The 110,019-nt window shown below is 47.6% G+C and overlaps 2 protein-coding genes and 1 long non-coding RNA gene across 3 annotated transcripts; 1 reads left to right on the top strand and 2 right to left on the bottom strand.

Annotated features, from left to right (window-relative positions):
• Window positions 1-17,979: 17,979 nt before the first annotated feature.
• On the bottom strand, window positions 17,980-19,244 carry LOC144111229 (uncharacterized). Its single transcript, XR_013310004.1, has 2 exons — window positions 19,201-19,244; window positions 17,980-18,484 (listed from the first exon to the last, which is right to left on the bottom strand). It is a non-coding gene; the product is annotated as an uncharacterized LOC144111229 (long non-coding RNA).
• A 27,046-nt stretch (window positions 19,245-46,290) lies between these two features.
• On the top strand, window positions 46,291-106,583 carry LOC144110752 (putative rRNA-processing protein EBP2). The gene is made up of 8 exons (XM_077643826.1): window positions 46,291-46,470; window positions 46,850-46,936; window positions 54,638-54,843; window positions 62,002-62,215; window positions 73,123-73,198; window positions 96,662-96,761; window positions 97,718-97,862; window positions 106,431-106,583. Exons 1-8 carry the CDS (start codon window positions 46,435-46,437, stop codon window positions 106,485-106,487), a joined length of 921 nt encoding a protein of 306 aa, XP_077499952.1. The 5' UTR covers window positions 46,291-46,434; the 3' UTR covers window positions 106,488-106,583.
• On the bottom strand, window positions 74,807-76,733 carry LOC144110831 (uncharacterized). The gene has a single exon (XM_077643919.1). The coding sequence runs from the start codon at window positions 76,731-76,733 to the stop codon at window positions 74,922-74,924; it is 1,812 nt and encodes a 603-aa protein (XP_077500045.1). The 3' UTR covers window positions 74,807-74,921.
• Window positions 106,584-110,019: the final 3,436 nt, after the last annotated feature.

Raw genomic sequence — 110,019 nt, 5'->3', positions numbered from 1 at the left:
TACAAAGAATAACACACAATACAGGGCTTCACAGTCAAGCCGTGGTGGTGTTGCTCATGATCAATAATGGTTGGAACGCTTTCAATGATGAAACTTCGAACAGTCAAAAAATAAACATGAAGGATGTCAATATTTGAATCAAAGAATCTATTTAAAAGTACCGAGAGTCACTAAGCATTTGGTGGCCGTAATTAGTTCGCACAGCAGGTAAAGTCCACTGTGGCTTGTGAAGTTGTGGGTATGGACTCTGGAAATGCTGGAGCCGGGTTAAGTGGTAAATTGTGTTTAGGTGGTATTTTTGTTCAGTTCTTTAATAGTTTACTTGTAGTTATAAAGATTCAGGACGTTTACAGTACTGAATGTCGCGAATAAATGCCTGGTTATATGTCCGTAAGGTAAAACAGATTATGGGAAGGATACTTTTTTAGAGTACTGATTGTTTTTCTAAGTTTGTTTACTGTCCTTAGGCCGCTTGCGAGCTCTGTTTACTCTTAACACGTCATGTCCTTCGCCTGAGCTTCTGCATGACGTAGGAAACATTCAGCATAAATTGTACTCTGTGCCCGTTACCTGAATATCGGGAGCCCGCCCTCCGCCAGTACGTACACGCTGATTGGTCCCAATGCGGCAGGCGCGCGCGCAGCTGGCGCTCTCAAGGCGATCTGCGCATGCGCGCTGATGACGCGCGTGCCCTAGGCACTCCGGAAACATTAGCACGGTATGCTAAAGGTGTCTCTTGTTACTCGATGAGTTTGACGCGAGCTCCACCCGCACGTGGCAACGCGGGACTGGAGGTGATACGTCGACGCTCCCCGGCAGGTAAGTTTCCCAAGCCAACGGCAGCGTAGCGACCGACGGAAACAACTTTGAGGAGGCCCCAGCACGCCACTCACAGCATACTGGTCAATCGAGTCACGAGCGTCCTTCCTCTGCGGAGGCTGCGACGGACTAAACGCCTAAATCGGCGAGGACGCTCAAGCCAGATTGCACGTCCGTGTTCTTCGCAGTCCTGACTACGCATGCGCGTCGTGTTCTAGTACAAAATTACGCTCTATTGCATCGGCAAGAACCGTATACGGTTCTTGCCGCTATAGCGCGCAGTAAGCCCCATAGGAGTGCGGAGGATACAGCTCTGGCTCCTCAGACATATGGCTGCACAGCCTTCGTAGCTCATGGTATACATGCATGTGTGCATGAAGGGGCCCTCGAATGATGCTGTATAGATATGCACTGTGATCCAAACAACTGTCGCTATAGAACATTATGCAATGCGTGACAAGTGACATGCGCGGATATCGGTCCAAATATCAGTTGCCAGCAGTTACCTGTCAACCAGCATTGTCTGCAGTTCGACTGTTCTACGTATATGGACACATTTGCTGTCGTGCATCAATCCTAGCCTTTTGTTTCTTCGAAGAATCAATGCAGAGCACCCTTCCAACACCCATTTTGAAGGGTGTTATGTTTAAACTAGCACCCTTCAGTAAGGGTGCAACCTTTGCACCCTTTTGAACATAGAGCTACTACTACCACTTTTGAATTACTTGCTGTGCACTCTACCCGCCGCGGTGGCTCAGTGGTTAGGGCGCTCGACTACTGATCCGGAGTTCCCGGGTTCGAACCCGACCGCGGCGGCTGCGTTTTTATGGAGGAAAAACGCTAAGGCGCCCGTGTGCTGTGCGATGTCAGTGCACGTTAAAGATCCCCAGGTGGTCGAAATTATTCCGGAGCCCTCCACTACGGCACCTATTCTTCCTTTCTTCTTTCACTCCCTCCTTTATCCCTTCCCTTAAGGCGCGGTTCAGGTGTCCAACGATATATGAGACATACTGCGCCATTTCCTTTCCCCCAAAACCAATAATAATTATTATTATTGCTGTGCACCCTTTTTTAAGGGTCCTGACCCCTGCGCCCTTTCTCAGCGCCCTTTTTCAAGCACCCAATTGGGTGTAAGGGGTGTTCGTCCGGGGACAAACTGACTTGCACCCTTAAGGGTGAGAATTTGTTTAGTGTGTACAAGAAGCTCCAGCTCATCCGGAGGATCATCTCTCGAATGGGAGGCAAGGCACTGGCGTTGCTCAACTCGCGACCGCCCTGTTGTCGTCTCGTGTGCTCTAGAGCATGCTTCTACGACCTGTGCGCGGTCCAGTGGAGACTCCTCATCGCGAGGCACTTGATCACCGGGCGCCGAAAGCGGCAGCCGAGCAGCTGTACAGCTATTCGATGCTGCTCCCGATCCGCCAGACCAAAGAAGCCGCGCATGCCGGCCATATACCTCGCCTCCAACACACCTGACAGGGGCGGCAGCTGCCTGCTCACATGGGGCGGGACATGTGACTGCTGCCGCCGATAAACCACAGCACTGGGGGAACACTGCCGTGGGCCTGTTACCCGTGCCGCGAAATATGGGCCCTAACCAACCGCAACGTCGCGCAGATTTTCCGTCACGGCACGCGGAGGTCATGACTGCTTCAACCGACGCTGAGCACGTGTACTGCGACGCAGCAGTTTACTCCGGGGCGGAGGATGTATGGCAGATGGAAGGGGATAGTCCCCTCCCTGCATTGTCACGCTAGCAGGGCCGTAAGAATCGGCCGAAGCCATTGACTGGATGCAGAATGGAAAGCCAATGTTTGCAGATGCTAAGTACCGCTGTATATCGTCGTCTTAGTAAAGAATCTTTAAAAAAATTACAAAGAGTTTTCATCAGCATCAGATGACGCACCAAATGACACACTATCACGTCAATTTATAAGTCAAGCATGGAAGTCCTCCGATGTTTTCTCCTCGCCCTTACATTAACACGGAGCTGACGACGACGCACGCTACAGGCGTCGCCTCTCAAGCTACTACGAAGCACTCATCGCTGTATTCCTAGTAAAAACACCTATGTAGCCTACACAGGAACCGAACTCCTGACCATACAGCTGCGAGTCAAACAGGCTACCGCTATACGCCATGCAGGCACGTTCGTGCGTGTTGGTTACAGCGGGGCTTTATACGTGCGTCTTGTAGACTTTGATGATTGATTTTGACTGTGAAAGAGCAAGCAGTGTTCTTGTCTGCGAGGGCTAGAGGAAACCGTTGTCGCGTCATACCCACCTTATATTGTCGTGGATGTAAAGATTGTAAGCCCGATTGTGTCCCGGAATGTAAGCCAGTGCGTAAGAAAAAATGTAATCCCCTTTATGCGCAAGCTGAAATTTTATCAACTCATGAAAAACGACTTCACCACGAAATCACGGAGGCTTTCTATATTTCAAGGCAGGGAAATACATGCATAAGAGCACCGTCAATTTATTTAACAGCAAAAGAACTGGCATATTTGGACCACATGTAGAACTGATTTATTCCGTCCCTTCCCTCCCTATGTTTTGTGTTGTTTTGCTTTTCGTTTTTTGTGATTTTTATCATGAAGTTTTGATGGTTTTGCACCATTTATCATGTTACTGGGCACCCCCATCTCATGTATGCTTTTCTTGATGCTATCGTGTATGATTCTTTTCATTCACTTTCACGAGATGGGTACATATAATGTATTGTTCCATTAAAGTTTTAGTTGCGAAAAAGCACTCGTGTTGTGTCTCTCTCTCACTTTACCCCGCCGCGGGGGCTCAGTGGTTAGGGCGCTCGACTACTGATCCGGAGTTCCCGGGTTCGAACCCGACAGCGGCGACTGCGTTTTTATGGAGGAAAAACGCTAAGGCGCCCGTGTGCTGTGCGATGTCAGTGCACGTTAAAGATCCCCAGGGGGTCAAAATTATTCCGGAGCCCTCCACTACGGCACCTCATTCTTCCTTTCTTTCACTCCCTCCTTTATCCCTTCCCTTACGGCGCGGCTCAGGTGTCCAACGATATATGACACAGATACTGCGCCCCTTCCTTTCCCCAAAAACCAATTATTATTATTATTCTCTCACTTTGATCTTTTTTTGTCGCTAACTACATCATGAATACCCCTAAAGGCGGAGATTGGTGTCTCCCAAACTTTTTTAGCCTCCACGTTTCTGCCCCGTAGGTATCGGCAAGATAAAGCTGTTTTATACTTTTCTCTTGAGGGATATTGGTAAACTGCCATTCATTATGTGCGAGAACCTGTCATATGTGTTCCACCTCATTCCGCATTCTGCCAGTTATTTCACTCGCGATCCGGATCTTCGGTCACTATCTGCTCCAAATGGATGTATTCCCTTACCACTTCCAGCGCCTCATTACCAATCGCAAACTGCTGTTCCCTACTGAGACTGTTTAATATTACTTTAGTTTCCTGCATGGTATTTTAGACCAACCGTTCTATTTTGCCCAAGTCATAGATCATAATTTGCAATTCATCCACTGGGTGACTTAGCAAAGTCATTAGCGAACTGCAGATTACTAAGCTACTCTTCATTAGCACTTATCCCCAACTGTTCCCAATCCATGCCTCAGAATACATCCCGTATCGGGTTTTCCACCCTTCTGAATTTTTTTTGTAAAGGAAATCACGCAGTAACTACCTCACATGTCTCGGTGGACACCCGAACTGCGCCGTAAGGGAAGGGATAAAGGAGTGGATGAAGGACGAAAGAGGCGTCGTGGTGGATGGCTCCGGAATAATTTCGACCACCTGGGAATCTTCAACGTGCACAGATATCGCACAGCACACGGGCGCCTTTTGTGTTTCGCCTCCATCGAAACGCGGCCGCCGCGGTCGGGTTCGAACCCGGGTACTCCGTCTTAGTAGACGAGCGCCTTAACCACTGAGCCACCGTGGCGGGCTTCCCACCCTTCCTTGTTGGAATTTTATTGCCGTCTTTATGGAGGACTATTGTGGCTCCAGTATTTTGCATAAGGCTCTTCTGCACCCCAATTCCATGAGGCCTGCATGACTGCTGAGGTTTCGACCGAGTCAAATGCTTTCTTGTAGTCTATGAAGAGTGGGGCTCTTCCACGTCCACTTCTTGTTCTCTTGTTTGTGGGAGAAAATATTCGTGACACGTAAATTATTTCTTTCTGCTGACTCTACTATCACCCCCAGCCATTCCTAGAGCCTGTGCCATAGTCGCCCACTGCCCGTTAGTTAGCCTGCTTTTTGCCTGCATTGGTATTGAAGTCGCCCATCAGTACAGTGTATATGTTTTTACTTGGCATAGGATTGCTCAATAAATCGTTTGACTTCATCGCTAGCCTGATTCTCGCCTACCAGAGTCCCTGTTAGAGCAGTCATGTGATTACGCTATAATGCAGCTCACTCTCCTTAATAAAATCTTTTGACTCTGTTTGTGGTTGATTCTGTATAGGATAGGAAAGGGCGGGGTGCTTATTCACTCTGCGGAAGAAGTGGATATCCTAGCCCATGGAATGCTTTTTTATGTGCATATGAATTTGCACTCACCTCCCAGTTCATTTTAGCTTACAGTTGTGTTGCTGATTGTGAAAGAAGAATCCCGTCATTTTTGCCTCACCTTATCCTGAGCGAAACTGTGATGCGAATTCGTACAGCGTGTCTGCATGCGTCTAGGATTACGAGTATTGGGGCGCGTGGTTTTCAAAAGACAGGGTCATAGGAGTGCCCGTGCTCAAGATGTACTACGACTCAAGATTTTGGTGCGACCCGAAGAAGGTCGACACACGCAGGTACACAAATATTTTTCCCAGGTAGGTAGGAAAAACTTTATTGAAAATGCCGGCAACCGACGGTTTGACGCGTCGTGACGTTGGCCAAGCGTCGACCCGGGGTTATGCCCTCCTCTGCACTATACCCCCGTTCGGCCCGTTTGTGGCGGGTCGTGAGGCTTGTGCTTTTCGAGCGCACCCCGGGCCTGCTGGACGGCCCATAGTTGAATGTCCTTGTCTGCAGACTGCACCGCACTTTGAAGTTCGGGCGGGTATATCCTGGAGGTAGCCTCGGTCGGGAACCTGGCACAGTCCCACATGATGTGCCATTGGTCCGCCGGACCAGCTGCACAAACATTGCACACATCGCTCGGATAGAGTTCTGGGTGAAGTACGTGTAGCACTGCCGGGGCGAGGAGTGACCCGGTCTGTATCTGTCTTAGGATGACGGCCTCCTCCCGACTGAGTGCCGGGTGGGGAGGCGGCATTGTCCGTCGAGCTAGGCGGTCCAATTCTTAGCGGTGACTGTATAATAATAGGTTTTTTTGGGGGAAAGGAAATGGCGCACTATGTGTCTCATATATCGTTTGACACCTGAACTAAGGGAAGGGTTAAAGGAGCAAGTGAATGAAAGGTGACTGTATGCCGAACTAGCTTTGTACCATTCGGCTTCTAATGTGACCACAACATTTACCTCAAAGATGTGACTCTTGATGCCGTCTTTAAGCGACCGATTACCTACTGGTATGGCAGCATGACAATATTGTTAGTCGGAGCTACCTTCCAGCACTTGACCTAAAACAATTAAGTGTTGTACGCAAAACAATTTTCGGCTTAGAGCTCGAGACACTGAGGTAGAGAAATGCTATGGTGGGACGGATAAAATAGGAAAAAAAAATTGGAGGGACAGTTAAACTTCGCCTTAATTAAGGGTATGAGGCGATATCGTTAATGGGCTAATGCACATGTACGGGGAATTGGTCATTCTCCGCTTTACATTCATAGATCACTGGGAGTCCTCATAGCCCTCCTAGCGCAGTGGTGCTGCGGATAAGCGATGCGCCACTGCACTGCGATGGCGGCTGGGATCTGAGTGATCCGGCCGTGTTCCTCTTTCTTAGTAACCTCTCGCGGCCACTCATTGACTGAACTGCCTCCTGCCACGGTGGTCAGTTTGCTAGCAATCCTGTGGGCAGGTTGTGATGACGCCGCAAGACCACGCGGCCTAGATTAGCACACCGATCGCGTCCGCGGCCAGAGCTTCGGGCTGAGGTGGTGGAAAACGTTTATTGATACGAAGGCGTAAAATGAGGGGAAATTACGCAGCAGCATTGCGGGCGGCTTTCAGGCTGCCGGTTGTGGCGTCCTGGCGGTGCCTAGTCGCGACGTCCTTTGCCCGGGTCACCAGCCGAAGTTGGAGATCCGGCTCGGTGCTGGACAAGGCACCAAACATCAGGCGCGCACGGTTACCGAGGTGCAGGAGCCCAAGCTTCACGCCGCCGGTGAAAGACTGCGAGATCGTGAAGTATGCGCATGCGTAGTGTCAAGTGGGAGAAGATGAAGGAACGCCCAGCGAAATGGAGCGGCGAAAGACTGCTACCGCAACAGCCCCCCCCCCTTCCCAATAATTCATCCGGTCATTTTAGACAAAGAGGCATTTGATCATTAGCTTTCAATACGTGATTGAATGAATAGAACCACGTTTATTCCACAATAGAACGCGCGAGGGCACTGCGGTGGAAGGGGTGGAGGTATTATCAAGGAAATTTGAGGGGGAAATGTGCCTGTTTTGAGCAGCTAGGTTGGGACTGTGCGCCTTTTGTAGCCGTCTCGGAGCCGACCGCCGACGAGTGACGCCTCCAGGTCCTGGAGGAAAACGAGGAGTGCCCGCCAGATCTCAGTGATATGATCTGAAGCATGGAATCTGGGCAGGCGCAAGTCCGTGGAGAAAGCCAGGGTCTGGTCAAATATTTAGGAGAATCCCCCAAGGTGGAGTAGATTTGTAATAAGGGAGTAATTGCTCAGTGGCATTCACTCAAGTGCATCCATACAGCTACACAGGAAAGCTGTACAGCTTTCTCAGAACCTTCGCAGTTTAAGAACAATTCGTCCTGGTCCGGGGTTTTCTCTTTTAACCACATGCTATCTAATTGGTTGGTCATACAGATTATAAACACTCTTATCTCCCTTATTCCTTATTTGCAGTACATTCAGCAAACAAACTGCCCGCAGGCAATATATGTGTATGCATGAACGGCTAGTAAATGAACATATCTTGTAATAGTGTTTTCATGAGAGGATGTGCAAATATAAGAAAAATGAGCGGAGAGGCTCTTCGCTCATGGTCGAAACCATCAGAAAGCAACGTAGACAATTTACTAAAACGCCTATACCACGAGAATCGCGCACCAGATCCCGTTCGTGGGAGTTATGGAAGTCTGGCAGCGTAGTAACAATGCTCTAGTCACAAAAAAATGTGTGCTGCATACTTTTTCGCTATGTCAATGCAATTAAATTAGCAGCCTTTATATGTCGAGCACTCCGCTGTTCGCACTGCTTACGCGATGTATAAGTCCTATTTCAGATATTGTCATCCCCCCCCCCCTGCTCTTATTTGGCTGAAGCAATAAATGAAGGTGATGCCTAGATTTATCTTTGGCAAAGGGCATCTTTTGATACCTAATTCAGGAAAGCTGGTCTGGGGTCATATCAAATTGTATTATAATATGCACAGCTGCCACTAAAGGGCGCGCGTCTGGGCGATAAGCCATCCTCCTGGGTCATATTACTCGTCGTCGCTCGATGAGGCGGCGGGGTCGTAGTCGTGTCCATGGTCATTTCGATATCTGAATGATATAATTGTTACTGCCACTGTCACTTTTTGGGCTGTAACTTTCTATCCATTTCACGCTTCCATGCCGCCAACTCTGAGCTTCCAGGCGCGACAGCTCAACCGATGCCAACACGGTGCGATGGGAGCAGGCCGCCACGAGACGTGTGACGTCACGTACGCCCCCCGCCTTGGCGGGCAGCAACTAGCGCGCCCGCACAAAACCAACAAAAAAAAAAGTCATCCGCGTAAAAACACATTAAATAAAGACTGCAACTTTAGATAATAGCACATAATCCAATATGGCGATTAGACAGAAAGTCGCAATTTAATGCAGCATACCTTTAAATTCTGTGATAGTCCTCGTAGGGCTGGTTATGCAGCCTAGCGTGTTGGTACGTTGATGCGAACACGCCGAGCCGCGCGTTTGCTAAGTGGAGGCGCATTGAACATTGGCTATACACAGCTCTTTTTCCTTGTCGCAGGAGGAAGGACGCTGAGCGGACGCTGAGCGGACGTGTTCCGCATGAGCTCCCGCCTTGAGACCGTTTTTCGGTGGAACGCGCTGTGCCTTGGTCTTGCTTTTTGTGGAATCGTCTGCAGGAAGTTGCCCTGTACCTGTGGACACCATATTTTGGCAAGTGTTCCCCCTTTTAGAGGTTTTCTTCACGATTTGTACTCGACCACGGTGCGGCACAATTAGGCCTAATCTATAGGCCGAGCCGACGCCTACGGCGCCGGGCTCCAGGGCCGTGCCTTGTGGTAGTGGGCCTTTGCGAGGCTAAAGATGATGGAGTACTCCGTTGAGGGAGAATCTATAACGCCCGAAGAATTCGAGGCGGGAGAATGGGCCTGGGTTTTGAAGGCGCAAGATCGCTTCAAGAAGACTGTGTACGGGGACCACACCGAGAGTAGGCCTACCGAGAAACAGGCGGGCAGCGACTGGCGCCAGACGCACGGAGCAGCCCAAGTCAAGCGGGGGAAAGCGCCGGTGTGGAAGAAACGGGGACCGTTTCTTCAGATGCCAGCCAAGGATTTCAAGGTTGTGTGCCGGCCCAAGAATTGGGACTTGAGCATAGTGACGCCGAGGGAGCTCGGATATGCTTTGAGAGCGGCAGCGAAGCTGACGAACGCGACTGCGGTGGAAGAAGACCTGGTGCGGGTCAATGAGAGAAACAACACGATGACGGTGAGCACGCCGTGTATGAATCGTAGTGGGGCATATGCGAATGTCAAGACGCTCAAGCTGGGCGGTCGTGACCTTGCGGTTTCGGCGTACGTGGCGGCGCCGGAGAATTCTGTGCGCGGAGTAATTTACAATGCGTACAACGGATGCCCACTGGCAGAAATTCGCGCAGGATTCTTGAAGAGGAATGAAGACATGGAAATTTTGGATGCCAGACCTTTGGGCAAGTCAAAGGCGATTCAGATCACGTTCAGGGGGAAGCGTGTTCCCCGGCAAGTCATCTATTGGAACTGTCTGTACGCTGTGATCCCATATAGAGAGTTAGTCGAGACCTGCTATAACTGCAGACGAGTGGGACATCGGGCGGACGTTTGCTATCGTCCGAAGACTAATTTGTGTCGCCGCTGCGGGAAAGAACATCCTGCACCACCGGAGGGAGAGTCGCTGACCTGCACGCCGGACTGCATCGTGTGTCATGGGGCGCACAGCACGGGAAGTCGGAACTGCAAGTTTCGCCTAGCCGGTCAGCAGCCGACGGGTCCGCAGCAGAGCAACGAGGACAAGAGCCAAACGGGCAAGGAGGAGCGGCGTTCGAGGCCCAGGAAGCGGTCATCTAGCGGTGCGAGAGGCGATAGCAAGAGCAGGGACCGGTCAGCTTCCTTCCCGCCACTGCCCGGACCCGAGCCTGGCAAAGGAGGAGGGCAAGGTTCCGGTCATGGAAGAAGCCCAAGTGCCACGAGGAAAAAGGTGAGCTGGCCCAACGCGGGCTCCCAAAATGAGACTGCTCGAGAGAAGGAGCTACAAAGGCAGGTGCTGCAGCAAGCCGAAACTATCAAAAAGATGGAAGCTAGGATAGCAGAGATGGAACGCGCGCTTAAAACCGGCAGAGTAGACAGGGTACAGACGCCGTTGGCCCAAGCCCCACAGCAAGCGGCGCAGGCGAACGCTTCTCGCGTGGACGATAACACAGCTATGGAAGTGGAGAAAGTGGAGAATCGGGGGACGGTCAAAAGGCCACCTCCGGCAGATGAGGGAGCTCGTGCAAAGAGAGTAGCAGAAACTTCTGCGGCGGACACGCCGCAGCCAGTATTTACAGTCACTTGTCTTAAGAGAGACATGCTTACCCTTGCGGAGAGAGTAGGAAAACTGGAAGAAAGACAGGATAGGCTGGATCGCCGGGTCGACAGGATAGAAGCTAGACTAGGCAACATTGAGGAGCGTCTTGACGCCTTCACCAATGACATGCGGGGTTTCCAGACCCAGGTAATGGACATGTTTAAACAGCTAAATGCTATGCTAGAGGTTAGATTGCCTCCCGTAGTCGGCCAAGAACCGATGTTAGTGAACCTAGGGCTTCACCATAGCCCCTCGCCAGCAAATTGAGGTTTGGCAGTGGAACTGCAGGGGCTTCCGTCGCAAGCGGGGGAACCTGCAGTTGCACATACAAAATCTGGATAGTAACCCGGACATTATAGCTTTGCAGGAGGCTAGCGGCTCGGTGAAATTACCAGGATTTAAGACATTTACACCACCAGAGATTGATCGAGGGGGCGTATTGAGCGTCTTCACGGCCGTGGTAGTCCATCGCAACACCACAGTGATTCAGCATACCATAGATAGCAGCAGGGAGGACTACGTCCTGCTGGAGATTTTGCCCAAAAGAAAGGACGATAAGAGTCTATTTGTTCTTAATGTATACTCTTCTCCAAAAGATAAGGGGGTGGGCCTGCCAGACCTTCTGATAAAGACGCAACGGCTAGCGGCTAGGTCTCAACTCATCGTGGTGGGAGATTTCAATGCGCCTCATCCGGAGTGGGGCTACATCCGAGCCAGCCCGAAGGGAAAGAAGCTTTGGCAGGTTGCCCAGGACCTGCGATGGACGATCTTAAACAACCCGCTAGATCATACCAGGATAGGCAACAGCGTAAGCATAGACACCTCTCCAGACCTCACATTTGTGAATGGTATCAGGGATGCACAGTGGGTCAACACGGGACCGCCACTGGGAAGTGATCACTATATCCTTTCCACGATATTTAGTGCTGCTAAGCACAAAAACACGGTGAAAGGAACTCGAGTGACGGACTGGGACCGATTTCGGCAATACAGGAATGACATAGTGAACGGGGAAATCGAGGACTTAGGAGCCTGGATTGACACGCTCAAGCAGGCCGTGAAGAGTACCACAGAAGAGGTTCCGACGGAGGGGGAGGGCTTTACGGCTGACTCTAGATTGTTACACATGTGGGAAGCACATGCGAGTCTCCTTCGGAGGTGGAGGAAACAAAGGCATAATGGTGTCTTCCGTAGGAAAATGGCCAAGCTAGAACGACAAATCGAAGCCTACACATTGGAATTGCAGTGTCAACAGTGGGGGCAGATTTGTGACCGGATGAATGGGCAATTCGGATGCAAAAAAACATGGCAGTTGTTGAGGCACCTTTTAGACCCGGCCGCAACCAAATCTGCGCAAAAGGGGCAAATGGCTAGGCTAGTGCATCGGTATCAAGGCACGATTGGGGAATTCATACATGAACTCCGAAGTCGTTACATAAACAGAGAGGCGGGCGGTTGCTTGCCGGATTACTCGGGAAAGGAAAACCTTGAATTGGATGCAGACTTTACGGTGGCGGAAGTGGAGTTTGCAATGGGCCAGCTTCGTACCACGTCAGCAGCGGGTCCGGACGGGGTTACTAATAAAATGCTGCGGAACCTGGATTTCAAGTCAGTGGGGGCACTCACGAATTTGATGAATAAATATTGGGCGGCCGGGGAGATTCCGCCAGAGTGGAAACATGCTAGGATTACATTTATTCCTAAACCAGGGAAGAAGCTCTGCATTGAGAATCTGCGTCCCATCTCGCTAACGTCGTGCTTGGCCAAATTGATGGAGCATGTGGTCTTGAACAGGCTTCAGGGTTATGTAGAGGAAAATGAGTTGATACCTGAAACAATGATTGGCTTCAGGGCTAATTTATCGACGCAGGACGTCATGTTACAGCTCAAAAAAGACGTGGTTGATCCTGGGTACGGCACGGGCACCAAGGCTATCTTGGGGCTCGACCTCACTAAGGCCTTTGACAATGTTACCCATGAGGCAATATTGAGGAACCTATCAGACATAGGACCGGGGGGTAGAACCTTCCGGTACATCAGATCGTTTCTGGAGGGTAGGACTGCGGAGATTGTAGTCGGAGAAATGAAATCGGATCCCTTCCCATTGGGGGGCAAGGGGACACCGCAAGGGTCGGTATTATCGCCCTTCCTATTTAATCTCGCCTTGATCAAGATACCACCCAGGCTGCAAGGGATATCGGGACTTAAACATACATTTTATGCGGATGACATTACTCTATGGGTAACAAGAGGCAGTGACGCACAGTTGGAAGAAACTCTACAACAGGCGGTGGATATTGTGGAGGAGCTAGCAGGGGAAGCAGGACTCTCGTGCTCTCAGCCCAAGTCCGAGCTTTTTGTTCTGAGGGATAAACCAAGAGGGATACATGCGAGGCACTATACGCCGCCACCACCTTTAGAGGTGAAAGTGGGGGGAGTACCGGTCGCTGAGGTCCAAACGATCAGGATCCTGGGTATGTATCTGCAGACTAACAGGAAGAATAGCGGGTCCTTGCAAAGGCTTAAAAATACGGTCAATGCTACCGTGCGGCTAATCAGGAGAATCGCCAATCGTAAGAGAGGTGTTAAGGAAAAAGACTTGTGTAAGCTAGTGCAGGCATTTGTGCTCAGTAGAATAGTGTATGCGACGCCTTATTTGAAGTTGGACGCGGCGGAAAAAGGAAAGGTGGAGGCTATGATTAGGCAGGCGTATAAAGCGGCCCTTGGGTTGCCTCAAAATGCGTCTACCGAAAGGCTGCTGGGATTAGGGGTGCACAACACCCTAGAAGAACTACGGGAGGCGCACTTGGTGATGCAGCTCGGTAGGCTTTCAAAAACAAAAGCAGGAAGGGACATATTGGAAAGGATCGGCATTGGAGTTGACGTTCCAGCCGGTGACACGAAAATTCAGATGAGGCGGGAAATGCACAAGGGCTTGTACATAAAACCTTTGCCCAAGAACATGCATCCAATACATCATGTGGACCGCAGGAAGGCAAGAGCCAAAGCTTTACATGCTAAGTACGGGAAGTACAACGGGGCAGTCTATGTAGATGTCGCCGAGTATAAGGACAAGGATGCATTTGCAATTGCGGTGGTGGACGGGCGAGGACGCTTGATCGCCTCTGGATCAGTCAAAACCCGCTCCCCAGAAACTGCTGAGGAAGCGGCGATAGCACTAGCTATGACTAGTAGTAATGCTGACCTGATCTTCAGCGATTCAAAAACAGCCATCCGAAATTTGGCGAGGGGCAGAATATCTGTCACAGCGGCGCGGTTGCTGAATCGGGCCACGGAGCGAGGGATTACGGAGACGGAAATTGTCTGGGTACCTGCACACTCTGGGAACCCTGGGAACGAGACGGCTCACATGAATGCTCGAGGTTTCGTCAGCCGAGTAGGTGAGCTGGACGTCCCGGGAAGGTCCACGAGAGATGGGCTCGTATCCTTTCATGACATTACTAATCATTTCAGACTTGAGCGGAGGATTTACCCACCCCCGGACAAGCAATTGGTGAAGGCGCAGGAATGCGTCTGGCGACGATTGCAGACTAGATGTTTCTTCAACCCATACGTATTGAGCAAAATCTACCCGGACATTCAGCCGGAGTGCAAATGGTGTCACGAATTGGCAACCTATGACCACATATTATGGAGCTGTAGCATAGCACCGCCACCGGCGGACATTATGCGTGATCCTTCCCTCGAGCAGTGGGAGGCCGTGTTGGCCAGCTCAGACCCGGTCGTCCAGACCAGGGCCGTGGAGTGGGCCACCCAGGTCGCCGTCAGCCATGGGTTGATGGCCATCTGACACGGAATCGTCCACACATGCTCTCTGACGAAAATAAAGTTTTTCCATCCACCATCCTTGTCGCAGTTGCGTGCCGCTGCACCAACGTCGTCCGAGGAGCACTTAGAGAGGCAGTTGGAGGTCCTCTGCTGCTCTGCCCTTGTAAATCGAGGCGCATAAGGAAAACATGAGGGCACGCAGAACGCATATAGCTGTGCACCCCAAAACATACAGGAAACTCAGCTGGCCTCCTGTTTCACTGCCAATTGCAGGTTTTTTTACTTCCAACATTCAGGCTATTTTTTCAGTCTTCCTCTGGTGATAAAAGTGCACTAGTGGTTCCAAAACAAAACTTATATACTTCAATATCAATCAAACACGTAACCATTATGCACGTTTGTTAGCCCCTGAAATCTGTGGTGTCTTTTCTCCTATTTCATCATAACGCTTTTGCTTGCGAGATTGGCCTGTGGTGGCGATACCTGTATTTTAGTTCTTGCTCTTTTCTACCTTACACGAGCTTTGTTTTCAGAGTGGTGATTTTGTGTTTAGAAGCTGGTAATGTATCGATACAAGCCAGCTTCAATTTCTCCTAAGTGTCCCTTTAAAGTAACGGAGTGGATTCCAAGAGAAAGCAAGCTTATAGCAGGGGGCGTTAGTGTGCAACATGCAGTGTCCCGATCTGTATCCATTGTTTTGCATATTTTCATTAAAAATCTACTTTCAACGCGAATGGGCCTGTAGGTTCAACCAGAGCCAAGCCATTTTTTCATTTACAAATATTTTTGTATGTTGGCCTTCATGTTTCAGTTGTTGTTTTTATAGACCCGAGGGTAATTTTTGTACCACGTTTTAAGAGTGGCTATGGCACATAGGGGACACATCTGAACCACTTTTTTCAGCACTGCTGACACACGAGGTTGTGAATGGTGCTAAAAGTATTCATTTGTTCTTTCGAAGTCACGTGGCCAGAATTCATACACATTTTTATGCAAAACTTTTAGCACCCAATAAAAGGTTAAAGGCATCCTAGCCTAAAGCAAGAAGAAATTAGCATGAGCAGAGCACGTAATGCGAAGGCAAATTCTAACCAGTGACTCCTTACGGTAAGACAGTGTTCCAAGAAAAGGCGGGCAAAACAGAGGGCAGCAGAATATCAGTCATGTGGGCATATAAAATTAGGGAATTTGCAGGGATAAGGTAGCCACAGTGGGCACAGGAGAGGGTTAATTGGACAGATAAAGGAGACTTTAATCCTGCAGTGGGGGTTAGCTGGGCTGACAATAATGATTGTGACTTAGGCCCGGTTTCTAAAATTCTCCTTACCTTACTAAGGGCACTTCACGCACCGTAAGACGACCTGATGTCACTTCTGAAACGTCCCTTACTAAGGGGCCCCGAGTTAGGGCCTTCTTGGTGCTTCCCCACGCTAAGGGAGCCGGCAAGCTAGCTACCTTCACGTTTCCAAACCCCGCTCCTCTACCTGAACGTGTTTCCCCGCACGGTTTTGCACGCGATACGCAGAGAGGAGGCTATGGCCGAGCCGTGGGACTAGTGCCGTGCGCAGCTAAGATGGCCGCAGTCTACTGACGGTTGGTATCGTCCCGTGGATGTTTTTTTGGCGGGGGGGGGTGCTATTTTTGCTGATATTGTGAGAAACGTAGCAGGAAGAATGACGACCGTGCGATATCTATATGGAGACAGCTTTGAAAGCTACGCAAGGTTCCTTCGACGCGCACACGACCTTCTCTACGGCAGTGTTAATAAGCCTCCGACGTTGACTCCAGTCCACCATCTGACTGGCAGGCAGAACCCACCGCTGGACTATAGAGTGAAACGGAGTTCCTAGCCCAGTATCGTTTTTCAAAGCGAACAGTTATCGCGATACTGGCAGACCTTCAAATGCATACAAGCAATGGTAGTAGAGGAGCGCCGCTACCTGCTCTATTGAAGGTGCTCATCACATTGCGTTTTTATGGAACAGGTGCCATGCAAACTGCTGTAGGTGAACTTGTGTGTGTGTGTCTCAACCTTCTGTCTGCCGAAGCATCTGAGAGGTGACACAGCTGATCTCGCTGTGTCTTTATCCGAAGTACGTCCGGCTGCCAAACGCCGCCGAAACGAGGTCTGTCATGACCAGGTTCCATGCCATCGGAAGATTCCCCGGGGTTACGGGGTGCATCGATTGCACGCATGCGCCATTAAAAAGCCCCGTTGGAGATGATGCCGAAGTGCTCAAGAACAGAAGAGGAGTCATCTCTATAAACGTGCAGGTGAGTGGCCCTTTCTCGAAACTTGCGAAATTGACAAGAGCACAATTCGAGTTTCTTGCCAATGTGCAAAAAGTCCAGAAGAGCATTTGTTGGTTTGTGGCCATTGCTGTAGAGTCTTGGCTGCATAATTTCTCTTTACCTCCGTACATGCACCACACAGGTGGTGACACTGTCGCTCGTACGCAGAAGTAAATTAACGCACACTCACCACACACATACAGACAATAAAAAGTTTTAAGGTTAGATTAGAGTTAACTTGAGGCATTACATTTATATATATTTCGACCACATACGCATCCAGAGTGCATGCGCATTTCAATGGCCATGGGTACCAAATCGTGCCTCAGAAAACTCAAGCCCATAAAGCAGCAGCAAATGCCACAAATGCAGAGAAGGCCGAGCCATTTGAGTGCTCTAGACAAGTGTGTGGATGACTGTACATGGCATCTGTACACATAAAGTATACGTCAATGCACATGCCACAGTCTGAAATCATTCTTTTGCTTTTACAGGTGGTCTCAGGGCTCCGAGCGTCATTTTTTCGACGTCATGGGAAGCTGGCCTGTCTCTGTCCAAGAGTCAAATTTTTGATAACAGCAGGGTGTCAGTCATGTACGAGCAGGAGGCAGTAAATGGCATTCTCCTTGGTAACCAAGGATACACTGGTTTGCCCTTCTTGATGACTCCCTTGAGGTACCCTCGAACAACTTCAGAGAAAAGGTAAGGAAGAATTGACTTGGCTGAAGTGATGTGAAACACGCGCAAGGTCATGTTCTGTCATGTTCCTTGCAGGTACAACAGAAGTCATATTAGAAGAATAAATTCCATTGAGCAGGCTTTTGGAGTCTGGAAGAAACGTTTTGCTTTCCTGAGGACAAAGCTGGAAACGCTAACAGAGCGGTCAGCTGCAATAATAATGGCATGTGCAGTACTGCATAACGTTGCTTGTACCTTGCAGGATCCCATCCCTAATGACGATGAGCCAGAGCCTGAAGATGCAAGTGTGGATTTGCCTGAACCCGACTCACTTTTGGGCCCCCAGCATCGAAGGCACCTTATCCAGCGTTGCTTCACTAGTGAAGATGACAGCTATATGGACACTGTGTAGAGGTAAACTGCGAATAATGCTGCATATTACACCCTAATGCCAGTAAGTCAGACAGTGCTGATTTTATAAGACAGATAAACATGACTGTATGAAAATGACTTTATTCAGTATGTTGCATATGGACAGGTTCAGCATTGCCTCCTGCTGCAAGGAGTTCCAGCTTTTTGAGCATACTTTCTCGCTTCAAGTTCTGAGCCTGTTCCTTGGCTTTTAAAACTTGAACCTTCATATTATGCAACCCACTGCGTTTCCACGTTCGTCAGCGTAGCGTTCTTCTTTCAAGGTATGCTCATCGTTGAACATCTTCTGCCTTCTCATGCTGAGTGCGCCTCGCACTGCGCTCATCTTCTGCAGAACGAAGGCGTGCCTCCAGTTCCGTTGACAGCGCTGCGTCAACGGCGGACCACTGCCTCAGATGAAGAGCCTTGCTGGGCTCCTCCGTCTTCTGTATTCTGGCTGCATGAAGCCCTTGTGGCCGTGTCGTCTGTTGATGGCCCACCATGGCTAAGAGGGGGTGCTGGAGAGCTCAGACCAGAACTGTCGAGGAATCCTCCTTGGTCACCTTAGCCTAGGCTCATCACGAATTCTGCAGAAAAGAGTGTTGATAAAACATTTCACTATGTTTTACAACAAAACCAATAAATGACACATAAGAAAAGCAAACTTCATGGCACCTAACTCACATGTTCAGAACAAATGAATGCAGCAATTATGCTAGTGCATGTCTATACTGTACCGCCTTAATGGCACATAATGCATGATGAACTCTCTACAGTGTTTTTTGAACACAATAAGCTCACGCAGCTGTGTTGCAATGGGAGCTTGATAGTGTGCATTCAGAGCAGGCATACGGTGTTTGCCTAGTCACACAGTGCTACTAGCTCTTCATGAAAAAGGAAAGCAGCTGTCTGCATTCCTGGAAGCAGAGTACTATATTGCAGTGGAAGAGTCGGCAAGTTGAGGAAAGTGGCAAAGGAATAGACTATTATTTTTTACATATTCCGCTCATGTGTTGATTGTGCAAACTGTGCCCCACGAAAGGGAAATGTCCATAACAGTCACAGTAGCAACAAAAAATGTAAATATTGATTCCCAACAGAGCACATGTGTGGTCGAGCCGTTTTGTGATAGTTGAGGATGGTAACGTCGAGAAAGAGGCCAGCAAGCCATTTGCTTATCGATCGCAACTGCACTGGCCATTAGCAGCAATCGAGCATTCAATACGAAGCAGTGAGGCACGCTAAGGTGGCCGCAGAACCACAAATACGGTGGTAGTCGCAGTAGAAACGATGTTTCGCTTACCACCGTCGCTGTCTTCAGGCTGCGCGTTCCCTAGCACCATGCCGAAAGTAATGTCGGTGACGGTCTGGCTGGCTGGCATGCCGGCTGCGATGGCTTGTTGCTATCGAAGGGATTTGGCACTCGCACCGCCACATGCGGCACGAGTGCCTTGATTCGGGCAAGGCTGTCATCCAATAGTTCAGGCGGTGGTCCGCTGCCTGCAAAACTTTATAATATATACTTGCAACTTTCTGAGGGAAGAAAACATTTTCCGGGAGAAGAAATGGGGGAAGAAAAGAATAAAGAAAATTTACCTATGCCCATCACGCTCCTGGTCTGCTGTGCCTTCGCCTTCTTCAGTTATTGTTTGAGATTATCCCATAATTATTTTAGTTTGATTTGCCGTGGGTGCACGTCGGCATGCTGTTACACTGAAGCCACAGCTGCTCCCATGTTTTTGCCTTCGCATTCAGGGAAATAGCATTCTTTTTTTTTGCACTCGATTACGCTGCTGTACCTTTTTACAAAATAGTCAGCAAAACCTTTGCTTCTACACTGAAATACGGCTTCCCTGGCATAGCAAATGCAAGCACAGTACAAAACCAACAAAACGAAGCGAGGTCCAAACTACCAAAAAACCGACGCTCAGATGCTACCGGAGTTGCCAGCCTCAGTTCGCTTTCTTGCCCAATGCAGCTTTTAAAAAAACTTTAACCTGTTAACAAAACAAATTGAATTTATGCTCAGGTATAGAAGTATAAATGTAAATTTCACGGTGTCGGCAGTTTACCTTGGCAATTAATTGAGAATTTTTTACATTTCTTGAACGTATCCTCGGAACCAGCAGTCACTTCGGTCCTTTTCCTTTGGCGAGGCACTCCTTCCGCAGGGAAGGCGAAAGGAAGCTTTTAGAATTCGTGACGGTCTTCTCGGGTCGCACTACATTTAGGGAGCATAAAGGGCTCCCTGCGGAAGGTAGGAAAATGGTCTAAGGTTAGGAGAGTTTCAGAATTCGGGCTATAGTTTTGCCTTGCCCTGTGTGTATTGCATTTATAGAATTCAGCACACCATTGCTTTACGCCATCCACTGAGAATATTTCTGGACGGGCACTGAACGAGATCATTCCAATTAATTTTGCACAGCTAGCATTGTGCTATTCATGTCAATGAAAATGGAATATCTATCGTGGTTGTAGGTGTTTACATGAACTGGATCTCAGTGACACGTCTGACAAACGTTAGTTAGTTAGTTATATTGATTTTAATGGCGCAAAAGCAACTGAGGCTATGATGCGCCAAACACACGGTTAGAGCTTTTGTTAAAGGTTACGCTTTTTATATCTAAAGTTTGTATAAAACATTGGCTTCTCTGAGAAATTTAAAAATGCTTCAAAAATCAACCAGTGCTTGATCTCCTAAAAGTAACATGGGGTGTAGTGGGATGTATTCATTGTACAATGTTGTGAAATATTTTTTCCTCAGTTGTTCCAGTTTTTTGCATACAATTAAAATGTGGTTTACCGTGAGTTCATCGCCACACATTTCGCAGAGAGGTTTGTCTTTTTTTGCCAGTAAGAAGTTGTGAGTAAGGTGTGTGTGTCCAATGCGTAGTCGACACAAAATAACTTCTATGAAACGCTCCTGATGTGTACATGATCTCCATTCTCCCAAAACAGGTTTTATAGAATGTAGTTTGTTGTTTGTTTGTTCGTCCCATGCAATCTGCCATTTATTCCTGAGTTTACTGTGCAGTAATTTAGAAAAATCCCTCTGTGGTATGTTAACTTGTTTTATATGGCCAATTCTAGCTTGTGCTGCGCAAGCATCTGCTCTCTCATTACCTAAAATTTCAACATGACTAGGGACCCAGCAGAATATAATGTTATGTTTTTGCTTTGTAATTTTAACTATGTTATGTATGATTTTTCCTATTATGGGTTCAGCAGCGTTTGTAGAATGCAGCGCTTTTAGCATACTCAGTGAATCGGTGTAAATGTTGTTATTTTTTATGTTTTGTTTTACTATTTGTTCTACAGCTACAAAGATGGCATAACACTCCGCAGTAAATACCGATACATACTGTGGCAATCGTATCATTTTTTCATTTGTTCCTTGAATTACTGCACTTCCGACATGACTTTCTGTTTTTGAGCCATCAGTGTAAAATTCAGTGTAAGTGTTATATTTTTCTTGTAGTGCAAAGAACTCTTGTAGTATGTGCTCGTGTGGTATTTTCTCTTTTTTTACGTGTGTCAGTGTGAAGTCACACACGGAAGGAAGGCTGTACCATGGTGGTAGATATTCATGTCTTTGTGCAATATTAGGTAGGGCGTCCAGCACTGCTAAGTCTTCACATTTATCTTCAAAGCGCATTATTAGTGGCCTGATAAAATGTGGTTTATTATTTAATAATCTCCTAGATGGGCACTTGGTAACAATGGGATAGCAGAGATGTTTAGGGAGAGAACGGGTTTTTAGGATGTACGTGCATGTTAGTGTGACTCTTCTATCCTCTAGTGTGGGCTCATTAGCTTCAACGTAAAGACTACTTACCGGGGATGTTCTATATGCTCCAGTTGATAGGCGCAAACCAAGATTATGAACAGGGTCCAGTCGTTTCAAGTAGGATGCTCTTGCCGAACCATATACCACGCACCCGTAGTCCAGCTTGGAGCGCACCAAGGAGCGATATATTTGCAATAGGCATGCTCTATCGGACCCCCACCGTTTTCGCGAGAGAACCTTTAATATATTGAGGGCTTGGGATGCTTTCTTTTTCAGGTTGTTAATGTGTGACAGAAATGTAAGTTTCTTGTCAAAAGTTACGCCTAAAAATTTATGTTCCTGTTTGACTGGCAGTGTGGTTTGATTCAAGCACAGATTGGGATCTACCTGTAGGCCTCGTTGTAATGAGAACAAAACAGCTACTGTTTTTTGAGGGGAGAACTTGAATCCATTTTTCTCTGCCCAAGCAGCCAGTTTGGTTAGTGTGATTTGTATTTGTCTCTCGCAGGACAGTATGTTGGAAGAAGTGTATGCTATCTGTATGTCATCTACATAAACTGAATACATTACGGACTTAGGGATTACTTTGGCCAAAGAATTCATTTTTACTATAAAGAGTGTCGTACTTAAAATGCATCCCTGGGGTACGCCATTCTCTTCGGTGAATGTCATTGATAAAGTTGCTCCCAGACGGACTCTGAATGTGCGGTTAGTCAGGAAGTCGTTCAAGCAGTTAAGCATCCTGCCGCGGATCCCTAGCTCTGCTAGGTCATGGAGGATGCCGAACTTCCACGCGGTATCATAGGCCTTCTCCAAATCGAAGAAGACCCCGATACAGTGCTGTTTGTGGATGAACGCCTCCCGGATGGTGTTTTCTAGGCGGACAAGGTGATCAGTGGTCGAGCATGCTTTCTTAAATCCACATTGATGTAAATCTAGGAGTCGACGAGATTCAAGTGTGAAGGTCATTCTAATGTTTACTATGCTTTCGAAAGATTTAGCGATGCAGCTGGTGAGGGCTATCGGTCTGTAATTGTTAGGACTTGTTGGTTGTTTTCCGGGTTTCAGAAAAGGTACTATTATTGCTTTCCTCCACTCCTCAGGTATATTTCCAGTTGTCCATATTTCGTTAAAGAATTTCAACAATGCCTGCACGGCAGCCTCGGAGAGATGGGCAAGCATAGCGTAATGCACATTATCTGGGCCTGTTGCTGTCTTTTTACCAGAAGATAATGCCTTAATCAATTCCTGGAGTGTGATGGGTTGATTGTAGTCCTCGTTCATACCTGCTGCAAATGGAAGTTTTTGTTTTTCTGCTATTGCTTTGTACTTCTAAAACGTGTTTGTGTAATTGGACGAACTGGAAACTTCAGCAAAATGCTCACCTAGTATGTTGGCCTGTTCTTCTAATGATGTTTGTGTCCCGGGTGTAGTCAGTAGAGGGAGTGTGAAAGAGGTAGGGTCACTACTGAATCTTCGAACCTTTTCCCACATTTTTTTTTTGAGGTTATTGAGCAGTTTATTGAGGACACATATTTCTGCCACGAGGATTTCTCGGCATTTCTCCGAACGAATCGCGCTCTGGCCTTGGCCCTCTTAAAGACAATCAAGTTCTCCGCTGTGGGATACCGACGCAGAGAGCCCCAAGCTTTATTTTGTTGTTTTTTTGCCAATGTGCATTCTTGTGTCCACCATACTTTATGTTTTTTGTGTACGAGTCCTGTTGTTTGTGGTATGGCTAGTGTAGCGGCCGATATTATGCATGTAGTAAACCTTTCGTTAATTTCGTCGATGGTGAGGTCTTCACAAAATTCTTTTTCTAGTGTGGCATTAGCTGTAAAAAGTGACCAGTCGGCGAGGTGAAGTTTCCAGCGCCGTGGTCTTGTGGGGATGACTGCAGTAGACAATGAGAGGCTGATGATAATAGGTAGGTGATCACTTCCCAGAGGGTCATTTAAAACATCCCATTTAAAATCGGTAAAAAGCGATGGTGATGCGAAAGCTAAATCGAGAAAGCTCATTTTTGCCGAGCTTGGGCAACAATAAGTTGCTTTTCCGGTATTTAAAAGACAGATGTTATTTGAGAGGATAAAATCTTCGATTGTTTGCCCCCTAGAGTCGCAGCGCTCGCTTCCCCAAAAAGGGGAGTGAGCGTTAAAATCCCCAACTACCAGATATGGCTCTGGAAGTTCATCTATCAATTCTTCTAGATCATGGACTGTTAATGTAAAATGTGGAGGAATGTATACGGAACAGATTGTTAGTGTTTTATAGCTGACGATGCTGACTGCAACCGCCTCAAGTTTTGTATTGAGCTTGATTTCTCGAGCAGGGACGCCGCTTTGGACGACAATTGCGACGCCTCCTGAGAGTCGATTTGCCTGCTCGCGATCGCGTCTAAAAGTTTGATAATGTTTCAGGATATGTACATGTTGTGGACCAAGATTGGTCTCCTGAAGACATAAAACTATGGGTAACATTGACCCTAAAATATGTGTTATGTCAATATAATTCCGCATAAGTCCTCTGCAATTCCATTGAATTAAAAATGCCATGCTTGTGTTTTTGAGAGAAAATGAAAGGGGATTTACTTATGTGGTGGGCCCGTTATGAGGGGCCTGTCTTTTTTTCGCTCACGAGAGCTGTTCCGCCGCTGTAATGGAGGCGGAGTGGGTGTTGTATCCATCACCTCAACAGAGGTGCTGGAGGACCGCGCAGTCGCGGTTGTGTTAGTTTCAGGTTTCTCCCGACGGGGGGAGGTCCTGCGGGATGCCGACCCATAGACCGGCGGTCCCTGCTTTGGCAGTGACAGGGCAGCTTTCGCTGACCCTGCCTGGGGCGTGGATGGCCCTGCCATAGGCTCGGTGGGAGCGGCCTTGGTAGGTGCCGGAGTGCTGTGTGGTGCTACGCCCCTGCGCACCACATCAGCGAAGTTTTGTTTTGCTGTGAAGGAGAATGTGTTTGTTAGCGCAATACGCCTTCTCGCTTCTTTGAAAGAAATGTTTTCTTTTGTCTTTATGGTGATTATCTCTTCTTCTTTTTTCCAGGACGGACACGCCCTGGAGTATGCAGCATGTTCTCCTTCACAGTTTGCACAGCACAGGGCTGCGTCACATACATCAGACTGGTGATCCTTGGAGGCACATTTTGCGCAAGTTTTACGACCGCGGCAGCTCTGTGAGCCGTGGCCGAACCTTTGGCAGTTGAAACACCTGCGAGGGTTTGGTACGTATGGTCGTACATTGATTTTCAAATATCCCACGTCGATTGTGTCGGGCAGGGTGCTGGTGTTGAACGTCAGGATCATGTGTTTTTGTCTATTTCCTTGTTGTCCTTCCGGATTTTGATTCGGTGAACATCTATGACGTCTTGGTCGATGAGCCCTTCGAGCATTTCTTTTTCAGTTATGTGAAGAAAATCATTTTCCGATATTACGCCTCGGACAGTGTTTAGTGAGCGATGAGGAGACACGGAGACCGGGATTTCCCCTATGGACGTTAGGTTGGAGAGCTTAGAATGCTGGACATTGTCACACAGTTCGAGCAATAAGTCGCCGCTGGCCATTTTTGACAGCTTATAGCCAATGCCCAGGGTTTCAGTCAAGCACTTTGACACAAGGAAGGGGGATATTATTCTTGCCTGTTTATCTTGTTGTTCACTGTGGATCACATGATATTTGGGGAAAGTTACTTTTCTTTTTTAAAAGAAGTTGTCTGCCTCGTTCCGCCCTCTTTTGAGAGAGCGATCAGGTTTTGAAAGTTGGGGAGCCATAAAAAAAACTTTGTTTTTCGGTCATGGTGCCAGCCACCCACCACGGAGTCCAACAAGGGGACGGGACAGGACTTGATAGCAAGTCCTGCCCACGCCAGCTGTACACCTCAACTATAACCAAATATGACGCAACTCAGGGTAGTTGGTCACACAAGGTTAACCCTCGCCGCCAGGAAAAAAGGAAAAACCAAGAAGCGAGTAGGATATAGGAGAGTTGTGAGACAGAGAAAGGAAAGTTAAAGATGAAGAGGAGGATAGGAAAAGGCGACTGCCGATTCCCCCCGGTCGGGTCAGGCCGGAGGTGCCGTCTGCAGGAAGCTGGGGCCAAAGTGGTGTGTTGCCTCCGCCAAGGGGCCTTAAGGGTCCAAACGCTCGGCATCGGCTCAACCACCAGGATCCCCTTTTCCCCGGACACGGCGATGCCACGCACGGCGAGGCGCGGGTGCTCGGGTCCGTGGTGATGCACAGTTCACCATCATCCCCTTGCGGGGATGTCCCTGCGGATGCTCGGGAACCCGCGGTGTCGCCACTCACCGTCGCGACGCCTGCAAGCTGCAGGCGCCCCCCTGCGGGGTCTGACAAACGATCTTGTTCACAGGTGTTTCAAGAAGAGTACGTTTCGTATTTGGAACTCTACCCTGGCGAGTCGGCCAGACTGTCCCGAGCGAGCTTGGAACCAGGGGCCAGATCCAGCGACGTTTCCGTTCGGCAACTGGTTCCTTTCGTCGCTTCTAATTGGCCGGCCGCCGTCATGCCGGCGTGACGCATGACTTCCGGAGGAGGGTCTGCGTTTTCCGTTTACGTCCCGGGGCGGGGCCACGAAACCGAAAGGGTCCGTTTTAGCGGCCGAGACAGGGGTTGAATTCGATTCATCTGTGGTTCACTGCACAGCCTGCACCAGTTCATGGTACACTGCACCAAGCCCTCGATTCCCAGCGCCGTCTGCACCACCGCCCGCAATTGATTTGTGTGCAGCTTTAATTTGGTGCCGTTTGGTGCAAGGAAGCGCGGCACCAGCTTCCAAGGCGGTGCAAAAAAGAAGTGCACGTGCAGACGGCTTTCAGCAGACGACGCGCATACGACGCATATGTTAGCCCGTGAATATTGAACATGAATTGAGGGACGTTTTCGCTGTCGTCGACGGGTTCGATGTCATTCTGCGAGAAAATGGAGCTGAAACCTACGCGACAGTTGGCAAATTTCTGCGTTTTGTGCAGTAGCTGCTATGTTAATTGTGACAGGCTGCCCGTGTGCGTGTGAGTTCACACGAAACTTACGACGGTGTGTGGGATGTTAGCAAACTGCGGGCAGGGCGAATCCGAGCGTGTTTTGCTACAACCGGCACCGGTACCTGTGCCTCCTGCGCGGTAAGCGTGCATGCATATGCTGCCGATTAGACGCTGCCTGGCCATTCTGCTGCGGCTACGGGGATGCCGGGGATAGCGCTAAGCAGCTGTGAAGGCTTCTGGTACTGCTGAAGGACTGTTTTTTATCACTGCTTATAAAGAGCTAAATTAGCGAGGCGGGTTCTCGGCGGTGATTTCCAGGCGGCCTCCCATAGGCGTCGGGAAATATGCAGAGGCCTTGAATTCAAGCGTGACGAAAAATCTTCGAGCGTCTTTCTGAGTGTCTGAAGAGCTTTGCAAATTTGTGATTGAAATGGCTTGCGACCACGCTTTTACAGCACTTCGGAATTCGACTGCCGTCGGCCCAAGCAAGTGAGTTGCGGCATGAAAACACGGAGTCGGTTTCCTCGTATTCACTGTGGGAAGAGTAGAACTACTCCGTAACAAGAACTATGCGATGTCGTCGTCGTCGACCATGGCCAACTCCATGGCCGACTCAAGCCTCGTTAGGCATGGAAGCGAATGCACACAAAAAATGCACGCAAGAACTCAACACCTCCTCGGTGAGCAGACAAAAAAACCTGCCTGCACGAGCTCGATTGAAAACGGTCGCACATACGAGGCGTGGCGCTGGTGACGCGCTGCACCTGCACCACGGAATTTGTTCTGCACCGCACTGGCACCAGCGGCACTTTCTCAGAATTGGTGCCGTGAACCAGCAATGAATCGAATGCAGCTAGGAACCGTGGACGGAAGGTTCGTTTCGGCGCGAACCGGGAGTTCTGCTTGTCAACAAACATGGCGGCACCCATGACGGCGTTCATCTTCGCAGCACTTTGCGGCTGCAATCGACAAAGGCAGCATGAAGAGCCGGACGATGCATTTGCCACGCCGGTGGATTTTCGCCGACACTTTCGGCTGACCAAGGCACTCGCACGCAGGCTGTGTGCTGATCTGGAAGGAGAGATTGGGACGGAGGGGTCGACCGGCCAGACAACAGAAGCGAAAGTGCTCTGTGCGCTTCGCTTCTTTGCGACAGGGAGCTACCAGACATATGTCGGCAGCAAGGTCACCATTCGGCTCCCGCAATCCTCGGTCAGCCGCAGCCTTCACGCTGTGGCCGAGGCCATCACCCGCGTTGGCAAACGCAAAGGGTGGGTGTCCTTTCCTTCGACTACAGCCAAGAGGGAGCATGCCGTGGCTGACTTCTTGGAGCGCGGCCGGACCCCCGGGGTTGTCGGCTGTGTCGATGGGACGCTGATTGCTATCAGCGCTCCGAGGGGCCTTAACCCGGGCGAAACTCGGAGTTTCATGACCATCAAGGGCTACTATGCCCTCTACACGATGCTGGCGAGTGCTGTTCACGTCTGCATTCATACATGCGTCCAGAATGGTATTCGAGATTCGCAAGTAGCAACAGCCCGCGTGGCCTCCATGCATACGAATGCTTTAAGTTCCCATTGTTTGCGTACATAAGCAGTAATTGCGTAGCAGAGAATGATAGTAGACATATACTGTGCTACGAATTTAACGTATATGTTTAACCTATCGCCTATCGCGGCGAAAGAAATCATTTATACTGAGTGCTGTGCATGAATCTCTCAATATCAGATACTGCAAGAATATTTACATTTTTTGTTTCATTCTGCATAGGAATATGTTGTCTGCAGCTATAAACCAGAGAACACCCAGGTAGCGTGTTCTAATTAAATTAGTATCGGCAATATCTGTCATTGTGCACTCAGGAAGGCTAGTGCATGCATCATTTGCTATTGAAGCAGTTATCACCTCTTTACAGCATTGCACGGGGAAGCCTTCAGTGAACAGCTTGCTTCACAAGGTGGACCTGACAGTACACTGCATTATACGTAAATTGCAGTGCACATTATAGGCGGTTTTTCGGAGGTAGTAATCATCTCCTGCATGTGTTGATCTTCGTGCTATTTTGTAAATTTTTGCAGGTCTCCAATGCCAATAACAAAATCCTGGCCATTGACCTGCGTTGAACAGGCTTAAGCCAAAACTCATTTGGCTGGAAGTACTCTACGCTTCGCCATCGGATCTCTGAGGAGGGGCTGCTTGGTCAGTCTTTACGTGACACAGGCAGCCACAGATATTAAGCATGCCCCTTTTTCTTTCTGCAGGGGATAGCGGCTGCTCACTGAAGCCATGGCTAATGACTCTCTTGGCGGGGCATCCCGGTCTACAAACACCTGAAGGGCAGTACAACCACGCTCATTCCTCAATGAGGTCTGTTGTGGAGCGCTGTATTGGGGTGCTGAAAAGCATGTTTCGATGCCTGTAACGGTACCGAACTCTACATTACAGCCCCAAGCGTGCTGCTACCATAATAGCAGCATGCGCAGCGTTCCACAACTTGTGCCTGGAAAAGGGTGGTGCAGTTGACAGCTCGTGGAGCAGCAATGACGACCATAGCCGCTCAGGTGACTAGCAGGAAGACGGCACTGCTGCGCAAGGTGCGCAGCCACCATCTTCTAGCTGCTCAACCCTTGTGAAAGGAAAGGAGGTGTGCAGCCGCCTCGTGCACCTCTTTTCTCTGACGCGTGCCCAGTACACTGCACATCTCAGGCGAGTACGTCGGCAGTTAACGAGGCAACTGGCCAGGCAGCGACGGCACCCGTCACACTAATGCCTACAGCAGTTTAGATGACAGTATTTAATAATTACAGCGTAATGGACAAGACACAGAAGAAAACATACAACACAGTGCTGTGTTGTATCCTTTCTCCAGTGTCTAGATGATCACACTGTAATTATGGAATACGATCACCGACACGCCAAACACCTTGTCTTATCTTGTCTTGAGATGACATTTTATTTTTAGCCTCATCTTAATCCAGTAAAGAGAAAGTTATGTCTTCCCAATAGGTAAGATTTTAATTTGTAAAGCCATTTGCTATAATCTAACAAAATATGGGTCATTAATAGTTTCTATTAGTCTAATTAATTATTCAGAAATGCTAGCACAACTTAAATGGACGAGGTATGCTGTGCTATGGGGGTTTAATGAGCTGAGGCTGCACATGGGCTATGTGAGACATTGCATTGGAGTGCCCCAAATTAATTTTGACATACTAGAATTTTTAATGTACTACACTCACACCGCACATTGCCATCATCATAAGCCTGACTATGCCCACTGCAGGGCAAAGGCCCCTCTCATATTTCTCCAATTAATCCGATCTTGTGCCAGTTGCTGCCACTTTAACCCTGCAACCTTCCTAATCTCATCCGCCCACGTAGCCCTGTGCCTCCCCCTGCTACGCTTGTCTTCTCTTGGAATTCACTCTGTTACCCTTAATGATCATTTGTTACCTTAACAAAATCGCACAGTACACAGTTATCAGTATACGGTTGGCATAATGCTGCAAACATGGGCTTAAGGTGTTACTAAAATTTTTCTAATACCTGAAACCCGGGCACCATGATCGCCTTCAGGTCTTAGAAGTTTTAGTAAAAGCATGGTAATTTGTGCACAAAAAAGGATTACACAAGAAAAAGAGCACGACATGACAAGCACAACTAACAACTGATTTTATTCGGTGGTTGACACCTCCGAATATGAAGTGATTGAAGCAGCAATGGTGAAATTAGTTAGCAACACTTTTTCTCTTCAGTTCTTTGTTTTGTTTTAAGTAGACTAGTCAAACGTAACCGTTTTTTCCATATCCTGTCACCTTTTTTCCCCCTTTCACCTCGATATGCCTATAGTCACTGTAGTACTTGATTCACCACGTGTGCCATACTCGGGCACGGTCATGCAAGCGAGCTGAAGGCTTAGGCTGGCCTATTTGTGTTGTAATGCATTTTTTGGCGATAATAAACATCATTATTACATCCTTTGTCACTACAAATCATTCTGTATTCTGATTATGTGTGCTTGTATTCTTTTTTGTCTCTCTATATATTGCCATATTAATCTTGCTGCTGTTACAATCTAAAATGTTATGGGACCCAGAAGCTTGTCAAGCTCAAGCTCGTCCGAGGATTTCGTCAGCGTTCTCTATCGGTTGTGGCAGAAATAAAGGTGCCTGAAAATAAAACACCTTAATTCTACCACAATCCTTGTGGTTGTTTATTATGTGCAAATGACTCACTGTCAATATAGCCTTCTTAAGCACCGTTGAAGTAAAAAGGCTGAATGTGCGTAACCAAAAAAATACTTTCTTATACTGAACTGTTCAATTTATAGGGAAATGCTGCCCAACTACAATTCCGTTATGTAGAGATGGTAGCTTTGATGACCTTTGTATTCAGAAAAATCACAGCAGAAGTTGTACTGTCACGGTAAAAGGTCACTACGTGAAGCTGCAGCCTTATAAAACTGGCTGGCAGTCCATGACAAGACGCATGGCTGCCAGCAGTTGGAATATGTCACAGTTACCATGATTCCAGTCATTTAGCAACCTATGCAAAGTACACTTTGTGAATTCTGTGAAACAAAAATAATGTACGCAGCCATGCAATAATGAAGCAGTGCAAACAAGGTAACTATGAGACACACGGAAAATGCAGCTGGATGCACTGCGGTAGCGAACATAGGTGTCGTGCGCGGCTGGATTGGACACATCCGGAGCCCCAAGTAATCACGTACGGAAAACCGCCTGTATGTGGACAAGAGTGCGTACGCTGTGATCCATTTCCTTTTGACTCCACATGGAACTAACGAGTCAAGCGGACGGCGACGGAGGGGAGTTCGGGGTGCGCAGGCGACCCAGCTTGGCCGGGCCCCATTGTTCGCAGCCCCGCTCCGAGAAGCAGCAACGAAGGCGCGTCGCCTTTCATCCCTACCGCGGCGACGCTGCCCAAGGCCATTACCCGGGCGGCGGTCGTTCAGTGTGTGGCTGGGAGGAAATTTTGAAGACGCGTTCCTCATGTTCACTGTGAGCGCTTATCAGCTCCATATGACTGCCAGGCACTTCCTGTACACGTGGGGCATCAGGAAGAATTGGGGAGCGATGGCGCCTTAAGTGGCACGGCTTTCGACAATCTGTGCGGCCCTCGCATGCTCTTTAAGCGAGTAATCATGCCGCCCCGCGGGGGAGGATGGAGTGATCCGAGAGGGGAATTGTTAGTATTCGTGACAATGACCTGTCCCCTCTCCCCAATCTTTGATTGGGCGTGTTTTACGCTCCTATGTCTCTTTTTCAATGTGTTTTCCTCTCCCATGTGTTTTATTGGATGTGTTTTCCTTTCCCCGGTCCTTGATTGGATGCGTGCTTGTGTTTGGCCTAATTGGTTGGTGTCCCCACTGAGGGCGGGGGCTTAGGGATTAAAAGAAGACGTTTTGGTGGGACCGGTGGTTGATTTCGTCTGGTCACTCTGCGGATCAATCACTATGTACATAGTTGTTCTCCTTGTTGTACCTTCCGTTCTGTCTTAACTATTTTATGTGTGATTAAACAGTTTACTTCCTGAAGTTCCACGAGTAATGTGACTGAGCAAGTTTAGAACCTCAAGACGTCGGCATCCAACAACTTCTACCTTTCCCCTTCGGGCTGACATCAAGGAAGAGAAAGGCGTAAAAGAAACCCAACTGGCGCAGTCGACAGAAATGCGACGTCTTCCTACTCGAGGCAACTGAAGGAGGGCGGAAGTACAAGGCGGCGGACGAGCTATAGCGTGGCACGTCCAGAGGAGAAGATTTCAAGAGTGACAGCTGGTCAACGCCGACGTGACGCTGAAGGTCCAAGTCAGCGGGCAGCTGAAGGAACCAGGTGACCAGAGTCAAGGAGGGCGCTGTTGATCAGGAGGAGCCGACGACGACGCGGATCAAGGAGACGAGTTCCAACCGGGACCGTGCGGCGCAGCGACCAACTTCCGGGCCAGCCTTCCATGCTGGGGCACCGGCAGCCTCGTAAAGCGGAGCTTCGGTAGCCGGGCGAGTACCTTTCTGTTTCTGTCGGGTTTGTGCTTATGCCAAAGCCTTGGGTTTTGAGAAGTGACAGTGTTAAACAGAAAGAGATGGAGAACGGGGCAGGAAACGGAGAGTTGGCAGCCGCGGGTCAGGCAAATGAGGGTCCGACGTACCCTCTGACAGTTAGCGCGCCGGTGCAACAAATGACCGAGTTGCAAGTGCAATTACGAATTGCCGAACTAGCGGTGGAAAAGGAGCGGTTGGCTTTGGAAAATACAAGGCTGAATCTTAAGCAGAGCGGAACAGCGGGTGGGCTTGGTGAGAGCGCGAGAGCGAGCGGAAGAATGGACGAGGACAGAAGGTTGAAACTTGCTAACCTTATGAAAGGCGTCCTCACGCCGATGCCGCTTCAAGAAGCCCTGGTACCAGGGTGGTTCGAGGACGTAGAGGCCACGTTGGGGTCATACGAAGCTCCAACCCAGTGGTGGGCTGGACTAGTTTTGCCACACCTAAGCGAGAGGGCACGCATGCTACTCACGCGGTTGTCCGCAGAGGAAAGGAGCGAGTACGCACTCCTGAAAGCTAAAGTGTTAGACGGCTTGAGGCTCACTGCCGCCGAATACAAGCGTCTTTACTCATCCGCGAACAAAAACCCAAATGAGACGTGGGAGCAGTTTGCGGTACGCCTGCAGAACTACCTGGAATACTATTTAAACAGCTGTCAGGTAACTTCGTTAGAGGAGTTCAAACTGCTAGCCGTCGCGGACCGACTAAAGGAAGCCCTCAGTGCAGAGGCGAGAGCGCACGTTGCTCTAAATGATAAGCCAGGGTTCTTAAAACCTAGTGAGATTGTCACGCTGGCAGAAAACCACGACGAAAGCCGAAGATATAAGGTCGGGAAAGCAGCGAGCGCGGCGGTGGCGACGAACGAGGCAGTCGAGGTAACACAGCGCGACGGAACCCAGTCCCGACCAAACAACACGCGGCCCCGGGGACGTGGACAGTGTTTCCATTGCCACGGGCATGGGCACATCGCAAGATTTTGCCCGAAAAGACAAACCGCGGAAAAGCCAGACATGGGGGGCGGACGCGCAGACCAGAAATCAGTAATCGCCCGAATATCGGTCCCCTTGCATGACAGGGAGACAGTGCACGGCTCAGTGGAAAGGCAGCCCGCGGAGGAGAAGGTCAGCGCCGGAGAGGTGACATTGTTGAGTAGCGGGAACGCTATAAGTGCGCGCATTGACTCAGGGGCCGACATCACGGTCATCCGCAGGTCGCTCGTGCCGCGATATGAATGCGCGGGGGCAACAATAAAACTCACCGGGGTTTTCGGAAAGCAGGTTGTCGCGGAGCTGGCGTACGTTCCCCTAGTAACAACTCAGGGAGCACCGCGAGTATCATTTGACCCGTCGGAGCGGGGCATACTGTGTGCAGTCACAGACGAGCTTATAACTGGGATAAGCGCGTTAATCACTCCCGAAGACTATGAGCAGCTTCTGAGCGATCGTGTCCATGCGCAAGAACAGGGAGAAGCCGAGGGTTCTGACGAAGAAATCGAAGAGAGGGAGAAGCGGGTTGACGAGGTTCTAGCGGGCGCGGTAGCAGCAGATTGCAGCGAAGGGGAAACCGCGGTGGCACAGACGACGCGGCAACGGTTTCGCGAGGCGCAGATTGGAGACGAATCACTCCAGGAAGCGTGGGCTCAGGCTAGAGAGGGAACACACGGCATGGCGGTCCGGGACGAGCTTTTGTTCCACCAGGAGCCTGTTGCTGGGCATCCATGTACTCAGCTTGTCCTCCCAACCGAGCGACGCGCAGAGGTGTTAAAAATGGCGCACGACTCAGTGTGGGCAGGTCATCTCGGCGAGTGGAAAACGCTTCAGCGGATAAAGGCTTCATTCTTCTGGCCTGGGGTCACACGCGACGTGAAGCAGTACTGCCGCTCATGCCACTCATGTCAGGTGAAGTCGCGTGCACGCACAGCAGATCGAGTGCCGATCGCGCCGATCGCTAGACCTGAGGCCGCATTCCAAGTGGTGAACATCGACTGCATAGGACCGATAGAACCACCGTCAGCTCGAGGGCACCGCTATGCACTCTGTGTAGTGGACATGAAGACGCGTTGGCCCGAAGTCGTGTGTTTAAAAGCGCTGACCGCTAAGGCCACGTGTGACGCTCTTTTGCAAATATTCGCGCGCCTGAGAGTCCCTGAAACAGTGTGCTGTGACCAGGGCACAAATTTTACCGCAAAGCTTACACAAGAGCTTCTCAGAAAATTGGGCGCCTCTCCGAGGTTTTCCACGCCGGACCACCCTCAAAGCAACGGTCTGGTCGAGCGCTGGAATGGAACATTCAAATCCATGCTATTCCAGATTATTCAGGAGCACGGACGTGACTGGGATAGGCTTGTGCCATTCTTGCTCTGGGCTTACAGAGAGGTCCCTAATGAGACGACCGGGCAGTCGCCGTTTGAGTTAATGTATGGCAGAATACCGACCGGACCGCTATCCATTCTCCAAAAAACTTGGACGGGAGACTGGGCAGTACCAGATTCTTTGGCAACGCCGGCGGCAGAGTACCTGTCAGCTTTGCGCGAGAAGCTGGCCGAGGCAAACGCAAAGGCTAGTAACAACAGCACGGTAGCGCAACGCAGGTACACTGGACAATACAACTTGCGCGCTGTCGATAAACACTTCACAGATGGGCAGCAGGTGTTGTTGCTTGAAAGGGATGGCGAGGGAAAGTTGATGTCCAAGTGGACGGGGACTGTGACGGTAATGCGGAAGACGCGCCCGTACAGTTATCTGATCAAACTCGACAATGGCGCATGTCGGACTGTCCACGCAAACAAGCTCAGAGCATACCACGCAAGGGTGAACGTAGTAGGGGTGATATTCGAGGGCGACGCGGAGTTCGGCGACGTGCCCACGTTCCCCATGCGCTCAGTGCCAGGCGACGCACTGCCGCCGGGTGCTCTCGAACATTTGAACGAAGCGCAGCGCCGAGATCTAGAGGCACTGATCGAGGAGAATGGCCAGGTTTTCAGCAGTAGGCCCGGCAAATGCACGCTAGGAGCGCACAAAATCGTGCTAAAGGAGGGTGCTCAGCCGCGGGCTGGCCATGCGTACAAGGTCACGATGGCGTATCGGAAGGAAGTGGAGAGGCAAGTAGATGAGCTCTTGGAGTGGGGACTAATATATTCCGTTGAGAGTCCTCATGCTCACCCAGTGGTTTGCGTCGCTAAAAAAGATGGGGGGCTGCGCCTGTGCTGCGATTATCGGAAGTTGAATGCGATAACCGAGCAGGACGCCTACCCGATGAGCCTACCGTCCGAGCTGCTGTTCCGAGTAGCGAAGGCCAACTTCATCAGCCTAATAGACATGCTGAGAGGCTATTGGCAAATATCCCTTGACGAGCAGGCACAGGCCCTCACGGCATTCGTCACTCCGGTGGGGCAGTACGCATGGAGGGTCATGCCCTTCGGCCTTCGAAATGCGAGTTCGACATTTCAGAGGGTCATAAACCAGGTACTAGCACCGCACCGCGAGTACGCATGCGCCTACATAGATGACCTCGCGATTTATTCAGACACCTGGGAGGAGCATTTGAGGCACGTTCTGGCGGTGCTCGCTTCGATCGCAGCCGCCGGGTTCACCGTGAACGCAGGCAAATGTCATTTCGCGAGACGAGAAGTCGAATTTTTGGGCCATGTAGTTGGGTCGGGGAAGCACAGCGCTAATCCAGGAAAGGTCAAGGCAATAGACGAGATGCCGAGGCCCCAAACAAAGAAGGAGCTCAGAAGCTTTCTGGGCTTAGCTAACTATTACCGACAATATGTCCCCGACTTTTCTCGCGTCGTGCTCCGACTGACGAGCTTAACTAACAGGCGGACACCGCAGCGGCTCCCATGGGATGACGAGGCGCAGAAAGCTTTTGATGAGGTGAAAGCTTGCTTGAAGAGCGCATCCTCACTTCATGCGCCTGACCCAAGTAAGGAGTTCGTGCTCGCAACCGATGCTTCGGACTACGCGGTGGGTGCCTGCCTTGCCCAGTGCGATGACGAGGGCCGCGAGCAGCCTATCGCTTTTCTGAGCAAAAAGCTAAGCCCGGCTCAGACCCGCTGGGCGACTATCGAGAAGGAGGCTTATGCCATCATTTGGGCATTGGGGCGACTTGAAGTCTGGTTGTGTGGCACACAAATTAGGGTCATAACGGACCATAACCCGCTCAAATATTTGACTCTGAGTAGTCCGCACAGCGCCAAGCTGACACGCTGGGCACTCGCTCTGCAGAGACTCGATATCCGGGTCGAGCACAAAAAGGGGGAGCAAAACGCTAATGCCGATGCAATGTCGCGACTCGTAGCTGCCAACTGGAGGCGTGGGGGTATCCGGGGCCTGGAGTTATGTCATTTATGGAGGTGTACCCTGAGGCTTTGGCAACGCATATGGTTCGGCAGCGGCAGGTGGTGCTTCTTCGGCTCCGGGCCCGCGCCACGTTGGTCTGCTCGGTTTTTTGTGTGTGCTTCATTCCAAGATGTTATGCAGCACACTTGGTGGGGAGGTGTCGTGCGCGGCTGGATTGGACACATCCGGAGCCCCAAGTAATCACGTACGGAACGCCGCCTGTATGTGGACAAGAGTGCGTACGCTGTGATCCATTTCCTTTTGACTCCACATGGAACTAACGAGTCAAGCGGACGGCGACGGAGGGGAGTTCGGGGTGCGCAGGCGACCCAGCTTGGCCGGGCCCCATTGTTCGCAGCCCCGCTCCGAGAAGCAGCAACGAAGGCGCGTCGCCTTTCATCCCTACCGCGGCGACGCTGCCCAAGGCCATTACCCGGGCGGCGGTCGTTCAGTGTGTGGCTGGGAGGAAATTTTGAAGACGCGTTCCTCATGTTCACTGTGAGCGCTTATCAGCTCCATATGACTGTCAGGCACTTCCTGTACACGTGGGGCATCAGGAAGAATTGGGGAGCGATGGCGCCTTAAGTGGCACGGCTTTCGACAATCTGTGCGGCCCTCGCATGCTCTTTAAGCGAGTAATCATGCCGCCCCGCGGGGGAGGATGGAGTGATCCGAGAGGGGAATTGTTAGTATTCGTGACAATGACCTGTCCCCTCTCCCCAAACTTTGATTGGGCGTGTTTTACGCTCCTCTGTCTCTTTTTCAATGTGTTTTCCTCTCCCATGTGTTTTATTGGATGTGTTTTCCTTTCCCCGGTCCTTGATTGGATGCGTGCTTGTGTTTGGCCTAATTGGTTGGTGTCCCCACTGAGGGCGGGGACTTAGGGATTAAAAGAAGACGTTTTGGTGGGACCGGGGGTTGATTTCGTCTGGTCACTCTGCGGATCAATCACTATGTACATAGTTGTTCTCCTTGTTGTACCTTCCGTTCTGTCTTAACTATTTTATGTGTGATTAAACAGTTTACTTCCTGAAGTTCCACGAGTAATGTGACTGAGCAAGTTTAGAACCTCAAGACGTCGGCATCCAACAACTTCTACCTTTCCCCTTCGGGCTGACATCAAGGAAGAGAAAGGGGTAAAAGGAACCCAACTATAGGGAACAAGACAGCCATTTTTTTTCCTGAAATTTCCTGCAGCTGTAATACTGAAATGTGTCTGAACCCAAGAATTTCATTTCTTATGTGCTTGGGCGAGCTCTACATCTATGTGAACAGCTTGCTTTGCACCGGATGCATTCCAAATATGCTAAACATGCTTAACGTTATCTGCTCTGAAGCTGTTTATTTGCTCCCCCCCCCACTACAATAATGCCCACAAGAATACTCTAGGTATCCGAATAAAGAAATAAATGTGCCTCTTCCACTTAAACAGCCAGACGAGATATTTTCTTGCTCTTATAATGACATCTAAGAAAAGTTTGATTTACATGATTTCCTGATTCAATTGCCATGTACTGAAACTTAAGCCCCGGTTTGGCCTTATTACCATGCCTGTAAATTGTACTATAGCACATATAAAATTCATCGTTGCTACTATTATAACATGATCTTGGGTACACGGCACTTATCACTCAGTTGGTAGAGCAGCTGCCCGGGACAGGTGGCGGTCCTGGGTTCGAAACCTGGACTAGTACAGATTTTTACTTAACTGCAAATCTTATGTGCAAGCTGTACACCTTTCCTTTGTAGTCATATGGATGCCCTTGGGTGATGCTAATGAGTGATTACTCTCTTATTGCAAATCTATTCCACCTTGGGGGATTCTCTTATACACATAACCAGTATAGGATAGCACTGATAATTTCTGGGATACATAGTTGCATATTAATACAAATAAGGTAAGGCATATTACTGGGGGTCATATTAACAAGACACAATTGTATGGTAAGTAAAATGAAATAGCACAGTAAAATTAACAGAAGGTAATCATTCCAGGTGGGCATCATTATGAAATTATAACAGTGTCTGACTAAGGTAGTAGTAGATTAAAATGAAATAAATGCAATCAATGTTCATTACACGACTAAAAATTATTGCACTGTACACTGATGAAATCTGGGGTGCGTATAAAAATAATATGAACAAAGATACTCTTTGTAAATACACATCATTACAAAATCATTGCATGCAGTGTCTTTGGCTGGGTAAACATTATAAAGTGAAAAGATGTAGTTAAATAAAATGAATGACTTGCCATTAATCTTGGCAACACACTACCGTGAAGTTATCACAGTCAAATGTAGTAACATACTAAAGTGAAATGAGAGTAGTAACGTGATACTAATGTAAAATAATGAGGTAGTGACTCTTGACTATATGTTGTAGGGTTGAATTGGGGAGATAAGTACGTTCTCCCCACTCAATCGCGGCTGACACGGTTCAAAATCGCCCTGACCCCACCCCGTGATCGCGTACGCCGACCACGGCGGGCCTTGCTCCGAGGGAACAAAGGAACGACACATTGTGTGACACAAACTGGCATTTATTGCTAAAGAAACAATAACGCCTGATAGCAACAAGGTACGCTAATGAATCGAGGACGTCCGACTCACCAGCTAGGTTCCTAGCGAATGTTCGCCCGCGCTAGGGCAAGGGATATATACTCCGAAGGCCGGGCGGGACGAGTACGGGAGCCTGTCTCCCCGTCGCTTCCTCGCCCCGCCGGAGAAGAGCGGAGCCGCGAGCGGATGTGTCGCTCGCGGCTCCGCTTTTCGCCGAAGCCCCCCATCTCCAGCGCGCGGGCTTCAGCAGTCTCCCGGACAGCGACGCTGGCGCCCTCTCTTGCCAGTTAATGTAACTGACAAGGGAATGCGTTCATCCTCGAGGTTATACTGTTGCTGCACGGTGCCTCGCGGGAAAGCAAACACGGGGGGCTGCTGGGCAGGTCGCCACAATGTATATAACAAATATTTGTACTAACTTTCTTTTGGATAATATAGCATAATAAAAATCAAATAGGAAACGAAACCCACAAGATGCTGTTTAACTACACTTGCTGCCCTCCCGGAGGTGCAGCATCATCATTGGCAACTGCGGCAAGCCGCTGTAGTTGCTGCACATTCAGCTGGCCTATGATCGCTTGCCGCTCAGCTGTAGCAACAAGGCGTGCCTGGGATGCAACCGTGCTGTTCAGCTGCTGCTCTGCAATTGCTGTCTTGCGTTCCAGCGCAGCGGCCTGGCAATCAGCCTGTGCCTCTGCTGCGGCAGCCAAGCATTGCAGGGCCGCAGACTGGCCCACGGCGGTCTCGACCAGTCGGTGTGAGCTTGTGGCGACTATTGCCACATCTTTGAGCTGCTGTAACTCCTGTTTGCAAAAGAATGCCGATATCATGGACCTGCATATTAGCTCACAATCTTATGCAAGACAGGTAGTGCAAAAGTTTGCTAATGCATGGGTTGCATGCTATTCTCCAGACTATGCTAAGATGTCTGTCCCAAACTGAAATGCATCAATCATCATTCAACATCATGATCTGCTGCATTGCCAAGCTGCAGCCAGGCCGATGCTCCTAGATAACTCTATTTATTGTGTTCTGTGAACTCTGCATAGCACGTCAGCACATAGTGCAAAACATCACCGGGCTAAGCATCATCTGGCCTTGCATTCTTCGTCATTGCTAACAAGAATGTAGTAAATAGGAAAACGTGTACGTACAGACTTGATCTCGGAAGCCAACTCCAAGGACTTCTCATGTCTAGCTGCTATGCCGGGAAAATCTTCTGCAGCTGGCCTGCGTGCTGGTGTGCGCCGCTCCTGCTGGCCTGAACCTAAGAATATGTAGTAGTAGTAGTAAGTGTTTAATCAAAAATAAAATAAAAAGGAAGTTAAAAGATTTTTGCTCACCCCGGCATCTGCCATCACTGCGTCGGCGGCACCTGAGCTGGGGCAGCAGAAATAAAGGATAGAAGGCAGTATGAAAAAGGGAAATGAAAAGAGGTGAGGGGACAGCAAGAAAGGACATAGGGAGGGGTCATATATACAATATTTACAAAGAGTCAAAATAAAGTTGTTCAGGTCGTGCGCGTGTACAGAAAATGATATAAATAAAAAACACACGCGCACAACACTTTGCACACAACAGCTGGGGTGGGGCGCCCAGCTGTTAAGCGTCCGAGGTAGTGCACGGGGAGCGTTCCGTCACAACGCATCACTACTTGGCGCAGAACAGACGGGACGTCAAGCCCGTCTGTACCGTCTGTTCGAGAAATGCACAGAGGCTCACCATTGTTCGCTCACGGGTGCGCGCACTGCCCTGCGGCCACAGTAGTGTCTTGAGCCAGTCTGGGAGTAGGCCCAGCTCTCTGTAGGCCGCGAGCATATCGCGACGAGCATCAGCGAACGCGGTGAATATACACAGAAAAGACATTCTTGCAGTGCTCAATTGCTGCAGTGTAGATCTTCTCATCAGATGGCAGTGTACATAATGACGTGCAGCAGGGAAGCTTGTAACCACTGCATGGTAACTAGCCATTCACATGGTTGAATTTACGTGACGAGCCACTCGATCCCTGGCTGTTCCCCAACAGAAATATGTTGGGACAGGGACTGCCGCCGAAAGGACGTGACTTGGGCAGCAGGCTGTGCGCTGCACATCACGGGCTGCACATCAGCAGCTGATGGGGAAGTGCGCTGGGGATATGAAGTGCTCCCATCCAGCGACTGCGCAGCAGAAGGTGGTGGACTGCTATCCTGAGTGCACAAGATGACCACAATGAATATCGGTATTGTGATTTTGCTCTCAACATAAATAATCTCAACTAGTCACATGAGTGTTGCAGCAAAGCAAAAAGTAAATGAAACACAAACAGATTAGATCTAAGAACCAGACAAATTCACTGAATGTACATGAACGTTCACAATATTTCACACTGTAATGCATTGAAGCCATATTTGCGAGCACATTTTGAGCAGATAATCTATTTAGCATTTTCTAAACATGTCACTCAATGTAAATCGCAGACCTTCTAGCAGGTGACTTTTTTGTGGACAGTCAAAACAGAAAATGGACGCTGTTCATTATGTATTCTGTGGGAGTTAATGCATCTTGACCTCGATAGTCTATTAAAAAATGTGTGCTGCTGTATATATGCTTTGTCTTACGACCGGGCTTTGGACCCTTACCTTTTTAATGTGTTCGTTACTATATCCTATACATTTGACCATTGTTCACAGCAAGCATAATTAACGATTGGACTATTCATGTTTTTATATATTGAAAATTGATGTGCTCATGTATGTCTTATTTTTGTTTTCATGCAGATAGATTTCGGTTCTGGGAAAATTATGACCAAACTTCTCTACTTTCGTCATGCTAATCAAATGGTCAACCGATCGCCACCGGTCCCAGCATGCAGGGGCCTTGCAATCAGTTGCAGACCTAAGAAATCAATTTTCTAATCAGCCAAGATCGATATCAGGAAACATGCAGTTTTTGTCGAACATACCTCGTCAAAAAATCCGCCGCACACACCTACGGCGCTTGAGTGGCCGATGAGGGCGAGGATGCGGCCCCGTAGCCCGGACAAACGTCGGCCGCCGGTGCCCCTATGAGTCAACAATTAAGGCGCCTGTTACGTACACAACAGCGGAGGCACATACTCGATCATAAAGCTTACCTGTGTTCGGCGGCCACGACGGCTGCGTCGTGGCGAGAGTTGTAAACTTACTTTTTCCAGAAGTTGCGCATCTGTTCCACTGTTTTCTCTGCGGGCCCCTCATCGTTCAAAGCTGCGGCAAGCTCACGCCACAACAGCGCTTTACCAGCTTTCGTTATCTCCGATGTTAACACCGAAAATCCTTTCACTAGACAAGGAAGCCTTTTCATGAATTCGACTAGGATAAGGCACTGGTGTGGCGAAACATGAGGACCTGCAGGAGACCGATGGTCTGATTGAGCCATTCCGGAACTTTAGATGCGCTGCGATCGAAATGACGCGCAGAGAGCAGGCAGACGACGCCACATCGCGCACATTCGACACCATCTAGCGGCCAAAAAAGAAAGCATGAGCCAAGAAAACGTTGCAGCAGTTGTGTGAAAGGCTCTCGTCTACTGAGCCGGAGTACCCGGGTTCGAACCCGACCGCGTCGGCTGCGTTTCGATGGAGGCGAAACGCGGAGGCGCCCGTGTGCTGTGCGATGTCAGTGCACGTTAAAGATCCCCAGGTGGTCGAAATTATTCCGTAGCCCTCCACTATGGCACCTTTCTTCCTTTCTTCTTTCACTCCCTGCTTTATATCCCTTCCCTTATGGCGCGGTTCAGGTGTCCAACGATATGTGAGACAGGTACTGCGCCATTAATTTCCTTTCCCCAAAACCCAAAATAGTTGTGTGAAACTTGTGAAGAACTTCAGATTAGTTTAGTCCGGTTCTACCGCACAGCACACGGGCGCGCCTTTCGTGCTCCGCCGCCATCGAAACGCGGCCGCCGCGTCCCGGATTGAACCCGCGGTGCCCACGGGTCCTCCGACTCAGTAGCCGAGTGCGCTAACCACTAGGCCATCGCGGCTGGTGTAGAAAAAGTACCTGAAGTCCTCCGGGGATCTGTATGATGCAAGCTCTTCGCCGTCGCAGCCACTCAGTTTGCTGGTAGTCCATATATATTGAGCGCCTGCTAGCGCGAAACCTCCCGGAAATATGTTCCCTAACATTAATGAATGCAGCAACCGAGTAACAACAGGAGAACTTTTTAGCAAGTGACTGAAGCGTTCTAAACTTCTGCGCGAACAGATGACGCACGCCGAAACGTTCACACTTGCAACGCTTTTTCGCCATTAATTCAAAAACGGAACGTCGAGCGCGGACATAATAATGCACGTACAGCATCCTGGCCTTTTTTACGGCTTCATTCGCGCCATAGAGAAAGGAAAACTAAATTTTCCTTCCTCCATGATTCGTGCGTATTAACGCATGAAGAGACGAATCCAAGCTTGTCAATTCCGCATTTCAAGCAAAGCGCTATATACACGCAACTCGCCGAAAGACCGGGAAATCGGAGTACCTAGCATGCCTTGCGGCTCGTTCAAAGTTGCGTGTTTCGTGGGGCGTGTTTCTCTAGCACTGTAGTTCTAATGCGGTGGCGCCAGGTGACTATTCCGGGTAATGATGAAAATAATAATAATAATAATCTTTATTCATGCTGTCAGGTATGAGAAGGAGTCGAGAGAAAAAGCCACGGAGCTTGACGGGCCCTCGACCCCTGGTACAAACATATCAGCAAGCAGGGGTTTTTTTTTTCACCGAGTTATTTCCTGGCATGGCACAACGAAGTTTAAAAAGACAATAATACATGCTTATACAAAAATAACATTATGAGAAAAGAAAACAGGAATAGATTAACAATTTATAAAACCGAGGAAAAATGGAGTAAAAAAAGTAACAAAAATTATCAACGTGATTTGACATAACTGTCGCCATTCCATGCGCGATGAGACCCGATCACGGACCCGATGGAAGCAAAGAATTAATAAAATTGAGCGAAATATATACAATTGGGTTCATTTGGGTTTGGGTGCGAACCGAACCCAGGGTTTTCGCGGTGGAAAACGAAGGCTGGTTGGTAGAGGCCACATCAGGCTGTTGCGGTGCAGAACCACGCGCACTATGCGAAAGGGGGGGTCGTCAGTGCTACAGATAACGCTGATTTATAACTGATTCTGATCAAATCAGGAAAGTACATAATTAAAAACCAAGACTGTCATATGTCACCTCTGCGTCAAATTCCAGCGCGAATAAGCGAGCGGTTTAACCGAGAGTAGCATTTTACGGCGCGCGTTTAGTACTGCTGTGTATACATAATAGAGTTAAAGGGGCTGCGAAACACCGCTTGAACGGATGCCAGTTACACTTCAGATGGATTCTTTATGTCACACAGATGATGACTCAAAAAGAATTACGAGAATCGATGCATAGGAACGGGAGCTTCCCATTCCCATTTCACTCTCACAATGACGACACACTGTGCGACCAATCAAAACAGCCTATCTTAGCACGTGGCGGAAGTTTACACTCCATGGTTGCCTGTTCTTTGTAACTCGTTCATGCCAAGGCTGGCGGCGCCGTTTGCATGGTTACAACAACCGTTCCATAAGCTACAACATGGTTACTTATGGATCCCGTCTCGAGCGCGAGATACTGCGATGGTGTGGCAGCCTGCGCAAGATATCAGACACATTTAGCATAGCGCGTACCTCTACTGCTTACCGCCAACCATCGCCCCTAGCGCGCTGGTTGGTCACGGCGAGCAAGGAGCGCGCGCTGTTGACGAAAGCGTGGCGCCATCTGGCGCCGCCGCCCGGTGATCCTCCACAAGCTTACGATGCGCACTGTCTGCTAAATGTGAACTGAACGCATCATTCCTTGTGACCGAAACGAACGCTTATAGAGTGCAATGGCTCGATCGGATCAACTCTGCAAAGCCGCTCTCAGATACATAGAGAGTACCCAGAAGTGTTAGTGCTAGGTCGTAGGATGTTTACAGAGAGGCGCAAAGTCCGTCGATGCAAAAAGTAGCCAGAGCCTCTAGTGGTGTATTTTTGTTTTACTTGCTTTACAGTGCTTTTATCTAGGGCAAACAAGTTGGTTTTGTTAATGTAATATAAAACACAAAAACTTGACAAAACGTATCTCTAGTTATTAACACAATTTGCAATACCTTTACTCTTTGTCCAATCATAAAGTTCGCCCTCCGTGATGTCATATCCGATGCTAAAAACCGCCACTGTATGGTGACACCGTCAGCGCCATGAATTTGTTTTTGCGAGCTAATTAAAATATTAAAAACAGGAGTATACGTGGTACGACTGATGCTAATAGCATCACTATAACTCTTTATATGGAACCAATGGGCAAAAAATGCACTGAAATTGTGTTTCGGGGCCCCTTTAATATACTGGCTACGTACATGAGTAATTATGAGTATGCAAGCGAGAGAGCGACGAAAATGGAACCAAATAAGATGAAACTATCCTAATCTACTCATAAATATGAAGTTTTTCTTTATCTTATTGCTATTTGTATTTTTTAAAGTAATATTAAAGCAAGTACGAGGAATTGTTTTTTGCTAGGTAGACAGCGCTATTGTGGCCATGCTGGGAACTTTTCTAGCGTACCGCGGCATTGCTCGATAACGGGCTTACGTTTAATGTATATAAAGTGGCCGCGGCTGGCAGCGTGCGGCGTGGTTTTGACTTGCGGAGTATTCGTGTGCAGCGTGAGGCTCCGGATTTACTTGTGTTTCAGTGCCATCAGTTGTGTTTTTGCTATCACTAGTGCACACCAGAAGAGGAAATGTCTGACTCGGAATCTCTGGACACGGATGAAGAGGTATACCTGTCAGTCATTTCTACTATGCGTGCGTATGACAGTCGCAACACGTGTCCAAGCGATGTTTACTCGTTGTAGAGAGAATAGGCCGTCAGTGAATCGTTTACACGTTTTTGGTTTGTCATGGCCACTGTTTGGCGAAACGTTTTTCTAACAGAGGCGCCGCTGCTTACGAATACTGTCTGGCAATGTTGTTGGCCATCGGTGCTTTCATTGCGATGTTTAACGAGGAGTTTGGAAGCGCACTAGTAACTACCTGTAGCGCGACAGCGTGCGATTTCGTTAGGATGTTATGTTCGTTTGGAGCGAATCCCTGCCTCCTACGGGGTGCCGAGATCGGCGGTAGATGGGCGATCGTTTGATCACTTTTCGCTTTCAGCTGCAAGAGAGCCTGGCGAAAGGCGAACTAAAGCCCGGACTCTACGCCATTGCGCCTCATGTCAAGAAGGAGTTCATCAATAACACGGTAAGCGACGCCCGATACGTGATCTTCAACTTTCAAAGTTCGTTTTATTGCGGGTTGAATCGGTTTTTTTTTTTTTTCAAGGCATTTCAATCATTTTAGCCGCTCGAGTCTGTGTAAGCACACCCCGCGCGGGCGACGGGCATTACTGGCTTAAAATGCCTTGAAAGGAATCGTACAATGCAGAGCAGTGATAATTTCTTGATCTCAGAAGATTTGCAGGGCCACACCAAAGGGCCGATCTCGTGTCAAAAAGGCCGGACCATCTGACGACGCAATAATCGCAATTAACGTCCATCTATCTTGGAATTTTCCGAGTTCGATGCACGGGACAAGTTAAGTGCAAAGATATGAAATCGACCTGAAGCTTTCTTTTGTGTTCATGAGTTAAGGTTAAATATGAATGTTAATTAAATATACATCTTGTCACAAAGAACACCACCAGCTTTCACATCTTATATCGAAGAAGTACCGGCGGTTTTCGGATAGCAATGTGTTAGCAAATAGTTGCTGACTGTTCAGTTTGGAACGAGTGTCGTCAGCAGTATGCCGACATTGACACAATTGTCCTCATTTGCAGTCTTGAGAGAAACTTTTGGCTTTCTCACTTTGGCTGGGGGGCCCACCACATAGTTTATGCCCTGTTTTGGCTTCAGAATTAATGCTGGCCTTGCTCAGCTGTAAATAATACTACCCAGTTTCATGCTCCACAGGCCAAATTCATGTCAATCTGTGGCCAAGGCTTCAAGTTCTAATGCCTGTCTTGACGCACTAGGAAGCTGCTCACAATTTATTTGCTTTGTGCTGTTCGGCACTCAGCTAGTAAGGATCAGTAGGCTCGATGAGAATCAGACAAACCACTAAGTCATTAGCCTATGCTCCATCTCATCAGTAATTTGCAGCACTGTGGATGCTATGGCGATCTGAGCCTATAAGAAAGGTGTACAGAAGGGTGGCTCCATCACTCGGCTGTGTCTCCTGCACGCAAGAAACTCAGCCGACTCTGGGGACCGCATATTTCCAAATCGAGACACACCACTTTGCAGCAGGCCTCCGCAGTGCTGTTTGTGCAGACTTTCTCTTCTACTTTAACCTTTGAAAGAAACACTTACCTTTTTCTCCAAAAAAAAAAAGCCTGAACTGCCTTTACAATTACAGCAGTAATTGTTTGAAAAATAGTTCAACACTGTTCAAATATTTGAGAGCCTATTTGTTGTGTTCCTGCAGCCCTGATCAGCTGAGAGAGCTTTAGCTTGCTGCAGACAACTTGTGAAGTGGACTCTAGGTGGAGTTTAGGCTTGCGCAGTGTGTCAGCACTTCATGCTTCAGAAACCCAGGCTTTGCTTTTGCCGTTGTTTTTCTCGCTGTCATAGAGTCCGAGCTCACCTTCCTCACCGCACTTCATCTTAACCATGTCTGTGCTTTTAGGATGTCTTCACCCATTCATTCACCTTCATTTTCCTTTCATATTTTGGTGCTCACCGTGTTCATTTCCAACATGTATTGGGAGGTGGCTGCGCTGTACCTATCTGTTGGACATTATAACTCATTACCGGCTGAGCCTTTGTTGCGCGAGAGTATGCAGTGCTGGCCACATTTTCCGCTCATGTTGTCAGTACTCTTCACTTTTTAGCTCTGTGTCTAATTCTAGTGGAAATTCTGAGGATGGTGAAAAGAAACAATGCTATTGAACAGCATAAGAGCTCCATGTCCCCACACCCAACCCACAGAACAGCCAGCAGCTACGTGCCAACCGCAGTCAGCAAACTGGAGAGAGGGAAATCCCCCTCTCCTCTGGTGGGAGGAGGGAGACACTGGAAGGGGGCTGCCGTGTTGTCCTCGAAAGTTTTTTGTTGGCAGTAATTTTTGCAAAGTTGGAACTATAATAAACCAAGTAGCCTGGGAATGCTCTATAAATGACATTTCTTGTACCAGGGCCTGTTTTCTGTGCAAAATGAAAACAAAGTGAAATGCAGCGGTTGGCAGTACCAGCCTCATTGTGGCTGCAACCTGCCAGTACTGGTTGGTTCCTGTGTGTGTCACGCACGTTGCTGCTTCGTCCGCATTCAGTTCATATAGTTGGAATTTCATGCTGCACGGAAGCAACTAGCCTTCCAGGTCTTAAGTTGGCCTGTATTGATTGATTACTGTGTTCTGACCACAAACAAGCCACTTTCGCTCGAAAACAAGCTTTTACAGTCTAGGGAAGGCCAAAGATCAAATACAAGTATCATTGTTGCTGGTTATGTCATGTTATGACAAGCATTGTATGCCTGAAGTGCAGCTACATTGTCATTCACTTTTTTACGGTGATCATGGAGTTGTTTTTTTAACTGATGTCTCAAGTTTGAATGCAGTGACGAGGAACAAAATCGATTGTTAAGGGTGATGAGGATGTTAGAAACTTTTTTATTTGTCAGCACATCTTTGCTGAAACTTGGCATGTAGGTATATCATAAAATGCTGAGTTTAAATGTAAATTCAGATTGCGGATATCTCACCTGGAAGGAAATATACTACAAAATAACATATCCTAATTAGGTCATTCCTCACCGGCCTTCATGGTCTTTTGTCAGTTAAAGAACGCTTTTTTTTTTTAAGATTATACAGACATTTCCTCCTTTGAAACTTTTAATATGAGCTATTTATCAATATTGTTTAGATCTCATTACTAGGCAGAAGGAAATAACTTTTTCAGCTTTCCACTCCGCCAAATTTTATATCTGTAAAAATCTCCAGAAAACAATTCTTTATGCCTTGGGCTTGGTGCATGATGGCCTTAGTTGCTTATGTGCCATTAAACCCAGCACAACAACAGACATTTTCAAAGGTCCATCACACATCATAAAGCTAACAAAATGCCTATAAAGTCATTTTGTTGATAATAAATAAATTGCAAAGTCTGAAATAAAAAACGATGCCGCGTTACTTAGCCTACATTTGGCCTAATTGCTAATGTATCATGATTGAAGGAAAAAAAGATGCCTATAGGATATGCGTTGGACCTTTGGAAATGTCTACATATTCTTAAAAATGCTTTTCTTCAGTTGGGAAATTACCATAAAAGCCTGTCAGAAATGACCTAGTTAGGATATGTTATTTTGCATTATATTTCTTTTCAAGTGAGATTTTTGAAGTCTATATGTATACTTGAAAGCAGAATTCTATAATATACCTGCATGCTAATAAGTTTCAGCTGGCTATGTTGAAAAATGAAAAGTTTTTATGACCGTCATCTCCTCTAATGCGCCTTTTCCACCAAAAGATCTTATCAAAGGCATAAAAGCAATACTGTTGATTTTTACGAAGACTAAAAGATTGCATGGAGTTGTCCCCAATGTCCTTTTAAACAGGGATATCTTTAGAAGCAAGGAAGCTTTTGTTTGAGGTTTGAACAACCTGGCAGGGTGTCACATATAATAAGGAGCCTAAATTAAATTTTGAAGGAAAGAGTTGTGAAGAAGACAACGTGAATTAACCAAAGAATAAAGAAGAGGAAGAAGAAGCATTCGGAGTGGTGGAGGGACATCATTGGTGGAGAAGCATTCGGTGAGGTGGAGACATGATTGGTGGAGAAGAGAAGAAGACGAGGACAAGGCTTAGGTGGACTAACATTGAGGCTATAAAAGGTCGAGTGAGAGCGAGGCACTGGGGGGAACAGCAGAGAAGCGGAGGCTCCGGTGGGTCAGGGACACTTTGGCTGGAAGAGAGCGACGCCGGCTACTGCTCCGTTGAGCTCGCGTTCTACGGCAACGCATCGTGGACTTCCTGCCGTGCTTGAGCACGTTCCGGGGAGTTGACGGAGGGCGCTACCACCTGCTACGGCCAGGGGTATCTCCAGCGCTGTTGCAACCCATCCGGGTGGTGCCCCCAACGCCAACAACACCGGCATCACCTCCACGGGTGCTTGGACCTTGAGCTTGTACGACGCAGCCAGCGACGCCAGCCCAAGCGTGTCGAAAGCCGCCAGCGACGCCAGCCGAAGCACGTCGAACGCCGCCTATGGGATCCATACAACGCCGCACCGAACCAACCGTGAGCACGAACGCCGACCACGAATAGTAGAACGCTAGTAGTAGACGCTGGTAGCAGTGTGCCTGGGTTGTGTGTATTTATAGCCTTTGCGTTTTGTGTTAGATTTGTTAGTTTTGTGTTCTAGTGTGTGTGTCACGTAGGGTGTATTAAATGTGCGTTTGTGTGGGTACACCCGTCGCCTAGTCCATTCTTTCGGTCCGAGTGTTCTCCGGAGAGATCCGTGACAAAGATAAGTGGCGAGCCTGTGCCAGGATTAATTTCCTTTTTTCTTTTTGCGTTGGCTCGGTTCTTTCCGATCTCTCGACGGCAGAAAGGATGGATTTGGCTAGAACGTTAGAACTGGCGCTCAAGCTAGGGTTAAGCAAGGAAGAGGCGATGCATCTCTATGAGGAGGAGGGAAAGAGGCAGAGAGAAGAAAGGGCACGCGCAGACGCTCGCGAGGCAGAAGAGCGAGAAGAGAAAACAGCTCGTGATGCAGAAGAGCGCGAGGCGAAAAGAGCTCGCGAGGCAGAAGAGCGAGAAGCTAGAAGAGCCCGCGAGGCAGAAGAAAGGAGAAAAGAAGGATAGAGAACGGGAGAAGGAGTTTATTTTGTGGAAACAGGCGCATGTCGCGGGAGGATATGAGGAGATCACGGACAATGATCAGCATTCCTTAGCGGGTACAGAATCTCCTAGACCGGCCAGAGTTTGTCCAAGAAAGCTGCTGGCTCCATTCGATGACAAGAGAGATGATTTGGATGCATATCTGCAACAATTCGAGCGGATAGCTTTGGGGCAAGGCTGGGAGCGCAGTGAATGGGCCACGGCATTGAGCGTGTGTTTAGTCTGAGTAGTGCTGAATGTGTTTGGAAGGATGCCTGCTGCTGATTCCATGGACTACGAGAAAGTCAAAAAGGCACTCCTCCAAAGATTCAGGCTTACGGCAGAGGGTTTTCGTGAGAGATTTCGCAACGCGAAACCTGAGGATTCGGAAACCGCTAAGCAATTTTTCTGCAGGCTTACCAACTATTTTGATAGGTGGCTTGATATGTCAAACACAGAAAAGAGTTTTGAAGGGGTGCGTGACAAGCTGGTCACAGAGCAATTTTTAGCGTGCTGCAGCTCGAAGCTAGCGCTATTCCTGAAAGAAAGTTGTGTTCATTGGAAGAGTTCGCCGACACTGCAGACCAATTTCTCGAGGCTCAAGGGCTAAAAATTTGAGTAAGGCAAAGGAGGAAACCCAAAAGATCATAGAGACAGACGCGGCAAAACCAACAGTATATGCCGGTGCATCTAAGGCGCCAGTAAGGTGTTTTCTCTGCGGCAAGGTGGGACACCGTGTAGTTGACTGTCGGACTAGTAGCGTTGCCCAAAAGACACAGGTTGTGTGTCAAGGTTGTAAGAGGGGGGGGTCATACTCTGGATGAGCGCCGATACAGAACGCAGGACCGAGCTGCATGCGTTGTCGACTCAAGGGTAGAACTTGTAACGCCACCCGAAGTTCCACAACTGAAAGGAGAGCAAACGCCGCTGCAAAAAGGGGCAATGAGTTGAACACCCAAGTCGAAAGCAGCAATGCCGGTGGTGGTTGGGCAAATAGGGGACCATCCTATATTGGCGCTTAGAGACAGTGGAGCCAACACAGTCTTGGTTCGGAGAAACCTGGTGAAGGACGAGGATCTTACAGGGGAATCATCGGCCGTCACTCTGGTAGACAGCACAGTAAGGTACCTTCCTGAAGCCAGGATTATAGTGTCCACGCCATATTATACTGGGCAGGTAGTGGCAAAATGCGTAGACCAACCCATCTACGATCTCATCTTTGGAAACATTACGGGTGCAAGAAGTGTTGAAGACCCTGATCCCGAGTGAAGGATGCTCGACGCTGAAGAACATCGAAAGGAGGAAAGGCCCGCGACAGCTCAGACGGGTGCAGTCAGTTTCTCGTCGGCAGTGGAGACAAGAGCTCAAGCGACAGCCCGAGCAACGCAGCGTCCGCTCTCTACTCCTGTTGCGATGTGCTTGAGCGTAACGCCGGGCGAAATTGCAATTAGGCAAAAAGAAGACCCAAGCCTGAAGGCCTGCTTCGAAAGAGTCGGGGAAAAGGTGAAAAGAAAGAAATGTCGTACGTCATTCGAATATCTATTGGTAAATGGTCTTCTGCACAGGGAGTGCATATTTAGTTCAGAAAGGCGGGTCCAACAGCTGGTGTTACCATGAGATATGCGAGAGACCGTGCTACACTTAGGACATGACGCCATTATGGCCGGACACCAGGGTGTCCAAAAAACGGTGTCTGGGATCACCGAGGAGTTCTTTTGGCCGGGTGTTCAGAGTGACGTTAAGCGCTTCGTTGGCTCATGTGACGTGTGCCAGTGCACAGTCCCGAAGGGAAGAGTTGGTCCCGTAGCTCTGGGCAAGACGCCAGCCATCGACCTACCACTTCAAAGAGTGGCTGTTGGCATTGGATAAAGAATTTGTTCTTCACAGTGAAGTACCAAACAGAGTATTAGGAACCGTTCTTTTGCAAGAAGAGAATCAAACAGCTCTAGCTATCTCTGGAATGTATCTTTTTGGTTTTGTTGTTGTTGTTGTGGTGTTAATATATCTCTGGGATTTATCTTGTTGCTGTTGCTGTTGTTGGTATTATGTGATTACGCAAGGGATGTTTTGTGGACATCGACATATCTTTAAGGACTCTGTACGGACAACGGCAGTGGTGTGTTAGTGTTCTGAACACGCAGTTTGGTGTGCTGTGTTAGTGTCGTGCTCATGGTGTGTGCTGGACATCTGCGGTGTGGTGTGTGTTGGGTCCAGAATCGCCACAGAAGATTGTCGGTTGGCTGGATGGCTTGGAGATGAGGATGACGTGAGCAGTTTTTCATGGAAAAACTCTTGAGAGAGAGGGCCCTTGTCACATATATTAAGGAGCCTAAATTAAATTTTAAAGGAAAGAGTTGTGAAGAAGATGATGTGAATTAACGGAAGAATAAAGAAGAGGAAGAAGAAGCATTCGGTGTGGTGGAGGGAGATTATTGGTGGTGAAGCATTCGGTGAGGTGGAGAGAGATGATTGGTGGAGAAGAGAAGAAGACGACGAGTTGCCACCCATCCGGGTTGTGCCCCCAACGCCAACAACACCGGAATCACCTCCACGGGCGCTTTGACCTGGAGCTTGTACGACGCAGCCAGCGACGCCAGCCCAAGCGCGTCGAACGCCGCCAGCGACGCCAGCCCAATCACGTCGAACACCACCTCGACGCCGCCTACGGGATCCATACAACGCCGCAGCCGCACTGAACCAACCGTGAGCACGAACGCCGACCACGAATAGTAGAACGCTAGTAGTAGACGCTGGTAGCAGTGTGCCCGGGTCATGTATATTTATAGCCTTTGTGTTTTGTGTTAGTTTTGTTAGTTTTGTGTTCTAGTTTGTGTGTCACGTAGGGTGTATTAAATGTGCGTTTGTGTGGGTACACCCATCGCCTAGTCCATTCTTTCGGTCCGAGTGTTCTCCGGAGAGATCCGTGACACAGGGTAAATTCATCATCTTTCTTTTTCCCGAGAACAAACCGTTTTTTGGATCAGGTTTCAACGAGATTCTGCTAGAGCTTGTCCTGAAACTTTGTCGCGGCATCCACAGGCCGTATTTGCCCTTCAGAATTGTTGACCGTTGGTTCTGTCATTGCAGGCAGCGCTGAAACAGAAGCTGGCAGAAATGGAGCTCGATTTGGATTGGGTTGAGACCCTGACCATGGTGAATGGGCTGGCACCTTTGACGCCGGAGCTGTCGGAGCAGTTTGGTGACATGGAGCTGCAAAAGAACCGCAAAGGCACCGTGGTCATGGGATCCAATGAAGACCCTGTTCACCATGACTTCAAGCGCGAGATGGCCTTGTGAGTCCTTTTTATACTTCTTTTTAGCTTTGGACTTTTGATACATGGAATGGTTGTACCTGTCCTAGGTAGGCAAACTTAAAGGAATAAAGACGCCAAACATTTGATGTCTTTATTCTTTTCGCATGTGGAATTCACCTATGGCCTCTGAACGATTTACAGTGTAACTGTTCTTTAATATTCTTTTGATTTCAACTGTCGGGCTATGGCTGGGACATACAGCAGAAAATGGGATCATCTGAGGCATCCAAAAGCTGGGATATGACGGATAGTTCATTTTTTGTCTTCCTAGTTATTGGGCAGGCTGGTGTAGGAGTTGGCGTGAACTTAAAGGAAGGAAGCAACAATTGTGCTGCAGTTTTCATATGCCTTGCACGACTTCAAGGCATCGTTTGTCAGCTGAAACCGAAACTGGAACAAAATTAGATTAAAAAGTTTTAAATTATTTACGTGACTTAGGCAGATTCCATGCAATGATTGATGTCTTCGGTGTCATTCCGAAAACAGAGCACACGACAATATTTGGTGGCTTTGTGCCTGAAATGCCAACTGATGTTGTGGACAGTCTTACGGGAAGCTCTTGTGGCATAGCTTGGAACGGAACGATTTGCAAGCAGTTTGTTCAGCTCATTTCATTTTGTCCAAGAATGTTGCCTCAGTAGTAGTGTTTCAAGAGCAAAACGAAATGCGCTGTAGAAATGAATCAGGGTACTGTTTCTGGACATGTACAATAATATCTGTCGTGCTAAAACATGGCTCAGAAGGTTTTGTGACTGACCCTCTCACTTTGACCAAGTGTTTTGCCATTTCGCCTGCCGGGATATGAACTCTTGAAGACACTGGCCAAGTTACGAAGAAATCGAGAAAGCAGTCGTGCATGGTGTACACTAATATACAGAGACATTCAAAAACTTTTCATAATTTTATTAGCCAGGCTGGCTTTTGAGAAAGTTTGCATTTTGTTGATTTGCGACACAGCTAGCATGAGTCTGTACACTGTTCTTGATGAAGATTGAGCAGAGTTGTCTTTGCTTGGAATGCTGGTTATATTTTTAAGAATTTAAGTTTATTTGGTTCTTCCTGTTTGTCATTTGTGTCTTGTAAAAGTGGCAATGTCACATTTTTGGAATACTGTTTCTGTTCACTTTACCTGCTTTTCTGGTTTTTGTGGTACCCGAGTGTGAACCATCATTGGCTGTGGTCCGTGCCCTCATTTAGCTCATATTCATCAGTATTTCTTTTTTATTTACCCACAGCACCAGCTGGCATTACAGTAGGGGAGGGTGTACAAACAGAGAAAACGTGACATAAGCATTGTCAGCCACAGAACATAACATCATATCAAGAAGAAATCACAGAACAGAAAAGACAAAAATGCTCACAGCACCACAAAAGTGAAATGGTCATTGTAACATAGATAAGAAAAACACTACAGACGATCCTGAATATATCGAACAATTGTAAAACTCCCTCGGGAATCCCATGCAGAAAATTTCAAATTTCAAATTGCAAATTGCATTTAAAACCCCTATAGCAAGTCATGTGGAGATGAGGTTATAGTAAACTACAGTGGAACATCGATTATACGACTTTGAGGGGACAACGCAAAACCGTCGTATAATCCGGGCGTCGTATAATCGAGAAACAAAGGATATCGGCAGTAGTGTTCAGTCTTGCCCGAAAAACTGTTAGCAACAGCCTGAATAAGCACATGGCAAGAATCGACACCACTCTAAGGGTAGATCAAATTATTTTAGAAATGTCAACACTCAAGCATTTGTTCGGAGGAAGTGTGAGCAACTCTTTATTCTCACCTTTAAAAGAAGTCTGTGATTTTTTTCTGAACATTTGCCCAGCTGCGACGCATTAGTTTCGTCTCGAGAGTTGCAACATCTGACAGCAGGTCGCCGTCTTCGTCGTGAGCACAAACCGCCGAATGTTGTTGATGCTGCACAACACATCTGCGTAGGTAGGAATAGACACGCTAGTTTCCGTAACGTAGTCCGTGACCTCTTTGTCGTAGGCGCCTGCAGCGTCAGCAGACACTGTCCACACATACACTTCCGCTTCTCGGCCTCTTCTATTATTTAACTTTTTTCTCTCAGGGTGAATGGCTTTCGACTCCACGATATCGTGAGCCGCACTGGTCGCAGCCGAAAATACGCCAAATTTCATGCAGACCAAGAAGGAAAGCACATTATCGGAACGCTCTGTGGCACAAAGAGAAGCAGCAGCCCAAGCCGGATAGAGCAAGTGGCGGTGCATTTCAGTGCATGTGTTAGTTTCGTATCTGAAAATAAGACTTATCTGTTTCCCATTGAATTTTTAATATTTTTAGTATAACTTAGGTGGTGATAAATGTCCTTGCAGAAAACTTCCTTGACATCAGGGATTTGATCCTGCTTTTTTTTTTGTAGCTGAAATGCAGTAGTACAACATTCTTGCCCCCAGAGGGCTTGCCGTTAAAAAAAAAGAAAGAAAAAGCAGGCACAGTCCGCGGCCTTTCTTTATGCCGTGGCTATCACTGTGGTTGACGGGAGCCACCTTTACGAGCTCTTTTGCTTTCTTTTGGGGAAGATTACCGTATTTACTCGAATGTAACGCGACAACGATTGTAACGCGAGAGTCGACTATTCGGGTGTGAAAAGGGGAAAAAAAAACTACGATTGTAACGCGAGGTTGGACTTCGGCCGTGCGACAGAAAAACCGAAAGAAACCGAATGTGACGTGAGGAACCGATATCACACAGTTCTGAGGGTCAAGGACAACTTTATTGAAATACAAGCCAAACAGGCATTCCTATACACCCTCATCCTCACGGCAGTTGTCGTCGTCACTATCATCATCACAGCTTGACTCTTCTTTGTCACTAGCTGCCTCCCACAGCAGGTCGTCCTCGCTTCCATCTAGAGCATTTGAAATTGAGCATTTCTTAAATGCGCGGTAGCCCAAATCATGAGGCAGCCTGTACCAGGCTGCCTGAAACCCAGTGGGCAACGGTAGATGCGCTTGGGCATTTCAGCCTACCTGCAGATGTTGTTGATCCACTTTCAGTCCACTCCCAGTATAATTGTCGCAAGCGATCCTTGAAGGGCTTGTTCATGCAAACGTCCAGAGGCTGGAGAATGGAGGTCATGCCACCAGGTATAACAATGAGATGCGTTCGGTCACGCTGTAGCTTTTGTTTGACGCCGGGTGTCAGGTGACCTCGGAAAGAGTCCAGAACCAGTATTGGTTCCGGATGCAGCAATGCGCCTGGCCTTCGGTCCCACATGCTTTGAATCCAACCTATGACAAGATTCGAGTCCATCCAACCTCGTGACAGCGCACGATAACGTCTTTCGGGAAAGTTTCCTTCGGGATCGTCTTCCGGCAAAAAATGATGAATGTAGGGAGATTGTGGCCATCAGCCAAACATGCCACCATAACGATAATCCGATTTTTTTCGTTGCCTGTGCTTCTAAGGCGAACTTCATGCTCACCAGACTTGTGCACTGTTCTGGACATAGGCATGTCCAGATACACGGGGGTCTGGTCGGCATTGCTGATATGTCCAAGTGGCATGTTGGTAGAGCGACGAAGATTGATGACGTAGCACTGGAACTCTCGAAGTTTTGACTCGAATTCCCTGGGCAGCTTCTGGCAAATAGAAGTCGTGCATCGAAGGGAGAACCCGGCCCTTCGCATATACTTCTGCACCCAGCCTCGTGATGCCTTAAACTGGTTTTGGGTCAAACCCGTGTCCCACGCAAGCTCCTGTGCTTTGCACTGAAGCATTTCAGTGCTTACTCCAAGTAGTCGGGAACGTTGCTCGCTAATGAACTCTGCAAGGCGTCGCTCCAACTCCGGGAAGTGGCCTTTCTTGGGCCCCCGAAAGCCTTTTCGCAGGCTGTTGCAGTTAAAACAATTCCTCGCGATGTTTCCTCCATCCCCTGATCGTCGATTCGTTGACGTCCAGACGTCTTGCAGCTGCTGAATTTCCCACTTTCTCAGCAAGCAGAATAGCGTTGCGCTTGAAGCCAGCTCTATACTGAGCGCGTGAGAACGCCATTCCGGTTGAACACAGCTCGACCATTTGATAGGGGTAGGCCTAAGACTCGAAGCACGGAACGCACAACTGCACGCACTGGCACCAAACACGAGAAAGAGCGAACAAAGTGCGCTGCTCCATGCCCTGCTGCCTGTTAGTCACGTGGCCACGTTTTTGCATCAGTTGCAAGGATTAACAGACAGATGGCGGTGGGATCGCTCGCTCCTTTGCTGCCGTCTTGGCGGCGATCGCGAGCGCTCGGTGCCTCCGAGATGGCTGTCTCAATTTGCGGTCACGGAGGCCACACAACCTTGCTACAGGTTGCGAGCATTCGTCAAGAGGTGGCGCCCTCATCGCGCCAGTGACTCTAGCTGGCGTCAACTCTTGTTGGCTTGTTCTCACTGGCGTCGTTTTTTTTTTGTGATTGTGATTACGTTGCTGCTTTGTCCTAGTACAGTAGAACCCCGCTGTTACATTCCTCACTGCTGCGTTTTCCCAGCTGCTACGTCGTTTTCATCCGGTCCCGGCATATCTTCCCTAGGATCCAATGTATAAGGAACCCCGCTGTTGCGTAGTAGCTGTGAAAACGTTCCCGCATGATACGTCGAAACTTAGCACCCCGAGCACGCCTGGGCTGAAGTAGGCAACGCGCTCCAACCGCCATTTTGACTTTTGGGAGTTTCAGCCGGGCTTGGCTATGGAACTGGCTGCAAGAAGCCGCACGCCAGTTTGAGAGGCCGCCACTAGGTGGCCGTTCGTGAAAAATGCTCTCACTACCCTAGCTCTCACTTTTACGGTCGCCGCACGGTTGTTGGACGGGTCGACTCCTCTTCTATCGTGCTATCGTCGTTGTACATTAAGCCTCGTGAACGTCGAACTTGTGCTTAGATGGCGTTGCGCAAACGGAAGGCGCTTTCTGTTGAGGAAAAGCTGGACGCAATAAACGCAGTCGACAGGCAGCCAGTGCGGAAGAGAGTCGACATTGCCAAGGACCTTGGTCTCCCACCCTCAACTCTTAACAGCATCGTCTCGAAGCATGTTGAGATAGAGGGGAATGCAGCGCTCTTCGGCCCGAAAGCAAAGCAGGCTCGTGGCACCAAGTATGGAAACCTCGACGAGGCTCTTCTTACTTGGTTCAAGCAAGCTCGTGCTGCCGGTGTAACTTCAAAGGTAGCATTTTGCACGAGAAGGCGATGGACATAGCCGACAAACTGGGCATCACCGACTTTGTGTCGTCCAACGGCTGGATCGACCGTGGTGATTTCTAGCGAGCAAAAGAAACGCCAAGCCACCATTCTGGGCTTTTTTAAGTCCTAAGCGCACTCTGTGGAAATAAATTGTCTATAGTTGAAACTGCACTTTTTTCACTCATTTTCGGAGCTTTCCTCACTGTTGTGTTTTCCCGGCTCTTACGTTTTTTTTCCCTGGTCCGAAATACCGAAATACGGTATTTCGCATTCATTATCAGCTGGCTACAATGTGCCTGTGGGACAGCCTGCGTCTGCTTAGAGCTTTTTTTTTTTTCTGTGCTGTACCAGAGCCGTCGTACGAAGCGGGGTCAGCTTAAAATTGTGTCGTATAATCGAGGATTTTAATACATTGTCTCTATGGGAGTCTTGCCGGGACCAAACCGATTCCTCATAAAGTGCGGGTCATCGCATAAACAGGAGGCCATATAATCGAGGTTCCACTGTACATACTCTTCTAAGCGTGAAGTCTGAGGCACTAAGGAAAAGGCTTTTCACGGCTCTTTATGTCCAACATATTTCCTGTCACACCAGTTTACTTAGAAGAAAATGCAGTTGTAGATCCTGTAGGTATCTTTATGCTCTAGGTTTCTAGTAAATGGAAGTGTTTCAAATTAATTTTAACCTTTTAAAGAGTTTCATCAGTCTTTAGCACAACAGCAAACATTTCTAACCCTTCATTTGGTGCGAGATAGCCTTAACGACTGATACATCACAAAACCCAACAAATGAAACCAGTTTTTTGCCCACTAGTTCTGCATTTGTAGATCTTCCTGCAGTACTTATCATTGTTTGTACTTTTCTGTTATGTAGGAGATTCCTTTACTCACTGCTGTGTTCTAGAACCTGTAACGTGCTGCAAATAAGATATTAAATAATTTGCTGCTCTATGAAGGCCTTTCTCGGTGGTAGGCATCTCCATAAGCTTGTTTTCTCCTGCAGTAGTCTTGCAGGAAGAGGCACAAAGCTGCCGCCATCTTTGACATGTACCCTGAAAACATAGCTGGCCTACTAAAAGTGTGAAACCTGTTTAATTGTAACTGGAACTCATGGTACTCGCCAACTCATATCGGCATGGCATAGCAGACATCACATGTTGACTAACCCGACGTGTGTTTGGTCTGTGTAGCAGGGCCTCTTGCAAGTTTGTGCTTGATGCAAAGCCTGAGGTGGCACTCTATTTGGAGCATTGTCTCGCCTTACTGCACCAGCGACAGAACAACCTGCCTTGGTACAGTGTGAAGAAATGACATTGTAGCTGCACACCTCATCTTTTCCGCGCTCACACGCACTCACCTGAGTTATGCCGGAGCAGCCGTAAAACTTATAGTTCTCTGTCTTAAAATTAATTTTCTGTGTTCGTTTGGCATGTGCGAGTTTTGCTTAATATTTGGGTATGTTGTAATTGTGTCCATATTTGGAGACATTGCACTTTGTTTGCAAAGATTTGAAAGTTTTCATATCTCATCGACGGGTCTGGATGCAGCTCATGAATCTCTAGCGCCTTCTGTTCCCTTTGCCCTCTCTGTGAGTCCCCTCCGTTACCCTCAACGATCATCGGTCATCTCATTTTTGCATTTTACATGCCTGGCCTACTACCATTTTTTTCTCTTGATTTCGACTAGGATGTCATTTATTCACTTGCGTTCTATGACCCACTCTGCTCTTTTCCAGTCCCTTAACGTTGCCCCAATCACTTTCTCTTCCTTGGCTGGTTGTGTTGTCTGCAGTTTGATTTTTAACCTTTCTGGTATCATTTGAGTTTGGGCCCCACACATGCTCCCTGCGATTGCTGCAGCAACAGATGTGATGTACTGCTGTCACTGCAAGATCTTTGCCCTGCTGCCTTGGACGATGGCGCCTATTCTCTTCCTCGTGCAGCTACCGGCAGGCCCAGGCGGCCGTGTTGGAGGGCATCCCTCGGCTCCACCAGCTGGGTGTGGTGACCCGGCGCCCCGATGACTACTTTGCCCAGATGGCCAAGTCAGACACTCACATGACCAAGGTGCGTGAGAAGCTGCTTACCAAGAAGGTGGCTCTGGAGCGCTCCGAGAAGGCCCGCAAGCTGCGCGAGCTCAAGAAGTTCGGCAAGAAGGTGAGTGTCTTCGTCTTATCTCTTTACCCTGTCCTCTGATTTGGGCTTGGGTGGCTAGTTGCAGCTCTTACAGGCTCTTGAATGAACTGCAAGTTTACTTCTTAGAAACATTTGATTCCTTTCGTTGAATTCAGGAGTTGGGCCTCTTGCAATGCACCTTTTAAGCTCGTCGGCTTCCACAAGTTGATGTGCGCCGTATTGCTTGGTTTGGATGCGCCCGATCTCCATTGCTAAATTTAGTGTGCATGGTGGCATCCTCTAGTGGCACTTAAGGAGCTCGTCAGGGGTACCATTGGGGCCGGTGCCACTGGTCTGGCAGCGTGTGCAGCTGTGCTACAGTGTCTATACCGGATATGGCCAAACTGTGGCTCCTCGCGAGTCCATATGTTGCGTGCAGTGCTCTGCCAACTGAGCTACGGCAGTAGCTCTCCAGTCTTCTACGCTCAGTTGTAGTTGTGTTGTTTGTACGCTAACCCTGAAAGTTTGTACCAGCACCGCGCCTGACCTTAGCGGTGGATGTGGGATGTTTTGTTATATACCGTAGGGTGTCGTGTAGAACATGCAGAGAGGGCGACAGCTGTTCAAGAATCTTCTTATGCTACCCATGGCATCAAGGCCACCAGAACCTGAGTCCCTTTGGGCAGCAGTGGGGCATATGTGTCCCACTTCCATTGCTGGCAAACAGAAAGCAGTGAACCTGGATGTTTTGTGCAGAATACTACCGTACTACGAAACAAGTTATTAAGCATGTTTTTATACTTTGCTGTTCTTACAAGCGCGGCTGTGCAATTTGACGAGACCCGTCTTGGAGGGGGAAAAAAAAGATAGAAAAATTGTTAAGCTTTTGAGCCTTTTCCATCAGTAAACTGCCTTGTAATACTTCTTGAAGCAATGTCTAATTCTGTTGCGAGTTTGCTTATGCGTCGATAAGATAGTACGACATTTGAGGTCTTCTTACGACATATGTTTTTTTCCACAAAACCAGTGGTCGAAATGCATTGAAAGTAGGGGTGTGCAAATATTCGAAATTTTGAATACGAATCGAATATCTTTGATTCGATTCGTATTCGAGAAATTGATATTCGAGAATCTCTGATTATTCGAAAATTCCCGAATACTCACGAGCGATCGTATACTGCGCAGACTTTCATAAAAGTGACCGTGGCAAAACCACAATATCGGGGCATATTAGCCAATGATCCAGTTAAAAATTCCAGGAAAACGATACAGAGGTCCTATTCCCTTCCTTTTCCGTCGTTTATCACGTGGTCCGATCGCATTCCGACGCCACTAGGCTTGACCTCATGCGAAATTCCGCATGTGGCCTTTCCCACATATCACCCGTGCTGCGAACAAGATGGCCGACGGCCCACTTCGAACAATCGCAATGCGAAATCGCGCTTTTTTTAATCCTGCCGTAATACTTTGCACATTTAATGTCCAGATCCGAAGAATGCATCCTGTCGCCTTCATAACTCTCTCGAGCGTGACCTCTACCATCCCGTTTTGTAAACTACGCTATGCGGGAAAGCCTACTTGCGGAATTTCGCGGGAGCCTCCTGAAGGGGCGTGTCGAGTTCTTACAATAGGGCAAGCGATCCTGTAAAAATCTCGCTTATTGCATGGTGCATTGTAACCCACGCACCTCTTCAGTAGCTGTAACGGCAGGCGTTACAACAATCGAAAGGCTCCTGTCGCTAGGTCAAAAAATAGCCCGGCCACGTAGTTTTGGTTTCTGAGCTTCGCCACTGCCGTGCGGCAACTGCAACTGTCAGCCCACGCATTCGCCGGTAGTCCAATCCCAGCTCCGCGCGGCTTTTGGACGCCGACTGGCGCGTCGCAGGTGATTTATTTTTCCTTTTTAGAAGCCGTCTCGCCGTTCCGATGCTAGTGTGTGTTTCCCGGCTCTTGCTTCCATTTGCGTTGTTCTCTAAGGCTCGTCACGGGCTTACAGGTGTTAGCGCGATGGAGCTGCCTCCTAAGGCCTTACTGTATCTTCGCATTTTCGGCAGGTTTTTTTCGGGGGGCACGGGGAAGTTTATAAACCTAGGCCTCCGGATAAAGCGGGCATTTCTTCCGGTCCCTTGAACTCCGAATGAAGGAGGTTTTACTAGTCATCATGCTATTTTTTGTTGCCAGTCTTGTTATTTTATGGATTTTGTTTTGTGTGACCTCATTACAGTTTGGATACTGTTATCCAGTGATACATAACCAACTCGCCCAGCAACTGGTTTTGGTTTTGGATACTGTAATGCTGTCTCATGAATAGTCTACATTTCTGTGCACATGTTTTTGTATACGGTACTGAGACAGTCTAGTTTTGTTTATTTTCGTTGCAAATAACATACATTATATTAAAAAAATAAGGGCAACAACATTTGCTTGTTTATCATCTTGATATTTTTTTTGTACTGAACAGATATTCAATATTTGATTCGATATTCGAAGCCGTTTTTTCTTCTTATTCGTATTCGATTCGTATTGGGAAATTTCAATATTTGCATACCCCTAATTGAAAGTGATGTCATTGAATTCTGAGAGCCATTTTGAGTGACATTTTGCAATTTGTATGAATGTGTGACATGTATACAGCTTGCGCATTATACAGTAAAACCTCGGTAATTCGAAATCGCTTAATTCGAACTGACGGCTGGGTCCCGGCAAAACCCTGTGTATTTCAATGGGTCAAAACTCCCGATAATTCGAATATGCCGGTATCCACGTCGGTTAATTCGAACTAGGCGCCGATGGCTGGCATTGCTTCTCGCATATAGAAGTCACCTCGTAGCAAATACAATGCGCTGAAAATTTTTAAAAAATGCAGAATGATGAGAAAAAAAAAAAGCCAGCACGCACGAGGTGAGACGTGAATTTCGTTGCCCGAACCAACCCTCCGGTGCATGCCGTAGCAGGTTTTCGCTGCCGGAGCGTCGAAGCATTGGCTTGTCTATTTTTGGCTGACGCGTGGTCACGCGGGTAGCCACCCTACCGCGGGCGCCGCCTATGCTCCGGCCACGGTGGCTCCGGCGCAAGCTGTTGCAGGTTTCCGCTGCGCCGAGGCGGTCGTGACCATTGGAGACGCACGCGACCATGGAGGAAGGAAGTACTCGGGAGAGGCGGTTACGTCACATTTTTTTGAAGCCGCGCTTTTTTTCTGATGGAAATAAATGTTTCAATCAAGCGGGCCTCCCCTCCCCGTTCCCCCGCTTCCCTCTACTTGGCCGCCGTCCCAGCGCTCCTGCCCATGCAGCAGACGACGCCGCTGCGCCCAGCGTTCTATTGGCTGCGCCGTCGGCTAAACTCTCCCAGTAGCCCTTGCGAGAACGCGTGACTTCCGGTACCCTTTTATTGTGCAGCTCGGGAAGCGAAGACTCTTTCCTTTCCTTCATCCTGCACGCAGCACCCGGCCCCTCTTGCGCCTAGTCTTTGTTGCCGCGGTGTCTAGCGAAGTTTGTGTTGCGTGATATTCCTCGTTTGTTTGGTATCTCGCTGGTGACGTCTCATCGACTGTGGCAATCATGGCAAACCGAGGAAAGTACTCCGCAAAGGATTTGAAGACGAAGGTGGAGATATTACAGGAGGTCGAACGTGGTCTCCTAACAAAGACAGCGATCGCAGAGAAGTTTGCAGTCAAGAAAAGCACGCTGTCCACATACCTCAAGAACAAGGACTCGATCTTCAATGCGTATCAAAAGGAGATGGAGCCCTCGCGGAAACGACTAAGAACATCGGCTCATCCAGAGATGGAGGATGCTGTAATGGCATGGATTAAGGACGTTCGCAGCAGGAACATTCCGCTAAGTGGACCAATAATTGCCGCAAAAGCAGCGGACTTCGCCAGCCACATGGGCATAAGTGACTTCAGCGCGTCGGAAGGCTGGTTGTCGCGTTTCAAGGCTCGTCACGGACTTAAGTTTAAAAGCGTTTGTGGAGAGGCAGCCGCAGTCGATGAAGAAACGTGTCAAAATTGGATCTCAGGTCAACTAAAGGACTACCTTGCCGATTACTCGCTCAGCGATGTGTTCAATGCAGATGAAACCGCGCTTTATTTTAAGTTGCTGCCGAACAAGACTGTCAGTTACAAAGGCGACGCGTGTTCAGGCGGGAAGAGAAGCAAGGAAAGAGTGACGGTGTTGGTGTGCGCAAACGCGACTGGCACGGAACGGTGCCGCTTGCTAGTTATAGGCAAAGCAGTGAAGCCTCGCTGCTTTAAAGGGCTAAAAACTCTCCTTGTTGATTATACTTTCAACAGAAAGTCGTGGATGACGCGAGCAATTTTCACGGATTGGCTGCGCACACTCGACAGGAAGTTCGCGGCACAGAACAGGAATGTTCTGTTGTTCGTCGACAACTGTTCAGCCCATTGCGACATCAGCGGACTGAAGGCGATCCGTCTGGCATTTCTGCCGAAAAACACTACGGCTGTGCTGCAGCCTATGGACCTTTGGGTTATTAAAAACCTCAAAACACTGTACAAGCGCCACCTCCTAGAGCGGATTCTTGTGTGTATGGACAGCGGCAAATCGTACGACGTCAATCTCCTCGGAGCCTGCCACATGCTGGCAACATCGTGGAATGCTGTCAAGGCGGACGCAGTCGCGAACTGTTACCGAAAGTGCGGCTTCATTGAAGGCCCAGAAGCCTGCAGCACGGCAGAGCTGGATGCTCAGTGTGATGACTCCGTCGCGCTGCACCCTGCCTACGCTGCTTTATCGGAGGGTGTTGACTTCCAGAGCTTCGTAGACGTTGACAGCGGCGTGGAGACATCGGGGCCGTTAAGCGATGCCGAGATTATTGAAGCAGCCTGCGGTGACCAGATGCCGCACAACTCGGGCGCGGCGAGCACAGCTGACAGCGACGACGAGTCCGACGGAGGCGACGATCCATTGCCACCCCCGAGTGCATGTGAAACAGCGTCAGCACTCGATCTGGCTGCGTGCTACTTCTCCGCCGATGATAATTCGGACGCTGCGTTGGAGCTGTTGGGCAAGTTGCAGACGATGCTTGTCGAGTCACGGCAAAGAAAACGAAAACAAATGCGCATTACCGATTATTTTTCTCTTTGATATGCTTTGCCAATCTACTGTTAATAAACATGTTTTTGAAGCATAGTGTCATATTTAATCATTAAGCTTGCTGCTTACGCGAATGCATTTTGATGTTAGCTCCAACCGCATAAACAAATTAACTTTATTTCCTTCGAAATTCGGGCTCTATGATTTTAATTCGCGCAATCGCCCGCCGCAAATGTGTAGTAGCGCGTAGTAAGAGATAACGATCTCAGATATACCTGTTTTAGCTTCGGCCCGTGCTGCCGGGCGTGATGGCCGCTTTTTTTTAGCGCCCGCTCGTTAATTCAAACTCCGCTTAATTCGAACAATTTTCCGGTCCCCCTCGAGTTCGAATTAACGAGGTTTTACTGTAAAGGGTCAAGCTGATGAGCAGGCAAGGGTAGGTAATTGGAGGGCTTCTTACAACATAAATATGAACAAAGTCAAAGTATTTTGTGCTGCTGGTGAACAGTCCCCAGGGGCGGGCTACACGCAACAGAAATATACGTTTGAAAGTAGAAGGTTGGGCAGCTGGTGCTGTCACTCAGTTGGCAAAGCACAATATGGGACATGATACAATTGTGGATTCGGATCTCATCATTGGCATATGATTGTCTTGTCTTCTACATTCTGTTAGTTTACCTCGATTTATTTATTTATTTATTTATTAATTGATACTGTCAGCCGTAAGGCCGTTACAGGGTGGATGCATACAATTGAATACGTACACACAGCCACAAGTACACAAAGCCACAAGTACAAAATTTATACAACTTAAAATCATAAATTATTTTGCCAGCAGATAAAGCCACAAGTGCCTGATGTAGGTTAATGTTCAAAATAATACACTCAGTTTCAGACCACCGAGGATCGGAACCGCAGGTGAAGAACATAATGATTGACAGCAAAGACAAATGGCTTCTATAGGCTTAAATAACGGGACAGATAAGTTTCAAATTGGTGTAGATTGTCTGCTTGTAAAAGGTCCTGGGGCAAGGAATTCCATTCATCTATGGTTCTGGGGAAGAAGGAGTATTTAAATGAATTGATCCTGGCCGTCATGGGTGTGACCTGATCTTTGTGAGAAGATCTCACAGCTCTAGAGGAACGTTGTGTCATGTAAACGCTTATGTTCAAGTTGAAGTGGTTAGTATATAGCAGATAAAACATTTTCAGCCTGGCAACTTTCCTTCGCTTTGAAAGTTGAGGCAAGTTTAGTTCATGAAGCATGTCAGTCACTGAATCTGTAGATCTATATTTGGACAGAATGAATCGAGCCGCCCTTCGCTGAACTTTTTCTATCCTGTCAATTTGGTTTTTCTGATGTGGATCCCATATTACGCTTGCATATTCCAGTGTCGGTCGTACCAGTGTGAGATAAGCTGTTAGTTTTGCTTTTGTGGAAGCAAGCTTCAGTTTTCTTCTTATGAACCACAATTTTGTTTCGGCCTTTGAGCATATGTTATTGATGTGTGTATGCCAGTTTAGATTTGAAGTTATAGTGACGCCTAGATATCTGAAATGGTCGACTCGAGTTATATAGTGCCCGTTTATTTCATAATCAAAAGAAAATATATTTTTCGTTTTATTGGAAATTGTAAGAAATGAAGTTTTTGCATAATTGATTTCCATTCTGGATAATGTGCACCATTGGTTGATAGTGCTCAATGCCGAATTTAATAGTAACTGGTCTTCTTGGTTTGAAATGACAGAGTAAATTAAACAATCATCCGCAAAAAGCCGCACTTTAACAGGGGGCGGAATAGATACTGCAATATCATTGACGTAGCATAAAAATAACAAGGGACCAAGCACAGACCCCTGAGGGACTCCCGAGGGCACTCCCAGGACGTCTGATTTGGCGCCATCTAATTCCACGAACTGGGTTCTGTTAGTTAGATAAGCCTGTATCCACCGTACAATATTTGTGTTTATGCCAAGTTCGAACAGCCTATCAATAAGTTCATCATGTGGGACACGGTCAAATGCTTTAGACATGTCCAGGCAAACTGCATCCACTTGATCCCTGTTGTTCATTGCTTCAGAAAAATCATGTACCGTTTCCACTAGCTGGGCAACAGTAGATAACCTCCGTCTGAAACCATGCTGATTGGGATTTAGCTTGTTGTTGCCCTCTAGATAGTCGGATAAGCAGTTTGCCAAGACATGCTCAAGTATTTTGCAACAGGCACAAGTGATAGAAATGGGTCTGTAATTATCGGGAATGTGCTTGTTTCCAGATTTATGTATTGGTACAACCCTAGCCTGGAGCCAATCTTTTGGTAAAGAATGCTGCTCCAGAGATGCCTTAAATATGATTAGTAAATATTTAGATACCCATTCCGCATATCGTCTAAGAAACTCATTAGGAATAGTATCAGGACCAGAAGACTTTTTCGTGTCTAAATTAAGTAGGAGGGAAAATATACCTTGCTCAGACAAAGTGACATCTGCCATGTCTGATGGCGGTATGCACTTTTCGCTACTAGAGTTCTCAGGCGGAGATATAGGGTGGCTGAACACAGAATGAAAATAAGTATTGCACCTGTTAGCAATTTCTGCTTGATCAGTAATAACATGACCATCCACTTCAATAAACCTCATTTGTTCATATGAGGGTGAAAGGTGACGCCAAAAACGCTGTGGGGAAGTCTTCATAAATTCTGTTAGCTTTTCAGAAAAGTATTGTTCTTTCGCTGTCATCAACATCTGTTTAAGCATCAAGGAAAGGCGCGAAGTTTCATTTTGATTCTTTTCTCGATTGCGTTTTCTACGTTTTATCTTGCGTTTTAGTTGGATAATTTTACGACTTATCCAAGGATTATGCTTTCTGACAGTTTTAATTCGATGGGGAACGAAATTTTTCAGACAAAAGTTGACAATGCGTTTAAACTTTGTCCACAATGTGTTGACGTCATCCTGCACATCAAATGAGCCCAAAGACATTTCCAAATAGTCTAAAATGCTTTCATCCTCAGCTCTTGAAAAGTCTTTAACAAAAATAGTCCGCCTTTTTTCAGGTTTTGGTGGTATAAGTTGATTTAGGGTGACTAAGACAAGCTTATGATCAGAAAGCCCTTCCTGGATAGACACTTCATATTCGGTTATTTTACTACTTATAAAAACCAAGTCCAATATTGATTCCCTAGTTGCTCCTATCCTTGTTGCTTGTTTAACAATTTGTGTTAGATCATTATTAAAAGCGATGTCTAGCAAGGCATCACAGTGTTTAGCATCAGTTGTATCTATGTCTAGCGACTCCCAACGCACGTGCGGCAAATTGAAATCACCTGCAATGATTACTCTTGCATTCGCAGATACATTACTTGAAAGATAGTCTTGCAACGACTCAAGAAATATGACAGGGGCGTTAGGGGGCCTATAAACCGCTGCAATGACACAGAAAGAAACGCCAAGTTTTAGCCTGCACCAGATGCTCTCTGTGTTGGGGCAATCTTTCATGGGAACAAATTCAATTCCTTCTTTAAAAATAAGGGCTACACCACCACCATGTGAAGCACGATCCTTCCGAATCATTCTATATGTAGGCGGTATAATCTCACTGTCAGCAATTTCAGGACGCAACCACGTTTCTGTAACTGCAATGACATCTGGCTGATGAATCATGATAATGTGTTCGAGTTCAGCGGTTTTATTCTGGAGGCTGCGCGCATTGATATTTATCAGTACAAAATTCCTTTCTTCCGTCTCACACTGTCACGTTGTTTCACTATCAGTTACGAGCGGCCGTTCTGCCTTCGTAAGGCAGTTCTTTTCGTCATCCCAGAAAAAAGCTTCTTTGTCAATGAAAATCCTGTCGCGTTCGAGTCGAACCTTTGCGCCATTGTTCTTTTCATGTTTAGCACTATCCCATAGTTTCTTACGCTTTTGCAAAGTTGCCTGAGAATAATCATGTGATAACGAAAATTTGCTGCCCTTTAATTTCTGGCAGTTATCAAATAATTTCATCTTTTCGTTGTAGCCAAAAAGTCTAAGTATCACTGGACGCGCCTTGTCCGTGCGCTTCTTTCCAAGTCTGTGTATCCGCTCCACTGTGTTAACTTCAACTCCAAGGCGTTCATGGAAAACATCATGCAACACTTTCTTCTTGAGATCATCAGTGGTTTCGATTTCTGTTTCGGCTATGCCAAACACAAGAACGTTATTTCGGCGACTTCTATCTTCCAGCTCAATTATTTTCTGTTGCTGTGAACGGATAGTGGCTCCCATGCTCTGTATCAACGAGTCTAGTCGTTCTTCATTTTTATGTACATTCACTATAGTATTTTCAATCTCATGGATCTTTGCACTGACTTTTTCTAGTTGTTTAGAAAGAGTACTCTGATTTTCTTTAATTTCCTTGACATTTTCCATTAGAGTTTTCTGCCCTTTCATGAGTTTACTAAACATTTGCTCGACAGTTTCTGGCCCAGGGTTTAGTTCAACATCTCCGGAAAGCATCAACAACATTGAAATACACTCCAGCACAACATCAGCACACACTGCGGGGCACGGCAGAACAATAATGAACCTATCATCACTTCTAAAACATTTTACATGCTTACTAACCTGTAAAAACAGGATAAACGGTTCAGATGGCTTCATTCTGGAGGCTTCACCGTGCCCACAGTACGGCTCGATGTCGACTGAGCTTAAGTAGCTGGTGCTGTCCGTAGTGATTGCCGCAGTAGCCGTCGAAGGGAACACGTGCGCAGGTCCGTCCCAGGTGGCAGCTTTCCACACAGGTAGCAGCAAAAGATTATCTTCAAAGCTTGTAGCGACAAAGCACGTACTCGAGGCGTGATCCAAAGTTGAAGCACGGCACAGGAAAACCTGTAAAAACAGGATAAACGGTTCAGATGGCTTCATTCTGGAGGCTTCGCCGTGCCCACAGTACGGCTCGATGTCGACTGAGCTTAAGTAGCTGGTGCTGTCCGTAGTGATTGCCGCAGTAGCCGTCGAAGGGAACACGTGCGCAGGTCCGTCCCAGGTGGCAGCTTTCCACACAGGTAGCAGCAAAAGATTATCTTCAAAGCTTGTAGCGACAAAGCACGTACTCGAGGCGTGATCCAAAGTTGAAGCACGGCACAGGAAAACCTGTAAAAACAGGATAAACGGTTCAGATGGCTTCATTCTGGAGGCTTCGCCGTGCCCACAGTACGGCTCGATGTCGACTGAGCTTAAGTAGCTGGTGCTGTCCGTAGTGATTGCCGCAGTAGCCGTCGAAGGGAACACGTGCGCAGGTCCGTCCCAGGTGGCAGCTTTCCACACAGGTAGCAGCAAAAGATTATCTTCAAAGCTTGTAGCGACAAAGCACGTACTCGAGGCGTGATCCAAAGTTGAAGCACGGCACAGGAAAACCTGTAAAAACAGGATAAACGGTTCAGATGGCTTCATTCTGGAGGCTTCGCCGTGCCCACAGTACGGCTCGATGTCGACTGAGCTTAAGTAGCTGGTGCTGTCCGTAGTGATTGCCGCAGTAGCCGTCGAAGGGAACACGTGCGCAGGTCCGTCCCAGGTGGCAGCTTTCCACACAGGTAGCAGCAAAAGATTATCTTCAAAGCTTGTAGCGACAAAGCACGTACTCAAGGCGTGATCCAAAGTTGAAGCACGGCACAGGAAAACCTGTAAAAACAGGATAAACGGTTCAGATGGCTTCATTCTGGAGGCTTCGCCAGTTTGATCGGCACCATTTCTTTAAAAAATCCTATTTGTTTTCTCTTGTTTCATTAACACTTGACCTCTTAATAGTTATGTCGTTATGCGCTCTTCATTGCCTCACTATTTTGTACTTGGTATTTCTCACCACGGAAGTTTGTTGTTTGTTGGAGCTAATGTTGTTTGATTGTTGTGCAGGTGCAAGTGGAAGTGATGCAGCAGCGGCAGAAAGAAAAGAGAGAGATGATGGAGAACCTCAAGAAGTTCAAGAAAGGCAAGCACTCTCTCTTTTTAATGCATTGTCTTTTCCACCGTACACCTCGTCTTCTCAGTCATGTCTGGACACATTCTGTAAAGGGTACCAGACCGTGGTTGGCTCCTTCTCTTATGTCTGTTGCAAGATGATAAGCGGGCTTATGCAAACAATTTTAGTGCCTGCAAAAAAATTAGCTCTGCTCTGAGAAATGCCTGCATCCCCGAGTTTTGAGCATTAACACGGGCTGGTGCTTACAGTGTAAAGTGCTGACGTACCTGGCCAGTTTCAAGTGTGCTTCTTAAAAACTGTTTAAAAACATACCATGTAGTCAAGCCAACCTACACTGACCCCATCGATAATGAGCATTAATTCAGTGTGAATGAAGGCGATAGGTCTGTTGCAGTGCGTGTTAGAGCTGTAGCACTGAGTTCCGGATAGAATTAATGTTCGTGATTTGGGACTCTGTTACCTTAGACGCATAAGTGCCGCAAACTTTCCAACCGAAGGGGCCTCTACTTTCCTCTTGAGGCTCACCTGTGTGCTTAAGTAGCCTTGTGGCATAGAAAAAAAAAAGCGTGGTAGCGTGCGTGTTCATGGGTAGACTATGTTACCTCTTCTGTTCCTCCCCATCAGCCACAACACCCTGTGTTTCTTATTCCAGCAGGTCATACTTAGGGAAAGTGTTTTTCATGTAGCATCGTCCAAAACAGCTTACTTGGCGAAATTTTTTTCGCGTAGTATTTGTGCAAACCTTGCCAAAGCTGCCGTCCTAGGTGCAGCAGCAGCTCAAAACAGACAGGCATGGGCCAAACGAGAAGCTCCAGCCTGAAACTGGAACAACTAGCCCACTTATATCTTGAAACGAGTGTCCCCTGCCTCATATTGCACTGAAAATTTAGCTCGTATTAGTTGGAATAAATAGATAGTGTAGAGCATTTTCTGTTTTTGAGATTGCACGGTCACATAGTGTGTCATTTTGCTCTTCCGTAAGCCAACCACATTTCACTGCTCGTCAGAGATGTCCTAACGAACACAAGCTGTTTTGAAGCTAGAAAAAATTGACTGATTTTGCATGTGAATGTTTTGTGACAAGGGTGGCTATAACATAAGTCACAAAAAAAAGAAAATAATTGTTTGTGGGACATCTTTTCAGTTGCTAACGGGGGACACTGCGGTTTGACCGTTTTTTCTTATTTCTTAAGTTATGAAGTTGAAATGTTTACACCTGATGTAGTTTCCTCTGCTGATAACAAATATGCAATTAGATTTTACCTAGCTTATATAGATGTCAAGATATTTCAAGTGTCATGTTGGGCCACCTTGCCCAAAATTATGGCAACTTGCAGTGGAAATATTGGCCTGTATTTTACATGTGCATGCTCTAGAAGGACCAGGGAATGCAACCATAGCACAGGCATAATTTTAGATGAATCACCAAAAAAGTTACAGCCTTTAGAAATTTCCAGTCTGAAAATGCAATTTTCTAGAACCAGATAAATTGATTGTAATTTATATTTATGCATAGAAATATGTATTTGTTTTAGTATGGTTGCACAAAGCATCTTATAAGCTTTCAAATGCAACAAAAATGCAAATCGGACCAGTAGATCTCAAGATATCATGGGCAAGGGCTGTCAGTGTAGCGAAAAAATCCGTTTTGAGAAATCAAGAAAAGAAGTTTGAGAACCCAGTAACACTTTATTATGGCCAATAACAGCCATGAATCTGCAAGGGTTCATCCCTAGAATGCACCAGGCATGTAGTCAGAGTCTCTTTCAGTTGTGCGCTTTTTCATAGCGCTGCGGAACCTTTCTGCTTGTAGATGCTTTGCATCGGATGTTGCAAGCCAGCGCCGATCCTTCTCAGCTGACCTCTCAATAGCTGCAGTGCCATGATTTACGCTCAGCTGCTGCAGAATAGCTTTGGTGGCATACTCCTTGCCGGCATTGACTCTTGTTACTGGTTCGGCAACAGCTGACTGCACTGCAAACAAAGAGGCCTGTTTGGTCTTGGGCACCAGGGACCAAATGACAGAGTGAAGACTCTCATTTGAGTTCTGCATTTTTCCTCGTTGGCAGCGCTCAAGCAGCTTCCTATCGGAGAGGCGGACAAAAACAGGTTGCAGAGCATCTGCGACATACTTTGGCAAGTTATAGCGATGCTTTGGGGGTGGCTCATTCTTTGCCAAAGCCTGGTTGTACTTGCACCAGGATTCCTGGCCTTGAGGGCAGAGACCATGGTTTGTCTCAGCATCCGTTGATGTAACATGGTGGTAAGTGGCAAGCACAGCATTGTGCATTTTCTCGATATCACCCTGGTGTGTTTTCAAAGCCCATCCATAATACATGGTGAGCTTTGTAATGAGCTCGCCAGTCAGCTTTCCTTTGCCGCTGAGGCTTGGTCTGTTTTCTTTTTTTTTATGCACTAGGTTACGTAGTGCTGTCCCCATTCTCTTGCTGACGTGGTTGGTGCAGTCTTCTTTCTGTATCTGCACATATCCGTATGCCTTTGCCTCTTGTAGATTGTTGAAGGCGTGGCTGTCGCCATCACAGAGCATGGTGACATAGCGCAGCCCATACTTTTCAAGTGAGCGGCTGAAAAGAATCCTGGCTGCTTCAACTTCCATTTCACCTGGCTTGCTCGACGTGTTCTTCTGGAATTTGTGTTCCGCTTGCCATGCTTCAAATTCGGGATCGTCCTCCTTCAGACCACAATGGCATCCCAGGCAGAAGTTTGACAAAACAACAAAATCTAGAACATAGCCCGTGAAGAGTTCTATTACTGTTCCAACGCACACATGCGATGAATGGCCCCGTGTGAGCCACGTTCCATCGAACGACACAGCTATGTTTGCTGGGTGATCGAAGTTCAGGTTCTGGTAGGCAAGCTTCACCGCACCAGCACAGTCCCTCATCACTTGTGCGGCAGCGTTTAGAGCTGTAGAAGGGTTCAGCTTATCCTTCAAGTAACCTTGGCATGTTTTGTAGTGCGTACCCCGCCGGGAAATGTTGAGCGCGGCGAAAATGTCGTTCAATGCGGTCTGCCCGTTTCCTGTGCTTGCAGCCGCACGCGCGGCGAGAACGTTTACTTCGAAGGGGTTGCAGGTCGTGTTCGTGCCGACTCTAGGCGAGCTCCAAGTAGTTTTTACCTGCCCGCAGACTTCACAATTGAGCGGGAGCTTCACAGCAATCCCAAATTCCAGCTCACCTTTTGAAATGTTCACGGAACCGCCGCACACTTTGCACTTCACACATTCGAGCAGCTCATTCACGGAGGTTAGGGCTAGCACCGTGAACGGTGTTCCCGACACGAGCGAATCGTTGATCGTTGCTCTCAATAGAGATCGCTTTCGCCGAGTGCCTGAAACTGATGAAAGTTCATGCCGTGCCTCCGTCGCGCGACGCTCTAGCTCCGTTTTATCGGCGTCGGTCAGGAACGGTGTGTCTACACGGACGGCTGTCCTGGCTTCTTTGGTTGTTGCAGCATCTTCCAACGACGCCGCGGCAGGGCTCGTAGTGTCGGCGGTCTCCGATGCTGGTGCATCCGGCGACATTTCGCGTGACTGCGACCGTGGCGGCCGTGATTGCGGTCGTTTTTTCTTTTTTCCAAATGCATGGGCAGTACAGGACTTCCTTTTACCACCAGCCATCGTAGCGCGTCCGAAAAAGCTCTATCCAAATGGCGGACGCAATGCAGTTTTCTTGTATCTTTTTAGCTGACGATTTCTCAACATCCAATAGGGAGGCGCGATTCAGGACACGTGACACGAAAGTGCCAATGCGGCACGAGTATTTTTTATTTTTTACTGGCTTGTTGCACCGCTGTTGCCAGATGCACAGACTGTTTTCTACCGAAAACGGATAGCTGAGAGCTTCGCGTTTCAAACGAGACCAAAATGGTTGCGCTCCGCGGCACGGTTCTTCCGCAGTACGCGTTTGAATTTGACCGTTTTTTGAGTTGTTCTCGCGAGAAAAACTTCCACACAGATGACTTTGAAGAGCAATAAATCGATAAATACTTCATAGAGAGTTGTAATATTTTATGTATGGGTTCTTGAGAATGTCTAGATTTGGAAAAAAAATACTTTGAGAAGTCGATTTTTTTGTCATTTTTCGGCCGCAAACCCCCGTGTCTACCCTTAACCCACATATGCCAAAACTTCAGAAATGAAAAAAAAAATTAAATATTTTACAGTATGAAATGTTTTTTACTTCACGATTCAGAATCATCCTTTTATTGACAGAAGTAATATTCTCAAAACAGACTTTTTAGCCATCCTGCAGTGTGGGATACTAGGAAAATTCGCTACTTGCTACGCATGGTAAAGCTTCAGACACCGCATTTCTCATTATGTGTGGTGGTTTCTTTCTGAGAGTGTGCAAAAATTATTTTTCTTGCAGAATTACAATGTAGTGGGGGTTTAATTTCAAATATGGCATCCAGAGTAGACTGGCAGATCTTTCCAAATGCACAGAACGCACAAAACTGAACACATACAACACGCCCCTTGCACAGGAAAAGTTTAGACCCTCTTGAACCTATGCTAGTGGGTGCTAGCTTTTACATGATAAACTTTTAGAGTTAATTCTCAAGAAAAGCAGTGTCCTTCTTGTAGGGTGTTGGATGGAGTAGACTCCCTTTAAGACCGCCTCCTAAGACCATGAAGACTGTTCATCTTATCAGAAGTTCATCTAATCAGGACTGCTTCTAAAAATGATGTTCGAGCATGCAGTGTGTCTCCAAATACTTCGTATATCTGAACAAAGCAATGAAATGGTCTTTTAGGAAAAAAATAACTGCAACATAAGCATTCATTGCACTGCTAGTGGTCTGGTACACATTGATTGACCTAATAAGGCATCTGGCATTGTTGGCTGTTGCCCAGTCTGTTATTTTTTCTTGTGTGTCTGTTGAGAAAATCGTCTGGCTGCTACAAACGCAGACATCTCACTTAAGGGGGGACACGGCTCTTTCGGGCCGGAAATTCGCGAAAAAATCGGTTTTTCAGTTTTGCCATATTCGGATTCATGAGGTCATTCTGCATCTGTCATCGAATTTTTAGAAAGGAAGGATCAGTATTTGCTTCGTAATAGGCATTTAAATATCCGAAGGCGCACGCGTTTAAGGGGGGACGCGGGTCTTTGCGATCAAAAAATGATGAAAAAATCGATTTTTCAATTTTGTCACAGTTGGACGCACGGCATCATTTTCTATCTTATTGCCAAGTTTGGTGGCCTGAAACCGCATATTTTTCGCAAAATCGCTGATTAAAGATGAAATCTCGACAGAACTGCTCGCGAAAAAACATAGCAAAATGTCTATTTTGCGGCGTCTGTCGCGTGAGAACCACCCTTTACAGCGCTGCAATCTTGGTCTCGTTCAAAAGAAGAAGGCCTGAGCTTTTTTTCCCGCCGAAGCGAAGGCCGATCACGATTCGCAGGCAAGAACAAGACTGAAAACAAACAAAGAAATTCAGCCATAGTATTGGCTATATGTGGTCACGTGGCAAAATCAACGTCTCCTATTGGCCGGCGCCATTTTCTTCGGACGCTCTGTGCTTTCATGGGTGACGCCATTTTGAAAATACCACCATGGAGAAACCGTACCGGAAATTCCACAACGTGCACAAATTCGACAAGAAATGAAGAACACGTCGCAGAAATAATGCCGAAGAAATAATGCCGAATAATGTTCATCGCCAGCGTTGCCGACCAGCCGCAACGGTGAGCCAGAACATCAACCGGCGGATGAACCGACCTTTGCAACCATTCCGCCGTTCGCCTCGGGTGCGGCGCACGTCGTAGCGACATTGGAAAGGGGCGAAGAGCTGGATGATGGTCTCATCGCACAAGCAGCGATTTCAAGAAAAGAGAGTTACGTGCCGGAGCGCGAATCGACGGTCGTGACGGATGCTTTCACGCCAAGTGCGGCGTGTGCCTTCGACACGGAGCAACCCTCGGACTCGGGTGAGATCGGCAATCGGCGGCGGCAGGTTCGAGTCGACACTGCGTTTTTGACCCATGCTGATCACGAGCAGTTACAGAAGGATTCTGACGATAAAATCGCGAGCCTAACAGTGATTTCTGCTAGCCAGAGGAAGATGCGAACGCTTGAGACAAAATGCACAGCTGACGACCCGCCAGCGTCTGCAGCTACCTACACTATCGTCGATTTGGCGGCGATCAACAAACTGCTCCAAAATACTGTGTGCCAGACTTGCGATGGGGACGTTGCCATCACGAAAAATGGCACGGAGTATGGGATTGCTGTTAAATTGTGCATGGAGTGCCACAATTGTGGAAGTATCGCCAGTGAAAGGAGCTCTCGGCACGCAGACGGCAGTGCGAAGTGCAGGCCGTTTGAAGTGAATATTCTCGCAGCTCGTGCTATGCAGAGCACTGGTAATGGCCAGACTGCCCTCAATGACATTTTTGCAACAATGGGTGTGTCCCATAGGGGTCTACACCATAAGAGTTATCAGGGCTATTTGAAAACTAAGTTGAACCCTGCAGCAACAAGGGCTGCAGAAAAGGTGCTTGCCAGCTGTGCCTTATCAGTGAAGGGTTTATACAAAGAGCTGTGCTTTGACAGCCCTGGAAATGTGGCTGTCTGTTTTTATGGCACGTGGCTGACCAGGGGTCACACATCCCATATAGGTGTGGGCACAGTGATTGAACTCTTTTCTGGTTATGTTTTAGATTATGTGGTTCTGTCCAACTTTTGTGCAGGCTGCACACGTGCACCGCCAAAGGAAGACCCAGAATATGAAATCTGGTTGTCTAATCATGACTGCCAGAAAAATACCTACAGTAAATCGGGGCTCATGGAAGTTGAAGCTGCCGTCACTCTTTTTGAGCGTTCGCTTTCACGTCATGGCCTGCGCTACTCAGTCATGCTTTGTGACGGTGACAGCCGGCCATTCAACGCTATTCAAGAAGCTAGCGTATATGGATACATACCAGTTAGAAAAGAAGACTGTGTTAACCATGTCAAGAAGCGCATGGGGACTGCATTGTGCAACATCCTGAACAAGCACAAAGGCAGAGGTGAATCGCTTAGTGGAAGAGGCCGCCTGACAGGGGACCTCATTGAGAAGCTTTCAAAATATTATAGCTGGGCCCTGAAGTCCAATGTAGGTGATGTGGACAGCATGCAGCAGGCAGTAATGGCTACTTATTACCATGTTACTTCTACAGACATGCTGTCTGATCATAGTCTGTGTCCAAGTGGCCCCGACTCTTGGTGTAAGCACAACGCTGCTGCCGCCAGAGGAGAAACGCCGCCTAGCCACACTTACAATCTCCCTGACAATGTAAAAAAGGCACTGCGCCCGGAGTATGAGCGGCTATCTGATAAGGAGCTGCTGAAACGCTGCCAAAGTGGCAAAACTCAAAATGTGAATGAGTCCTTATACTCTGTTATTTGGTCACTCATTCCTAAGGACAAACATTCCTCATTGTTTGCCGTCGAGTCTGCAGTGGCTGAAGCAGTGATGCGCTTTAATTCTGGAATAAAGCAAGCACCTACACATATCCTTCAAGAATTGCACTTAGTGGAGAACTGCACCAGCTCTAAGAGAGCAAAAGAAAAGGACTCTCGAAGATTGACAAGCGCTGAGAGAAAACGTGGAGCCTCGGACACATTTTTGCAGTCGGCAAAGCGACGCCAGCGACAAAAGCACGATGCAGATTACTTGCCAGGTGCCTTCTAGGCTATTTGTTTTCAAGAATAAAGTATGTTAATGTGTTTACTATGATTCAATGTGTTTACTATGCTTCAATGTGTTGCAATTAGTTTTTTTGTGTTTTTCTCAGTTTTGTTTTTTTTAGTCACCATACCATCATCATCATCATCATCATCAGCCTTACTACACCCACTGCAGGGCAAAGGCCTCTCCCATGTCTCTCCAATTAACCCTATCCTTTGCCAGCTGCATCCACCCTTTGCCTGCAAACTTCTTAATCTCATCCGCCCATCTAACCTTCTGCCGCCCCCTGCTATGCTTACTTTCTCTTGGAACCCACTCCGTTACCCTTAAAGACCAGCGGTTATCTTGCCTTCGCATTACATGCCCTGCCCAAGCCCATTTCTTTCTCTTGATTTCGACTAGGATGTCATTAACCCGGGTTTGTTCCCTCACCCACTCTGCCCGCTTCCGATCTCTTAACGTTACACCTATCATTTTTCTTTCCATGGCTCGCTGCGTTGTCCTTAATTTAAGCTGAACTCTTTTCGTTAGCCTCCACGTTTCTGCCCCGTAGGTGAGTACCGGCAAGATTATGCTGTTGTACACTTTCCTCTTGAGGGAAATTGGTAAACTGCCACTCATGATCTGCGAGAATTTGCCATATGTGCTCCACCCCATTCTTATCCTTCTAGTTATCTCCCTCTCATGATCCGGATCAGCTGTCACTACCTGCCCTAAGTAGACGTATTCCGGCACAATTTCTAGGCTCTCGCTGCCAATTGTGAACTGTTGTTCCCTTGCTAGGCTGTTGAACATTAACTTGGTTTTCTGCATGTTAATTTTTAGACCCATCGATCTGCTCTGCCTGTCTAACTCATTGATCATGATTTGCAGTTCACCTCCTGAGTGACTCAGCAAGGCAATGTCATCAGCAAATCGCAGATTATTTAGGTATTCTCCATTTATTCTTATTCCCAACTGTTTCCAATTCAGGCCTCGAAATACCTCCTGCAAACATGCGGTGAACAGCATTGGCGAGATCGTGTCTCCTTGCCTGACGCCCTTCCTTATTGGAATTTTATTGCTGACTTTATGGAGGACTATAGTAGCTGTACAGTTGCTTCCAGTATTTTGACATAAGGCTCTTCTACCCCCTGATTATGCAATGCCTGTATGACTGCTGAGGTTTCCACTGAGTCGAATGCTTTCTCGTGCACAGTAGAAGTAGGCTGTAGGACAGTTTGAAAAGATACTGGGAAGCTATCTCAGGTGACGAAAGATCTGATTAAGAAGCGCCAAAACATGAAGGCATCTAACACTACCGATAGAATAGAGCTAACGGAGCTATCACCATACCAACTTCTGACAATGTTTTCTTGGCTTCCATTCAACCGATTTTGACCATGTTTGTGTTGTTTGGAAGCTGACCGTTTGCTGCTTGCAATAAAACCATCAAACATAAGCTTAGGTAGCTGTGAAGTTTTGGAAAACAGTTAGAATATAGCATTGTTTTCTCAGCTTTCTGTATATGAACTTCAAAGAGCTGTAACTTTCGTTCTAGAAGAGATAAAACAGTAAAACTACTCTTATTGCAAACCTCTATGAGAGTAGAATCTACTGGAATAAAGTTTGGTCAGATGGATGCAGCCAATTTTTTCAAAATGTCAGAAAACTTTGATATATTTTAATTACAAAATAATGGCAGTATTTACAAAAAAAATGGAGACCATATTTAAAATCAGGACACTGAAATGCATCAGCCCTGAAGTTTTCGTTTGGCTAATATTAATAATAAAAATTATTTTTCTAAGACCCTTTTTCCCCTTAAGGGGGGACACGGCTCTTTCGGGCCGAAAATTCGCGAAAAAATTGGGTTTTTCAATTTTGTCATATTTGGATTCACGAGGTCATTTTGCACCTGACATCGAATTTTTAGAAAGAAATAGCCAATATTTGCTTAGTATTAGCCATTTAAATTTCTGAAGGCGCACGATTTGCCTTTTAAATTGAGGTCAAATCATGCCTCGCCGTCACTCGGTACCTACGCGCTCCTCCGATGCCGTTTTGATCTCGTTAAAAAGCTCGCGCCTCCAGCTTATTTTTAAAATCGGTAAGCAGCGCTGGGATTTTTCCATTCGCGGACAGAATGACAGCAAAAAAAACGTGCGCGCCGCGTTGTCATTGGTTAGAAAAGCCATGTGATCAAAATGGCGCTCTGTGATTGGGTAGGCGTCAATTTAGGCTTGTCTGCTCCAGAAGCGCGGCGCCATTTTGAGAGAGTCTGCCGCGCGGCGCGTGTGGATGAAGTATCACTCGTTTCATCGGTTCGGCGCCCGGAAACGGTGAAAACGCAAAAGGCACAAGGAGCCTGGACTATCGCAGCCTCCGCAGAGCGAGGGTCAAAGTGCGGATGGCGCGCTGCCAACCGCACCGTGAACGACCGTGAAGCGCGTTGCAGACCCGCGCCGTCAACGACGCATCGCTAGTGCTGTTACCGGCTCCGCTCCCGAGCAAAAACGAAGAAAACGCTGTTTGAATTGACACAGCCTCAGCAGGGCGAAGGTGGAAGTGTTGTTGGAGCGCTGCCAAGCGCATCGTGAATGGCCATGAAAGCACGTCACGGACACGCGCCGTCAACAACGATGCATCACCAGTGCCGTCGCTGGCTCCGCTCCCGAGCAAAAACGAAGAAAACGCAATTCGAGTCGACGCTGCAGTTGACCCGCCTCAGCAGGGCGAAGGTCGAAGTGTGGTTGGCACGTTGCCATCTGCGTCGTGAACAACCGCGAAGCGCATCGCGGATCCGCGCCGTGGACGACGGCACACCTCCAGTGCCGTCGCCGGCTCTGCTCCCGGGCAAAAACAATGTGCAGCTCGAGTTACGCCAGCCGTGTATGCATCGATGGTGGAATTATGAAATTATGACCGATAGCGATGTGGTCGAAACTAGTGCCCGTGAACGGTGATACTTCGTTTTGAATTGACGCTAGCGACAACATGAAAGCGAGCATTTCATCGCGTCTGTTTCTGAGGCTCCACCAAGAAGCAAAAGTTATCCATGGGCATCATTATGATGGCAAAAAGGAGGCAGAGAGATGAAATGCATCCTGATTATGCCCCTGGTACATTCCTATGAGTTTGAAGTTGTTCCTGTCGCATGAAGATGGTTGGAAACGTTTTTTGTCGTTTTCTCAAAACAGCAATTTTGACACATTTGCAATAGTGCAGGGATGATATCTCTGGCACAAGGGCAACATTGCTGTTTGCTATCACGGCTCATGGCTGTCTAGAGGTCATTTCTCCCACATAGGCATCGGAGCTGCCATGGAGCTTTTTACGGTCTATGTGCTTGATTATGTTGTATTGTCAAAGTACTGTTTGGGCTGTAAAACTGGCCCAAAGCCTGACAGTGCGGGTTATGCTGAATGGAAAAAAAGCCATCAGTGCCTGAAAAACACTGAAAGTAAAGCCGGGCAGATGGAGGTTGAAGCTGGTCTAATTCTTTTTGAGAGGTTGCTTAAAAGCACTACATGCACTACACAATGATGCTGTGTGATGGAGACAGCAGGACATTCAATGCTACACAGGATGTAAAAGTGTATGGCTTTATTGAAGTCGTGAAAGAGGACTGCGTTAACCAAATTCAGAAAAGAATGGGGACTGCGCTCCGCAACTTGCTACAAAAGCACAAAGCAGACGGCAAACGAAGCCTTGGAGGAAAAGGCAAGTTAACTGCAGAACTCATCACCAGACTCAGCATAGGCTCTGCATATATTTAGACGCTATGCAGTGGGCAGTTATGGCAACTTACTACCATATCACCTCAACTGATGGCTGCCCAAACCACAGCCTCTGCCCGACTGGTGAGGGTTCTTGGTGCCGCCAAAATGCTGCCAAGGCAAAGGTGAACCTCTGCCCAAGCATCAATACAACCTACCAAGGCATGTTGCAGAAGCTCATTTGCCTGTTACAAAAGCCTGGCTGAGAAGAGCCTACTTGAGAGGTGCCAACGGTACAAGACACAAAATTCAAATGAGAGCTTGAACACTGTTATTTGGAGCCTGATTTCTAAGGAAAAACATTCATCACTGTTCACAGTGCAAACAGCCATTGCTGAAGCAGTACTCTGCTCCAGCACTGGCAGTGAATATACCACAACTGCAATCTTGAACGAGCTGGACATGAACGCCAGCAGCACTGCCTCCAGGAGAGCAAAAGAGAAAGACTTGCGCTGCAGCTCCAGCTCCACTAAGAAGCAAGAGTCAGCTATGGGTATCAGGAAGATGGCAAAAAGGCGACACAGAGATGCCATGCATCCAGATTATGCCCCTGGTGCATTTGTTTGAATTTTAACTTATTACTTTTACATAAACATAGTTGGAAACGCTTTTTCTTATTTTCTCAAAACTACAATTTTGACACATTTCCAATAGTGCAGGGATGATATCTCTGGTTCTAGGTGGACTAGCTTCATAATTCTTTTTTTTGTTGGAAAAATGAACTCACCGAGAGTGAAATAAGACTAAAACAAGACCAAATACCAATTAGTATAATTTTAAAACAATACAATTTGTCTGAGCCTCATATCAAATTTTCCCTGGTATGAAGTTTAATATGCCATATCTTTTGTTCAAATGGGTCTAAAAACGTTCATATTACCTTATTTCACACAGTGGACATTCTAGAGCATGCCTGTATGCTCAACTTCACTGTGGCCTTTACTGTTACATAATTAAATTACCTGCAAGTTTCAAACAAAGATTACGTAATATTTTGAGAACAACTTGTTTCACAGGAAAACTGAGTGCATATTTGAAATCAGCATACTGAAATGCATAAATCAGGTAAGTTTTATGAATATCCATCAAGAAATAAGGAAAATAGTCTTAAGAGGGGTGTCCCCCCTTAACCTTCCGAGATATCCTTCAGTGCCCTCACATTGTTCGAAGAACTACACTAAAGTGTCCAGGCAAGCGTCAGCTGCATCACAGGTCACCAATAGAGATTCAGGCGCAACATCCATGCTGTTGTCAGCAGCAGTTTCTGATGATAGGTCGAGAACCTTTTCAATTAAAGCTTCCAGTGTGTCAGCCCTGCACGTTTGCCCACCTTCATCAATGCTGCCATACGTACTCATGTCAACGGAGACACCTTTACTCCTCAGTGTAGAAACAATGCTTCTCTCCTCTAAGTTCGCAGTGGAGTCCTCACTCATAGTTTCATTCTGCGCTGAGCAGTCACTAGGCGCCACAATCCCCGCATGGCGGAAGGCATTGGCAATGGTCGCTTAATTAACCTGCTTCCAGGCACTTGTCAGTAAGTGGACAGCACTTAGCAGGTTCACTGTGTACTCTTCACTGGTCTCCATGCAAATTAGCATCCTTTGCAACCGAGAGCGCCAATAGTGCCTCTTCAACCTGCTTATCACTCCCTGGTCCATGGGCTGCAGCTTCGCCGTTTTATTTGCTGGTAGAAATTCCAGACGGATGGCAGAAAGCCCAGTGACGTGACCATGTCCGGGACAGTTATCAACAGCAAACAGAACTTTCCTTTTCTGTCTCTGGAAGTGGTGATCCATCTCCTGAAGCCACTGCTCGAAAAGCGCTTGCGTCATCCATGCCTTCGAATTAGCCATGTACGTGACTGTCAGCATTTTTATGTTTTTAAAGCAGCACGGTGCTTTAGACTTCCCAATCACCAGCAACCTTAGCTTGTCAGTCCCAGACATATTCGCGCCCACGAGGACCATTACCCGAAGCTCGCTGTGCTTTCCCGCCACGCAGTTATTACCAGCAAATGCGAGCGTTTTGTTTGGAAGCAGGTGGTAGAATAGTGCAGTTTCGTCTACACTGCATTTATTTTGAGAGTCATATTCTTCCATGGAGGTCATTCAGCTTGTTCTGCCTCCAATCGCTGTAGGTCATTTCGTCCACTGCACTGGCCTCACCGACAACACAACGAAAGGCCAGTGCATGCCTTCTCCGAAAACGGTCGAGCCAGCCATCGTTGCACGCAAACTCCACATTCAGCCACAGCGTTATTTCTTCTGCTTTTGCTTTCAATATCACTCCATTCACTGGCGAATTCCCACCGCACGCTCTTTTCACCCAAGCAAGCAAAACGTCTTCTAGGTCTTTGTGCATAGCTGTGCGCATTCTCTTCCGCTTTGGTGCAAACTCACCGTCTTGCAAAGCATTAGTAATCCGCTCCTTGTCTTTCACAATACCGCTCACGGTACTTTTCGCGATGCCGAACTTGCGCGCTATTTCGGTCTTTGAAAGCCGGCCAGCGCGAACTTCGGTTAAAACTTCAAATCTTCTCACGAAGCTCAAGCGGCTTTTTCCGACGTTTTGGCTTACTAGTCATACTAGCAACACGATGAACAGGGTGCGCACTAAAACAAACAGCGGACACCACAATGTGGCGGCGTACAGACAGGCGGGAGATTGCGGAACATGGCAAGGTCACAGCGCACACGCATGCCATGAACAATCGATATGCCTACTGCACAGTTTGCGCGGCAGCCAGCAAACACGTGAGACACTGCCACATGGCATCGGTAGCACTGGCATGACGACACTGTCATGTGATTATCATTGGGAAACAGCATTGGCTGCTTTTTGTTCTCTCTTTTTTCTCTTTGCCTTTTTTTATTCTCGAGTTTTGCTGGCTTTCCTGGCTGGGCTGCCCGCATGTTCTTTCTCTCTCTCTCTCTCTCTCTGTGCCGCTTTTCCTCCCTGCCCGAGATTGTAGGAGGAGTCTGCAAGTTGCAAGAACTCTGCCGACACGACGCGAATCTACTGGCGCAATAAAGACAGATTATTGTTGGGAGTTTGCTGCAGGGGGTGGAAGGGGGGGTGGGGGGGTGCAAGGAGTAGGGAGGGGAGGAGCAGCGGCAGTTCTGCTTTCGCAGAATCGCCTTTTCAACGAAGACGTGGTTAGGTCTCTGCCTCCCTGCATCGCACGGAGGGTTGGCGGCGCAAAAAAGCTTTCATCTTTTTTCACTTTTTCATTCTTTCTTTCCGCTGAAATACTGCTTGAATGGTCGAGTAACGCTGCTTGGCTTGGGCGCGGTTGGTTGTGAAAGTTCATCTTAACCGAATAGCGCGTGCGCAGTGTACATCGTAAGCAGATTTTTTTTGCATTGGCTCTATGGGAAACCAAACAAACGACCTCCACTGTTCATCTTAACCGAGGGTTCATCTTAAGCGAGTTCGTCTTAACGGGAGTCTACTGTTTATGGGTTAAACTGATAGAGAGCTGTGCAAAGTAAACTTTATGCTGACTGCCCCGTGCTTAATATTAATTGAACTGAGGCTGCTGGGGTTAATGATTCACTTGGCAGCATAACCATCTGCTAAAGTCAGCAGGTGAGGTTATTACTTCTGGAAGAATTTTCTGAGCCACCGTGACTCCCTTGGTTTCTTATTTTTCTTTATTAAGAGCTTCATGGTAGCGTTTTTTTTCTGCTGTGCGTGCTCTGTCGCAAGCCTATGCTAGCACTTTAAAAGTGGTGGTATTGCCATCAGTGGAAGCACTGCACAGTAAAAAACCCCAGGGAGTGTAAACTAATCCGGTGCCCTCCACTGTGGCGTCTCTCATGTGCAGCTGTGAGAGATTCAGCCTCATTAACCGTGCCTTACTCTCTTTTGTGATACCAGCAACGAAGCTGGTTCTCAGAATCAGTCTTTAGGCGATCCAGTTTACAGCAGTTGGTGGTACAGTCAAGCCCGCTTATAACGAACATGAGCATCACGCGGCGCCCGTTCGTTATATCCCAAAGTTTGTAGTAAGTGGACCACAGCTTTAAAGACAGTTGCTTGTCAAAACACAAAATTTCAAAAATTTTTTCTTTGCGAAAAAGTTCGTGATGGACGTCTGTTTTTGCAGCGCAGATCCGATGAGTGAGGTCTCCAGTTTATTTAAAGCAGAAGCGTGCTCTTTGCCGAGGCCCTTGGCACAGTCAAGGTGTCTGAGGCTCTCTGTGTAGCCCATTGCTGCAGGCACGCTTATGGCAGCTGGCCCCAAAGTTTCATCGTCATCCGATTCCTCCGCGTCACTCTTGTCCCGCACTTCAGAAATGATTCCCACGTCCGTGCTCAGTTCCGCGGTGTCGGCATTGTCGTCAACAGAAATAGAATCATTCCAACCAATGTCGACCCCCCATGCCGGAGTCGACGACGTGCTGCCTCAAATCGCTGCCGGGCTGGTCATCTTCCGAAACATCGGGCTCAGCATCAGCAGACACTGTGTCAACGAAGCTGGTCTTGTGGAAGCAGTTCCGCACGCAAGTGGCCGCCACCTTCGCCCAGGCCGGTTTCATCATCTCTACCGCTGAATACAATGGAAATGGGCACAGTGTTTCCATCCGCCGTCCCGAATTACAACCAGGGAACGAGATTTGAACGAAGCCAACGAAACGTCCGCACCACAATAAGAGTGACAAAAGCGCGCAGCAGGGTAGACTAGCAACGTGGACAAGCGGCAATCAACCTAAAGATATACAGATGCACAGTGCCAGCGAAGAGACCAATGAGGGGCGTCCGTGAGCGTCAGTGCAGCCACCTCTTGGCTACCACGGCAGGCTTACTTCACGGAGTGTGGCCTCCAAGATTAGCCCAGGCAGCGCGGCTGATTGCGGAGGCCGCGCACGGATTTGCAAGAGAGAGAGGAGAGGGGAGCAGAGTTGCGAGGAGGGGCAGGAGGGCGATCTTGGAAGGCGCGTCACCGAGGAAAAGGTAGCTCGCTTGAGAGCGGCATGAAACAGGGCCAGCGGGGAGGGCAGTTCGCCTCCGATGAGGCTCTGGAAAACAAGCCATGCGCTGGGCGCAAAACGGGATCGGAGGCAGGTTATCTCGCATCTCGGCACCGGGCTTATGCCATCCGTTCGCTGTAACCGATCAGCAGGGCTTAAGGGCACAGGGTAAGGTAAAATTAGAAAAAAAATCGTTTTTTTTTTCTTTTGGAATTTTAGAAGTTCAATTCTTTCTACACATGTTCCATGATCGCACTTTCCTCAGAAAGCCATATTTACGGCTGAAAAACGCTTTTTCCGAAACCAAGTAGTGAGCGGCCACGCCCCCTTTCAGGATTAACGTCAATTTTTTCAACCAAAAAGTCCACCACCTGATTTCAAAACTTGTCTAAAATCAGCTACATATAAAAAATTGTCTGGCAACTATTGTACAGCTCCTCTTTTTTAGCCAAGACAATCCTGAGACGCTTTGCACGTTTTTTCCAGGTTTCTGCAACCTTCATGCAGCTGCGTCCGAGTGCTATCCCTTTCGATCAGTATTGTAAATTGTGCCGGTGTTGGTTGCTGCTGATAAGTTGAGATGCCCAGGGCAAAGAAGGCCTTCGTCAGGCGTGAATTTCACGGCAACCGCTACGCTCATCGTGAAAAAGCAAAAGGATGTCCACGACCGAATGAGATCCCGAACGCCGAACGCGCCAGCTCCTCGACATCGAAGCTTTCAAGATTTTCTCTGTGCTTCCAGGAAGAGGATGTGCTACAGAGCAGCAGCCAATATGCCTTAATGGACATGGACGGCATTTGTGCCGCAATTACACAGATTTGTGTGTGGAGAGAGTGCGGTGGAAGTGTTGAGCTCATCGAAATTGTGACAAAACGGGCAGGTGTTGCAAGCGTTTACAGTTTGAACTGTGAAGTGTGTAGTGCCGCACAACGATTTGAGACGTCGAAGAAAACTACTTCTGGCCTCTATGAAGCCAACCTCAGGTTAGTGTATGCCTTGAGGTCCATTGGTAAGGGAATGGCTGCAGGAAATATACTCTGTGCTATGCTAAACCTTCCTAAGCCGCCGCCGAAGTTTGCGAAATACAATCAAGAGCTTCTAGGTCACATCGAAGCTGCTGCTCAGGAGTCGATGAAAAGGGCAGCTGACGAAGCTGTGCAGCTGAATGAGGGGGATAAAGACATCGCAGTTGCTCTTGATGGAAGCTGGCAGAAGCGAGGCCATACTTCCAATAACGGCATAGTCTCTGCGACCAGTGTAGACTCTGGGAAAGTGCTGGATGTGGAGGTTTTGTCTAAACGTTGTCCAAAGTGCAGCATCAAGGGTACAAACAGTGACTCCCTTCATAGAGAGGTGTGCCAAAGCAACTACCAAGGCACCAGCGGTGGAATGGAAGTCGCAGGAGCACTGAAAATTTTCGGCAGGAGTGAGGAGCTTCACGGCGTTCGATACGTCAAATACCTTGGGGATGGTGACAGCAAGGCTTTTATGGCTGTGAAGGCACAAATGCCATATGGTGATTCCGTTGAAATATCCAAGGTTGAGTGCATAGGGCACGTGCAAAAAAGGATGGGCACAATGTTACGAAGGCTAAAAAAAGGAAACAAAGCAGGAAAACTCTCTGATGGAAAGAGCCTCTCGGGCCGAGGCCGGCTGACTGATGCAGTAATAGACAAGCTCCAGACGTACTATGGTTTGGCCATCAGAAGAAATGTAGGAAACCTGGATGAAATGCGAAAGGCCGTTTGGGCAACCTTCTTCCACTTATCGGCCACAGACGATGACCCATGCCATGGACTTTGCCCAAAGGGACCTGATACGTGGTGTGCCTTCAACAGAAGTCAGTCAGAGGGCAAGCCATTTTTCCACAAGGAGAGTTTGCCTGCATCTGTCTTGGAGGCTATCAAACCCATTTATAGGGAGCTATCGAAGGCTGAGCTCCTAGAGAAGTGCCTGCATGGGCGAACTCAAAATGCAAATGAGTCGTTCAACCATGTTGTTTGGGAACGCGCGCCAAAGAATGTGTTTGTTAGGCTTCGGACCCTACGGATGGCAACACTGGATGCTGTTCTTTCATTTAATGATGGTAGCATCGCACGGGTCAGCGTTTTGAAGGCGTGTGGATTGAACCAGGGAGCAACACCATCAAGTGGCTGAGGGAAGCTGACCATAAGCGCATGTGCTTTGCGGACCGAGCAACACGACAGCTTACAAAAGAGGCCCGACAGTCAAAACGACAAGCCGAAAAGCGAAAAAATGACGGCGACAGTGACTACGAATCAGGGGGCTATTAAACCAATTACTATGGAGGCGTTTCTGCGAATAAAAAATGGTTTTTCACATCATTTTTCTCTTTACGCTCTATTATCTCAAAACAGTTTTTTCTTACAAAGGTACCATTATTTCCAATGCCTTTCAAGACAGACGGCTGATTTTTTTTTGCAATCATCTACATAAGTGTTGCCAACTACTGAACTAGAATTAAGCAATTTCACTGAGCAGTTATTCTGTTATGAATTTTGAAATGCGCAAAGAAAGGCCAGATTTGTGTACTACCGGAAAAAATTTTATTAAAAATCGAATTTTCAACACATTTCAAATATTCTAGTTCAGTAAAAAGAGCACAAAATTTGGCAAACAATGATATATGTATTATTAGGCTACTGTTATTAGTTAGTGAGAAACATGTACCTCAACAGGGCCTAAAATGCATGGGAAGTATAGGGCTTACCCTGTGCCCTTAATGACGTTTGTTATACGTGTGATTTTGTGCCATTGAAATAATTATATTTTGATGGTCGCGAAAAGTCTCGTTCGTTATAAGCGATAGTTCGTCTTTAAGTGGGGCCGTTATATGTGGGCTCGACTGTATGTGCTGTGCCATCCCATTTTCATGAAAATTTTGTGTGCCACTTCACTGGTGCCTTACTTCTCCCCATAGCTCCCATCTTTTTTTGTCTCTAGCTTCAGAGTACTCCCTAATTGAAGTCCCCTGAATCTTCCATCATCTCAGTGTACAAATATTCATGTACACAGCAACACTTCTGATACTTTTTCTGCCAAACTTCAGTGACAAGGTTCAGTGCACTTGTGCTGTGCTCATACTATGCATCAGATGGCAAGCTCAACGTCTGCACCAATCTTACCTTATTTACTTGAATCTAGGCTTGCCACGATTCTAAGCATACACCCAAAAGTTGGAGGCCAAATAAAGCAGAAAACTTTCTTTGAATGCAGGCCTGCCGAAACAGCAATTGAGGACGACTGCAGGGACAGCATGCAAACGGGATTTATTTCCACGAACCTGCTCCCGCTCACTCGTCCTCGTCATTGCTGACCTCCTTATCACTGTCCTCTTCGTACAGAGCACAGTCCTCTGTGCCATCAAGTGCACTGAGAATGCTGTACTTTTGGAACAAGCGCGCAACCAAGCTTTCCGAAATGTCATCCCAGGCTGTAGCAATCCAGCTAGCTAAAACTCCTAGCAACGGCGTATTTGATGCGGCCTGTTGGAGTTTGCTTGAGCCTTTCACTTGTCCCATAGAATGCCTTGCTCTCTTGCCAGCTCTCTCACTTTGGCAACTCTGTGGTCACTGGAAGTGCCGCTGACCTTCACAATTTCACAAACTCTGCCAGTGCTGAATCCACTTGAGAATGGCAGCCTTTCTTTGGGCTCGTGAAGGCCCTTCTCGCTGTGGTGCAAGCAAAAAGCTCATCACGCTGCCCTCTTCCAACAGAAAATGAGGTCGAAATGGCAGGTATTGCACGTGTGTGCGTTTATTGGCATTGGCTATGGATATTAATAGCTACAGTGCCATCTTCTGTTGGCATCTTGTGGGGGAGCCAGATGCATGCAATTTTTTTAGCAAACATAGAACGGAAGTATCAGTTTGCACACACCAGAAACTTACGGTAAATGAGCCTGAATTGACAGGAATACACGGTATATTTTATTGGAGCCAAAATCTGTAAAACGCACATATGGTGAGATTCTGGTTGGCTTCATAACACACTGTTGACTGTGCATTGCGACAGTGTTCAACAGCTGCCCAAGGTCTTGAGTTTCAGTCCTTGCTACGGTAAATGCATTTCAGTGGAGATTATTGAAAAAAAAAAGCACCTGTGTCCTATGTTTGTTCGTGCAAGTTAAAGAATCACAGGAGGTCGCACTTAATCCAGAGCCCTCCACAGTGGCGTCTCTCAGAGGCCCTTTGCAGCTTCAAAGTGCAGAGCTCCATAAGAGCAGCCCGAGAACTGTTCCGCGGAACAGTTCTCGGGCTGCTCTCATACCCTGGGGTCAGAATGCAGAAATCAGAATGCCGATCATTGATATAATTCGCAGCCCTCCACCGTGGAGCCTTGTACAGTGAAAGCTCGTTAATTTGAACCTTGATAATTCGAATTTTTGAATAATTCTAACTACACTACTTGGTCCGGCCAAGCTGCATAGAGATCTATGTACAAAAAGCCCGTTAATTCGAAAGCGAGTTGGTTCCGCTACGAATAATTCGAACTACACACCGCCGCGTCTGGGCAGCTTGGAACACAGCACGTGGCCAAAAAAAAAGCACTTCCGCATAGTTAGAGGCTGCGCACGTCCTAAACGGGGACTGAACATGGAACCAGATAAAACCGTGTAAGAGTGGGTAAAGCCTAAATGGCACCATCACCGGCGCGGCGCTGGAGGGTAGGGGTTGCCGGCTGTGGCGGCGGCTGCCTACCCTCATTTCCGCACAGCCTCTGAAACTCACAACTAAATACTCGTTAATTCTAGCCCTGTTAACTTGGAAATACAGATCAGTACTGTCGGCGCAGTCTCAGCCAACGACCATGAAAGGCTATGACTTAGGACAGGCGCTACAAATTATGTGCGAAAAACTTTTCTTTGCGAGTGTCGTCCATCTTTACACCCATCAGTCACCAACGGAAGCACGCAGTCAGCCGCGATCATGATGCCGGCTTTTAACATCGCCCGGCCGTGGCCCGGCGGTCAGCCGCTGGCCAGAAGCGGCCAACACGGGCTAACAGCGCGGACCAATCAGGGCGCGAATGCGTCTGACTTCCGCCCGCTTCTACAACATGGCCGTGCCTGCCGAAGCCTCGGGCCCACGACCCAAGCGGTCTCTCGCTTGACCGCGAACTCATCGTTGCCGCTACTGTGCCTCGTGTTCACGGCAAACAAAAGTCGCACGAAGCTTTCGCTTTGTCTGAATATGCTCGCAGCACAAAATTTTTGCCATGAAATGCGCTAGATTTTTAGAATGTTTCCGGTTTTTGAAAGCTGTTAGTGTTAGCCACTACGTGTCGGTTGATGTCAGGAAGCGTGGGAGGTTCAAACAGGTTAACTATTTTGGTTCAGAAAGGGGCCACAAAGAATAATTCGTCCTCTTTGTTGTCATTGAATAAATAATAGCTTAATTGTAAATGCACAGCTGTTCTTTTCAGCTTTTTGCTAAGCATATGGTGCCGCTTGTGGTGCTGCATGGCGGCGGTGCGGCGGCGTTCCACCGTGCCGCTCAAAATTCGCAGCGCAAGTTCGCTCCATGTGGGTCACCCCTTAAGTCGAATGTACTGAAAACGAGGCTTGCACAACCGGAGAAGTGCTGGCACTGCGAAGTTCTCTTCTCCCCCTTGCTAAAGCTAAGTCAAAAAGTACACACCGTGAGGCTATTACTGCGCAGTATCTTGGCGCACTGTCAAGAAATGCGTTTTGGACCATGACAGTGCAAAACGGAGGGAAGCGTTAGTGACTGACGCTTTTCTTTTTTTCAAATTCTTAGGCAAAAATTGGGGGTGGGTGGGTCATTATGTGAGTGGGTTCATTACACGGGTAAATGTGGTACATATATCGTAATGCAAATGGTTCTTGTCAGTTTTTTCGAGGCCATTCGATAATTCGAACATCGGATAATTCAAACTTTTTTCCTTGTTCCTGAAAGTTTGAATTAACGAGCTTTCACTGTATAGCTTTCAGGTCAGCTTTGTTGAATAAAACATCTTGCCATATTTTTTTTACTGCGCTGGTTGTATTAGCCTGGTTCTGCCAGTTTCATGTTATCATCATTGTCCCACCTATTTGGCCCATTCCAGCATGGAAAGACAAATGACGACATTTAGTATGCACAAAGCTGCTTGCTCAGGGTTACAGCCACTCTACCCTGGTCTGCGTCCTGTCAGAGGCCAACTTATACAACTGAATTTGAACCAAGGCTGTAACCCAAACTGTGATGCAGGATATGCTTGCCCTCAGCCACAAATATGTCGTCATTCGCTCATTGGCTACTGCAGCTATTTGGCTTTAGTTTAGCTATTTGTCTGTGCTATTTGTGTAGTGGAGAATCTCTTGAAAGCTCTTAGTAAAAAGCTAAACATATTACTTAAGTGCTCCGCAGAGATTCGTTGCTAGAAGGACTCTCTCGTTGAAAGGTTGCTTGCTTACTTGTATGGGCCACTGCAGGCGTGCCGAATACGAAGTTAGCACGGCGTCTGTGTTTAAGCAGCTGTGCTAAGGAGTGCAGACACTTGATGCCGTGTGCTGCTCTTGCAGCCCGCATTATGGAAGTTTTTCAGCACTAACAGTGTTGCAAAACACCAGAAATAAAACTAGAGGTCACCGAGCCAATTTGAGCTTCTAATAAGAGTCCTCAGTGGGCAGCTCTCTAGCCCTCCCCGCCTCCTACAACCAGACACGAAATATACCGGTTTACTGCCAAATGGGAACGAGATTCTTCTGTTCTGCCCGTTTTCAAAATCGGTCCTAAGTAGGACGCCCCTTGTAAGCCCACCGGACATCCAGATTCGGATTTTCAGATGCCCACCCGACATCCGGATTCAGATGTCCACTTTCGGACCTGCTGTGTTCTTCCTTCGGATGTCCGAATTCGGCTTCAGACGTACGGACCTTAAATGGACATCCGTTGGACATTGCTGGCCGTCTGGGTTCTGCTCTGTTTCCAAAAAAAAGTCTCGAAGTGTGGTGCTCATCACTCTGTACTTGGAGAGTAAACAGCCGCCATCTTGTTTCTTCTTTCTTTGCAGGCCAGGGATCGCTAGACTTCTTGGAGAATACTGGAAAGCAGAAAGGCCCAAAGCCAGCTGCAGCTGGCAACCAACCAGGAAAGGGAAAGCGCCTCTCAAAGTGAGTCATTCGCATGCAATGGAGGGCATACAGGTAGCTGCAGCATGTAAGGGAACACTCAGTTTGCAGTCAAGAGCATTATTCATACAGTGAAGTAAATGTTTTATCAGTACCATCCATCCAGAGAGAGCCGCCGCGGTGGCTCAGTGGTGATGGCGCTCGGCTGCTGACCCGAAAAGCGCGGGTTCGATGCCGGTCACGGTGGTTGAATTTCAATGGAGGCGAAATTCTAGAGGCCTCTGTACTGTGCAATGTCAGTGCACATTTAGGAACCCCAGGTGGTCGAAATTTCTGGAGCCCTTCACTATGGCGTCCCCATAACCTGAGTCGCTTCGGGACATTAAACCCCTATAAAACAAACATCCAGAGTGAAATTAGTATTGTGCCTCTCACTCAAGCTTATAGAGTAATCATTTGCTCAATGTGTACAGAGTGTTTCACCTAAGACTACACAATTTTTAAAAATAGGCTTTTTGAGTTATAAGAGCACTTTTATCGGCATAGCATTGTTAGCTGTGTAGTACATCAGAATACAGCTAAGGCTAACTATAGCAGGCTGGTCATTTAATATTGAGCAGTTAACTTTTTAACTATTACTGTTAGGCTCCTTAATTATTGAGAGGTGCGGAGCCCACCATAAGTAATATCTGTATCAGTTTTTAGAATTTAGAATACATGGTTATCCTCGGTGCTGTTGCCCAACAAATTTTGGCTACATTGCACGCATTGGCACGCATTGCGTCAGAATATATGTCGGAATACTAATGAAAGTGTGCCGGCATAAATGCATTAAATCACTCCTCCCACACTTGGCGTTAAGAACACTCACTGACACCAGCATTTCGGACCACCCCAGTTGTTGCTCCACGTCTCACTGCCATGGTGGCAAATCTGTGGTCAGTTTTCTCACCTTCCTCCTCCTCCTCTTCTCTGGCACACTTTGTGCATCCTGCCAGGTCGCAATTGAAGAGGCAGTACAAGGACAAGAAGTACGGCTATGGCGGCCAGCGCAAGCGGTCCAAGTTCAACACGGCGAGCAGTTCGGCCGACGTGGAGGGCTTCAGTCGGAAGAAGCACAACATGGCACCAGGGGCCGGCAAGGTTTGGTCGTCTTTCCTGCCCTCTCTGTTAGGACTGCGTTTACACCTGTCAAAGAGTCAGTATGAGCATTGCCTCACATGGCAATGCTTTATGCTTTTTAATGTGCGAGCATTAGAGGGGACATGTCGCAGAGGTGGTGAAACCCTCTGAAGCCCTAGGAGTGAAGCCCTGCTCACCGGATTGTGAGCAAACTGTCCACTGTCGCAGGTGGTAGTAAAATTACCGATTTGTCACGAGTGGTTGCCCGTCAAGAGCATCCTAGGTCACAGAAGTCCCACCGGTGGTAGCACCTGCCATCGCAGGGCAGTGCTGCATCGCTTAACCGCTGCACCAGGGTACAAGGACTCCCAGGGATCTATGAAGGCAAAATAGAGAATGACTGATGTTGCGGCATTAATGGGCGGACTGCTCTTAAAAGAAAAAATTTTTGTTTCTGCTCCAAATTTAATCAAAATACACACTCTTGACTAGGTTTCCGTGCTGATTCCAAAAAATCTCATTGGTTTCATGATAGGCTGATTAGTTCCTGAGTTATGCATAATTAACACCCTCTCATTAATAAGAAAAATTAAGAGAAAAAGCACATTATAAATGTTCATAAATTTCACTTGGTTAGGTTCTGGAAACACAAAAGGGTGAAATGTTGGATACAGTTTTTCAATTTTACCATCATAAGTAGTTTTTAAAGACATTGAAACTCAAGGTACAAATAGTGTCCAACTTGCAATCAAAAACTAGAGCAAGTTAAAAAATTTCTGAACCTTAATTACAAATTCTGCTCCCAACATTGCCTAGTCTACACATATGGCTACGTGCTAAAAAAACTGTTGTTTATGGCAAAGTGCTTCAAATTTGTTCACATACTGGCATTAGCAGGCACCCAATAGCCTTCTGGGATGTAGTCTGTATGACCAGAGTGATTAAAATGGCGCTTTTTCAGTGTGCGCTGCAGATTTTCTGCAGATTCAACTCCGTGTAAACTTCCCGAACTGATGGCGCACAGTCGAAAGTCAACTTCTGAGCCGCACGGTCCACCGCGGAAGTCAACTTCTTTTTGGCGTATTTCTTCCAAGTTTTTGAATGCACACCGCGGTGGGATATGTTCATCACCGAAAATATGTCATTCTTCACGGCACGCTGGTTTCCCGTTGACTGCATCGCGCGCACGGCGAGGATGTTCACCGCGAACGGGCTCACTGTCTGGTCGGTCTCCACACGCGGCGAACTCCATCGAGATGAAATGTCGCAACAGTTCACACATGTCAGGATCAGTTTGGCGGCGAGGCCATACTCTCTGTCGGATTTTTGTGTCGTCACGTCGCCATTGCATACTTTGCACTTCACTGATGCCAGTATCTTGTTCACCAAACGCAAGCTGACGATGGAGAAGGTGTCGCCGAGTGGGGCAGTTGCGGAGTCTCTCATTCCACTGAAGAACGCTGCCTTGCACTCTGTTGCTGGCACTGATGCTGTCTGCTGAAGTTTCTCCTGAACTTTCTTGTCCATTTCTTCGATCGCACAAGGTTGCAGCTTTGGGGTATCATGTCGAACACGACCGCTGCCTGTTGAGGCTTCCGCGACCGGCGCCGCAGTTAGGCTTAGCTCGATCGGCACCTCCCGATCCGCCTGCAGAGGCGTATCCACGGCGCTTGCGGTGTCCGTGCTGCTCGAGGTGACCGTGATGCTCTTGTTCAGGTTGGTAATGAGCGATTATTGTCCTCTTTTTCCCGTATCTGTGAGTCATGTGGAACTTTGGCGCCGACGTTGACATCGTCGCGAGGTGCACCAGCTAACACACCTTGGCAAGATGGCTACCGCTTGCTCTCAACGGATGCTTTCAGCAGATGACACAAGGCCTTTCAGCTAATTAGATAGCAGCCTTCGGTCACGTGCACCAACTAGCGAATAGCATCGTGCGTTGCGACTGCTTTTTGGCGGCATTTTCTCCCTCATTCAATAAGCATAACAAAGCAGCAACTGCGCGAAATTCAAAACGAAAAGCAGCTCTTCCAAATGAGACCAAGGTGGCTGCGATCGCTGCAGTGAAACGATAATAGCATGTCGCGGAAAAAGCCCTGTTATTGCGCAAAAATCTGTCAAGAGAGAGCTCGGATCCAAGTTGTCTACTCATTTTACAGCTCAAATATTGGCTCAGGAGATTAGAAAATTCACAGGCTCGTAAAGAAACAGCTTCAGATTTTGAAAATTCCATTTTTGAAAAATCAATTTTTTTCACGATTTTTTTGCCTCCAAGAGCCGTCTCCCCTCTTAAAAGATGACAAGAACAGAAAGGCCAAGAACAAAAATAAAAAAAATAAAAAATTAAATAAGAAGTCAGCATGTGATCAGCTAGTGTAGTGCGTAGTGGTGACTGCTCATTCATTCCCAAAGTGTCACCCAAATTGGTGTCATTGAGTTTTTTTGCTGGCCTATAATAAATGTGGCCTCATGTGTGCATACTAGCTGCAGTGTCTACTCAGTGTATGCATAGGTTGTGTGTCTGCACATACGTACATAGTGCTGCTTATAAGTCTATTTTTTTTTGCAAGAACAATCTTTCAAAATTGACAGGTCGACCTGTATGCAGAGCCAGCCTATATTTAGGGGTTGAAGGTAGTTTCATCCAAGCCAATGGGAATATACACCTCTTGCCCATGCCAGTTCTAAGCAGAAAGCATGGACCTCCATGAGTGAAAAAAAACAGAAATCGTGTGTTCAATGAATATGAATTCTGCTGACAAAAATTTGAATTGCGAGCAATTTACGGGGCTCGCTTGTGCTCTGGGTGTTCTTGGGCGTTCAGTAGACAGTGTGAGAGCAAACTTCCGATATTCTCAGTGGCGTAGTAGAAGCTGCAGATTGTGTGTTGTGGTGGAATCTGAAACCATAGAACCTTTGGCAGTTATGTCTGCCTCTGTCAGCCAGGCAGCAGGCAAGTATGGAAAGCAGGACAGGGAGCCGTTTTATTGTGCTTGGTCGCTGTTTATCTCCGACTGTTTGCCTTGCCATTGTCTTTAGATGTGTGCGTGCTGTGATTCGATGGGATTTTGAAACTACGTAATGAAGTGTGATGTATTCGTCAACTTATATATTTTTGGCCAGCAACATTGCATATTGGGGGCCCGACTTATGCCTGTGCTACACGGGTACGTTGAAATGACATTCGAGTCGAACGGCATTCGAAACTTCGAATGGCATTCAGACTGGTTGGACCCGTACGGTGCTACACGACTATTCCAAAAGCATTCAAAAGCTTCAGTATTCTGCCGCCAAGCTACAGGGGTGCTGCTGCCGTCAAGTTTTGTTTTAAACAAATATAGCAGCAACAATTAATTTGTATAGTTACAGTCCGCTATAAAATTGCTACATTTAAAAGTAATATGTCATTTCTAATAAATTTTACTATTTATTCATTACTAAACGCCTCTGTTCTAATAGAGGCCCAAGCCCATAGCCCTGCCATTTTTTGTGTGCGGTCTGTTGGCTACATTGGGCTCTATCTCCTGCGTGTGTCGCAAAAACAAAAAGTGCAATAAACTTTACCGAATAAAAAAAAAGCTCACTTAAAATGTACACACAGATGCACAGACGCACACGCACACAAAATAAAAAGACAAAACACAGCAAAAGCAACAGCACAAAGTGAAAAAACACACTGGGTCAAAATGGCTGCCTTTCTTTCCTACGATGGGTTCCAGAGTATGCGGTTAATATTTTCTTGCTAACAAAACTTCTGGAAAAGATCCGTGTAGTGTATATAAATAGTATTTATAATTTCATCGTTTAACGAACGTATTTGCTCTTCAAAACCTATGCTGCCACCTATGACGCGAAGACGCTGCGGTAGAGAGTAGTCGCGCTTGTGTTTCGAAGGCATTCCAAAATCTCGAATGTCTCCGCAGAGCTCCGTCGACTCGAATGTCATGTGAACCGATTGCCGTTCAAAAACGTCGTGTAGCAGCGCAGGTTTGGCAGTCGAGTCGAATGACATTCGTTTGGAAGGCATTCGAAACGCCCGTGTAGCACAGGTATTACATTTGAAGTCATTATACGTGGCTATATACAACACTTTTTTCGATACTGTTTTCTGGTTTTATTTAGTTGTTAGTGTTGTATCTATCTTGTGCTGTTCTGTGTCTTATGTACAGTAAAAGCTCGTTAATTCGACACTGACGGGACCGCGAAAAATTGTCGAATTAACCGAATGTCGAAATATCGAATGAACCACAAAAAACATGAAATTTGCCCCAGCATGACATACCTTTATTTGGCAAAGAAGTTTGTTATCGTCGTCTGCTTTTTCGGGCGAATTTGAGCGGCTACAATAGCTCGAACAGCTGCCAGATGCTCCGCAGCACGCGAACCATCCGGAATTTGTTCACAGAAGTCTTCCAGCACGGACAAGGCTTCTGCGGCTTCTTTCACCGTGCTCTTCGGCGTTTGGGGCAGGTGCTCACAATTGTCATCTTCCGACGAATCGTCGTTGTCGGCGCCTGTCACTTCTTGGATGATTTCGTCCTCGGTCAGCTGACCGGCAATGGCGACACCATCATCGATGGACACGTAATCCACGAGCCGCACGGCAGGAGGCAAAACGCTGTCGAAACAGCTGTCGTCTTCTGTGGTTGCGTCAGCTGCTTCTGTCGGCAGTTCCCCCACACCGCAGTTCGGTTGCACAAAACTGCTGTGCCGAAAGCAGTTCGCAATAACTGCTGTAGGCGTGTTACCCCATTCGTGCGCCAGAATGTTCAAAGCGCTGAGGAGCGTATGGTCGTACTTCTTCCCAGCTTCCATACAGAGGAGCATGCGCTGCAATACATGCTTTCTGTACTTGCATTTTATATACTGGATTATGCCCTGGTCCATGGGCTGATGGGCTGCGGTTGTATTCGGCAGGAGGAACACAAGCTTAATCCATTCCAGTCCCGACACCTTGCAGTGAGCACTGCAATTGTTCACAACCATGAGGACCTTCCGTTTCTCAGCTCGAAAACACCGATCCATTTGATGAAGCCAGGACTGAAATATGCTGGACGTCATCCAAGCCTTCCTGTTGGCTTGGTATTCAACCGGAAGGCGCCGCGCGTTCTTGAAGCACCTCGGCTTCTGAGCCTTTCCGATCACTAGGAGAGGCAGACGCTCTGTTCTCGTCATGTTGGCGGCAAGTAGCACAGTGACCCTTTTTTTGCTTCTTTTCCCAGCTGTGCAGGGGTCACCTTTAAAGGTGATCGTCTTATCCGGGAGTGCTTTAAAGAAAAGCGCTGTTTCGTCAGCGTTAAATATATTCGGAGCGTCGTACGCAGCTAGGTGTTCACGAAGCCCGGTGATCCGCCACTCCTCGATCCTGTCTTCGTCCACGGATGCTTTTTCGCCACACACACTCTTAAAAGTCAGATTGTGACGGCTTCTGAAGCGAGCAAGCCAACCTTCAGAAGCTTTGAACTCTTCAAGGTTCATTTTTGTGGCGAACCTTTCAGTCTGGGCACAAATTAATGGCCCACTCACAGGGAGGTAGGCCTCACGTGCGTTTCTAATCCATCGCATTACGGCTTCTTCGAGTTCCGGGTGGGCCGCAGTCCGCAGTAGTTTCCTTTTGTCACCGTAGGCTTCACTGTCAAACGCCTCCATAATGCTGTTTTCATTCTTCACGTAAGTGGCCAAGGTGGTTCTTTTAACATCATACTTGACCATCACGTCAGAGCGCGAAACACCATCCTTCAGCACCTTCAATATTTCCACTTTCGTGGTTAGGTCCTTCGCCTGGTTGTACTTCGGCCGCTTTGCCGGTGTCGCCATCGGAGCAGGACGCGATGGCGAGGCACGCAGGCACGGCGCGCTACGCACTCGAAAACAGCACAGTAAACACGCTGGCAAAGCACGCAATATCCAGAAAAGGCGTGTTAGGGTTCAATAACCGCGATCGTAGCAGCAAGAAACACGGGGCAACGACGACACACACCAAAACGAGACTTGCTGAAGGTAGGGTTAACACGACGACTGAGCACGACTGCAAGAGGCAACGAAGCACAAAGAAAGACACCGGGCGCTTCGGCCACTGCTAACCTTGCTTCCCTCGCCCTCTCTCGCACTGCTGATGACGATGACCGTACGGATGGCCTACGCTACATTCTTTTTTTCCAACTTTGCAGTAGCGCCGCTCTTGGCGGGCCGTGGAACTAGGTCGAATTAACCGATGGGCGGTAAAATTTGTCCGAATTAACGAGAGTTTTGCCCCAAGACTCCTATATATAATTGTAGGGACCATGCGTGCAGGTCGAATTATCCGATTGTCCGAATTAACGGGGGTCGAATTAACGAGCTTTCACTGTATTTCACTTTGTAGCAGTTGTTTTTAAGCTATATTTTTGGTGTGTGAGCATTACAACTCTTGTGTCAGAAAATCAATATGTCTGACCATACCATATCTACTCGAGCCTAGGCCGGCCTCAATTCTAGGCTGACCCCCGAAATTCATAAAGTGAGAAAATAAAAGGTTACTTGAATGTAAGCCGTATGAAAAAAGGCATTGACTAGGACTGGAACATGTATTTTATTAAGCTTGCGATGCTTGTCGTAGCACATCGAATGCTCACTCATCATCTTTGTCAACATCGCTGACATCGCTGTCCTCTTTGTAACTGGCTTCCTCCCACAGCGCACTGTCTTCACTTCCATCCAGCGTGTTCGAGACGCTACACTTGCAGAAGGGCCGTACAATCAGTTCGGCTGGAATTTCCTCCCATGCCGCGGCAACCCAGTTCGCCACTTGGCTAAGCGAAGCACGCTTGATGCGCCCGGTCGGTGTGAGCTGGTGGTCGTGAAGTGTCAGCCAGTTGTTGTAGTGCTCCCGCAGCCTATCCTTAAAGGGCTTGTTGATTGCAACGTCGAGTTGTTGTAGCTGGCTCGTCATTCCTGCGGGTATCACCCCAGTGTCCATACCGCCTTTCGAAAGCACTGACTTTAAGGCATCTGTCAAGTGGCCCCGATAGGAGTCGAGAATTAAGAGTGACTCTTTGAACAACAGGGCCCCGGCACGACATTGCCAAATGATCTTCACCCAATCTTCGACTAGGGCACCACTCATACATCCATTTTCGTGTGTGTGCACGACGTTTTTAGGGAAAACCTCTCTGGATGGAAGCGTTTTCCGCTTAAAAATGAGGTACGGCGGCATTTTTCGCCCATCGGCCATGCAACATAACATCACGGTAAGACGTTGCTTTTCATACCCAGCAGTTCTTACTTTCACCTGTTTTGTGCCCTTCTCATCAACTGTGTATGGCACAGGCATGTTGAAATATAGTGGGGTCTAATCGGTGTCACCGATTTGGCCCAGACTGTACTGCTTCTCCAGCCGCTTCTTGATCACAAAGCGCTGAAATTCCACCAGCTTCTCCTCAAAATCAGGTGCTAGGTTTTGGCATACGGAAGTTCGCTGTTGCAGGCAGAACCCGAAATGCTTCATGAAACGAGTGACCCAGTCCCTGCTGGCTTTAAATTGGGTCTGTAGGACGCCTCTAAAGTTAGCGACCTCCCTTGCCTTTGGTTGTATTATCTCCATCGTCACGGGCACTGCACCTTCCCTTTGCTTCCTGATAAAGTTGGCGACATTCTTTTCCATCTCGTGGTGTCGCCCGCTCTTGGGTCCAATGAAGGCCATTCGCTTTGCAGCGCAGCTGATTAGCTCGTTCCACAGCTTCTGCCACCGGCGCATGTTCTTCTCATCCACGGTGAAGTCGCGCCGGGTTTGTAGGTTTGAAGTGCTTTCCGCTTAAAAGCCGCGACATAATGGCATCGCTTGGGAGGCCCATTGCGCCGCAAACACAGGCGTTTCTCGAAGTCACGTGGCGGCGAACACAAGCAAGTACGGGACGGCGAGTCATTTGTTCACAACGTTCAAAAAGCCTGTACCAACAAGCAAAATGAAGCCTGCAAGCAGCTGCATGCAAGCTATGGCCGCGAGATGGCATTACATGTTTAGCAGTTGCAGGCAAACCGCATCCTAAGCCGAGCCCCGACTTTCGTAAACGATTTAAAAACAAAAAGTCTCAGCCTAGATTCGAGTAAATACGGTATTTCTGAAGCTTCTTTTAACAAGTGTCCAAGTGGAGAGTGTGAAATCCTCCTCTCCAAGCGACGTCAGCTAAGGATAGCTACCGGAAGGCTACAACCAACCACGTCCCTGGCTCTGGGGCACTGTCGAAGGCCGAGAGGTGCAAAACGGTGCTCATTGCCTGGCTGCCAAATGTTAACATTGCTATATCTTCCGTGGTGCTGTCAGCAAGTGCAAGATAAAGTGTTAACCGCGGCATCGATGCTTGCCGCACCATGGCTAGTCACTTGTGTAATGAGGCAAAGCCAGCTGCCTGCCTGCCAAGCAACCTCAGCTTCGTGCTCGGCAGTTCGATATATCTCTTTTATGGCATTCCTCTTTCGATATGTCGACTAAGAATTGCTTGTATTTTTAAAAATATTTACAAACAGTTCAGTATAACCAGTAATCTTTTATATCCGTGTTCGTTATACCGAGGTTTGACTGTATTTTAAAATTTTACTGTTGTCTTGCAGAAACGTCCTGGCAAGGCAAGGCGGCAGAATATGAAGAACAAGCAGAGGAGAAAATGACGCTGTCCTGCTTGTTGTGTGCACTGGACCAAGATATGAGTGGCTGCTGTGAGTTGACTGAGAAAAGAATAAACTGTACATGTTTCTTGTTTGGCATTGTTGTCAATCTGGCATATATAGCAAGGCAGTAGCTGGTTTGCATTCTGGGGCTCTCAACTTCGGACTCAGCCCCTGTGGTCACTTGCGGCATGTTTCATCAAGCGTGAAATTTTGAAATGTCAGCATCTTTGCATTTTAAATGTGTGGAATGTTTTGGATGATCCAAAAAATGGTAACAGAGATGCTTCGTACGTCCAAGAGAAGAGGGCGTTGCACACCACACGATGCACACCATTTACAATCTACCTGTGACAGTTTGCAGAGTTGTTATAGCACCACAAATGGCTGGGTACTAGCTGCAGATATGTGTTGCCTTTAGTCGAGATGCCCTCCGCACCTGTGCGCCTCTTGCTGGCAACTAACAGATGTCATTCTATCATACCTTCGCAACCAGGGATATTTTCTGGCATTTACGTTTAACAGCGGGATGCTTTGAAGGACGATAAGAAATCACACAAACCCAGTGCTTATGTGGAACTGAAATGTAATACACAAAATGCATAATACTTGACAGGCTACCAAGGGATTAAAAGTTGATATGTAGCTGCAGGATGTAGAGGCACTTTAGCAGCAGACAATTGAAGATAACTGCAATCGATTTTTGTCTGAAAGCAGCACTTATTTATGCAGTCGCAGCTAGAACACTGCTCGGGTTTATTTCTGGAGTCCCAGCCCTGCTTTTGCCGACCAGGAGATTCCAATGAGCTGTGTTGGGCTGGAAAAGGCATTTGATGCCATTAGCGTGTATCGTCCTCCACTTTGCAGCTTAAGGATGATCAGTATACGGAAGCTTGTAAGAGTTATCTTACAGTGGACACTAAAACATTGTAAAAGCGGCTCTAAGAATAAATCAACAAGTGCACATATAGTAGCTTGCCTACAGACCTTGCGTCCCACAAACAAAAAAGGTATACAGGTGTCTACCCTCACAATTTTCGAATCTAACGCATGACTGAAAATTACATTGAGTTAAATTCCTCGTGTGCTTTAAGAAATAACATGGCACTGTTCTGAACTGGTCATTGGAAGTGTCAAGAAAGCTGCTTTAAACCTAATGTGTCCTGAGAAGTAAGGGTCAAAAGGAAAGGCTTATTAGAAATCGTTTAGGAAACCTAACGAAGGTTGCAGGCTCACAGGTTGTAAATGCGATGCACGAAAATATCTCGGATAAGCTGTGTGCGATGATTATGCAAACGAACCTTGGTATAGAGAACAGGTAAAAAATCGTAAAAGTTTGATATTGCTGAAAATCGTAATATAAAATTTAGTAAAAAAACGCACGCGTGAGCAGCGCAATTTAATCGGTGATGGGACAGAAACTAGGGCACAGAGTTGTACGTAACGTGTTACAAGTATAATTGGATACATGTGATCAGTTACATTTTCTTTTAATTTTGTAACTAATAGATTATTTTTCAAACAATAATGTTCCGGGTAATTAATGCACTTTTTTCTGCAGTTGGTTACTGGTATACAGTTATTTTTTTTTCCAAAAAGTTGTAACCGACAGTGCAGCATTGAGAACCTCAACCTGATGACAAACACTGGTGCTAATAGGAATGTTTCCTTCATGACAGAGCGACAACAGGCCACCTGTCAAAAACCATGACATGCGATCATGTCCGGCCCACAACCGGATCACTGCTATCCTCTATGGCAGTTCTCGTCGTGAGAAACATCATGGGACCACTGTGTAGAGACCGTGGTAGGGACCCTGTCTTGTCAGATGGTGCCACAACTTGCTTCCCACTACACTGAACTCGCAGGCATGCACACACAGCATGGAGCAACAACAAAACGCGACGCTGCATAGAGGACTTGGACACTAAAGCCCTTTGCTCCAGCACATACATTGAGAGAGTGTTCAGTGTAGCTGCTGTTCTCTTCACGAGGAAATGTGGGAAAATTATTGAATAAAACTGAGAGGTAGCTTCTTTGAAAATTAACGTCTAACAATCTATCAAACAAGCTATAGTAGTTCATATGTAGTTTGGGTATATTTGTGTTAAAGCAATAAAAGTTGGAAGGAGAGTTACACAACAGTAACGAGTTACTTTTTTAGTGCTCTAATTGAATGATTGCTGCAATCAGTCGCATTTCAGATAAAGTAATTGTAATCGGTAATGCAATGTGTACAAGACTGCTCCGGCCATCCGTAATGGAGAAAATAGGAGACCTTTTCCGATATTTGAACGCCGTATCGATCCCGGAGTCCACGGAAAACCGTGCCCGCCAGTCAGGTTGGTTTCCCCGCACAGCACCGCTAACGCAGCGGTAGCAGGCTAAGCACCAGCTACGGTTTCTTCCGCGCAGCACTAGTGTCTAGTAAAAATGGTACGTCAGAATGAAGGCTATCGCCGTTTCGACCTCCTCGGGAGCATTTGACATGAACGCAGCTGTGATGGCTGCTGCTAGGCTACAGCCGTCTGCCTCTGCTAAGGGGGCGCTGTCGGCGAGAGGCGCGAAAGCATGTTAGCACTGTTGGCGATTGCGAGCTTAAAAAAAAATAGCTGTGGTTCAACCCGGCTGAACCTAGTAAGACCATCGAAAGCTCTGGTCTTCAAGTTTTCCTACCATGACGCCTTTCCATATCGTAAAAATCATCAGATTCCCCCTGACGGCGACGATACATCGTCGAAGCACTAGTTGCGGCACTGTGCTCATGCATGGCTTTGTGTGAATGAAGATAAGCACACGCCACAAGCTTTTATATAGCGAACGGCGCGTCACGCGATTTCCGCCAGTTGCGAGAGTGCCGTCTGCTCCCTATACGCAGCTGCGGTGAGTCACGTGGCATGACGTCAGAGCCAAGACTCTGCTCCTCCTGGTTTGAACGTCAAATTTCATAGCCATATGACCTTCAGCTTTGCACGGGAGTAGTAGAGCGTTCGCTCTAAAGCACTATTGCGAGACAAATGCGCGAACACTTGTCGCACCAGCACCATTTACTTGTGTTGTGCGGCGAAGTCTGCCGCCTGCCATCTGAGTGGGCGCTGCTGAATTGGCGCAGGGGGATCCATGTATCTATGTCCAACTTCGTTACGTATATAAAGTACGAATTCCACAGGTTTGTTAAAAATATTTAGGAAGATTTCGATACATCCAATAATTCGTAACATCCGTGTTATATCGAGTTTTGACAGGTCCGAGCTTTCGGTGTAGGCCTGAGCCCGTGCAGAGCTTGACTGATGCAGTCGCTCTTATGTCCATTCGGTGAAGACTTGTCCCAACTCCCGTGAACAGCTACGGGCAGCGGACATAGTCGGCCATTACCCCTGTCTTCGGTCAGCAGTCCAAATCTCTTTTTCCGTTAACTGATTTGTCGCTCCGCCCCCTTAAAGCTTAAGGAGTGTCTTCTTTCACTCCCTCCTTTATTCCTTCCCTTACGGTGCGGTTCAGGTGTCCAACGATATATGAGACAGATACTGCGCCA

Source organism: Amblyomma americanum, chromosome 11 (assembly GCF_052857255.1).
Source record: "Amblyomma americanum isolate KBUSLIRL-KWMA chromosome 11, ASM5285725v1, whole genome shotgun sequence".
NCBI lineage: Eukaryota > Metazoa > Arthropoda > Arachnida > Ixodida > Ixodidae > Amblyomma > Amblyomma americanum.
Note: the sequence above shows the minus strand (reverse complement) of the source record. Positions and strands in the feature narration are given on the sequence as shown.

Coding starts and splice junctions, on each gene's coding strand:
- LOC144110831 (XM_077643919.1), bottom strand. CDS start 76,733: ATGTCGCCGGATGCACCAGCATCGGAGACCGCCGACACTACGAGCCCT.
- LOC144110752 (XM_077643826.1), top strand. CDS start 46,435: ATGTCTGACTCGGAATCTCTGGACACGGATGAAGAG. Junction 46,937..54,637: donor AGGAGTTCATCAATAACACG/GTAAGCGACGCC, acceptor CTGTCATTGCAG/GCAGCGCTGAAACAGAAGCT. Junction 97,863..106,430: donor TGGCACCAGGGGCCGGCAAG/GTTTGGTCGTCT, acceptor GTTGTCTTGCAG/AAACGTCCTGGCAAGGCAAG.